At 47.8% G+C, this 117,200-nt stretch overlaps 4 protein-coding genes and 1 non-coding gene across 12 annotated transcripts in view; 1 reads left to right on the top strand and 4 right to left on the bottom strand.

Moving 5' to 3' along the window:
* Positions 1 to 1,267: 1,267 nt before the first annotated feature.
* On the bottom strand, positions 1,268 to 11,120 carry GPX4 (glutathione peroxidase 4). The gene is made up of 7 exons (XM_051972155.1): positions 10,974 to 11,120; positions 3,714 to 3,808; positions 3,384 to 3,528; positions 3,050 to 3,201; positions 2,857 to 2,881; positions 1,770 to 1,829; positions 1,268 to 1,509 (listed from the first exon to the last, which is right to left on the bottom strand). The coding sequence occupies exons 1-7, from the start codon at positions 11,055 to 11,057 to the stop codon at positions 1,477 to 1,479; spliced, it is 594 nt and encodes a 197-aa protein (XP_051828115.1). The 5' UTR covers positions 11,058 to 11,120; the 3' UTR covers positions 1,268 to 1,476.
* A 1,478-nt stretch (positions 11,121 to 12,598) lies between these two features.
* On the top strand, positions 12,599 to 28,320 carry POLR2E (RNA polymerase II, I and III subunit E). Its single transcript, XM_051972154.1, has 8 exons — positions 12,599 to 13,152; positions 19,251 to 19,425; positions 20,521 to 20,636; positions 21,955 to 22,035; positions 23,935 to 23,993; positions 24,183 to 24,261; positions 25,255 to 25,342; positions 27,376 to 28,320. Exons 1-7 carry the CDS (start codon positions 13,096 to 13,098, stop codon positions 25,318 to 25,320), a joined length of 633 nt encoding a protein of 210 aa, XP_051828114.1. The 5' UTR covers positions 12,599 to 13,095; the 3' UTR covers positions 25,321 to 25,342; positions 27,376 to 28,320.
* LOC127546063 (U6 spliceosomal RNA) lies at positions 13,826 to 13,928 on the bottom strand. The gene has a single exon (XR_007949926.1). It is a non-coding gene; the product is annotated as a U6 spliceosomal RNA (small nuclear RNA).
* An 872-nt stretch (positions 28,321 to 29,192) lies between the features above and the next one.
* ARHGAP45 (Rho GTPase activating protein 45) lies at positions 29,193 to 75,287 on the bottom strand. Of its 3 annotated transcripts, none has more exons than XM_051972151.1 (23): positions 75,010 to 75,287; positions 68,384 to 68,711; positions 55,006 to 55,149; positions 53,395 to 53,479; positions 52,884 to 52,956; positions 51,263 to 51,335; positions 50,775 to 50,912; positions 49,772 to 49,836; positions 49,479 to 49,589; positions 49,117 to 49,197; positions 48,668 to 48,871; positions 46,226 to 46,363; positions 45,178 to 45,368; positions 44,184 to 44,299; positions 44,016 to 44,102; positions 43,723 to 43,824; positions 43,126 to 43,292; positions 42,810 to 42,998; positions 41,079 to 41,216; positions 39,568 to 39,794; positions 36,361 to 36,583; positions 32,641 to 32,737; positions 29,193 to 31,156 (listed from the first exon to the last, which is right to left on the bottom strand). In XM_051972151.1, the coding sequence occupies exons 1-23, from the start codon at positions 75,097 to 75,099 to the stop codon at positions 30,750 to 30,752; spliced, it is 3,474 nt and encodes a 1,157-aa protein (XP_051828111.1). In that variant the 5' UTR covers positions 75,100 to 75,287; the 3' UTR covers positions 29,193 to 30,749. The 3 variants fall into 3 exon arrangements, with proteins under 3 accessions (XP_051828111.1, XP_051828113.1, XP_051828112.1); XM_051972153.1 differs by having other exon boundaries at positions 43,126 to 43,289; XM_051972152.1 differs by having other exon boundaries at positions 43,723 to 43,821.
* Positions 75,288 to 114,044: 38,757 nt separating this feature from the next.
* The window catches only part of ABCA7 (ATP binding cassette subfamily A member 7), a 52,318-nt gene continuing 49,162 nt past the window's right edge, over positions 114,045 to 117,200 (bottom strand). For 5 of the 6 annotated variants that reach the window (XM_051972141.1, XM_051972142.1, XM_051972143.1 and 2 more), the window contains 5 exons: positions 116,633 to 116,767; positions 115,880 to 115,983; positions 115,124 to 115,216; positions 114,596 to 114,833; positions 114,045 to 114,451 (listed from right to left, as the gene is read on the bottom strand). In XM_051972141.1, coding sequence (XP_051828101.1) covers positions 114,308 to 114,451; positions 114,596 to 114,833; positions 115,124 to 115,216; positions 115,880 to 115,983; positions 116,633 to 116,767 — 714 coding nt within the window. In that variant the 3' untranslated portion in view covers positions 114,045 to 114,307. Of the gene's footprint in view, positions 114,452 to 114,595; positions 114,834 to 115,123; positions 115,217 to 115,879; positions 115,984 to 116,632; positions 116,768 to 117,200 lie in introns of those variants that run through there. The other variant, XM_051972145.1, reaches the window with a different exon arrangement.

The following is a 117,200-nucleotide window of genomic DNA, read 5'->3' as shown; positions in this document are numbered from 1 at the left end:
GAGGCTCTGGGACCCCGGGCAGTGCCTTTGGGACTGGGTCCCTGAAAACTGACCTGGCAGAGCACGGGCCCCGACCACCCTGCTGATCCCAGGTTGGCAGCTTTACGAGGGAGGCTCCGGTGACTGCCCATCTGCCCACATCCTGGTCCATCCGACCTGCGGGTGCAAAGCCCTGCAATCCTCAAGCTCTCTTCTTGCCAGACTCCTACTCAGACCTGGCTCTTGTTTGGCAGGAAAGGAGGGGAAAGACGGTGTCTCCTGTGGCCCTCAGGCTCCTGAAGTACCGCCCTCCCCCAGCCTCCACACCAGTGCCCTGGCTGGGCAGGTGCCACAGAATAGCCCCAGCCTGAACAGAGCCGTTTTCCTACCTTGCCCAGGTAGGCAGATTCTGAGAATCCACCTCTTCCCTTTGCCAAGTGATACCTGGCCTTCATCCCACTCCCGGCCTCCTCCCACTGCTTTGTGTCCCGGGGACCCCAAGCCAGCAGGGGAGAGGCGGTGGTCACCAGCAGCATCCTGCCCCCCAAGTCCGGGGGCTGTCACCATTAGCCGGGGCAGTGCTGCTGTGGGGGATACACACAGCACCAGCCCTACTGATGGGGCCTCAAGACACAACCTCCCTCAAAGTCACCCCTTGGCGGACTTCCAGGCTCAGGAAACTTGGATCTTTTAATACTAGAATACCTTTTCCTCTGGAATTTTGTTTTCCCAGACTGAGCCCCTTGGGGCCAGAGCCCGACATTATCCTTGACATGTGATTCTCTGGAAGCTCAATTCTGCTCCCTACCCATCTGAAGCCCCAGCCCCAGGCCGGCCCCCTCTCCAGCTGAGGGGAAGGGTCTCCCTATGAGCCCAGACCTCTGCCACTTCTGAGAGGGGCCTTAGAGGTCTCCTTCCTCCCTCCCTTGGGGGCAGTAGGCTTCATAAAGACTGAAGCCTGGAGAGGACCTCAGGGGTCACCTGGTCCAGCTCCAGGACACTTCCCGCACCCCTGGGCCGGCTGGGGGTGGACTTACTGGGTCACTTAACCCGCAGCATTCTTGGTGAGAACATAAGGGGGAAGTATCCGCAGGAGCCCCAGGTCTGCTTCCTCCCCAGACCTTCAGCAAAGCCCCTCCCCCCAGCAGCTCCGTGCTGAGAGGATGACACAAGCAACATGGTGGCCGGTCCTTCTCCGCCCCCAGCACAGCCAGAAGTAGAAGTCGGCTTTCCTGCTCCTTCGGCGGGGGGCCAGACCAAGCCCCATATGAGGAGACCCGAGCCAGGGTTATTTTTAACTTTTTATTCCACTAAATGAGCCAGGGGCTCGAGGCTGCAGGCTGCCCCCATGGGTCCCCCAGGGTCTTCCTCCGGCTGAGATGCACGCCGGGTTTTCGGGTCTACCTCACCAGGGAACTGGTTTGAAGGCAGACCGTCATTGATGCCGGGTGGAAGACTGAGGGTCACGGGGAGACAGGTGCAGGAAGGGAAGGGGAATTAGAGGTAGCAGGGAAGGTCCTTCTCAATCACCTGGAGGAACAAAGGGGGAGAAAAAGGGTCCAAGGGAAGCCAGGCGCTCCTCCTGATTCCCTGCCAGCAAAGGCCTCCCCCAGCCCCCCAAGCCAGACTGGAGCTTTGTCAGGGGTAAGCAGGGGGCTTGGCTCCTGGGGGCAGCAGATGGACCTGGGGGGCCCTGCCCATCCACCCTGGCCCTGGGCTCTGCTACGGAATGGGCCTGGGGGGGAGGAGGGAGGGAAAGAATGAATGCAGTCTGCCCAGGAAGCACCTACCAGGGGCTCTTCCATAGGACCGTATCGCTTCACCACACAGCCATCTTTGTCAATAAGGAACTGCAAAGAGAAGGGCAGAGCTCTCAGGCAGGGGCCGCCCACCAGCGCTGCGGGGCACCAAGGGCTTTTGCCCCGTCCATCCCCACAGGCCATTTGCTCCAGAGTGGCCACAACCAGGAGCCAGGACTGGTCAGGACCGGCCCCCGCCCTCACGGGGGCTCAGCCTTCTGCCAGGGAGGAAGTGACTCTCCTAGCAGGGTTAATGGCAGATCCAGGTCTCGGCTCCGGCTTTTCCCACTCTTTCACTGAGCTCCCTGCCCTTCCCCCTGCACCCCTTGGCCCTGGCCGTCATCCCAGAATGGGGGGGGGGGGCTCAGCCATCACCTGCCCCCCCCATACTTCACAGCCCTTCCAGCTTTACACCTCCGATCCTAACGTGGCCCACAGTCTGTCCACCATGTGCCGAGACGGTCCCTTCTACTTCCCGGACTTCTGAGTCCAAAAGGAAGGCATCTGCCATTAGAGGAATCTCGGTCTCCTATAGCCCGGCGCCTCGGGCCCAGCTCTCCCACTTCCGGAGCCTAGCAGCTAACCATGGAGATGGTGGATTCTGAGTTTTTCACTGGGAGGCAAAGCAGAAGACCTAGATCCAAGACACCGCACCGGCAACACTGCTCAAGGGTCTTTGGAAGAGCCCTGTAATGCAAGCGCAGGTTCCTGGGCACAGAACGGGAGTCACTGCCCGGAGAGCTCACCCTGAGAGAGCACAAGCTCCTTGCATAGTCCTTCATTTTTACCAAATGCTTCTGCGCACAATAAGCCCTTAATAGAGGCTTTGATTGGCTGATGGCTCACACTCCCTCCTCCTATGGCTGTTAAGACTTAATGAGAAAGAAACAAGCTGCGACACACTGGGCACCGCTGCCATGCCTACTGCGGCTGCAGCTGCTAAGCTGACCCGTATGCACTGTACAGGCGCTCATGTGAACACACGGACGTGGAGAGGGAGAGGGGACCACGAGCCCAAAGAGGGAGGAGGGACATCGGGGGGCGGCCCTGAACCCCAGAGCCACCAGGCTGGACTCACCTTGGTGAAGTTCCATTTTATTGCGCTGGAAAGGAAGGTGAAGAGAAGGGTGAGAGTTGACCAAGCTTCCAGCCCACTGCCCATTCCCAGTCACCACCTGGACCCAAGTGCCCTCCCAGCCCCCAGCGGCTGCACTGAGGCTAGGGGAGCTGGGCCCCCCCCTCCTGCCCGCCCACCCCCAGCAGACACTCACTTGCCCAAGATGCCCTTCCCTCTGGGTTGGATTTTCATCCACTTCCACAGGGGGTGAGCATCATCGCCATTGACACATATTTTGCTGTATACATCAAACTTGACATTGTAGCCAGCAGTGAATTCTCGAATTTCCGCATTACTCCCTGGCTCCTGGGGAGTAAAGGGCGACAGGGACAATTGGTCCAGGTGGAGGAGCGGGCTCTGATGCCCAGGTACAAGCAAGGAGCTTCCAAGGACAAAGAAACGCCCTTAATTCGGACCTGCCCAAGCTCGTTACTGGGACCCGCCGTCCACACCTGCTCCCCTTTGTGCCCCCCCTCCCCCCCACCTACCTGCCTCCCAAACTGGTTGCAGGGGAAAGCTAAAATCCGTAAACCAAGCTCAGCATATCTGGCGTGCAGGTCGACAAGCTGAGTGTAGTTTACATCTGTCTTACCTCATTGTGAGGCTACATTGGTGACGATGCAGACACAGCCCCTGGAGGAGAGATGGGGGGGCTGTCAGTGGGGGGGCCAGGCCCACCTTCTCCTCCCGCCCCCTTTGCTCCTTTTTGTCTGCAGGCCCCGGGCTCCGGCCCGCCCCCTAGGGGAGACTAGGGTTTTCTAATGGGCGGAATTCCGACGCCTTTGGCCCCCCGCTCCTCAGCCTCCCCCCCTCCTCACCTGTACTTATCCAGGGACACCATGCGACCATCAATGTCCTTAGCACAGAAATCGTGCATTGACCTGGCACATCTCCAGTCGTCCCGGGAAGCGCACTGCGGGACAAAGAGAGGGGGGGCGCTGACCCCGGGCCTCTGGGGGGCGCTCTGGGCTCCAGGCAGCATGAGACAAGGGGAGGGTGGGAGGCCGGCCCGGGGCCGCCTCCTCTGCTCCCTGTCTCCGCCTCCTTGGCCAGGGCCCCTGCCCTGGGCAGGGGGGGTGGGGGGGGCGGAACCTTGCTAGAACGGCCAAGGCCGGCCCAGGAAATTGTTCCGCCCGACTACACACATTAGGTTTGTTTTTGAAACTGAGGTCTCCCCCTGGTAACCTTCCCCCTCCCTGAGAACTAATCCACATAAAAGTGTTTTTAAGACAAAACAGAAAGAGGAAAAACCTCAGCAAAATTGAACAACACATTAAAAAACTCTGAGAAGCCAGGAGGGGCACAATCCTTGCAGGGCTCTCCTGGTCCTTGAGCTTGGAGCGGGGAAGAGGTCTCCTATCTCACCTTGAAAGCCAGGCTATGCACGTTTGTTATAAAGGTTTTGTTTTTCTTGTTCTTTGGGGGGAAAGGAGAGAAAATGCTCAAAAATAATTGGGAAAAACAAAAACAAACCTCCCCAAGTGAAAGCCCAAACCCAAAGAGCCGGATTGGTAGAAGTGGAGCCTGGGAGGCAGGTATTAGAGGCCCCGAGGAGGGCTTGCCCCCCCCCCCAGCACCCGGGCGCCTCCCTTTCTCCCTTCAGAGGGATACAGGAAGCAGGTAAGGGCTGGGTGCATGTCACCCCCTACCCTGGCACAAGGCGGGCTCTCTAAGGCTGGTGGCATTTCTATGCCTCGCATTTAAGAGCCCTTAAAGGTAAGTATCTGCTGAACTGAAAGGAGGGGGCGGCCACTCGGGTCTCAGCAGTCTCTGGCAGCCCTGACCGCAGATGCCCTTCTCTGTGTCGCAGCCTCCCTGCTTCCCGGAAGGTCTCCAGGTTCCAAGAGAGCGGCCAGGGGTGGGGGGGTGGGGGGGGGAACCTTGCTAGAACGGCCAAGGCGGCCCAGGAAATTGTTCCGCCCGACTACACACATTAGGTTTGTTTTTGAAACTGAGGTCTCCCCCTGGTAACCTTCCCCCTCCCTGAGAACTAATCCACATAAAAGTGTTTTTAAGACAAAACAGAAAGAGGAAAAACCTCAGCAAAATTGAACAACACATTAAAAAACTCTGAGAAGCCAGGAGGGGCACAATCCTTGCAGGGCTCTCCTGGTCCTTGAGCTTGGAGCGGGGAAGAGGTCTCCTATCTCACCTTGAAAGCCAGGCTATGCACGTTTGTTATAAAGGTTTTGTTTTTCTTGTTCTTTGGGGGGAAAGGAGAGAAAATGCTCAAAAATAATTGGGAAAAACAAAAACAAACCTCCCCAAGTGAAAGCCCAAACCCAAAGAGCCGGATTGGTAGAAGTGGAGCCTGGGAGGCAGGTATTAGAGGCCCCGAGGAGGGGGCTTGCCCCCCCCCCCAGCACCCGGGCGCCTCCCTTTCTCCCTTCAGAGGGATACAGGAAGCAGGTAAGGGCTGGGTGCATGTCACCCCCTACCCTGGCACAAGGCGGGCTCTCTAAGGCTGGTGGCATTTCTATGCCTCGCATTTAAGAGCCCTTAAAGGTAAGTATCTGCTGAACTGAAAGGAGGGGGCGGCCACTCGGGTCTCAGCAGTCTCTGGCAGCCCTGACCGCAGATGCCCTTCTCTGTGTCGCAGCCTCCCTGCTTCCCGGAAGGTCTCCAGGTTCCAAGAGAGCGGCCAGGGGTGGGGGGGTGGGGGGGGGAACCTTGCTAGAACGGCCACGGCGGCCCAGGAAATTGTTCCGCCCGACTACACACATTAGGTTTGTTTTTGAAACTGAGGTCTCCCCCTGGTAACCTTCCCCCTCCCTGAGAACTAATCCGCATAAAAGTGTTTTTAAGACAAAACAGAAAGAGGAAAAACCTCAGCAAAATTGAACAACACATTAAAAAACTCTGAGAAGCCAGGAGGGGCACAATCCTTGCAGGGCTCTCCTGGTCCTGGAGCCTGGAGCGGGGAAGAGGTCTCCTATCTCACCTTGAAAGCCAGGCTATGCACGTTTGTTATAAAGGTTTTGTTTTTCTTGTTCTTTGGGGGGAAAGGAGAGAAAATGCTCAAAAATAATTGGGAAAAACAAAAACAAACCTCCCCAAGTGAAAGCCCAAACCCAAAGAGCCGGATTGGTAGAAGTGGAGCCTGGGAGGCAGGTATTAGAGGCCCCGAGGAGGGGGCTTGCCCCCCCCCCCCAGCACCCGAGCGCCTCCCTTTCTCCCTTCAGAGGGATACAGGAAGCAGGTAAGGGCTGGGTGCATGTCACCCCCCACCCTGGCACAAGGCGGGCTCTTTAAGGCTGGTGGCATTTCTATGCCTCGCATTTAAGAGCCCTTAAAGGTAAGTATCTGCTGAACTGAAAGGAGGGGGCGGCCACTCGGGTCTCAGCAGTCCCTGACAGCCCTGACCGCAGATGCCCTTCTCTGTGCCGCAGCCTCCCTGCTTCCCGGAAGGTCTCCAGGTTCCACAAAGACTGGGCACACCGCCACACCATGTGATGGCTTATAAAGCGCTCTTTCACAGGGCAGACCCCTCACCCACTGCTCTACTTAAATGCATATTTTTTTATTAAAGCTTTTTATTTTCAAAACATATGCACGGATAAGTTTTTTTCAACAATGACCCTTGTGTTCCAAATTTTTTCCTCCCTTCCCCCCACCCCCATCCCTAGCTAGCAAGTAATCCAATATATGTTAAACGTGTGCAATTCTTCTATATATCTTCCTACAACTATCGTGCTGTTATGTGTATATTTTTTGAGAAAGATCAAAAGGTCCATCATCAAAGCTGACTTGAAAGGGCCCTCGGCCCTCCAAGGTCACTGAGTAGATTTTCCTGACAGCCAAGAGATGGCAACCCACAGGCGAACAAAGAGCAGGAACTCAGGGCTCTTGGCTGGGGAAGGAGGGAGGGAGGCCCCCAACCCAGTTCTTGATTCCCCTCGGATCCAACAATGAGCAGCAGGGGTGAGAAGAGGCCCTCCTACAGCCAAGCTCATCAGGGGTCTGGAGTCCTAGAGACTCGAGAACCGAGCAGGACCCGGCAGCCCACTGGCAGCTCCTCCTAGGCGGGGGGCCTGCCTGCAGTGGGTGGACCTGGGCACTCGGTCCCCCTTCTGTCACTGAGAACTTGACAAAGTCGCTGTGGTTATAACAGCTTATTCTGCCCATCGTCAAGAGGCAGCATGACCTAAAAGAGAGAGTTGCCCTTGAAGGTGGGAGGTCAGCTTCTTCCTTCAGCCATTTACTATCTATGTGACCCTTGGGCATTACTGAATTTCTTAGCCTCGGTTTCCCCATCAGTAAATGGGAGCCACTCATGTGTCACTGACACTGATATTTCCTGACAATCCCGCAAAGGTCAGCTGCTCTGAAGCCTTAAAAGGATGGGGTCCATGGAAGGGTTTCGCTGGGCCAGAGACTCTAGGACGAGGAAACTCTGCCGTAGCTGTCGCTGCGCAGAGCCCTGGGAGCAAGGGCCGGGGCAGGCTGGCTCTAACCCAGCTCTCTCCCCCAGCTGCTACCACATCCCCCGAGGGCCCGGCAAACCTGGAAACCTTAAGGCATTACTATAAGTGACCCTGGCTGGCCCCCCGGGGCCCCCAACAACAGCTGGGGGCTCTTTCCAGGGGCACAGAGTTCTGGGGCTGGGACGGGCTCTGCAGAAAGCACTGCACTGGAGCCAAAGGCGCCGAGCTGGGCTCTGCTGCAGGCCTTTCTGCACCACAGCCCTTCCCGCTTCAGCGCTCTCTCCTCACCAGTAACAAAGGAGGACTTTCACTTGGCCCACAAAGCGGGACAGCAGAAGCACAGCCCCTCCTTTTACACACAGGAATCAGCCCCAGGGACCTGGGAAACTGAGGCTCAGAGAGGTTGCAGAACTGGCTGTCCCCGATGCAGACAGAGCCCTTAGAACCAGGGGTTCCAGAGGTGCCAGAGCAGCTTTATAATTCCTCCAGCTCCACAAAGGCTCCCTTCATCTGCACTGACCTCCCATTTTACAAAGACTCAAAGTCAGTCATTCAATCAATAAGCACTGATTAGACACCTACTGTGTACCAGGCACTGTGCACTAAGCACCCCCCGCTTTGGGGGTTACAAAGAAAGGCAAAAGGCAGGACCTGCCCTCAAAGAGCTCAGTCTAGACAGGGACACATCATACAACTGTGGGTGAACATGTGAAATGCAGGTTAACCCTTGTTTGGGGTCACATAAAGGACTTTGTATAGACTTTCCTGATAGCAGAAAGGCAGGGCAAGGCTTGGCACACAGCAGGAACTCGGCTCTTTGGCTGTCTTGCCTCCTCCCAAGACCGTGTGCCCCCAGAGAACAGGACCCTGCATTTCCGTCTCTGACTGTCCGGCACTTGGCACAGGGTCTGGCACCAGCCAGCCAGACGGCAGCAATGCCAGGCAGCACCTTCTCTGAAGCCCTGGGCTGCTTGGGAGGCTAGGGCTGGGGTCCAAAGAAGCGCTCAACCTGCCCTGGGAAGAGCCCCACCCTTGGCACTAGGTGCCCGGAGGGGCATAAACACTGAACTGATGTCAGCTGCCTTCGTCCCCAGGCTCCTCCGCCAGGCCTCCCGAGTCACTTGTCCAATAAATGCTGAAGTCGGGCAGTGCTCTGAGGTGAGGGGGAGTGTGTCCTGGGCGGGGGGCCAGCCCGAGCCAGGCTGGTCCTTTGGACTCTTCCCATGGCCTCCCAGCGGAGCTGAGCATTTCTAGATAAACAGTGGACACACTCATAACATTACCCAGGGAAGAATACACAAGTCTTGCTAAGTGTGCTAGGCCGGACAGTGAGGTCAGTGAAATCGCCGCCCCCGGCCTAACGTGGGCAGGGAGGGAACAGAGGCCTCTGTCCCACAGATTGCCCAACTCAAAGTCCAGAGCACAGAGGGCTGGTGATCCAAATGATTCAGCAGCCTCCCTCCTTAGCCCTTACCTCACAGCTTTCACAACAAGTCCCCTATGGCCTGTTATCCACCCACACACGGGGAAATAAGAGGAGCAATCCTTGCCACTCATCGAGGCTAAGGATGTGGAGATCAAAGGGCAGCCAATCTGATCTCAAGAGGCCGTCGAACTAGTGGGTAGAGAGAAGGAAGACCTATGTACCCAGAAGTTATACAAAATTGGAATTTGATTAGGGCATAGGAGGAATCAAGAAGACATTCGGAAAGGCAGGCTTGAGTTCGAGAGGGGGTCTGTCAGAAAAGGCTCCCTGGAAGAGGTAGTACCCAAGAGTGGCCCTGAGGGAAGAGAAGGATGAGAGCAGTCACAGGTTCATTGGACAGTGGGGATGGATGGCCTGCACTGAAAGGAAGGATGTGGGTAGGAAGGCCATTAAGGAGGCTTAGAACAATCCAGGCGATGAGGGCCTGTGCTAGATAGGCAGTGGAGTAAAGGAGTCAGGATGTTTAGGACTTGGTGACAGTCTGGACAAGGGGACTGTGAGATATTTAGATAAACATAATCAGAGGAGACTCAGTGGTTCATACTGCAGAAAAAAGAAATTCAACTTGAGAAGCTTAGTCCAGCAACAACATTCATTTTGGGGCTCCATAAAACACAAAATTCATGCCAGTGGCCAGACTTGGCTCCTGTGATACAGTCCTTGGTTTAAAAAAAAAGGGAAAAAGAGAGAAAGGAAGAAAAAAATTAAAACAGAGAGAGGGAGGAAGTTAGAAAGGGAAAAAAGGAAGGAAAGGAAAGAAAAAGAAAGAAAAAAGAGGAAGAAAGAAAGAGGGAGGATGGGAGGAAAAGAGGGAGGAAAGGAGGGAGGAAGGAAAAGAAGGAAAGAGGAAGGAAGGAAGAGATGGAGGGAGGAAGGAAAGGAAAGGAAGGAGGGAAGAAAGAAAGAAGAAGGAAAAAAGAAAGAAAAATTCCTTGGCTTCTGTAGACTTCAGAAAAACCTGCTCCATCGCACTGAGGTGCCTGCCACCCCCATTCCAACTCCCCCATCCTTCCCCCAGCAGAAGCCGAGGGGCTGTTTGTTGTTCACACTAGTTCAGGAGGAAAGATTCCCCATCCTGCTTTTTCAGATGGGGAAACTAAGCCTAGGAGAAAAAAGGACACCCCCTCCCCCTCCCCACAAGGTCATAGTTAGGACAGTCACAGATTAGGGACTGGTAAGAGTGGCAATATTGAGAGCCGAAAATACCCCTTCCCCCTCATTCTACAGCTAGGGAATTTTAGGCGCCCAAAGGGGAAGTTACAATAAACATAGGGTTTGGAGGGGAGAGGGAGGAAGGGAAAAGACATCTTTATTTTCAATAAGTTCTAACCGAAATTGGGCATTTCCTGCCATGATTTAAAAACCTTCAGAGGAAAAGGCCTATGAAGCCAGACAAAGGGATCTCCAAAGACGGAGAATCTGTTCTAAACGGCGACATCGGGGCCGCGGAGGCCGCCTGGCTCATCCTGTCCGGGATCCTCCCTAGTCTGGACCTCGATCCTCGACTTACAAGGGGCTAAGAGACTGGCCTAGGCGGCAGCTCAGGAGAGGCTCGGGAGTCGAACCCAGGACCCTGCCTTCCCAGTGCCTTCTGAGCTCAAAGGGCTCTCCTGGACACACTGACTGGACTCTGACATAGTGACGGCACTTTTGTCCTCATCGAGAACCAAGGCCAATGACTGAGGCCCGGGGAGATTGACAGGTGTTCGGGGTTACCCCCCTGGGTCTTGGGCCCTGGCTAGCTCGCCGCACCTGCCCGAGAGCACACGCGGAAGGAACAGGCGGAAGAGTAGGGATTTGAAGGGATTTGAACCCGTAGCCCTCCCGGCTCTGTCCCCAGTGTGGCCAGGCTGGGGGCCGCGCCCGACCCCCCTCCCCCTCCTTGCTTCAGCACCGGCGAACAATCGCTTGCTGACGTCGGGCGGCCAGCTCCCTCCCCCATAGCACCCCTTCCGCTCCCTGACCCCCAGCCGCCCCCGGGCCCCGGATTTGGGAAGTTTCTGGGCCCGAGCCAGGCCAGGCCGTGGTCGGCTAGAGGCGGCTGGCATCTGGGGTCAGACGGGGAGAGGCTCGCGCGCCCGCCCCTAACGGACCCGCGGGGCGGGGGTTGGGGCCCGGTTACCCCCAATCTGCCCTTCTGGCGGCCGCGAAGGGCTGCCCAGGCTCACCATACTGTTGGAAAGGCCCGGGGCCGCAAGGACTGCGCAGAGCAGAGCAGGCTTCACCAAGCGGTAGAGGCGACTTAAACTCATATCGGCGATGGTGGGGGAGCCTCCTTCCCCAGAGGCGGCTCCCTCCCGAGCGCCCCAATCAACGCGCGCCCTGGGGGCAGGCCGTGTCGGATCGCCCCACCTTCTAGCTTTCAATCATTGGTCTGAATTGTGGCGGGGCTGGACAAGCAGCTTAGCTAGCCAATCAACAACGCGGAAATACAGGGGCGGGGCCTTGTGCTGGGGGCGGGGATAGAGGCGTAGTCAGGGGCGGGGCGGGGCAGATTGTGCAGAGCAGCTGGGCGGGCGGAGCACCTGACTCCCCGCTTTCCCCTGGCCCCAGGGGATTGATGCTGGTATCCGATTTGTTAGCTAGTGCGCCAGTCTGTGTAGAGACTGCGGCTAATAACCGAGCGGCTCATTTATGGGATAATGCGGCCCCAACTCACACAACCCGTCAGCCAGCTCTGGATAACTGCCTTTATGTAGCCTGTATAGCTGTAGCCTAAACCGCCTAGTGGCCCCAAGCGTCCAGTATCAGCCAGCTTAATCTGCCTGTGATGATGTCACAGGGTAATTAACAATCAAGAAGAATCCAGGCGGAAAGTTACTAACTAAACCAAGGCCTAGAGAGAGTTTTTATCTGCACACCCTCCTGCAAGTCCCGAAGGCTGACTCGCAGGCCCTCCGAGCTAGTAATTCCAGGCCCTCAAGCACAAATTCTCAAACTGGCAGAATTTAGACCCAGAAGGACCTTGAGGATTACATAGTGAGGCCCAAGAAGCTTCATTCTCCTCCAATGTTGCATGGTGAGGAGGAATAAGTGAGACTCAGCATGTTTGGCTTGTTTTGGAAAAGGACCTCTAGTAACAAAGAGAAGGATTCCCAGTCTTGCTAGGATCAGGGTCTGGGGAACTGTTAAAGACTGGGTTACAAAATCTCTGAAGTGGAGAGTTTGATGTTAATTTGAGTGTCTAGTTATCTTTTTCTGTTGAAGCCGCTTAATCTGTGTTTCTTGGCCCCTTACAAATAAGCCCTTTTGGTCTGGAGTGTATAGAGCCAAGAGTGATGTAACAGGATTCATAAACTCTAAATTGAAATCCTAGTTCCAACATTCTACCCATGTGCCTTTGAACAACTCATTTTTTAATTCACTTAACTTCTCTGTGCTTCTATTCTTCCTCTGCAGAATGAGAGGTTTGGTTCATGCGCTATAAGATCTTTTCTAGTTCTGAACAGATGACTTAAAACTCAAGCTTCCAAAATGGTCCCTGTCTTTTGTTAGATGCAAATTAACCAGATGAGCTGCAAGGTTGTTGCAAATGGGATTCCTGTTCTGATATGGGTTGGACTAGACAACCTTTGATGAAAGCCCTGTCAGGTCTAAGATAACGTGATTCCCTGGATACCAAGATCAGTGGGCAGACAGATCGACCATTTGGAATAAACTGATATGGCACATTCTCAGCATTGGAAAAGTGCTGAATTATGGAATCCAGGCTAGCCTCCTAAATTACTGGGTAACTAAATAACTCTGTCCTCTTCCATGGACCTATTTACTCCTCAATAAAATGAGACAGATGATATGGATCTCCACAACTTCTTGTTTAGACAAAAGCTTGTCTAAATTCTGTGTCTCTCCTGACAATGAGCACATACAAGAAACCTAAGAGTGGTTGACACCTCTCCCTCCTAGTCCTGATAATCCAGGACCCCAGGACTTGAGAGGACTAACAATTTGCAAGACTACAACTCCCAGACATCCTTGCGCCTAAAGACACGCGAGACCTTCCCGGAAGCGGAATTTTACCTGGAGCCTTAAATAAAACTAACCGCAGACTTCCGAGCACACTGTCGGCTCGTCTGTCGCGCTGCCTGCTCTCTTACGCTCAGGCACTCTCAAAGACACCTCCACCCAGGCTTGAAGCGGCCTTGTTGTAGGGGCTCGCGCAGACGCACTCGCTTCGACGTTGGGCCTCGCGCAGGCGCATTTACCTCTTCAGGGTCCTAGCTGAGGGACTCGCGGTACCAGAAAGCTCGGGAGCGTTTAGTGGCGTCTGCGGCCTGACGAGAAGGCGACATGGACGACGAAGAGGAGACCTATCGGCTATGGAAGATCCGCAAGACCATCATGCAGGTACGAGAATAGTCTCCCTTGTTCCTGAGAGAGGTAGAGGAAGGGAGGGGACGCGTGAAGACAGAGGGTAGGTAAGGCAGAAAGCGGGGGTTGTAAGAGACGGCGGGGAGCACGTGAGGGATGGGGGAGAGAAGGGGAGAGTAGGGAGCGCGTGGGGGATTGTGGGAGGGGAGAAGGGAGAGCAAGGTGGCGCGTGGCGGGTCTTGGGAGGGGAGAAAAGGAGAGAAGAAGGGAGGTGCGTGGGGAGTTGTGGGAGGGGAGAGGGAAGATGGGCGCAGGATGGAGAGGTCTTACCTGGATGCTCGTGGGGGAAGGTCAGTGGGTTGACAACTTCTCCCTCCCAGTCCTGACAATCCAGGGCTGTCATTAAGTCGGTCGAGAACTCTGGTAGGTTTCTCTGAACTGGGGGGTATATCGTTTCTTAAAGTCCAATGTTATTCCTTTATGCTCATGCTCCAATTCAGCTCCTCTCCAGTCCGTGGGTATTTACACCATTTCCAGCCCTTGTTACTACAAAATGTGCTGCTAGGCTATTTTGATGTGACTCACTCTTATTTCCTTACTTTTTTTAAGAAAGAAAAACAAAACAACTTAATTTCTTGGTATAAAATTGACAAAAACCGGCTGGACTGCATATTCCTTTTCCTGAATGGCTATCTGGGCAGCGGCTTTCTAAAACTAGGAATGCTTCTTGAATTTGCTTGCCATCCTCAGGCAGGGGCTGTACTAATGTCTGTATGTTCCACTTTTAGTATATGTACTGCCAAAGCAAGCACTTTGATATTTTAAAGAGCATGTATTAAGTGTCTTCTGTGTGCAGAATCCTGTGCTTCTTGTTTGGGGTGCAGAGAGAAAAGTCTCCCTGCCCTTGTAGCAACTCAGGTATAAAGGGCAAGAGAACCCAGAGAAGGTTTCAGCTGCAAGTCAAGTGGAAAATCCCATGCTCCTTAAAGCACAGTGATAAAGTAGGAATTAGGGTATCATAGGGTATCATGTTTCTGCTGCTAAAATCATATCAGTTTCTCACACTGATATAGTGTGAGATAGTACTAAAGACAAAGGGCATTCTTTTCTGGTCTTCCGCAATTAGTAGGCCGCATCTCCACAGGAGTTTTTCTCAGGATAATGGCTGGGCTAGGACCCGTGACCTAGAGGAGTACTGCTACTCCCAGGGCTCTTGGGCTTACCTGCTAAATAATAGCAATTGGTTAGCAGTTGGTATTGATGATGACAAGGAAGGTGAACCCTTTCTCCAGAGTGCTTTCTCCTGGAATCAGGAATTCTAATAGGAAATATCTGAGGGTGTTTCAAAAGCTTTTGGATACAGGTTCATAAGCTGTCTCCAAAGCAAGGGAGGTCGTGGTAGTTTGAAATGGCTGGCATATGATTTTTTTTGTTTGTTTGTTTGTTTCTTTATGTTGAATGTCTTGCTGTTTGTCTACCATGTATGTGGTAGTTGGGGAGTTGTCTTCTGTAAGGCCCAACTTAAATCCCATATTCTATAAGAAGGCTTTCTCAACACTTCTTAGTTCTAGTGCCTTCCCTCTCAGTTATTTCCTTTTCATTCTATGTATAGCTTGTTTGTTTTCCCCATTAGATCCTGGACTATGTCCTTTGAGGTTTGAAGAAAGTTAGTGGTAAAAGTTTGACTCACCTTGCATGAGTGCTATCTCTTACTATTTCTCCATTATGGTAACTTTGCTGCATTAATTAGGCTTGTTTGCTTGCCTCACAGGCAATGTATTGTTAGTCACTTTTTTAGGCATAATTCCAAATTTCTTTTCAGAATGCTTGGATTAATGTGTAGCTCCATCGACAGCAAATTGTGTACTTATCTTTTTGCATCCCCTCTCAAAACATTGCTTATTCCCATCTATTTTGAATTTGGGGGATAATATTTTTAATAGAATTTTTTTATTTTATAAAATAGTATTTTATTGCAACTACATTGCAAAGATAATTTTCAGCATTAACCTTGTAAAACCTTGTATTTCAAATTATTTTCCTTCTCCAAGACAGCAATTAATTTGATGTTTGATATAGATTAAACACAGTTCTCCTAACATTTTTCCATATTGATTGTACTGTGCAAGAAAAAATCAGATCAAAAGGGAAAAAACCATGAGAAAGAAAAACTTTGTAAACAAACAAAAAGGTGAAAATACTATACTTTGATCCATGTTCATTTCCCATAGTCCTCTATCTGGATGTAGATGGCTCTTTCTATCCCAAATCTATTGGAATTGTCTTGAATCACCACATTGTTGAAAAGAAACAAGATCATCCCTGTTTATTATCACATAATTTTATTGATAATTGGGTACAATGTTCTCTTTGTTCTAAGCTCACTTCTCTTGATATCGGGTCATATAAGTCTTTCCAAGTAGAGCTTTCTTTCAAATGGTTAACATTTTTTTAAAAAGTTTTCAACATTGATTTTTATCTTTTATAAGATTTTGAGTTCTGATATAGGTTATACATGTACAATCACATAAACACATTAGTCATGTTGTAGAAGAATCAGGAAAAAAAAAAAGAGAAAAACCATGACAAAGAAAAAAACAACAAAAGTGAAAATAGTAACCTTGAATTTTCATTCAGATTCCATAGTTCTTTCTCTAGGTGTAGATAGCATTTTCTATTATGAATCTTTTGAAGTTGTCTTGGATCTTTACATTACTGAGGAGAGCTAACTCAAAGTTGATCATCATGCAGTTTTTCTTCGAAAACTGTACATGTCTTTTGGTCATTTATCCATTAGGAGATAAGTTCTTATATGTGTTAATTCCCTTATCATCTTGACTACCAAAGACAGAAAGACCCCCATAAACACCAATATAGCAGCTTTTTAAGGCAAAGAACTAGGAGCTAAAGATTCCCACAAGTGGAAATGGCTTAAGATTGTGATACATGAGTGTTGTGAATATTAGTGTGTTGTTTGATAAAATCCAACATCCATTCCTAATAAAAACTCTTGAGAGGATAGGAATAAATGGACTTTTTCTTTTTTTTTTTTTTTTTTTTTTTTTTTTTTTTTTTTTTTTTTGGACTTTTTCTTAAAATAGTCAGGAGCATATATTTAAAACTGTCAGTAAGCATCATATGCAATGGGGAAAAATTGGAACCTTTCCCAGTAAGATCAGGAGTGAAACAAGGTTGCCCACTATCACCATTATTATTCAATATTGTATTAGAAACACTAGCCTCGGCAATAACAGTCTAAAGAGATTAAAGGAATTAGAGTAGGTAAAGAGGAAACCAAACTATCACTCTTTGCAGATGATATGATGGTATACTTGGAGAACCCCAGAGATTCTCTAATAGCTAAAAAGCTATTAGAAATAATTCATAACTTTAGCAAAGTTGCAGGATACAAAATAAATCCACATAAATCCTCAGCATTTTCATACATCACCAACAAAATCCAACAGCAAGAGATACAAAGAGAAATTCCATTCAAAATAACTGTCGATAGCATAAAATATTTGGGAATCTTATCTATCAAAAGAAAGTCAGGAATTATATGAGCAAAATTACAAAAAAATTTTCCACACAATAAAGTCAGATTTAAATAATTGGAAACATATTAAGTGCTCTTGGATAAGTCAAGCAAATATAATAAAGAATATTAGTGTGCTGTAAAAAACAAGAACCATGAAAAATTCAGAGAAGTCTGGTGTAATGTTCTCTCTAAAATATTCTCTGTTGAGGTTTTCTTGGGATCTCTGGAGCAGCCTTCTTTTCAGTTTAGTAATCATTTTCTGGGGGCCTTCTGGAGTCTTGGTTTCAGTGGAGGAGCAAAGGAGGAGAGCCTGCCACCAAAGTGATGTGAGATGGGATGAATCTGAGTCCAAGGGTTTGTGCTCCAGCCTTCAGCCTCCAGCCTTCTCTCAGCTTGTCTCTGAATCTCCGAATCTCCTTGGCTGAGACTTCTAGCTTATATGCTATACAGAGTATAAACCAATCATTATATCACCAGGAAACCATTATTTGTTGTAAGATTAAATCAGTGCTAAAATAGATTTAACCTCAATTCCACTTAGTACCTTCTTTCAAGTTCTGGCCCATAACATCTCCTTGTAGGATTAAATCAATCCTACTGAACCAGTTAGATAACTATTGTCTCTGTCAATTCCACTGACTTAGTACCTTGTAAGAATCCTTTGTTTCAAGTTCAGAGTCCTGGCCCATAACACATAGGAACACTTAGGAAGTGAGGCAGAGGAAAATAGGCCAAGTTAGGAAAGATATCCAATGATCACAACAGTGTAAATGGAATAGTCCAAGGCAGAACTGAAGGCTGTGCGATTATATTGAGCAGACTTATCCTGGCAGAAAAAGTGAGAAAACACTTGTTGCCTTTCTTTGCAGAGAAGGAAGACTATGGATCCAGAACATTACCTATACTGTTTTTTTTTTTTTAATTGTATTTTATTTTAAGCTCCAAATTCTCTTTTCCCCTATCCATTGAGAAGACCAAAAAGCCAGACAAACCCACCTTCTTACATATAATGGTGCAAAACATTTCCAAGATAGCCATGTATAAGAAAGAAAAGGAAATATTTTACTTTGATTTGAGTCTGTCATTTAGGAGTAGATAGCATTGTGAGTCTTTTGAAATTATGATCAGAGTTCCTAATCTTTCAAAGTTAATTATCTTTACAATGTTATTATATAAATTGTTCTTACTTTTTTCCTGAAACCATGCTCTTCATCATTTCTTACAGCACAGTAATATTCTATCACATTTATTTACTATTAGCCATTTTCCACTTGATTGGTATCTTCTCAGTTTTCCATTTTTTGCTACCACAGAGAGAACTATTGCAAATATTTTTGTACATATCTGTCCTTTTCCTCATTCTTTAATATCTTTTTGGGATAAGGATCCAGTAGCTATTACCTATACTCATTTTAAATGTAAGTTGATTTGCTGAACTGCTTCTTTACCCTCCCTTCCTCCATTCTTTATGGAGGAATGACAAGAAATAACTCCTAAGTGGAGGAGAAATATAGTAGGACTTGACTGTGATCAAGTCCTACTATATTTCTCCTCCACTTAGGAGTTATTTGACTGTGATCAAAACCTGCCTCAGGTGCATGCTAGGTATGTTGCCAAATCACTTGACCTCTCTGAATCTGTTTATGTTCATTAGGGTTATTGTAAAGATCAAATGAGTATATGTAAAGTGCTTTGCAAAACTTAAAGCACTATATAAATTTGAACTATTATTATTTTTCTCATTTTGCCAAACAAGAAAATTAGAAATTTTAGAGGGAGAGAGATTGTTGAAGTAAGATGAGACTTCTAATAGATTTGTGATAGAGCCATCTGCATCCAGAAAGAAGACTATGGGAATTGAATGTGGGTCACAACATGGCATTTTCACCTTTTTTGTTTTCTTCCTCATTTTTTTTCCCTTTTTGATCTGATTTTTCTTGTATAGCATAATAAATGTGGAAATATGTATAGAAGAAACTGCCCGTGTTTAACATATATTGGTTTACTTGCTGTCTAGGGGAGGGGATGGGAGGAAGAGAGGTAAAAAAGATATGGAGCACAAGGTTTGCAAGGGTGACTGTTGAAAACTATCTTTGCATATATTTTGAAAATAAAAAGCTATTTTAAAAAGTCAGATAAGATGAAGATGGCTCTTTTTATCCCAAATCTATTGGAATTGTCTGGATGGAAGAACAAATTTAACTTGCCTTTAGAGCCTGGGGTATAGAGGTATAGTATGAAAAATATATATGTATAGTATGAAAAATCAGTATTGTAATTCTCTATATAGAAACAGAAGATTTGGAATAACAGAAAACAGTGACCTTGGAGGAAGTTGGGATAGGGCTGGCCTATTGCTCATCATATATGTCTCTGATAACAAAGTTGTTCAGGGTAAAGAGGTGGTAAGTACACAAGAGGGATTCAGGTTAGACATGAGAGAAATTCAAGATAGTTGGTGAGAGTTACTGAATGGGAGGCCATGAGTAAGATTTGTGCATTTATAGACAAAAAAGGTAGGTTTCTATCCCCCATGCTAGATGGACAGAATGTTCCCTTGAAATCTTTTCTGACTGATTATTTGGCTCTTTCACAGCTGTGTCATGATCGGGGCTACTTGGTGACCCAGGATGAATTAGATCAGACTTTGGAAGAGTTCAAAGCCCAGTTTGGGGATAAACCCAGTGAAGGACGGCCTCGACGCACTGATCTTACTGTATTGGTGGCCCACAATGATGACCCCACAGACCAGATGTTTGTCTTCTTCCCAGGTAAAGAAGAGACTGACTAACAAGAATTCATTGTCTTGTAAAATGAATTAAATATATATCTTGGCCCAAAATTATGGGAGGCAGGGCTTTGGGATTGATATAGTGTACTTTCTACCTCGTGGGGTTATGGGAAAGAAAACATTTTGTACAGTGTTGATGTATATTGTGGAAGCATGAATTGTGATTGATGGAATTGTGCCCTGTGACCACACTTAGCAGGTCTGTCAGAAAAGATCATTCTCTGACAAAGCTATATTTGATCCAGTATGGCAGCTTCCAGGTAAACTCCCAACTCTCCTCCCAGACGGAATGGTTTTTGGAGTTGGGATCTTAGTGTTTTATCAATATTCTTCCTTCTTATCAGAGCTTCTCCTGTGCCATGTGCATGTAAATTTCTATGTAAACTGGAAATCCCATCTGGGTATACTCATTATTCCCTTAGAAAGTCATTTCTGTGTCTTCCTCAAATCTGCCACGTCAGGCTCCCTCTTGTTTTTCCCAGTACTGTCATCATAGAATGGAAAGGACCTTAGAGATCAAGTGTAGCTCCATCATTTCAAAGAGGGAAACATCTCACCAAAACTCAGGCCTTGGAGCACAAAAAAAGCAGTGTAGATTTGCCAGCTTCCTGATTTCATGCCTCATGTTCTCTCTTGTACAGCAGATGGAAGGGCTAAAGTCTTAGAAACTGGGCATTAATGCTTTATTAGCTTTGCTACCATTGCAGGAAAGAGCTCTTAGGTGCTCAAAGGCTATACCACTGAAACTTGAGATTTAGCTGATCCTACTAAGTTGAAAAGTTTCCATATTTACAACTTTTTGCATCAGTTCAGAGTAGTATATCACAAAAATTTGGCCACTGGCTAATGAATTTTTGGTTATAGTAGTTAAGAAAACCATCCACTAGATGTTTGAATGGCAAGCTGTATCATCATGTGAGAGAACACATACACTGGGTTCTTGAAGTACTGAATTTTGTGTTTAGTGAGAAGTAAGGCAAGAGTTTGGAGGCCATGAAGATTTTAAAACGGTGAGAGTCTCCAAAGAGAAAGTGACAGTTGTAGCTGAAAATAGTCTTGTGTTTTATCCTTCCAGAGGAACCAAAGGTTGGAATAAAGACCATCAAGATGTACTGCCAGCGGATGCAGGAGGAAAACATCACCAGAGCCCTCATCGTGGTGCAGCAAGGCATGACACCTTCTGCCAAGCAGGTGCTTAGAATCTGCCCAATGGAGGAGGGAAGTCTGCTCTCCCCTCACCCTGCCTTTGGAGGTCAAGACTTCCTTGCACTGTGATCCCCAGTCTTTGTGACCCCTCTTTGGGACCTGTGCAGTGCAGAGCCAGCTCAAGAAGCCATCCTGTCATCCAGAGCTGGATCGGCCAGACAAGGAAGTGGTCGAAACATCCCGAACGTTTCAACCACTTCCTGTTTGCTTCATGCATGAGCAGGGTTACTTTTGTTTCCCCTCTTGCTGTTAGAACATTTTATAAAACCACAACAGTAATTTGGCTGTGATTGGGGAGTAAAGTGGGCCTGTACTGCTGTCTCCCTCAGCTCCTGCAGTCTTCATCTTTGTTGTAGGACTGCGCAAAATAGGGCCCTGCCACCCTGAGAACCTTTGGTGACTCTGTCATCACCTCACATAGTCCATTTAAGGAGCTTGGGAAGACTTGCTGTTCAGTCTTGCAGTTCATTTGGGTAAGGGTCATTGAGCCTTGTAAAAGTTGGAGTTAGCCTGGCAGGAATAGAGGTGCAGAATCTGGCTCACTTGGCAGGGATTATGAGTGTGTAAGATCATTGGTCCCTCACAGAACATCCCTCAGACAACACACTTGGCCAGGAGGTGAGATCATCCAGAGTGCAAAGGATTGCTATTGTGCCAAGCTCAGGGCACAGCCTGCTTGCTGAGCCTTAGTGCTGAGAAACAGGGTAGGGAGTTTCCAAATGATGACAGTGGGCAGTAGTGACAGGAACTGGACTTTAATCCAGGTTTTCTGGCTCTGAAACTAGTGCTCTTTCTGCTGTGCCACATTGTCTCTCCAAGTTTAACATGAATTCATATTCTCTTGGAAGTAGAGATAATCAGAATCATGGTCTGGCTCTTTGGTCCATTCACTACTTTTCAGTATAAATAACTTGTTTGAATAAGAACAGTTAGCACTATTATAAATTTTTTTCCCTTATCCTTGTCCTTTCTTTTTGTTTTGGTCTAATTACATTAGAGTTCGCTTGGCCTTTGAAGGGTAGTAGGACTAATGAACCTGAGAAGCTTTGAATACACAAAACAGCTTTGTTCTCCCATAGTTCTCCATTAAGATCTTTTCATTTTCCTAATGTGAATGACACGCCTTCCAACTTTCTCCTTGAAGGAAATATTCATAATGATGGATGTGAAGATTTCAGAGTAGTTGACCACCCTTTGGCCTTTTAAATTTCTTAATCATGAACTATGTACCAGGAATTGCACTATGTGCTATTCCAAATATTCTCTGATTTGATTCTTCAGTGTTAGTTTCTTTTCTTTTTAGTCTCTGGTTGACATGGCGCCCAAGTATATCTTAGAACAATTTCTACAGCAGGAGCTGCTCATCAATATCACTGAGCATGAGGTAAGTCGGCTCTTTAAGTGAGCTCATTAGAGAAAAAAGAATAATGAAGTGCAGGACCAGCCTCCTTATGTGTATCCAAAGCAGTGTGTTCCTAAGAGCTGTATACATAGCTGTCTTGAAAAGAATATGGAAGTAAATATCAAAGATCAGTTTGAAAAAACTTAAGTATGGACAAATGTTGATGGGTTTTTTTCCCCCATGGGAAATGTAGGCCACATGTTTAAGATTGACATCAACAATAGGGTAGCTCAAAAGAAAGACTGAGGCAAAGTTAAGGCAAAAATAGTAATTTTGTTTTATAAATGAGGTACAGAGGAAGAACAGACACCGAGGCATTAGGAAGAGAAGGAGAACTCGTTCTGAAAACTTAGTCACATTGGGAATGAATTCAATAGGCAATACTACATATGTACCGTGAAGAGTATAGCACCCTCCAAAATCTGTAGAGAAATAAGGGAGGAGAGATGGGCAGATGGGGAAGCAAAGGGTGAGGGATGACGTTGAGGGAGGGATTCATAGGTGGGGAGAGCTTAAGTAATACCAAAGTAAGTTGAGCAGAATTAAAGCAAAGAGCTAGCAGGGGTAGGAAAGGTGTGTGTGTGTAGGTATGTATTTATATATACATATAAATGCTTCGATATATCCTTTCTTAACTATAACTTGGGTGAGGAGAATAAGGTGCACAGCAGAGTACAAAATAACAATTTATAAAGAAGTAAAGAAAAGTACACTCATGAATGTAATTTCTTCTAATATATATTTTCTTGATATGGTAATTTTTACATATTTTGAATCCTTCCATATGTTCTGCTGGGCACATGACAGTGTTGTCTTTTGTTTAGTTTCATTTTGTTTGTACTCCTTTTCTGTTTTTTTCCCCCTTAATCTTTTTTTTTTAAGTAAGACTTTAAAAAAAGAAAGACTGTGGAAGTGGATATGCATGTGCTCCAAAAGAGACTGAATGGTTGTAGACTCTGCTGGAAGGGACCTTAGAGATGATCCAACTCTGACTTTGGGAGAGAGAAGGGGGCTTGTGCAAGGGTTCATGGCTAGAAAACCTCAGCCTAGGGCCGTGCTGCTCCCAGGCTACCCCCAGCTGCTGCTCCAGTGGGAGAAATGAGGCAAGCTGCCCAGTGATTAGGAGCTAGAAGTAAAGTTTAGGACTCGCTTCTTTGCTTCTGCAGTTCAGTATGAGGAGAGTTGTATGGCCAAAGTTGTAGGAAAAGCTTTCATTGTTGAGCTTGGATTTGATTTGAAGAATAGTGGAATATGGAAAAGTGAGGCGCAAGTGGGAGGGGCGATTAACTGCTGCCAGGGTAAGGAGGGGACTGGTGGAGGCCGCAGCCAGCACAAGGAGCAGGGAGAAAAGCTTGGGTCGGCCAGAGCCACTCACAGCCACGAGTTTTGTTAACAAGTGCTTGCTAGGGGCCAAGTGCCAGGAGTCTGTGTGAAGGTCATCCCTTGGGAGCCCACAGAGAGCCAGTGAGAAGTGTGTTGGCCGTGAGCGGGCATTCTGGTTTAACAGGCGACAGGCAGGTGTGCTTGGGCAGGCAGCAACAGTGGTGGAATTAGGGTTTCCGGCCTAGAAAGCAAGGAGCCTACAAGGGTATAAGTCTAGGGACTATAGGCTTGCATGGCTGCTCCAGGGTGGGCCCTGTGTTTGTATCCACAGGTGCCTGCACAGAGTAGACACTTAACAAAAGCTTGTTCGTTGAGTGGGAGATCAGATTCCCTAGACATCTAACTGTTGAGAAGGCATTTGGGACAGACAGTCCTGAGAGTGCCGGCTGAGCCCACTGCTATGGATCTCCCTGCAGTCAGAGTCCCCTTCTGGAACTGCTGGGGCTGTTCCACCAGATTTTCCTCCTCATCTCATAATTGGCTGGTTTTTCTTTACAGCTGGTTCCAGAGCATGTTGTCATGACAAAAGAGGAAGTCACGGAGCTGTTGGCGCGATAGTATCCTTCATGCTTCCCTGGCCCTCCTCTTCCTTCCTAGGAATCAAGTGCTTATTTGGGCGGGTGGGTGAAACCTGAAAAGGGTGTGGCAAGTGGCTTGTGTTGGGGGAGGGGGTGGCAAAGACTGCCAAAGGACCAAGCTCTTTACTAGGGCCCCAGATTCGTTTTTTCCTTCACTGTGTTCATCAGTAAGCTTCGAGAAAACCAGCTGCCCAGAATCCAGGCTGGAGATCCAGTAGCACGTTATTTTGGAATAAAGCGAGGACAGGTAAGGAAGGAGAGCTGGCCAAGGACAAGTGGATGGCATTAGTGTTCCAGCCTTTAGAATTTGTCAGTTTGGCAGTCTTCATTTTCCCCTTGCCTTTCCCCCTTATGTGTATGTCCAGCATCCTTTCACCATGCCCATGGCCAGCCCTTTAGTTCTATTTTGGACCCTCATCTCTTGGCTGGCTTATTGAAGAAGTCTCTACCTTGGCTTCTCTACCTCCCATGTCTCTCCCCTCTAGTCCATCCTCCACTCTCAGACACATAGATTTGTGACTTCATCAGAAGATTCTTCCAATGTTGCAAACCCACGTAGCTGCAAAATAGATATTCCTAAAAGGCGTCGCAGCCCCTGCTCGAAGGGTATCCGTGACTCTCTGCTCTCTACCATAACATATAAACCTCTTTGGCTCTGTCCAGCTTCTCTGCCAAGACTGACTTTTCTTGCCACCTCTCCAACTTGTGCCTGCTGTCTGATCTGTTTGTTTCTGTATGTGTAATCTCTGGCTATCAGGGGAAATGGTCTCCCACATTTGGAATGCACTCCCTCCTTAAGAAGGATTTTCTTGTTTCACTCTTTATTAGTGCTTTTTTCTCTTTTCTCTTTTAAGAGAAGGAGAGAGAACAGCATATATTAAGTGTGTTAGAAAATTTTTTCAAATTGTAGGTTTGAGCTGAAAGCTAGAGAATCCTTCTCACTTTATGGATAAATCACAGGCCTCAAGGGTTTGAGTGACTTGCTCAGGGTCACATGGGTCAAGCTAAATGGCAGAACCGGGATTTGAAGCCAGGTCCTCCTCCAAATGGAGTGCTCTTCCCACTGTACCCCAGCCTGAGATTATATGACGGAGGAATCATTTACTATGTGGAAAGGATGGAATCAAAGTTTGTGGAAAAGCTGACATTGTGTTTAAGACTAAATGTGTTTGTATTTTTTATTTATTTTTTTCTTTATATTCAACAAATGAAGATGGTCTTTTTCTTTTTGGATTTTTAGGTGGTGAAGATCATAAGACCCAGTGAAACTGCCGGCAGATATATCACTTACCGGCTGGTGCAGTAACAGGCTCCTGACTCCCTGAGAAGTAAGTTAGGGCTATTCTTCCAACCTTCTCTGATGATACTGAGTTTATTCAGCAACGACTTCTACAGTTTTTGGTGAAAAGATTTTTATGTTCCATTTAAACACCTTGAGGTTCCTGCCATTCCAATTACAGCACCCTCTAATCCCAGCTGCAGTATTCAGCCTGAAACCCCACAGCAAATGACTCTAGTCTAGGACCTGTTTCTCCTTTAACATAAATGAGTTCTTTTGCTCACTTTTAATCTAACAACCTGCTAGTGTGGGGAGGGGGAAATGAGTCCTTCCTGTGAGCAGGATGCTTACTTCCATCAAACCTGGTGGTCTATTCAGATTCCCCGAAAATTCTGAGATTGTCTTAGGTCTCTGGTATCTCTGAGGCCTCCCATCCTCAGAGGTTAGAGGGGAACGTAAACTAGAAAGTTTGGAGGCTTCCATTCACTTATCTCCATTTTGCTGTGATTTAAGGTGATTCCTTTCTGCCACGTCCATAATGTTTGCCCTGAGCATCCTAGAGAAAGGGAAAAACAGTAGCTTGTTAATGGCTATGTCCTCAAGCGATCTTGAAATTTTCAAGTAGCATCACAAAAAGAGCCATAGCTCCTACAGTCCTGTGAGACTGCAACCAGAAAGGGAACCCTGCCCCTCCTCAGCTCCTGCCTTGCATGGAGCTTTGCCCAGACCCACCCTCCCAAGGCTGTCTTCCCTTTACCTCTCCCATGGAACGAGGAGGTCCACAAGGTCAGGACTTGGTTCAGTCTACCCCCAAAGGACCGAAAGTCAGCACTAAATTGTGTCTCAGAAATTCAGGAAGTCCAGTGTTTCTTTGATGTATGTACATCGAAAAGCGCTCAGTTTAAACGTCTGCTGCTTTTCAGCTCTGCTACTTTTCGACATGACATTTGACAAGTCACCTCAGACCTGACCCTACTCTTGTTCTTGGTCTGTATACGTTTTTTCCTCCTTCCTCCTTTACCCTTCCTCTCCCCTCTCTAGTTCTTTTTGTAGGCTCTTCCTAAAAATGATCTCTCCCTGTCTTGCCCTCTGCACCCTCCACACTTTAGTAGATTGTTTCATAAGGTGCCGTAGCCAGTTTTAGACCACAACTGTTTGACCCATTACCGTGTCTAGACCTACAGCTTTTCCAGCATTAAGGAACCTGGCACAGTCTGAGAACCTAGGATCATGTCCAGTCAGTTTCAGGAAGATTTGTATCAGAGGTGAATTATAAATCTTACTAATTGAGTTTTTGCCTGATGGGTTGCTGGGAAACAAATCCCTCTTAAGTCCAATCTGAGCCACCAGTGGCCTGTTTTTAAGTATCCCAGCTATAGTGTTTTCTCTGGTGTATAACAGGCAAACAAAAGCACAGTCTTTCATCTTGGATCTCTATAAAAGAATTCTTTAACCTTTTAGAGTAGAGTGAGAATTGTACAGCTATTCAGGAGCTCCCTTCTCTGACTCTCCTAATTGGTCTCCTTAACCCAAGTCCCCATGCTCTCTAATATATCCTCCATAAAACTTAAAGCACAGTTCTGACCATCTCATTCCCATTAACTCTGCTAACCTCTAGGATCAAATAAACTGGTGGGGTTTTTTTTGGGGGGGAGAGGGTAGTTTGGTGGGGGTTTTTTGGGGTCTGTTTTTGTTTCTTGACATTTAAAGCGCTTTAATTCATAACCTAGTCCTTATGATCTCTTACTTCCCTTTCCCCACTTGGATGGTCCAGCCAAACTGGCCTAAGGACCTTCTTGCTTCTCACACAAAAAACTTATCTACCCTGGGCTGGAATACTCTCCTAGCTCACATCTGCCTCTTCAGATCCCCAGCTTTGTTCAAGACTTACCTAAAATATTGTCTTTTATGTGAATCCTATTGGTTTCTTCAGCTACTGTTGACATGTGTGTATATGCTGTCTATTTTATCTGGAATGTCAGCTGGAGGGTGGGATATTTGTGCCTTTCTCCATATCCACTACGTGACACACTGCCTGCCACTCAATATTTGTTGATTAATTCCCACTCTTATATTACCCAGCATCCCTGGAAATGCACTAGCCTCTGAATCCTGTCTGAGCACGCAAGGCAGATCTGCCTGGGAAGAGGGCTGACACTTCTACGCCATTCATCCACGGGTTGCTGTGTGTGCTGCCTGACCCAGTGAAGAAAGCCTAGGGTTTTCCTTCTCACTTACCCAACAGGACAAACTGGAGACAAAGAGATGGCAGAGGATCTTTTTTGAACAGAAATGGTGGGGGAGATTAGTGGTTCAAAAATAGATCTTACATCTTGGCCTCCAAACCATTCTTTGCAAAGATGCCGGATAATATGGCTTATATACAGATCTGATCAGGCAATTTTCCTGCCTAAAACTTGTACTGGTTCTAGTGTGTCGAGGAGAAATGATCTTCTTCTCTTTGTGAATGATGTCCCCCTGACCTGAATAAGCAATTGTATAATTTTATTCTGCACTGTTTTAAGGTTTTACCTTATCTGAAAACCCTCTTCCTTAATTTCTACCCATTGAAATTATTACCAATTCTTGACCCGAAGGGTTCATTTCTTTCTTGAAACCTTATCCTTGGTAAAAAGGGTAATGTGGCGTGGTGGAAATGGTGCTGGACTTGGAATGAGGAAAAACAGGATGAAATCTCAGTGAGCCTTTCATTTCATTATTTGTTAAATGGCAGTACCTACCATAGTGCTTTTGAGAATTACATGGGTATGTATGAAGTGCTTTGCAACCATAAAAGCACTGAATGAACATTTATTTCTCCTGTAAAAATTATCTTATGCTCATTTTTTCATGTTTAGATTTGATTTACTTTTGTTAAACTTTACCTTGTATTATACTTGTTTGTGATCTCTCATGTTAGACTGTAAATTCCTGTAATGTAGCAAGTCTCATTCATCTTTATTATCCCCAAGTGCCTAGTACAGTGCTTTGTCTATGACAAGTACTTAATAAACAGTTTAATTGAAATGAGTGGTTGGTATTGCTTTGGGAACATAAGATCTGATGATCTCCAAGTTTTACCTAAATTAGTGCCAATAAATGAGAATTAGGTAGGGTTCCAGGGTATTAAACTGGTTTTAGATTACAGTTGGCACAAATGAGGGTGTGACAGCTATTTTCAAGATAGTATCTTTCTGTTCGTCCTCTTTTCAGGAAGTTGGCATTTGGCCTCCTTGAGAACAGCCAGGGTGCTGGTGCCCAGGGGCATTGCTCTATGTCCAAGCTTGCTTTTGGGGCCTCTAGAATGAGTCTGCCCCTTTTATTCCTTTTGTTTCTGAATAAGGGAGGAAAAATCTGGTGTGCTCCTGACATTAGATAGTAGTAGGTGTAGCAGAACTGGCAGAGGGAGAAGCCAGATTATATCCTAGATTTCCTCCCAGTTTGTGTGATGATTGTGAGAGCAGCTTTGAGAAGCCTCAGACTATTGTGCTGGGACTGAGGGATTTCCCAGACAGGCAGATTTAGGTTTTATGTAAGAAAAAAGCAACCTGCCCCCTTGTGGCCTTCCTGTAGAGTAGGTGGGATGTCTGCTTTGAAGCTCCCTGTGTGGGGCTATTATTCAGAGGACCCTTTCATACAGGCTGACCTGCCCCCGTGGGGAGGCACCTTCCCTCCTGTGCTGCTGACATGAGTTGAACAACAAAGAACACGTGAACCTGGGACTCAAAAACCCTGACCTACGAGCACACATATCTGAGGTCTTGGGATGCTTTTGGACCTTGGATCTCTTGGGTAGCTCAGACTAAATGATTTACACTACTCCTTCCACCTTAAAAATCAGTGAAATTCTCATTTGAGAGGCTGGCGGCAAGAATGAGTTATTTTCCCAGAAAAGGAAATGAGCTCCAGATTTTATTTTTAAGCAATGCATTTCAGAATTCCCAGCAAGATGAATAAACATTTGTACAAACCACGAGTGTTGTGCTTCCACAGGACCACTAGAGAGATTTCTCCGACCATGGCAGCTAACATGCTTTGCCCACAGCCGAAACAGTGTCTCAGTTTGTAGAACAATCTTTATTTCGAGAGTTTCTACAAGCAGCCCCAAGCAAGCTTCATATCCTGCTAAGGGATGAAAATGAGACCCAGGAGCGCTCCATATGGCACAAAGGAAAGACTTGAGACTCAAACTTGGATCTCAGCTCTTACCATTAACAGTGGCTGGGTGACCAGGAACAAGTTTATAACCCTAGCCTTGGGCAACCATTTGGTAAGGAGGAACCTCGCATGTGATCTCCCTGGGCTATTGGGAGGAAAGCTTTTTGTGAGCCTTAAAGCAGTGTTGATGTGTATACTTAAATGGTTTTAATGAGAGTTAAGTTTTGGCAAGTTGGTAAGGATGGTATATGAACTGAGCGGTACGAGTCAACGTCAGGGAGAAAAGAATCTGGCCAGCATTCCCACGACATTTTATACTGCTGTCACCTGGAAATGCTCTAAAGGATCAGTGGGGGGAACATCCAGATTAGCTCCTGGCTCAGGATCCTCCTAAGTGCACTTCTGACTACATACTAGTAGTCCAGAGCTGGAAAGGCATTTTCCCAGTTTGTGAGAATAAGTCCAGCCATGACCACCCCACTGGGATCAAAGTGACCCTGACAGACACCTCAGAATCTTTGGGAGAGAGGTGGAAGGCTAGGTCTGAATTAGAAAAATGGGTTTTTGTTTGAACTTCTACCTGTGAAGGATCACACTTGCAGATTTTGCAAAGCTTAAAAGTCTTGTTCGCCCACCAGAGCTCCTAGTAGATCAGGAACCTAATGCTGTACAAAGGTTGTAGCCTGGAAGTCAGGTTCATTTTTTTAGTCACGCTAGGCCCACCAGGGGCCTGGTAAAGTTACTGGAGACCAGCTTTAAAAGAGAAGGAACCCGCCTACTCCCTACCTCTTATAATAATACATTAAAAGCATTTGGGTCTCTGGGGGCACTGAATCCAAGATGGCTCAGGGGATACATCATATTTACATTTCCCCCTTGAGAGATCCTTCGCCTCCCAACATCAAAAAAATAAAAATTAAAACCATTTAAAAAAAAGCAACCCATTGTTTTAAAATAAGAGTTCTGGCCCTCTGAAGCAGCAAGCCAGATAGCAGGAATTAGGATGCCCCGGATGGAGATATTTCCGCATCCATGGAGAAAAAAAAAGTGAAAAAACTCAGTGAAACTCCCATAGGGGGACCAGGGAAAAAGTGACCTGGGATGACTGGAGCTGTGGCAGCCTTGTCTAACTGATCTACATTCGACAAAGCTGCCTTTGTGCAGCTCTGCAGAACATCATCTGGAGCAGCTCCATCTCTGCCCAGAACCAGCTGCAGATCTACGGGTTTCTGTCTCAAATAGTATTACTTCCCCAAAACTTTGTAGCAGAGATCAAATCCTCTGCTGATTGCCTCCGTTCACACAAACTCTGGCCGCCTTTCCCCATGAGTGCCCATGGTGAGCTTCCCACCCCTCAGCCTGATTGCGGGAAGCTGCCAGCCGCCTGGCCGAGTCCCGGGGGCAGGGGCGAGCCCTGCCGGGAGGGTGTTGTTGGACTGGTTGGCGTTGTAGGAGGAGAGCTGCAGGACCAGCCCCTCTCTGCCCGGCTCCTGATCGTCGTCGCCGTCGCTCTGCTCCTCTCTGACAACGGGGTCCAGCCACTCCACACTCCCGCTGTGGCTCTGGGACCCTTCCTCCGTGCTCGTCTCGCTTTCCTGCTTCATCAGGAGGCTGAGTCGGCGTAGGGCGCTGGCGCCGTCGGACACTTGCAAATCCGAGCTGTCTTCTAGTTCAGAGTCCGAGTCATTGGAACGGTTAATGGATTCTAGGGAAACCGAGGAAATTACAGCTCACTTCTACATTCATTCGATACACATTCTCCTAAACCCCTGCTGTGTGCACACTACACGCTAGGGCTATGAGGACAATAAAGAACTGGTCCCGTCTCCTCCCCGAGAACTTGCTTTCTCTTTTTTTGGTTTTTGTTTTTTTTGACAGGCAGTTGGGGTTAAGTGACTTAATTAGAGTCACACAGCTAGTAACTATTAAGTGTCTGAATTTGAACTCAGGTCCTCCCTGACACCAGGTCAGTACTCTACCTAAGGCTCCATCTAGCTACTCCTCCAAACTCGTGTTTACTTTATCCTAGAAGCAATGGAGAAAGGCTGAAACTTTTTAATAAAGCTGGGGAGAAATATGGTCAGAACCATGCCTTAAGAAATGCTAATGATTTTGGCTGCTGAATTGGAGAGAGCACATCTGGAAGCAGCAAGCTCAGTTAAAAGGTGGCTGCAGCCAACCTGAAGAAAGAAGTAGGTATGTGTGTCAAGAGAGGCGATCATTTGAAAGCTATAGAGAAAGGACTGAAGAGAGAGGGATGTGGGAAAGGTGTGACCCCAGTAACCGGAGAGATGATGGGACCTTCAAAAGGAAGAGGGATATTTTGGAAGGACTGCTCAAGAGAGAAGGAGAAATGAGTCCCACTTTATTGGGACTGAGTTTGAAAAGGAGATGGGAGACACAGCTAGAGCTGTCCAACGAGCAACTGGTGCTGAGGACCAGATTATTGGAGGGTTAGCTGTAGAGACTTGGGAGGCCCAGGGGTGGAGAGGCTAACTGTGGCAGCTGATGGAAGCCCTAAGGGAAAGGGAATGGGGAGAGAAGGTGGGCCACGACAGACCACGGGGGAGGGGGCAAGAAATGGATGCTGCTGATCCAGCAGAGGAGACCAAGAAGGAGTAACAGCCAGGAATGGGCAGACCCAAAGAAAAGCACAAGTCGAGAGACGAGAGAACAGGGAGGAAGACGAGGAGGAGGAAGCAGACATCAAGAAAACCAGAAAAGACCATTGGATTCAAAAGCTGAGTTTGAGTGATGGCTAAGGAAGCCAAACTACAAAAGTCAGTCATTTCTTTGAAAGTAACAGCTTGTCCCCAAAAGCTCTCTCCTAAGCCCCTTCCTTTTTCCCCTTCTCTACTGTTTCACCTGATGATCTTATCAGCTTCCACCAGATCTGGAGATCCAGGCCAGATTCTCTCTCGACCTCCAGTCCCACATCACCAAGGAATTCTGAACATCTTAAACTAAACATGTCCAAATAGAACTCATCATCTCTCCCTGCAAACCCTCCCCTCGACTTCCCTATTAACATCAGTGTCGCCATCATTGGGGCCTGCAACCTTTGTGTCTACTCCTTCATCCTTCTCTTTCCACATATCCAATCCGAGACTATCTATTTTCACCTACACTCCTTTACCCCACCAAAGGCTGATACGATTGCCCCACATACTGCCCATACAGGGGACTCACCTCTATATGCCTCCGTTTGGAAATCCAGATCCTGTGTGTCTTCGCTCACCTCCAAGAAGGGTATCTCACCCCTAGGATGCTCAGAAGCCGGTCCATCCTAAAGAGAAGTTGGGAGGAGTGAGTCCATAAAGATAAAGCTAAGCTATATCCCAGAGAAATTTGGATAGGGTTTGGGGCCCAGATTTTGGTTCAAAAGACTCCATCAAGTAGCCTGGTAGCTTCTCTTTCACTTGGGAGTCTTAGAGAGTTGGCCAGCCAACTTAAGATTAAGTGATTTGCTTGGGGTCAAAATCAATATTTATTGATTGCCCACTGTGTGATTAGGCAACATGCTAAGTGCTAGGTTTCCCCTCCTACAAAACTAGTACCCGTCAGAGGCAAGACTTAAACCTAATCTTCCTTACTATTCACCATAGCACACTATCTTAAAGTCAGAGAAAACCCTCTCCTCAAGCCTTCCCCAAAAAACCTGAGATCTGCAATTGAAGGTTTTTTTGGATATTAGGTATAGATCAACATCTCACACCATATCAAGATAAGGTCAAACGGAGTACATGATATGGACATAAAGTGTGATGCCATTAAACAAAGACCTACCAGATTTTTGGAAAAGGGAAGAATTTAGACCCAAATAAGAGAAAGAATATTGCAAAATGTACAATGGCTAATTTTGATAATATTAAACAAAAAAGGTTTTGCAAAAAATATATAGAAAACAACCAAATTTAAAAGAATATGTCATTTCCCAAATGATGAGTGTTCAAAGAATAGGAACAGGCTGCCTCTATCAGAGCTCAAAAATCACTATTGATTAGAAAAATTGAAAATTACAACTCTGAGGTACTACTTCATATCTATCAGATTGGCTAATGGAAAAAGACAAATGTTGGAGGGGATGTAGGAAAATGGCACTAATGCACTCTTGGTGGAGCTGAAAATCAACTCAACCTTTCTGGAAAGCAATTTGGAACTGTGCCCAAGGGTTATAAAAATGTACATACCAGTAATATTAGTACTAGGTCTATATCCTAAAGATATTTTTAAAAGGGGAGGGGGGGAGATATAAAATATGTACAGTAGCACTTTTTGTGGTGGTAGAATTGGAAATTGAGGGATTGGCTAAATAAGCTTTGGCACCTAATTGTGATGGGATCCTATTGATTGTATAGTAAGAAAGGAGCCAGGATGATTTAAAAAAAAAAAAAACTGGAAAAATTTACATCAATAGATGCAAAGTAAAGTGAGAAAAACTGGGAAAACATCAAACACAGTAACAACAATATTGTTGGATGAAGACTTGGCTCTTTTCAGCAATACAATGATCTAAGACAATTCCAAAGATGAAATTCCAGTGTTGAAAAATGCTATAACCTCCAGCTTTAGGTTCCACCAGAAACCAATGGAGTTTGAATGCAGACAGAAGCACGTTATTTTTCTTTTTCTGGTTTGAGATTTGTTCCACAAAATGACTCACATGGAATGTTTTACAAGATTACACAAGTAGGCAGAGAGGAACTCAAAATGAATGTTAAGAATTACCTTTATATGTAATTGGGGGAAAAAAACCAAATGATTTTTTTAAAATTCAAGGACCATTAATCATCCTGGACCTTTTTCTGCCTTAGCAACAACGACGATAATACATTCAGCTAACTGGTTCTGCTGCTTTAGAATGAAGTTTAAGGCCTAAAAGTACTGTTCTCCCTGTATTTCCTTCCTTTTTTCCTTATCTCTTTGGATATTCTGGTTCTTATTTTCTAGATAAATCATTATTTTATCAAAATACAGAGAGATACAAGGCAGCAAGTCCAACAATTATAATGAAGATCCTCTTCTCCCTCCAGGAGATGGCTGGACACCCTATCTTTTCCTTAAGGACCTTTCTGGGGGGAAAGGCAAGATCATCTTCAGCTCCCAGAGATGGCAACAAGAGGGCAGGGGAACCACCTGAGTGACTGACAAACCCTTCTGTGTTATTTTACTGTTTACAAAGCATTTCTTTTCACAATGGCCCCCAGAAATATGGAATATGAGCACTATCAATCCCAATGAACACGAAATGATCAGATTCGGTCTTTTTAATTTACCTTATTTACACTTAATTGCTTTTGTCTTGATAACCGCCTAAGTCATGATTCCTTGTTTCTGAACTTTGTTGAGAAATTCAGCTGTCCAGTTCTCTTGTTAACCACTATTCTATTCCCGAGACAAAGAAACGTTAGCCTTGAAGAACATCTATCTTGTTATCCAAAGACATCTGGTCCCCTAGCTCTCTCCTTGCAGGTGGCCCCAAGCAGTGAACGTTTCTTAGTCGTAAGAGGGAAGGAGGGGCTCATTGCCAGTCCCATATTCCCAGTTCTTCACTAATCATCACTTGTTTCACATCCCTAAAAGGGCAGCCATTCCCTACCTTGGGGTCTTAGTTAAGATTCTATTTCTTGATAAATTCATGCTTTCCTTATAAACTGACCGCTCAGAACTCTGTGCCTCTTGTTGTTCAGCTGTTTTCAGTCATTTGAGACTCTCTGTGACCCCATTTGGGGTTTTCTTGGCAGAGAAACTGCAGTAGTTTGCCATTTTCTTCTCCAGCTCATTCCACAGATGAGGAAACAAAAGAGATCAGGGAAATGACTTTCCCAGGCTAGTAAGGTTCTCAGGAGCCTTTCAGACTCCAGGCCCAGCACTCTATCCACTGGGCCAACTAGTTGCTCCATCTGTGCCTTAATCCACCTCCCCACCCCCCCAGGCAACTGGGGTTAAGTGACTTGCCCAGGGTCACACAGCTGGGAAGTGTTAAGTGTCTAAGGCCAGATTTGAACTCAGGTCCTCCTGATTTCAGGACTGGTACTCTATCTACTGCGCCACCCAGCTGTCCCCTACCTTAAATTTTGTAGCAGTTACAAATGAATGAGAAAAACTGAGGCTAAGGAGAACAAAAGAAGAAAGCAAGCAAGTATCCATTAAGTGGCTGCTAAATGGCAGGACTTTGCAAATATCATTTCATTTGATCTTCACAGTGACCCTGTGAGGTAGGCGCTTTTATTATCACCCCCATTTTATAGGTGGGGAAACTGAGACAGGCAGGTTACATGACATGCCCAGGATCACCCAACTACTAAGTGTGGGTATTCCGCACTCTCCAAACGTCCAGCACACCCCGGGGACGAGGTGGGAACGCAGAAGCTGAGGAAAGGGGGAGCTATGGCTTCTATCTCTGGGCAGCCCACTGGGTCTGGGGCTCTGCTCTGTGGTTCTGGGGAGCTTTAGGGTCTAAGGAACTGATGAAATGGTGTGGGGAGTCCTGAACTGAGAGCCAGGAGTCCTGAATTCAAATCCACCTCATGGGAACTCACTCCTAACTCTCCTCTTCAGTCTCTTCACTTGCAAAATGAGAACCACGATGACATAGTTTACCTCTTGGGGTGATGGTGGGGAAAGCAAGTTATGAGTATTCTGCTACAGAAACGAGGATTTGGCTTTATTAATACTATTATGCATAATACGGATTCCTGCCGATAGGTAATGTGAATAAAGATAATCTCTGTTTCTGTAGCTACATACGGGGTTGTAGCCGGTATGTAAATTTGTTCTACAGACAAAGCATCCAGGGACCCGTGTGAGTCCTCCTGGGGAAATCTTCAGTCCAGCTGCACCCCTCCATGGAGCTGGCCATGGTGGGCAGGCTCATGTCGGTCAAGGGATTGCCTCTTGCACACCTACCTCACTGTCGGGGCTCTCCTCTTGCGCCTCCCCAGCAGGGATCTCAAAGATCACATTGTAGTGGGATATGAGGGTCTCCACAATGCGGGCCTGGTGGGGGTAGTCCACCAGGGAGGAGAGAGACACAGTAGCCTCGGTGGGCCGGGGGCGTAGGAGAGTGGGCCCAAAGACAATGCCCAGGTTGCCAGGAGTCATCTTGTTGTCCTGCTCCACCTCCACAATCCTGCCCGGGGGGAGAAGAGAACATGAATAGAAGTGGGGTATCAACTGTCCTTCAGCAGATGTACCAGTGGAATCTGAGAGAACTGACTCGAAAACGAGGGGAAACAATGAACAACTTTGAGTAAAGTCACAGAATATGAAATAAACCATCGTGAATCATTAGCACTTCTACAGATTACGGACAAAGTTCATCGCGAGAGCTAGAAAGAGAAATCCCACTTAAAATAACTGCAGACAACAGAAAATATTTGGGAATCTACATGCTGAGACAAACCAGGAATTATGAACAAAACTCAAAAACACTTTTCACACAAATAAACAACTGGAAAATATCAATTGCTCACAGGGAGGCTGAGCCAAAAAATGACAATTCTAACTAATTTATCTATTCAATGCCATCCCAATCAAACTACCAAAAAATTCTTTTATAGAACTAGGAAATTCATCTGGAAGAGCAAAAGTTCAAGAATATTAAGGGAATTGACGAAAAAAAAAGTGGAATAAAATGGCTTAAAGATCTTCAACTATATTACAAAAGTGGTAATCACCAAAATAAACTGGCTAAGAAATAAAGTGGTGAGGGGCAGCTAGATGGTGCAGTGGATAGAGCACCAACCCTGAAATCAGTTTGCAAGTTCAAATCTGGTCTCAGACACTTAACACTTCCTAGCTGTGGGACTGTGTGTGTGTGTGTGTGTGTGTGTGTGTGTTTTTGTTGAGGCAGTTGGGCAAATCATATATATATATACACACATATATATACACACACATATATATATATATATATAGTGATGGATCAGTGGAATAAATACACAATATACAGTAATATATAGTAATCTAGTGTTCTGACAAACACAAAGATCCAAGCTTTTGGAACAAGAAATTACTATGTGACAAAACAGGAAAACGGTTTTGGCAGAATCTAGTTACGGATCCACACCATATACCATGATATGGTCAAAATGGGTACATGATTGAGATATAAAGGGCGATGCCATAAGCAAATTAGGGAAGCACAGAATATATTACTTGTCAGATCTATGGATAAGGGAAGAAATTAGGACCAAAAATGAGGTGACAGAACATTTTGAGATATAAAATGGTAATTTAAATTACATTAAAAAGGTTTTGCATAAACAAAACCAATGCAACAAAAATTAAAAGAAAGCAGAGAGCTGGGGAGAAAAGGAAAGTATCTCTGATACTATTTCTCAAATATATAGAGAAACTGAGTCAAATTTATAAAAGTCATTGGACAGGTAGGTGATACAGTAGATAGAGCACCAGCCTTGAACTCAGGAGGACCTCAGTTCAAATTAGGTCTCAGACACAACTCTTACTAGCTGTGTGATCCTGGGCAAGTCACTTAACCCAATTGCCTCACTCCTTCCCCAAAAAAAGACTGCAAGTCATTCCCCCATTCATAAATAGTGAAAGGATATGAACAGGCAGTTTTCAGAAGAAGAAATCAAAGCTATCTGTAATCATGTAAAAAAAAAAAAAGTGCTCTAAATCACCATTGGTTAGAGAAATGCAAATTAAAACTCTGAAATACCATCTCACCCTTATCAGATTGACTAATAGAACAGAAAAGGAAAATGATCAATGTTGGAGGGGATATGCAGGGTTGGTGGAATTGTGAACTAATCCAAACATTCTGGAGAGTAATTTGGAACTATAACCATGCTTACCCAGCAATACTACTACTAGGGCTGTACCCCAAAGAGATCAAAGAAAGAGGAAAAAAGGCCTTATGTAAAAAACATTGATAGCAGCTCTACTTGAGGTGGCAAAGAACTAGAAATCAATGGGATGCCCATCAACTGGGGAATGGCTAAACCAAATGTGGTAAATGTTTGTGCTGGAATACTACTGTGTTATAAGAAATGACAAGAGCAGGATAGTTTCAGAAAAACCTGGAGAGACTTATGTGAACTGATATAAAGTGAACAGAACCAGGAGACCATTACAATAGTAATATTGTATGATAATCAGTTGTGAATGACTTAACTATTCTTAGCAATACAAAGATTCAAGATAATTTCAAAAGACTCGGGATGAAAAAATGCTATTCGTCTTCAAAGACAGAACTGATGGAGTTTGATTGGAGGTCAAAGAATATTTTATTTTACTCTTTTATTTTTGTGTTTGTATTTTGGAGGAGGGAGGTTCTATGTTTTCTTTCACAGCCTAAAATTGGAAATATGTTTTTCATGACTGTAGATGTAAAATCTATATCAAATTTCTTGCCTTCTCAATGAGGGGGGAAGAAAGGAAAAGTGGAAAAGAATTAGGAACTCAAAATTTTTAAAAAGAGACTATATCAAATTTTTTTAAACATGTAAGTGAAAAAAAAAAACACCAGATTTTTAAAAATGATAGTATTGTACAGGTTCCATAACAATTTAAAGGTTGTGTTGTATTTTCTGCACGATCACCTGGGGAAGGGACTATTAGGGTTTGTCAAGAGCTTTACCTTGCATTAGTTAATATGATACTTTTACAGCAATCCTACTCCTAGAGGCCTGGTACTAGAGCTACAGTGATTATCAGATCTCCATTTTACAGATGTGGAAAGACCGACCCAGGGAATTCAATAATTTACCCAAGATAAATAAATCAATAAAGATTCACAATTGAATAATTGATACACTAACAACATTACAAAGACAAATAGCTTGACTAAAAGACTTAACTCTGACCCATCCAATGACCAAAGGATTTGTGATCCTTTGCACCAAAGAACTGAATAACGGGTTCAGCCAAAGGGGGAATTTGTCTTGCTTGACTATGAATATTTATCATAGTGGGTTTTTTCCCCATTTTTTTCAATGGGACAGAGGGGAAGTGAGTGGAAAAAAAAAGACTTTTAGTAATTTAAAAAAAACATTCTCAACACAGAGTCACAGCCCAAATGTCCTGCCCGTGAGTTTGCCCTCCCTTCCTCCCTCTGGACAGCTGCACGGCCCCTCCCTGACCCCTCACCTCCGAAGGTGCCGAATGAGGTACTTGAGCGTGGCTTTGTTCTCTGGGGGCAGCTCCTTTAACAGGTCCCGGAGCCTGCTTATCATGGCTTCTGTATCCTGCTCCTTGTCTCTGTCAGATTCAGTTCGGCCCCGACTCGCCTTGGCTTCTGCCTCGGCTTGAAGGCTCTCTTTGGCCAACCCCATGAGTTCATGATAGAGGCGGAATGAAAGGATGGGCTCGGGCAGCTGTGGGGGACCAGAGAGGTGTGAGGGTCTGGGGGCCGGCTCCCACCAACCCCCTTCCTCATCGCCTTTTCTAGCGCCTCAAGGGTCAGAAGGCATTTTCCCCACAGAATTATTAGTGCTGTGAAAACTGAGGCTCACAAAGGACTCGGCACCTGCCTCTGGTCTGAGAACCTCTAGGTTCCAGGGCCGGGATCTGCGGCTCCCATGCCTGCTGACCCCATGTCCAGCTGGTTCTACCTCACCACCACAATATTTCTCAGTAATTATGGTTCCCTTACTCTATAGCAGATTAAATGTCACAAACAGCGTCCTTACAAGTCGGTGACCATGAAAGGCTCGTTATCTGTAAGACCCTGAGGGAACTGGAGTCCAGAGGCTGATGTGTCTAGCCCCCAAAGGATTGGAGCTAGGATCTGAATCCACTCCTGATTCAAAACCAGTGCTTTCCCCCGTGCACCAGAGGGCCCGGCAATTCAGCAAGAAGGGAGCGCCTCGTGGGCCCCCACACCGGGCTAGGCCTCCGGGTCCCGGGCCCTGCCCCACGCATCCGACCTGAGACATCTGGCCTGGGCCGCCCGCTCAGAAAGGCTCCCTCTCCAACCTAAATTCCTAAAGAACTCCAGGGACCCTTGTGGACAGCTGGTCAGAAATTCCTTTTAGGGTGACTGCTCATCCAGCCTCTTCCTGCAGATCCCCCCTTCTTCCCACCCAGGGCTGCCCCAAACTTTAGGACGGCTCTCACACAGCCTCCAACCGGCTCTGAATCGACTGAACTGTTCTATTACCTTGTCCACAAATGGTCTTTTGAGCCATCAGTGACTGATGTAAAAACAAAAAGGAGAAATAACTTTTTTAAAAGTTCTGTTGAGACAGCTAGGTGGTTCTGAAGTGGGGGGGGGGGGTCAGGAGTTCCAAGTCAGCCTCAGACTGAATTTGGGCAGACTGGCTGGGCAAGTCTCTCAACCTCAAATGCCCTTCCTAGTCACCCCCAAAATGGGAAAAAAGGAAACAAGTATTCAAGGACAGAGATATCCTAAGACATCTTTTCTCCACCCCCTACCCTCACCCCAAGACCGCTCTCAGACAACTGAGTTCCTCCCAATCTGCTCCTGGGGGCTCTCTGGGACACAGGAAGTTAGCTTTGGGGGAGGTGCCCACGCGAGACCCGGAGCTGCATGAGTCTGTGGAGGTCACCAGTTTGGGGATGAGGTGACTGGGCGGCTCTGAAGCGGCAGAGGAAGCCCCGGGGAGTCCTGGGGGACAGACCTGGCCAAGGAGGCTCACCTGCCGCAGGTAGAGTTTCAGGACGTTGCTGATGTCGTGCGGGGAGGCCTGGGACAGCTCCACCAGCTCCTTGCCATTCTCAAACGCCTGGCAGAGTTTCTCCACACGGGTCTTGACGCCATTGACCCGGTAGATTCCCTGTGTGGGCCAGAACACAGGTCAGAACCCGAGACCTCTCCCCCAGAGCGCCTTGGACCAGGGGAAGGCAGGCGGCAGGAGCCCAGGCCTCGAGGACCAGCCTGGTCAAGCAGCTCAGGGTTCCCAACAGCTGCGTGAGAGAGTCCACCCAAGTCAGATTATCCCCATTTTACAGATGGAGAATCTGAGGCCGAAAGGGGGAATAGCAGGCCCATCATCAGTGAGAAGGGGCAAGTGGTAGGCCTGAGGATTCACACCCATGGGTGCTGACTTAGTCCCACACTCGGGCACACCGTGGCCTCCGCTAACGCCTTCCTCGCCATCACAGACGCTAAGGGGGACTAAGCCCTTCCTCGGGCAGGGGTGTGAAGTCAGAGGACAGACACCACCCCTTCCTGAAGGGAAAGGCCCAGAGCCCAGGCCCCCAGCGCCCAGTCCCCCAGCGCCCAGTCCCCCAGAGCCCAGTCCCCCAGCGCCCAGGCCCCCAGAGCCCAGTCCCCCAGCGCCCAGTCCCCCAGCGCCCAGTCCCCCAGAGCCCAGTCCCCCAGCGCCCAGTCCCCCAGGCCCCCAGAGCCCAGTCCCCCAGAGCCAGTCCCCCAGCGCCAGGCCCCCAGAGCCCAGTCCCCCAGAGCCCAGGCCCCCGGCGCCCAGGCCCCCAGAGCCCAGTCCCCCAGCACTCCAAGCCCCCAGAGCCCAGTCCCCCAGCGCCCAGTCCCCCAGCGCCCAGTCCCCCAGAGCCCAGTCCCCCAGCGCCCAGTCCCCCAGGCCCCCAGAGCCAGTCCCCCAGAGCCAGTCCCCCAGCGCCCAGGCCCCCAGAGCCCAGTCCCCCAGCGCCCAGTCCCCCAGCGCCCAGGCCCCCAGAGCCCAGTCCCCCAGCGCCCAGGCCCCCAGAGCCCAGTCCCCCGGCGCCCAGGCCCCCAGAGCCCAGTCCCCCAGCGCCCAGCCCCCAGCGCCCAGTCCCCCAGAGCCCAGTCCCCCAGCCCCCAGAGCCAGTCCCCCAGCGCCAGGCCCCCAGAGCCCAGTCCCCCAGAGCCCAGTCCCCCAGCGCCAGGCCCCCAGAGCCAGTCCCCCAGCGCCCAGTCCCCCAGCGCCAGGCCCCCAGAGCCCAGGCCCCCAGCGCCAGGCCCCCAGAGCCCAGTCCCCCAGCGCCCAGTCCCCCAGCGCCCAGTCCCCCAGCGCCCAGGCCCCCAGCGCCCAGGCCCCCAGAGCCCAGGCCCCCGGCGCCCAGTCCCCCAGAGCCCAGTCCCCCAGCGCCCAGGCCCCCAGCGCCCAGTCCCCCAGAGCCCAGTCCCCCAGCGCCCAGGCCCCCAGAGCCCAGTCCCCCAGCGCCCAGTCCCCCAGAGCCCAGTCCCCCAGCGCCCAGTCCCCCAGAGCCCGTCCCCCAGCGCCCAGTCCCCCAGAGCCCAGTCCCCCAGCGCCCAGGCCCCCAGCGCCCAGTCCCCCAGCGCCCAGTCCCCCAGCCCAGTCCCCCAGCCCAGTCCCCCAGGCCCCCAGAGCCCAGTCCCCCAGCGCCCAGGCCCCCAGCGCCAGGCCCCCAGAGCCCAGTCCCCCAGCACTCCAAGCCCCCCGAGCCTCCAGCCCCAGGAGCGTCACCTTGGTTCTGAGCGCCCGCCGCTCGATTTCAGACAGACACTTCTTGATGATGAAGGGGATGCCGTCACTGGTGCCCTGGGCTGCCTTCTGAAAATCCTGTCCGAACAGCTGGAGCTTTCCCTGGAGCTTCTTGTGGCCGCACTGGATGGCCAGCGTCTCCAGACATTTCTTGTGGCACGCCAGGCAGCACTGCGGAGGAAGCAGGGGGCCTGAGCAGCAAGGCAGAGCCTTGGAAGGGGAGGGGGTCTCCCCGCCAGCCCCGGGCCCACCCCCGGGGGAAGCCGCCCCCGCTCCCAGCGGGCCCCCGGCCCCTCACCTCCTCGCACTCAGCTCCCTGGAAGTAGACGTAGCTGTTGCACTCACGACACTTGGAAGGAGTGCGCAGCTTTCGAAGCCGGTGGGTCTGCGCTGCCTTGGAGAGCCCCACGTTTCGGAAGGGGCCGGTGGGTACCGGGATGTCGGGGGCGATGCCGTTGAGGTCTGCTGAGGGGGGCCAAGGCAAGTCAGCACCTCACACCCCGGCTCCAGCTCCGTGCCACACAACGCGACTTGCCTCGGGGGCAGAGACAGTGCCCCGAAGAGTGCCCGGCACACAGCAGGTGCTCAACAACTGCGTGTCTAACTGAGCTAAAAGCTGCTGCTAGGGCCCCATGGCCTGCTCTACCCCTCCGGTCGGCAGATGAGGAGCCCATTTGGCCGGGGTCACCTACAGCCGCCAATTCTCAAACCCGGGCCTCCTGACCCTGAGGGGGGTCTGTCCCTGAAGGGCACTGGCACAGAACCGCCGACCCCTTCCCGGAGGGCCGCCCGCTCCGAGGAGAGCTGGGCCCGGCCAGGCTGAGGGCCCTTGGGAGGAAATCCCGGCCCCCCCCGCGCCCACGCTGGCCCCTGGGGCGTGGGCAGGCCCACGTACTCTGTTCGAAGGCGGAGGCGTGGCCCTCCTTGTCGGCTAGCTCCTCGCTGGATGACATGGTGCCGCTGGAGGGGGTCCGCTCCATCTTCTGGAAGTCCCCTGCTGGGAAAACCCCGCCCGGGGGCCACATTACCCACGGGCACCGTGGGGGGCTCCAGGAGACAGGCCGGGACACGGGGGGCGGTGCAGTCGGGTGCGAGGGGCTTCCAGGCCATCAGAGACCCCATCCTGCCTCCCAGAGCCCTTCAAAGAGGGAAGAGGTTCTGAGAAAAGTCCTCAGAGCCCCGTGTTACCTGCACCATTGGCGCTGGGGTCCAAGCTGCTATCAGAGTCTGTCATGGAGATGGGCCATGACTTATGGACCTGGTGGCCCCGTCCACCTGGAGAGGAGCCACGTCCATCAGGGACTGTGGGCCCGCCCCGGGCCCTGCCCCCCCGCGCGACCGCAGGCCCAGACTCACCCCGCCGCTCCTTGGGCACCGCCCCGCCCTCGGAGCCCGCCACCGTGCTCCCCTCCGTGCCGCCGCTCGACTCATTGGCCGTGAAGCTGGATTTCCGCGCCCGGACTAAGGGCGACCTAAACAGGGAACGTAAAAGGGGTAACATTGGGGGGCGCAGACTCAGTGACCTCGGAGCCCAGAACCGAGTGTGGCGGGGCTGAACAAGACCTCGGAATCTAGAATGTTGGGGCCGGCAGCGAGCTTAGAACCGGGCCAAGCTGGGAGGGAGCTCTGAGCTCACAAAGCGCCGTCCCTTCTCCCTTACCGGGGGGGCACTGAGGCCCAGAGAAGGGAAGCCCGCCGCGTCGGGCAGCGAGGCTGGTGCACCCCCCGGAGACAGAACGTGCCGGGCGGCACCCCCAGGTAAGCCTCTTGTGCTCCCTACATCACTGAGCTGAGGTTCTTCGCCTCCGCCACGGGCCGAGGGAGCCGGACAGCGGCGGCCCTCGGGGGGCCCGGGCCCGAGAGCCCCCTGCGCTCCTGGACGCTCCTCAGGCCTCGGGGGCCAGGCTGGCAGGGACGGCGTCGCAGGTGTCAGGGCAGCCCGAATGCCAGGGCGGAGTCAGGGGAGCCGAGTGGGAATCCTGCCTGCGCTAACGAGTCACTTAAAAATCTCCCCGCTGGGGCAGCCAGGGGGCGCAGGGGGCAGAGCACCAGCCCCGAGTTCCAATCCGGCCTCCGACACAGTCCTGGCTGTGAGACCCCGGGCAAGTCCCTGAGCCCCGACTGCCTCGGCAACAACAACAAAACACCCAGCCAAGTAAATAAATAAAAGAGCTCCCTCAGCCGTAAAGGGGAGAAAGCCATCGCATCCCCTCTGGAAGCGGCCGTGAGGGTGGAGGAACGCCGGCTCCGCCCCGCTGGGTCCCCCGCGCCCCCGCTGCCCTCCCTCCCTCCCCGGCCGGGGCGCGAGGCTGGGACCAGCGGGGGCCGTGGGGGGAGGAGCGGGACCTACCAGGTGTTGTGAGAGACGTAGGGCTCGAAGTCGTACTGCGTGTCGGGCTCCACGTCGCGCTGCAGCTGCCGCACGTGGCAGGCGTACTGCTGCCCCGGGTCGTAGAGCTTGCTGCTCTCGCACATGGTCTGGAAGTAGACGGGCAGCGGGGCCGTCTGCATGTGCATGGTCTGGTAGTAGGAGATGGTGGCCTGCGGGGTCAGAGCGGCCGGTAAGGAGGGCCGGGCAGCCCCTCGACGAGGCCCCGATTACGTTAAGCCCCGAGCGCCGCAGCGGCCTCAGGGGGGCCCGAGGAGCAAAGGCTGCCCACGGAAGTGAGGGAACGACATTTACCGGGCGCCGAGCGGCTGCCAGGCCGAGGCCCCCCAGGGAGTCTTAAGGGGAGGGAGGCTCGGCCGGAGCCACGGCCTCCCCTCCCCGCAGCTTCCCACGTCCTGCCCACCGTGGGACCCTTGTTCTGCTACTTTCCCAAAGAGAGGAGCCCCCCTCCCGGATTCAGCCCTCATCTCTCCCCTGCCTCCCAGCTGCCTGCCCAACACCCTGCGGGCGCGCTGTCACAGCCCCCTGAACTAGCCGGCTCTGCCCCTAAATCTGCCGCCTTCCAGCTGCCTGTGCCTGCGAGTCCTTATTCCCGCTCACTGGGCCCTCGCTGGGGGTCGTTAGCCCTCCCCGGCCCCCGATCCATTCTCTCCCCTCCACTCTTGCCCCCCTCAGATCTTCACCCGGACCACTACAAGGTGTCCCATGGGGTCTCCCTTCCCCCATTCTTCCTGCTCAGTCACCTGCTGCCCCCGGAGCCCCCTCTTCCTGCTGGGACAAACGCCTGACACCGAGGGCCCTTCTCACCTGCCTCCCCATGGACGCGTCGGCGTCGCTCCCTCCGCACTCTGCTCTGGCCAAACCGAGCTCTCCACTACTCCCTGGGCCCCGGCTCCCCCTCCCCCTGAGGCGCCCCCAGCCCGGCCCTCCCCTCTCCCCCGCCCCGCGCCAGCCCCACCTCCCAGGGCCCTCGGCTGCCGCAGCCCCAGCCCACGCCCCGCGGACTCACCGACTTAATGATCTGGTCGCTCTGCTTGATGACCTCCTGGATCTGGCGCAGGGAGTTCACCTTCACGTCCTCCAGCTCCTGCTTCTGCGTCTTCGCGTCGGCAATGCAGGTGCGGTAGGTGGCCATGGCTTCTTCTGCCTGGGGAGACGCACGAGCCGCTGCCACCTCCCACAGGGGACCAGACCCGGCCCGTCCCCCTCACACAGCTGGGCCCCCCCCCGGGGCCACAAAGCTGGGCCCCCCCTCCGGGCCCGCCTCCCCCCGGGGCCGCACAGCGGCTCTGCGGGCCAGGGGAGCCACGAGGGGAACGGGCCCACGCGGGCGACGACGCTGGCAGCGGCTCCTTTTGTGGCGGCGAAGAATTGGAAAAGGAGGGGACGCCGTCAGTGGGGGGCTGGCTGAATAAGCCAGGCCATGCAAGAATAACGGAGCTGGACGGCCAATAAAAAACGGTGAACAAACTGATTCTGGAAAGGCCTGGAAAGATTTACACGAACTCGCGCTGACTGAAATAAGCAGAACCAGGAGAAGGGCAAAAGCCGGACTGAACGAGGGCCAACTCTGACAGACGTGGCTCTTCCCGGGGGCTGAGGGAGCCGGGCAATCCCAGCAAGCTTGGGGGAAATGCCCTCCCCGCCCAGGGAGAGCCACGGGGACTGGCGTCTATCAGGCTACGTCCACCCTTCTGCTTCCCCCTCACGGTTCTCCCCAAACACGATGGAAACGTGTCAAAATGAATGTGTGTGTATTAAAAAATGTTGTTTTACATGTAACTAGGGAGAAAGAGAAAGAGCGAGAGGAGGAAGGAAAGAAGGAAGGGAGGGAGGGAGGGAGGGAAGCAAGGAAGAAACGCTCTTTCAAGTCTCTCCACTAGGCGCTCGCTCATACACTGTGTGACCAGCTGCTAACCGTCCTCCTGACTCCCGGCCTGCTGCTCCTGGTGCCTCTCAAAGACCCCAGTGAGCTGGGGGGGCCCAGGCCGGGAAGCCCATGGGCCGGCTCTTCTCTGCTTAGAACCCGTTTTACAGCCCCTGCTCTCAACCAAGCAGGATCCCGACCTCGGGTCTCACTGACAAGCGCGAGCAGTCGCTGATTCAGCGCTTGCCGACAGACCGGAGCCTGAGGCTTCCAGCCCATGTTGCCAGCTCTGACCCGGACGGGCAGGCTGGGCTCCCTCCCTGGCCCCCGGCCCCAGCCTTCTCTCCTCCTGGCCTGGTCCTGTGTGCCCCTGTGTGCCCCCTCTCCTGGCCCGGGCCTGCGTGCCCCTGTGTGCCCCCCCTCCTGGCCCAGGCCTGTGTGCCCCTGTGTGCCCCCCCTCCTGGCCCAGGCCTGTGTGCCCCTGTGTGCCCCCTCTCCTGGCCCGGTCCTGTGTGCCCCTGTGTGCCCCTGTGTGCCCCCCTCCTGGCCCGGTCCTGTGTGCCCCTGTGTGCCCCCCCTCCTGGCCCAGGCCTGTGTGCCCCTGTGTGCCCCCTCTCCTGGCCCGGTCCTGTGTGCCCCTGTGTGCCCCTGTGTGCCCCCTCTCCTGGCCCGGTCCTGTGTGCCCCTGTGTGCCCCCCCTCCTGGCCCGGTCCTGTGTGCCCCTGTGTGCCCCCTCTCCTGGCCCGGGCCTGTGTGCCCCCTCTCCTGGCCCGGCCTGTGTGCCCCCCCTCCTGGCCCGGGCCTGTGTGCCCCCCCTCCTGGCCCGGGCCTGTGTGCCCCTGTGTGCCCCCCCTCCTGGCCCGGGCCTGTGTACCCCTGTGTGCCCCCCCTCCTGGCCCGGGCCTGCGCGCCCCTGTGTACCCCTGTGTGCCCCCCCTCCTGGCCCGGCCTGCGCGCCCCTGCGTGCCCCCCCTCCTGGCCCAGGCCTGTGTGCCCCTGTGTGCCCCCCCTCCTGGCCCGGGCCTGTGTGCCCCTGTGTGCCCCCCCTCCTGGCCCGGGCCTGTGTGCCCCTGTGTGCCCCCTCTCCTGGCCCGGGCCTGTGTGCCCCTGTGTGCCCCCCCTCCTGGCCCGGGCCTGTGTGCCCCCGCGCCCCCTCCTGGCCCAGGCCTGTGTGCCCCTGTGTGCCCCCCCTCCTGGCCCGGGCCTGTGTGCCCCTGTGTGCCCCCCCTCCTGGCCCGGGCCTGTGTGCCCCTGTGTGCCCCCCCTCCTGGCCCGGGCCTGTGTGCCCCTGTGTGCCCCCCCTCCTGGCCCGGGCCTGTGTGCCCCCGCGCCCCCTCCTGGCCCAGGCCTGTGTGCCCCTGTGTGCCCCCCCTCCTGGCCCGGGCCTGTGTGCCCCTGTGTGCCCCCCCTCCTGGCCCGGGCCTGTGTGCCCCTGTGTGCCCCCCCTCCTGGCCCGGCCTGCGCGCCCCTGTGTGCCCCCCCTCCTGGCCCGGGCCTGCGCGCCCCCCCTCCTGGCCCAGGCCTGTGTGCCCCTGTGTGCCCCCCCTCCTGGCCCGGGCCTGCGCGCCCCCGCCCCCTCCTCACCTTGTTCTTGGCTTCCTCCTCCAGGCGTCTCTTTTTGTCCAGGGCCTTGGTGGCGGCGCTGCTGGGCCCCCCGCCCGCGCCCGCCGCCCCGCCGCTGCCCTGCTCCTCCTCGGCCTTCACGGTCAGGTACTTGGCCTTCTCGTAGTCCTCGCAGCGCTGCATGTAGCTCTGCTTTGCCTTCCGCAGGTTGGTCTCCGCTTCTTGCTGAGGAGAGGGGGGGACGGAGGGGGAGGTGGGTCCCGCGGACTCTGCTCTTCCCGAGGGGCCGGAGACCCCAGGCCCGAGCACCGGGGGGCGCCAGGGAGGTTCAGGACTCTCAGAAATCTCTGGGGAGAAGCCCCTGAGCCCCCCGACCCAGAGCTGGCTGGGGGTGAGGGAGGCCCCTCGCTGTTCTCAGTGTGAGCGGGTCTGGGCCCCCGGGTCCCTCCCCACCTGGACAAGCTCCCTACCAGCTTCCTCTGGGCCCGATGCCACTGGTCCTTGATCTCCTTCCTTTTCTTCTCGTGCTCCAGCCGCCGCAGGGTCAGGGGCTGAGGAGGGGACGCGTGCGGGGGTGAGGGAGGAAGGCGGCTCCGGCCCTGACCCGGGGGGGAGGGGCTGCCCTGGCCAGTCACCCGCGCCCCCACCATCTATCCCCAGAGATACCCGAGGCCCCCCGAGGGAGAGGAAGCCTGCCCAATCAGGAGCCCCGGGAGAGCTACCACCCCGCCCCGTGCTGCGCAGGATTCCCGGGGCACAAGCCAGAGTCCACGGCACGGACCCTCCGAGCCAGGCGTTGGGAGGGGGCACGGGGAGTTGGGGAGGCCCCCACCTGCATTAAGGTCTGGTTCTGCAGGGTGGTCACCACCTGCAGCATCCCATGGCTAAACTCCATGTCCTGCTCTAGGGCCAGGGAATAGATGGACAGGAAAGGCATGTGAGGCTGCAGAAAGAAGGGACCCGGTCAAGCCCAGGAGGTTCTTTTCTCATCTCCCCCTCCCATCCGGCCCAAGAAGCCCCACTCCCGGTGTATCCTCAGAGCCAGACACCCCCCAAGGACCTCCGCTCCCCAGCAAAGGCTCCGCCCCATCCTCTGCTCTGAGGGTCTCGGGAGCGTCTGCCCACCTCCTGGGTGATGGTCTGTTTGCAGCTGTTGACAATCTTCTGCAGACCCTTGGCAAACTCCATTTCTGGGTGAGGGGAGAGAAGGGGGGGGGTCACTGCTCAGCCCTTGAGCCTGGCCCGCAGGAGCAGAGGGCCGCAGGGCCCATCCCCTGGGCATCCTCGCAAAGCTTCTGGACTCCATCCGCAGGACTTGGGAATCTGAGCGGGAAGGGATCCTGAAGATCACTTGGTCAAACGCCCTCCTTTTTCAGGGCACGGAGGCAGGACAGATTGGGTGGGCAGCCCCGAGGCCCCCAGAGCAGCCCAAAGTCCGAAGCTGCGGCTCTGCCCACGGGGGGCACCACGAGAAAGGGCAGCCTCCGTCTCCGAGGAAGAGCATCCCAGCCCCTACCCGGGAATGGCCTCTGCCTCCCTCCGCCTTCCAAGGGCAGGTCCCCCCTCCAAAGCAGCCTCGCTGAGCAGCTCGTCCTTCCTCAGGCTCTCAGAGCCTGGCCTGGGGATGCCTGGACTGAGGGGCTGGTCAGCGGCCTCTGCAGCCCCAGCCCCGGCACAACCGGGGTGGCTCTATTCTGTTAGCTCCATGGCAACACAAGGGAAACGGACTAGCAATCTCTGAACGCCATCCTAGTCCTGACTAGCCCTGTTCTAAGGGCCCTCCCGGCCTCGACCTCCCGGGTTCTAGGGGCCCTCCCAGCTCTGACATCCTGGGTTCTAGGGGCCCTCCCGGCCCTGACATCCTGGGTTCTAGGGGCCCTCCCGGCCCCGACATCCCGGGTTCTAGGGGCCCTCCCGGCCCCGACCTCCCGGGTTCTAGGGGCCCTCCCGGCCCTGACATCCTGGTTCTAGGGGCCCTCCCGGCCCCGACCTCCCGGGTTCTAGGGGCCCTCCCAGCTCTGACCTAGGTTCTGCCAGCCTGCTGTTCTTCCTGGCTCTTGAGCCTCACCCCTGCCTTTCCCCTCTCCTACCTCCCCCAGGCAGGAAGGCAGCTCTTGCTGGGTCTCACCGAGCATCGTCCGCTTCTCCAGGTAATAGATGAGGTCTTTCATGTACTTGGCGATGTTCTTGGCGTACTGCAAGGCCACGTCCACGCCCCCCTCGCAGCGCTGCAGCACCACGTCCACGTCGTCCGCCAGCAGGCAGCCTGCACCCAGGAGACGGGTCCGGTTCCCCATGAGTTCTCCCCCGCCTCCCAAGCTGTTCTCAAAGATGCTCAGGGAGCAGGGCCAGAGCGTGGGCTGTACCCTCCCTCAGGCCCCCGCGCCCCTCCCCAGGGCTCCGGGGTCTGTTCCTCAGGCCGCACGTTGCCTGAGGCTGAGCTGGGCGTTCTCTTCCAGCTGGAGCCCCGACAAGTCCCAAATCCGGGGCTCACGAGCCACCAGGGAGAGACGCTGGGCCCGGGGCCACTCCAGCTGGAGGCCGTGCCGGCCTAATGGACGCCATCCCCCAGCTGCCCGGGGCAGGGAGCTTCCCCCGTGGGCCAGGCCAGCTTACCATAAGGTTCGGTACCAGGGGATATGCTGTCTGTGCACGGCCCCGAGAGGTCTCCATAGAGGTTTTCCACGGACTAGGGAGAGCAGGAGAGGACAGTTAGACGGCCCCACGAGGCAATGCGAAGCGAGCCTGAGCCGCCCACCATGGAAGGCCCCCCAGGCCCAGGAACCCCGGCCCAGGACTTTCAAGCGTGTGAGCGTGTGTGATCCTGACTGGTCAGGGTGGGAGATAGAGACGTAAAGGAAGAGCCCGGGCCTGGAGGGCCCCAACACACGTGACACTGGGGCGTCACTTCCATCTTCTCAGCTCTGCTGTTCTAAGGGTTCGGCTCCAGCATTCTCGGTCCCAGGCTCCCTTCCCTGGCATTCTCGGTCCCAGGTTCCCTTCCCGGCCCCGACGTTCTCTGTCCCAGGTTCCCTTCCCGGTCCCGACACTCTCTGTCCCAGGTTCCCTTCCCGGTCCCGACACTCTCTGTCCCAGGTTCCCTTCCCGGTCCTGACACTCTCTGTCCCAGGTTCCCTTCCCGGCCCCAGCGTTCTCTGTCCCAGGTTCCCTTCCCGGTCCCGACACTCTCTGTCCCAGGTTCCCTTCCCGGCCCCAGCGTTCTCTGTCCCAGGTTCCCTTCCCAGCCCCGACACTCTCTGTCCCAGGTTCCCTTCCCGGCCCCGACACTCTCTGTCCCAGGTTCCCTTCCCGGCCCCGACGTTCTCTGTCCCAGGTTCCCTTCCCGGCCCCGACGTTCTCTGTCCCAGGTTCCCATCCCGGCCCCGACGTTCTCTGTCCCAGGTTCCCTTCCCGGCCCCGGCGTTCTCTGTCCCAGGTTCCCTTCCCGGCCCCGGCGTTCTCTGTCCCAGGTTCCCTTCCCGGCCCCGGCGTTCTCTGTCCCAGGTTCCCTTCCCGGCCCCGGCGTTCTCTGTCCCAGGTTCCCTTCCCGGCCCCGACACTCTCTGTCCCAGGTTCCCTTCCCGGTCCCGACACTCTCTGTCCCAGGTTCCCTTCCCGGCCCCGGCGTTCTCTGTCCCAGGTTCCCTTCCTGGCCCCGGCGTTCTCTGTCCCAGGTTCCCTTCCTGGCCCCGGCGTTCTCGGTCCCAGGTTCCCTTCCCGGCCCCGATGTTCTCTGTCCCAGGTTCCCTTCCCGGCCCCGACGTTCCACGTTCTTTGTGGTTCTCACTTGGCGACTCCCGCCTCTGACTCACTGTGGCCCTGACAGGCAGAGGGCCTGCCCAACTCAGGCCCTTCCTACTTTTAACCTTTGCATCGCTTCCTGGAGGCAGGTGTTACAAGTCCTGCTGCCCCTGTTTTCCAGATGAGGAGTGAGACTCGGGGTGGAACGATAAAGGATCTTCAGCAGGCTCCAAGTATCAGGAGGGAAACCGAGACCTTCCTGCTACGTTTATGAAGCAGTCCCTGGCGGGCGCGTATTAACCCCAACAGACAGAAAAGGAAGCTGGGTCCAGAGAGTGGGGGCAGGAAGGTTTGCCTCAGGCCCCATGGGGGCCGCTCCAAGGGCGGAGGCAGGACAGCCTTGAGGTTTCTGGACCCCCGGCCAGGATTCTGGGATCAGGCTCCCTTCAAGCTCTAGAGCCCTGGGACAAAGAGAGTAAGGGGCGGGTCCACTTACCTGGTTCTGGTCACTAAGAGGCACTGACAGGAGGGTGCTGATGTCCACCTCACCCATGAGGAACTCGGACACACTGAACAGAGAAAGGGGCAGAGAGTCTGGTAAGGAGGCCAGGGGTACTGAGCCAGGCGAGGCACAAGTTCCGTGGGGCCACTGATAATCTCATAAAAGTGTACGGCGCTTTGAGATCCACAACCCTGTTCGTTCCTGATAACAGGGAGGTAAGATGGGCCCATCTTACAGCTAAGGAGACAGCCCAGGAGGTGACTGGGGAGCAAGGGACCCTTGGTCCATCCCAGCCCTTCATTTTACAAAAAAGGAAACTGAGGTCCGAGGAGGAAAGGGCCTTGCTCTTGTCCCAGTGAGCACAGAACCAGGATTCAAACTGGGGCTTCCTGCCTGGCACGTGCCACCCTTTCCGCCTGAAGATGAAGGGAGGGGGAGGGGGCTCCCACAGACCCCCTTCTTCCTCTCCTGGGCGGGGAGGGCCCAGAGGGCCACAGTCACTCACGTGCTGCTGAAGGATACGGCAATGGTCTCCAGAGCCTTCTCCAACTCCCGCTTATCAGCCTCATTGTTTGATTCATAATGGAACCCTAGGGGGTGAGGGGGCAGGAGTCAGAGCTTTCTCCAGGAAGCCCTTTAAAGTTACAGTTTAAAGGGGTTGTAATAAAGCATCCAGGAGTTAACCCGATCCGACATAAGAAAGCAGCCCAGGAGAGCCCCCAGCCCCCACAATCGGTCAAAGTACGTTCCTGGAGAGCCGGAAATCTCTAAAGGGGGGCCCAGGGCAGACCCGCAGCAGCCTGGATCCCAGGACCAATCCCCCATGGGGCCCAAGAGGGCACCGGAGGCCCCCAGGGCAGGGACCCACCAGCCCCTGCTTCTCGGGGGCCCTCCCCCCTCCTCCATGACCAAACCCCAGAAACATTTCATGCTGTTGCTCAGTCATCGCAGACTAGTCCGACTCTCCACGGCCCCATTTCTTCAGCTCATTTTACAGAGGAGGAAATTCAGACACAGGTGACGCGACTTGCTAGTGTTTGAAGTTTCCCCGACTCCAGCGCACTCTGACCAGCAGCTAGCACCCCTCCCCATGAGGGGCTCTCCCTGCGACGGAGTCTCCCCCCGGCACAGTGACAGACACCCACCCAGGAAGCTGGCCCTGCGGCGGCGGCACAGCCAGGTGGGAACCCGGCCCCCGGGCAGGGCTGAGGGGAGGGCTCCCTCCTGGCAGGGCTGAGGGCTGAGGGGAAGGGCTCCTTCCTGGACTCACTCCTGAAAGCTAACTCTCCCCAAGCCCGATCATCCCCAGCCAGGCAGTGACCCCGAGGGTTCAGCCTGTGCCCTCCCCACTCACAGAGTCCAGCCTTGGGGAGGCTCCGACTCAGGGATGAGCCGGCTCTGTGGGCCCCCCATCAGCACCCCCAACTCAGCCCGAGCCAAGCCCACGCGCTCTCCCAAACACGTCTTCTTGCTGCAGCCCCTGCCCCACCCTTCCCTTACTCTACCTCCATGTTCATGGAGAGCTCATCCCCCTCCCCAGTGTCCCTACGAAATCCCAATCAAAAGTGAGTCCCCCCCAAGGAGCCAAGCACAGCTCTCTAATGCGCTTTTTCCTTTTTTTCCCTCTGAGGCAGTTGGGGTTCAGTGACTTGCCCAGGGTCACACAGCCGGGACGTGTTAAGTGTCTGAGGCCAGATTTGAACTCGGGTCCTCCTGACTCCAGGGCTGGGGCTCTACCCACTGCGCCACTGGCTGCCCTCTCTAATGAGCTCTTAACCCAACAGTCCGTAGGACAGTTGTCTATGTTGGCATCTTAGTGCCCTATTCGACCTGAACTTCCTGAGGAGGGCAGGGTCGGGGCCCACTGTTCATCTCCCCAATGCTGGATGCACTCCGCAGACAGTGGGTATCTAATAAACGTCAGCTGCTGTCACCCAGGGTCTCCAGTACTGCCAGAGAACAGGCTCTGGGGCTTAGATCCCCAATCCCAAATTATCCTCTGCCCACTTGATGCCCACCCTCAAACTGGCGAAGCCTGGCTCAGGCGGGCAGGTGCTGGTGCCAGCCCCTCACAGGTCACCCAGAAAAGTCCTCTCCTCTTCACCTTCCAGCTCACCTTTGACCTTGGAGATGAGGGTCCCGGCAGCCGTGAGAGTCTCTAGAGTGTTGAGCAGGGGGTATTTGCCAATGACCTGTCGGAGGACCCGCAGGACTTCGCCCAAGCATTCGTGGGCCAATGGTCGCCGAGCATCCAGTTGCTCTGAAATTACCAAGAAACATGGTGATGCAGGGGGCACCCAGAGAGCGTGGGGGAGGAGGCAGATGTGCCCACGTTAAGGGCAATGCTGATACTTCTGGTTCAGCTGCCTATGGTTAGAGCCCAGGCTGGGTAAGTCAACAAACACACACATGATGTTTTTCGTCATGTCTGACTCTTCACGACCCCATTGGGGGTTTTCTTGTCAGAGACGCTGGAGTGGTCAGCCGTCTCCTTCTCCAGCTCATTTTGCAGATGAAGAAACTAAGGCACGCAGGTAACCTGTCGCGCAGGTAGTGTGGGAGGCCACATCAGAGCTCAGATCCATACTCTGTCCCCCACGGCTCCACTTAGCTGCCCGATAGAGAGACAGATCCAAAGTTGGCTGCCCGATAGACAGAGAGACCGATCCAAAGTTGGCTGCCCGATAGACAGAGAGGGAGAGAGACAGATCCAAAGTTGGCTGCCCGATAGACAGAGAGACCGATCCAAAGTTGGCTGCCCGATAGACAGAGAGGGAGAGAGACAGATCCAAAGTTGGCTGCCCGATAGACAGAGAGACAGATCCAAAGTTGGCTGCCCGATAGACAGAGAGACAGATCCAAAGTTGGCTGCCCGATAGACAGACAGAGAGACAGATCCAAAGTTGGCTGCCCGATAGACAGACAGATCCAAAGTTGGCTGCCCAACAGACAGACAGATCTAAAGTTGGCTGCCCGATAGACAAAGAGACAGATCCAAAGTTGGCTGCCCGATAGACAGACAGACAGACAGATCCAAAGTTGGCTGCCTGATAGAGAGACAGACAGACAGATCCAAAGTTGGCTGCCCGATAGACAGACAGACAGACAGATCCAAAGTTGGCTGCCCGATAGAGAGACAGATCCAAAGTTGGCTGCCTGATAGACAGGGAGAGAGACAGATCCAAAGTTGGCTGCCTGATAGACAGACAGGGAGAGAGACAGATCCAAAGTTGGCTGCCTGATAGACAGACAGGGAGAGAGACAGATCCAAAGTTGGCTGCCTGATAGACAGACAGATCCAAAGTCTGAGCTCCTAGTTTACAAATGAGGAACCGAGGTTTAGGAGCTTGCCCGGACTTCCAGTCCAATCCTTTTCCCACTCCATTACAAAAGGCAAGGGGAGGGACTGGGAGAGACATCTCTGTGTCTGGAATAAGGGTGGGGATTCTTCCCTCCCCCGTCTGGTGGAGTGGAAAAGCAAAAAATTAAGATGCTACAAGATGGAAAGAAGCTGGAGGCTCCTCCGTCTGTTCTGTAAAGCAAACCAGCCAAGAATGACAGAAAGGGTCCTGCTGGCCAGAGTCAGAAGGAAAAGGCATTTCCATAGGATGTAGGCAAAGACCCTCATATTATTTACTCCCCACTTGAAAGACACTGAAACAAAGGCTCCAGGGAGGGAAAGGATTTAAGCCCAACTAAGGCAGGATTTGAACCCAGGCCTTCAGACTGAGTACGTAGCCCTCTTGCATTGGGCAACGCTGCCTCTCATGTTAAAAGTTCTAATCCCCAATTCCCAGCTCCCTGGGTGACCCTAGCTAAGTCCATCACCCTCTGTAGATGTCCACTCTCTTCCCAGAAAAAAATGAGGTCAGAATCAAAGATCTCAGTGATGTTTTCAATACAAAAATCTCAGTATGGTCCGAGACACACCTGAGACACGCCCCATCCCTGCTCAACAAAGCCCAGCTTGGAAACTGTTCTAACATCAAAGAATCACAGAATCTTGGAGCCTGAAGAAATCGTCGGGGTCACCCGAGGCCAGGAATGTAGGAAAAACGGGGTGATGGTTCTACTTTTACATATTTTATGCATTTAACATGATTCTGAAAAGGGATCCATAAGCTTTACCAGACTCACTGTCCAAAGGATTTAGGTCACAAAAAAGCTTAAGGATCCCTGAAAAAATATAATCCTTACCTAACCACTAATGATATCCCCAACACGTAGTCATTCAACTTCCCCTGGAAGAGTTCCGGGGATTAGGACCTCATTACCTTCAAAGAAAACCCATTCAACTTTTAGACAGCTCTAATTCTTAAAACAGATGTTCCTTTGAGCAAAAAAAGTTCCTCTAAGCAACAATTCCTCTTCCCAAAATTTTCCCCTCACTTTAGCCCCACCCTAAGACTTCTGCCTTCTAAGGTCAAATAGAGTGAATCTAATTCTTCTCCCATTGGACAACCTTTCAAATAAAGGGGTCCCAAAAGTCTTAATAAGCTTAAAACTGCACTAAGACTTTCAGGACACATTGTATTTGAAGATTCCTCTTCCAAAAGCGTCTTCAGAGTTTTTCCAACAGATCATCTGGAATATAGATTAGGTATCCACCAACCTAGTCACCACTGGAAATCATTCCAAAAACTGTGCTGCCCAGAACAGAACACAAACTGTGACGGGATGAAGGGTAGGGGATATCAGGATTACCTATCATCTTGTCTCTATATCAGATTTTCTTTAGCCTAAAACTGAATTAGCCTTTCTGGACACTAAATGTAGTCACAATGTTGACTTCTATTAACTCTTCTACATCTTTTACTTGTGCCATTGATTTCTCAAACCCATATCCAAAAAGGATCTTACAGTTTTCCATATTGAACTTCTTTTGAGATTCAGCCCACCAATCCTTTTTGGATCTCGATTGTATTATCCCTCCAAACATTGTGTTGTCTATAAATTAAATAAACATGTTATCTACAGCTGCATTCAAACCATCAATAAAAATGTTCTGCAGAAGAGGGCTCAAGACCTTGAAACTCCACTAGAATTTTCCTTACAAAGTGACTCCAACCCCTTAAAGACTAGTCTTCAACCAGTTCCAAACCCACCTAATTATATTATCATTCATCACACATCTTTCTATCTTATTCACAAAGATAATGTGAGACTTTCAGTATGTATGTCTCTACAACAGTCCCCAGATCACAGAATCATAATTAGTCGAACGTTTTAGAATCTAACCTACACCTACCAGACCAGAAATCCCTTCTACAATTTCCCCAACAAGTGCTCAGACTGGAAGACATGGGGGGAGAGGGGTAGGACTCCTAAGGTCAGCCAAATCTGATCTGTATTAGCTCTAACTTGTTTTCGACAAGTTTTTCCTTGACATGCTACCAATTCCTAAGTTCCAGTTGCTGTTCTCATTTAAATGTGCCCTTCGGGGCCAAGGAGACCAAGTACGACCCCTTCCAACAGAACATATTATATTCTCTAAAATCATTCAAGAACGGATGCTAGGCGAAGTGAGCAGAGCCAGGAGAACATTGTACTCGGTAACAGCAAGATTGTGTAATGATCAACTAGTATAGACAGCTCTTCTCAGCAAAGCGGTGATTTAAAACAATTCCAATGGACTTGGAATGGCATCCAGAGAGAACTATAAGAGACTGAATACAGATTGAAGAATATATTTTCACTTTTTTTCCTCCCTTGTGGTTTTTCCCTTCCGTTATGAGTTTTCTTTCACAATATGACTGATATAGAAAAATTTTTTAAAATCCCTTTCAGCTCTATTATTCAATGTTCTAAGGTCCCTGTGAGCTCTGAAATCCTATATCCATCCTACAGCTCCCTCAAAAGTTTTGACATTTTATGGTACCATTTTCTTCCCAGCTCAGTCATATGTTTTAAGGTTCCTCCCACCTCCGACATTAAGTGTTCAAGTTCTGAGGTCTTTGCAGCTGTTATCTTAAGTCCTCCAAGCTGACATCTTAAGTTTTAAAGTCTCTCCAGCGCTGAAATTCTCCATCTAAAGTCAGCCTGGGGTACTCCAGCTTTAAAACTTTCAGTTTAAAAAATCCTGCCTCAAGGCACTTACTAAAGAGTGACTAAGAGCAAGCCAATTAATCTCCAGCTGTCTGTTTTTTCATCTGTAAAAAGAGAGGGTTGAATCTGATTTGTTCTAAATTTTAAAGTTTTCTTCCAATTCTAAATCTGATGCTTTCATCTCAAAATCCTACAGCCTTTTTTTTTTTTTTTTGTTTTTGTTTTTGTTTTTTAAGCAATGATTCCAAATTCTAAGGTTTAAGGCTCTTTTCTAAGTGCTACATCGGAATGGCTGAAAGAAATCGGGGTCTGATAATAGAACATTATTGTGCTGGAAAAAATGCCGAGACAATCTTGGAGATGCCCGAGTGTGATCAACCAGACAAGTGAGCAGTAACGAGAGAACAATTTACACAAGAACAACATTATAAATAAACTTTGAAAGCCTCAAGAACTGAGTTCTCAGGGAGGATTAAAAGGAAGTATATTCCTCACCTAACAGAGGTGTTGGACTAAAAAGATGCAGAAAGTTGTACGTTTGGGGGGACATCCATTGTGTGGTCTTGACTCGACTAGCTATTAAGTTGAAATAGTTTGTCCCCACTTTGTTTTTGTTTTTACTTTTTAAATGGCGGGGGGAAAGGAGAGAAAGGGAGTAGAAATAGGGATGCCAAAAAGAATTGAAACTTCTCTTAAGTGTTAAAGAACTTAGATGGAAGCCCAGACAAGCAAAACAGTTTTGAAAGTAATGAATGGAATTTATTTTTAAAAGCGAGACCCAAGATTTCACACACAATCCTCTTTTTTGGTGGGCCGTGTAAATGGAAATGGTCCCTTTTTGGGGGGAGTGGGAGGTGTGGTGAGTTCGGTATTTTAAAAAATGTTCTAGGTCCCTACCAGCCTAGATCCCCGCAGGGGTTCTATAGTCTAAGTCTCACTTCCCGGTTTTCAGGCGCCTCCAGCTCGGACATCCCGAGTGCTCGGTTCTAAGATTCCTGCAGGCGGGGAGGAGACAATCGGGGTTCCGAGCTCCGGGGCAGTGAGGGCACCCCAGCACACCTGGGCCGGATCCCAATCCGTCCCCCCGGGCCAGAGTGTGGGGGGGCGGAGAGGACCGGGTAGTGCTCTAGCGCTCTGGGAGGGCAGTGGTCCCTCGCCCTTCCCCCCCCCCCCCGCCTCCCGCCCCCCAGTCCTAGGCCCCCTCACCTGGCGGAACCAAGAGGCAACCGGGCCGGCTCCCCTCCAGTTGGGGATGCAGGCGGCCGCACACGCACATGGCTGCGGCCGGCTAGGGGTCTTTTGCCCTGCGGTCCCGCAGGGGAGAAAGCGGGGAGGGGGCGCGAACAGCCCTAGAACTAACGCGGGTTCCAGGCGCCCAACCAGCTCACAGGGGCGGGGGCGGGACAACGAGGAACCACACCTCCGCCCCTCCCCACAGGTGAACCAGGTCGGGGGCGGAAGGGCGCGGGGGGAGCACGGGAGCGGGGCTCGGGAGGCTCGGGCGGCGGGGGTGAGCCAAGGGTCTCCAAAAGCATCATCAGGATGCTCCCCTCTTCCCTGGTTCCCGGGGAGAGGGCTCACACCCCCAACAAATCAGACCAAGGGGACTCACGCCCCCCTCCTTCACCTAATTGGACTCGTCCTCCCCTCCCCCCTCGCCCACATTCCAACGGCAGCAAACCCAGGGCTGGGGGTGGGGGAAGAGCCCCTGGCCGTTGGGGGAGGGGGAGCCGATGCAACTGGTTTGTGCTTCTGAGCTGGGAGAGAAATCTGGGTGGGCTACTCCAACCCCTCTCAGAACAGAGGAGGAATCCAAGGCACTTGGAGAGGAAGTGTCCTGCCCAGATTTCCCCCAAGCTTAGAAGATTTCCCCCCCCCCCCCTTGGGGGCATCCAGCTAGCTCCGCGGTTGGAGTCAGTTTGCACAACCCATTTAACTTCTCTGGACATCAGTTTCCTCAACTGCATCTAGCATCGTGGCTCCAGAGCTGGCGCTATGGAATCTTCCCCATTCATTTATCATAGAATCTCTACAGAGCACTTTACATCATGTCATTTTGTGCTCACAACAGTCCGAAGGCGGAGATGCAATAATCATCCCTATTTTACAGATGAGGAAACTGAGGCTGACTTTTCCAGGGTCACAGAAGCTAATCTAACCCAACTACCTTATTACACTTGAAGAAGTTAAGCGACTGGCCCCAAAACACACAGGTTGCAAAGGTTGGGGAGGCGGGACCAGATGGCCCCTAGGGTCCCTCATCCCCCATCCACCTCCACCCAGCACAGCTTCCCTTCTTTAAAATCAGCCCCTCTTTCCCTTCCCTTTGCCTCTGGTACAACTTTCCTTCCTAGGAAAGAGTGTGAGTTAATTTAGAGCAGGAACAAGCCTAACCTTCTCCTAGGGAAACTGAGGCACAAAATAAGGAAGTCAGGAGTCTAGGGTCTCACAAGAAGAAACTCCTTAGAGCTTCTTCCCTCCTCTTTATATCACAGATCTGTGGGCTTGTCTTTCTTCCCCTTACCTTGGACAGAGTAAAATCTGAATCTTTATCTCCAACCCCTAAGCTCAGGGCTTCCTCACACACAGTAATTTGATTATTATTAACAATAGCTAACATTTATATTGCATTTACTATGTGCTAGGCATTTCACGGTTATATTCATAACAGTCCTGTAGGGAGGTACTGTGATTAAGGCAATTTTTCTATTTTTCTAACAGAGGGGTAAACTGAGGCAGAGTTAATACCATTTACGCAGTTATGAGTGTCTCAGAACTAGATCTGAACTCAGAACTTGCAGCCTCCAGGTCCAGCTCTCTATCCTCTGGTTCACTTAGCCAGAGTTTGTTGGATGGAATTGATCTCGTTTTAATCATTAATGCCTCATCACATTGACAAATTCTTGGAAGACTTGTGAGCTCATTAAGCCAGAAGAAAGCTGGAATCCGTCGAGAGGAGGTGTTTAAGTTCTGTAGTTGGTGGTGAAGGTTTGAGGTAGTGTAGTGGGGGTTGTTGTTTACAAAGATTGAGAGCAGGTGGCTTATCTTGGGATCATAAAAATTTTCCTTTTACTTCCGATGTCTACTCCCTTTTTCAAGTGGGACAGAGATCCCCGAGGCTATCAGAGGAGCCCAGGCTCCCGCCAGTATTCTTAAGCCAGAAGGGCTTTGTTTCCGGCCCAGGGGACAGACTTGCATATCTGTCTTTCCTTGACCAAAGGAATTGAGCCACGGCTTTATCTCCAAGAGGGATTGTCACCAAGAATTTTTTTTTTTCTGGGGAAATGAAGCTGGGGAGGGATTCCTCTGTTTATCTCTAATCAATCCCACAAATATTTACCATGTTCAAGGACCTGTTCTAGGCCCTCCAGACTCTGATCTCCCCAAACCCAGCTGCTGTCCCTGCTAAGGAGGGGCAGGGGATAGTGCAAAGTTTCTGGACTAGACTACAGGCAAGTCAGGGGAAAGGAGACTTCTGTTTCTCTGCCTCCTAGGGGATGTCCATGAACAAATGCTTTCATTTCTCCCACTCTCATCTTCCTAATCTGTAAAATGGGGATAATTCCTGCTCTGCCTAGCAGAAGTGTTAGAGAGAGATCAAGATAGGTTCAATTCAAAATTCCCCTTATTACAATGTTAGAATGAAAAGGAATTAGGAAGCATTGGAGAGCAGAGCTTGAGAGACCCTAAAGAGAAGAATTTTAGAGCTAGAAAGGACCTTAGAACACAGAACTTGGAAAGACTGAGCAGGGAAGGACTTTAGAACATAAAACCTAGATGTAGTAGCTGCAAGGGAACAGAACCTTGGAACATAGAATGCCAAAGTTAGAAGGGAACCTCGTGGTAGAGAACCATGTCAATTAGGTGAAAAAGTAATAGGATAATGGCCCTATGGACCTGAGTTCCAATCCAGCCTCATACAATTTATAGCTGTGGCAAGTCATTTAACTCCTGCCAGCCTCAGTTTACTCATTTATAAAACAGGGGTAATAACAGCATCTATATCCCAGGTAGTTATGAGGATAAAATGTATTTATAAAGCATTTTACAAATCTTAAAATAAATGTGTGCTATTATTATTACTGCCATTTTCATTATTATCACTGGGTTATGGTGAGAATCAACTCAATGAACATCTGTAAAATACTGTGAGAATTTTAAAAATTATTATTAAAATGGCACAGATAGGGAGGGCAGCTACATGACACAGTGAGTAGAATACCAGCTCTGTATTCAAGAGGATCTGGGTTCAAAGTCAGCCTTGGACACTCACCAACTATGTGACCCTGGAGAAGTCATTTAATCCTGATTGCCTTAAAAAAATAAATGGCACAAGACTAGAAGGAAACATAAATGTAGATCCTGGGAGAGAGCAAAAAGATCATTAGGCCCATTTTTGCAGATGGAGGGACTGATTCAAGGGCCCTTCCTACCAGATCACACTTGCCTTAGGGAGCCAGGGAAGGTGCCAGTTGGATGGGATTCTCCTCCTTTCTTGCCTCTCCCCCACAAAGTTGTTAGTTCGCAGAGGCTGAAGGTTATCCAAGCCTGGGCTAAGGAGGGGTGGGGGTTGCTGTGGGTGATTCTACAATGACTCAGGGGGAATTCAGGGCCATGGAAACCTAAAGAAGGAAGAGGAATTTTTTTTTAGGGAAGGGAGGAGGGCAGAGGCCTCACGCACGTGAGGAAGGACAGGAAGAAAGTCTATTAGCCAGAGGCAGGAAATAACAGTAGATTCCATTAAGAGGCTACACATCCTCCCCTGGGAACACCCAGGGGAGACACTGGTACAATGGCTAAGACCAAGCGGGCTGGTAAGCCAGGGCTTCAGTTCCCAGCTCTGCCACTGACTCAATGGAAGATCTTGGCAAGTCCCCTCTGGGCCCCATTTTCCCCATCTTGAAAATGGTTTCATCCTCCTCCCCGACTCCACTGGCCAATAACCAACTTTCACGGTGGGGGGGTAGGGAGGGCTCTAGAAGAAAGGGCCATTGGGACAAAAGGAAAAGGACATTGAAAAGCTTCCTTAGGAAATTATTTCTTCTCTGATGAAGCCTCCACCAGGGCTGAGATATAAGCTCCTGAATCCATCTCCTCCAAAGAGAGGTCCAGATGGGGAAGGGCTCTGAGTTATGGGTATCCAAGGACTTCCTCCCTAGCTCTTTCCCATCCTTCCCTCAAGGTCCACAAAGTGTTAAAAAGCAATCGTGTGGGGCTCAGACACCCTCCACTGGGGTAGGTGGGTCCCAAATTCAATTTGAGTTCCTTTCTCCCTCCCAGTCAGAATGTTGTCCACTGTGATCATAATTAGTTGGAACACTCATCTCTCTAAAGCAGACTTCATCTTTTCCATCATAAACATCAGACCAAGAGGTCCTTTAAAACATGGAATGTTAGCACTGGGACAGACCTTAAAGCATAGAATTCAGATCTGGTAGGGCCTTTAGAATAGAGAATGTCAGATCTGGGAGGGCCCTCAGAACAAGGAATGTCAGAACTGGAAGAGCTCTTAGGAAAGAGTCAGAGTTGGGAAGGCCCTCTGTTCTATTTCTCCCAAAATTCCCCTTCTCTCCTCTGACACTGGCAGGCCCTCATCACCTCACACCTGGTGGCTCTGCCAGCCTCAATTCTCTCCCCACTCCAGTTCATCCTTCATTCAGCTGCCAAAATGTAGGACAGGTCTGGTTATGTCCCCTCCCAGAGGTTCCCTAATACCTCCAAGAGCAGATAGGAAATCCTCTGATAAGCATTTAAGCCCCTGATTCTTCTTAGCTCTCTAGTGCTCTTAAACTTCATTCCTATCCACTTACTCTATAATCCAGCAGAACTGGTCTTTTTGTTTTTCTTTTCATGTGAAACTCCATCTCCCATCTCTAAGCCTTTGCTTTGACTGACCCCATCCCTGGATTGCTCTTCCTCCTCATCTCCACATCCAGATTTCCCTGGCTTCCTTCTTGGATTTATCCAATATCCTCTACCTTTGCTGAAATTATTTCAATTAATTGTCCAAATTAGAGTTGACTCCCTAGGGTTCTCTAGGTATGTCATCATATCTTCAAAAAGCAAACTATCATTTTGAGGAAACTCTTTGCCTATGCTATTCCCTCAATTTCTTTTTTTCTTATGTTATTGCCATAGCTAACATATCTCCTTCAAAATTCAGTTCAAATCCTATCAGCTGCCAGAAGCCTTTGGTGGTATCCTTAGGACACAGAATATCAGAGCTAGGAGGGACCTTAGAACAAGGTATGTCAAAGCTGGGAGCCCTTAGAACACAGAATATCAAAATGACCCTTCTTGGTTCTGTTTCTTTACTGGATTCCCTCAGAATTCAGTCCACTTAATAATGGCATCTATTACTGTCAATAAATCTTTGCCCCTTGACTGGAACAGGATGGGGGGGGGGGGAAGAACATAGGATATCAGAGCTAGAGAAGAGGCACTTAGGACAAAGATCAGAGATAGGGAAGGCCCTTAGAACATAGAGTCTCAGAACTGGAAGGGACTTTAGAATACAGAAGATTGGGATTCTTAGAATACAGGATGTCCTCAATTGGGGAATGGCTGAGTAAACTTGTGATATATGAAGGTAATGGAATAATATTTTTTCTATAAAATGATGAACAACCTGATTTTTAAAAGCCTGGAAAGATTTACATGAACTCATGCTGAGCGAAAGAAGCAGAACCAGGAATACATTGTATACACTAAGAGCAACAATGTGTGATGAGCAACTGTGAAAAGCTTGGTTCCTCTCAGTGGTTCAATGATCCAAGGCAATCTCAACAGACTTTGGACAGAAAATGCCTTCTGCATCCAGAAAAAAACTAGGAAGACAGAATGGAAATCAACACATGCTATGTTTACTTCTTTTTTTTTTTTTCTGTGTTTATTTTTAATCTCCCCCATGATTTTTTTTCCTTTTGCTCTGATTTTTCTCTCCCAGCATGATTCATAAAAATAAATAAATAAATAAGTGTACTAGGGGGAAAAAGAATATCAGAGCTAGGAGAGAGGCACTTAGGACAGAGAAGGTCAGATTGTAAGAATTTGGGAGGGCCCTTAGAACACAGCCTATCAGAGCTAAGGGAGAGCCAGAGAAGGACAAAGAAGGTCAGAGCTGGGAGCAACCTTAGAACATAGAATGTCAGAGCTGGGAGGGCTCTTAGAACCCAGGAGGTCAGAGCTGGGAGGGCCCTTGGAACATAGAATGTCAGAGCTGGGAGGGCCTTTAGAAACCAGGATGTAAGAGCTGGGAAGGCCTTTAGAACCGGGAGGTCAGAGCTGGGAGGGCCCTTAGAACATGGGATGTCAGAGCTGGGAGGGCCCTTAGAACCCGGGAGGTCAGAGCTGGGAGGGCCCTTAGAACATGGGATGTCAGAGCTGGGAGGGCCCTTAGAACCCAGGAGGTCAGAGCTGGGAGGGCCCTTAGAACCCAGGATGTCAGAACTGGGAGGGTTCTTAGAACCCGGGAGGTCAGAGCTGGGAGGGTCCTTGGAACCCAGGATATCAGAGCTAGAAGAGAGCCACTTAGGACAGAGAAGGTCAGAACTGGGAGGAACCCTAAAACATGGAATGTCAGAGAGGGCTCTTAGAACCCAGCCTGAAAGAACTGATTGGGCCCATAGAGAGTCTCTCTCTTCTGACCTTTCTAGCTCGTACATCCAGGTTAATGGCAAAGCTGAGATAGAGCTCTTAGCTCCCAGTCCCTTAGTCTGGGCTGTGGATGCCTCACCAGGGGGGAGGAGGGGCTTAGTTCCAATTCACAGACAAGTCATATCCACCTTTGATAAGAATGTCTCCCTGCTTCCTTTATCTCTGCTGGGACAGGCATCCCCTTAAAGGGCCAGAGTGGAGCTGTGGTCCCCAGCCCATGGACTCCCTTCTTCCCCTCTGCCTTGGTATATAGAGACCCAGCTCTCTCCCTGGTCATCACGACACTCAGGGCAGGAACCTGGCAGCCTTGGGAGCATTTATCTTGGTGCCCCTGGCCCAGCCCTACCCGCCGACAGCTTGGAGGCCCTGATGGGTAAACAGGAAGACAGGCAGATGAAAATAACTCTGGGGCAGGAAGCTTACTTATCCTGGCCCCAGGGACGGGGAGTCAGAGCTCAAATGTAAACCTCACCCGACACTTCCCCATGTGGCTCTTCCACTGTGACAGAATGGGGAGCTCACTCTGCCTCCTCACACCCCAGGGTGAAGCACCTGCCTAGGAAACGCGGAGGCTGGTTCTGATGTAAAAGAACAAATCCTCAACAGTTTGCCCAGATCAATGGGTGGCAAAGTTGGGAATGGGACAGAGAATGTACCAGGGATTGTTAAAGTCCAAAGAGCTGGGATGGACCTTAGAACCTGCAGTGTCAGAGCTTGGATGATTTTAGAACTTGCAATGTCAGAGCTGGGAGGACCCTTGAAACCTGCAATGTCAGAGCTGGGATGATCTTAGAACATGCAATGTCAGAGCTGGGATGATCTTAGAACATGCAATGTCAGAGCTGGGATGATCTTAGAACATGCAATGTCAGAGCAGGGCAGTGAGAGGGAAGGGATTTCTAATACAGAATATCAGATCTTAAAAGGTTTTTAAGACCCAGGATGTCCTAGCTGGGAAGACCCTTAGAACATATGCCGTCAGACCTGGAAGGATCTTTAGAAAATGGAATGCTAAGGCTGGAAGGAACCTTCAAGGCTCTGTTAACTCGGCCATCTCATTTATAGAGACCGAATGAAGCCCAGAGTATGGCGGAGTCTGTGAAGTTTTCTCAGCACCTTGGCGGCAGGTACCTGTGACCTCCAGAGAGCTCCTTGACTCCTCGGCCCCCCGTACCCAACCTCGATGTCTGATGGCTCAGGACAGGATTGTGCCCAATTTATAGGAAGCATGATCTTGACCTTACTTTGGGAATAAAGGACAAACCCAGGCTGGGTCAGACCCATCTTTCAAGCCTTGAACCTAGCAGGACCTGGTCATAGCCAGGCTGGGGAGAAGGTCAGCCTACATGCATCAGCATCAAGGCTAGGCCGTGGACCAAGACAGCGGAGCAATGCCACAGGATGGCCTATTGATCCCAAATCATTACATCATAATCATCATAAATCATCCATCCATCCATCCATACATCATAAATCAACATTTAGAGCTAAAAGGTGCCCAATCACCTCGTTTGACAGCTAAGTCCCTCCCAGTTGGAGGATATTCTGGGTTCTCTCTCCTGCTGCTGATATTTGACATTCTACATTTTGTATCCATGGGGGTTGCTGAGAATCAGTGACAAGGTATCATAAATAGCAAGTGGTAGAGCTAGAATATAAATCTGGGGCTCCTGATCCCCCATGGTGTGGCCCTCAGGAGCCCTTGATGCCAGGTGGGGAAGCAGGGGAGGGTAGGTGTCCTAAGACTCCACCAAGACAAACGACTCTATCTCTGCAGGGGAAAAGGCACTCACCATCTCTCAGAACCGTGTCTTTGAGTTTCTCCAAGGCCTCGGCAAATCGGGCCACGTGGGCCAGCAGCTGGGAGATGTCCTCCACTTCCACAAAAGGCCCATCGCTGCCATCCACTGGGTTGTTGGTCATGGGGCTTCTATGACCCCGGCCCAGTGTCCAGGTACCTGGGGCTGAGAGGGGGAAGCCGGCAGCGCTAGCATGGCGGCTCAGGCTGGTGGGGCGCTTGAGAGTGCCCACAGTCCCCGAGCCCAACTTAGTCCCTCCAGGAGATGAGTCCAGTCCAGCGGCATGAGATGAGAGCTCCGAGGCATCCTTCCTGGGAAGCTCCTGGCGGAGGAAAGGAGACATCATGATGTAGGGGAAGGTGAAGAGAACAGAAGGATATGGGGGAAAAGAGCTGTGACCCGGAGCTTTAAAGCCTGGCTTCTGGGGCCTGTGTTCCTTATTTCCCGTGTGCCATATTCTCCTTTCTACCCATCTCTCCCCATCTATAAATTGAGAGGGGTGGACTAGAAATGAGCCAGAAATCTAGGGGAAGTAGGCAGTGATCACAGAGAACCTGCAGGCTTTCACCAAAAACGGGGCCTACTTGATTCACCTTATTTCTTCTCGTCACAGATAGATGAAGGTACGCTGTGATTACAACCTTACATAGTTTTTAGCCAAGAGTTTGATGAGAGGATCCCACTCTTCTTGTGGAGAAGATGCAGAGATGGGAACTAGGCAGTAACACAATTGGATATAGAACTGGTCAGATGGCTAGACTCAGAAAGTCATTAATGATTCAATGTTAATGTGGCAGGAGGTTTCCAGTGGAGAGCTCCAAGGATCTATCTGTATTTGGTTCTGACCTCTGGAGAGTTCCAGGGATCTATCTGTATTTGGTTCTGACCTCTGGAGAGCTCCAGGGATCTATCTGTATTTGGTTCTGACCTCTGGAGAGCTCCACGGATCTATCTGTATTTGGTTCTGACCTCTGATGACTTTGTCAAAGGCTTGGATAAACACAAAGTTTTACTTATCAACACTGGGAGGGATAGGTGACACTGGACAATAGTCAGGATCCAAAAAAATTGTGACCAGCTGGAGCAGAGATAAAGTTCAGTAGGGATAAATAAATGTCAAGTCTTACCCTGGGGCTCAAAAAATCAATTCCAGAAGTATAAGATAGAAAGATAGGGTTAAGTAAGCAATAATTTGTTTACAAAAATCCCTAGATGTTTTAGTGGACTACAAGTTCAACATGATTGTCTTGTGGATGTCAAAAAAAAAAGCTAATACCTTCTGAGAGTATTTCAGTATCTCTGAAATCTGCCTTCATTGTATCCAGCTCTGGTTGCCATAATTTAGAAAGAACATTGAGAGGCAGGTTAGCATAGCAGATAGAGTTCTAGAATTGGAGTGGGGAAGGTCTGATTTTGAATTCTGAATTAGACATTTACCAGCAGGGTGAGCTGTGCCAAGATTTTTTTTTTTTTTTTTAACATCCCTTAACTTGTTTCCTTATCTGTAAAATGGGTGGGTAGGTGATACAGTGGAATGAAGAAGACTCTTCTTTATGAGTTCAAATCTGCCCTCAGATACTTCCTGGCTTCATTTACCCATTTGCCTCAGTTTCCTCATCTATAAATGAGCTAGAAAAGGAAATAACCACACCAGTATCTCTGCCAAAAATGCCCCAAAATGGTCACCAGAGTGGGACATAGCTGAAATAACTGAGCACCAACAAAAATGGGGACAATAATATCTCTTTCAAAGGGTTGTTGTAAGATTCAAATAAGTTAATGTGTGTATGTTCCCGTGCAAATCTTAAAGCACTATGGAGAGTCTTCCTCTACTCATCTACTGCTCTCTCCCACCTCCCTTGGAATGCCCTCCTTCCTTATCTATACTTTTCAGAATCTTCATCTTCCTCCAAGACTTAGCTCAGGGACCAGCTCCTTTATTTTAATTTTTATCTCCTTCAGTTGTTTCTGACTCTTTGTGATCCCATTGGATTTTTTTTTTTTTTTGGTAAAGATAGACTTGCCATTTATTTCTCCAGCTTATTTTACAAATAAAGAAACTGAGGCAAACAGAGTGAAGTGACTGGCCCAGAGTCTCATAGCTAGCAATTATTAGAGGCTGGGTTTGAACTCAGGAAGATGAGCCTTCCTGACTTCAAGCCCAGTTTTCTATCCTCCACCAGTTCCTTTATGATGCCTTCCCTGTTCCCTCCAGCTGAAAGTAACTATTCCCTCTTCCAATATTCTAAAATATTGGAATATTTTTCACATCTAATCCACCACTAAATCCAATCCATCCTTTCTCCCCAACACCCCTCAGATTTGCCCCCTTCATTCTACATTGTTGGCCACCCCCTTTGTCAATCAACTCAGAACTGCCTTCCTGCTTTCAGTTTCTCCTCTCTCCAAAACAGCCTTCACACTCCAGCACCGTTATTATTACTGCTATTGTTAGTGTTATTATGACAAGTTGGAGAGCGTCCAAAGGAAGGAGATCCAACTGGTGGTTGAGTCATATGAGGATTTACTAAAGGAACTGGGAAAGTTTAGCCTGCAGAAATGAAGCCTTGAGGAGGGTGGCAACCATCAGGGCTGTTTTGTGGAAGCCGGATTCTACTTGGCCCAAGGAGCAGAACTGACCCTGGGGGAAGGGGGTTGTAGGAGGTCTAGAGTTCCTAAGGCAGGGTGAGCTTCTCCTAGAGGTCATGGGATCCCTCTCAATGGAGGTCTTCAAGAAGAGATTGGATGAAGCTTTGTATGTGTGTGTGTTAAGTGACTTGCCCAGGATCATACAGCTAGTAAGTCTCTGAAGTCAGATTTAAACTCAACTACTCCTGTTGGTATCACTTAGCTACCCCTTCCCTCCTCCTCATACCTCTAGTGTGCTTTTCTCTATGTGGTTGGTCTAAGGTCCCCCAGAATATACATAATCTGAACTCTGAGAGCCTTCCTCACTCTGATGATCTCTGGGCCAACTGGGAAGTTATGGGGTGTCCCTGGTTCAGGTCAAAGGTAAGGGGGTGAGATTTGTTATGGGGTTCTCCCCCACCCCTTTCTAGGCCTCCTTCTGTTACTCAATTTCCTCCAGCTTGGGGGCCTTTCACAAGCGACTCTACAGAACCTCCAAACCACAGGGCAGGGCAGCTCTCTTCCTGCTCTGACTACAGCTCGTGGGGGTGGGGTGGGGTTGGGCTGTTTGTCTCAGCTCTGAGCCCACAGTCAGGGAGACAGAGTGCCACAAGCACAAAAGCTCATTGCTGGGAGGGCCCCCAGTGGGTATCTGGGTCTACCCGTCCATGGACGGGACGCCATTCTGCAACATCCAAATCAACTTCTGCTTACGATGGGGAATTCACTCCCCAACCTCCCCCAGACAAGCTTGAACCCTTGGGTTCTTCCTCATCCCTCCCCAGAAGTGATAGAGAATGGAGAGCAAGACCTTCATGTCAAGGTCCTGAATGAATTAGAAAGGGAGAAGAGGCAATCCTGGATAACCGTTTTGTGCTCAAGGACCACAGGATTCATGGTGGGGCGGGGTACTGCACAGCTCTTACTTGCCAGGGATTCCTGGCCCACATTTCTAACTGTCTATGGGACCTCCCCACCTGTGTGACCTCAAACGAGTCCCTAAAACGAACAGCTCCTCCAAAGCTTTCTTTGAACACCCCTCGTTCTCTTGAGCATATTGCCATCAACCCAGACATCCAAACTCATATCTTGCATTCTTCCCTCTTTGTCGCCCCCCACATCCAATCTATCCCCACATCCACTCCATTCTTCCTCTCCAACACCTCTCAGATCTTTCCCTTTTCTGTTGTTTGTCCTTCTTTCCCAGAGAGGACCAGGGTATCCGTATAGATGCCCCTCTTAGTCAATCAACTCAGAATTAGCCCTTTTTCACTTTTTCCTCTCTTCACTATGGCCTTCCCACTGGAGAAAAAAAAAACACCCAAAAATCTTCCTGAAGCACTGACTATTCCACCATCCTGCTCAAAAAAGCTCAGTGACTCTATTTTTTTAAAGATGAAATGAAAATCCTTAGCTTGGCATTCCATGCCCTCCACAATCAACCCCTCACCAACCTTTCTATTTTAAATTTTTTAAATTATATTTTTACTTTTCTATTCTTTAAAAAATTTTTTTAGCTTTCCTATTCTTATTTCAAATTACTTCAACAATGTACATTTTAGCTAAACTGGACAAGAAAACTACTCCTTAATCTTGTGCTTCAATCTGTCACCTCAGTGTATTTGTGTTTCACAGAACACCATATTCATCTCTGATCTTCAGAATTCTCATTTTCCTCCAAGGATCAACCCAGGAGCTAGCTTGTTTATGAGGCCTTCCCTCATCCCCACAGCTGATTGTGTTCACTCACCACTCAAATATTCCCAAAGCATTTTGTCTGCATTTCCCCTTAGCTTCCATCACATTCTCTCTTGTATTATAGCAAAATATAAACATCCCCCTAGAAGGGATTATGTTTATAAAAAAAAAAAAAACAACAAACACAACTTTTTGTTCCCTTCCCTTGAGATCAAAACCTTACATATTGTAGACACTTAATAAACATTTGTTAATATTGTTCTTTCCCTCTGCCAAGAGGCCGCAAGGTGCTAGCCCATAGAATATCTTTTTTTGCCCTTAGAAATCTGGGCACTGAAAGGCAAAGAGAGAGAAAGGAGAGCTCCAGAGCTAGGAGGCTCTTATTTAAAGGTAAAAGGAATTTTAAAGATCATCTGATCATTTTACAGAGTAGGAAACTTTGCCCCAGAGAGAAAATATAACTGGTAATATGTAGCATTTAGGATTGAAAATCAGATCTCAGACTCCAAATTCAGCCTCCTTTCTACTTTATCAATACTGCCTCCCAAATGGTGCCCAAAGATGGATGAAAGGGAGCAGGAGGGCAGATGCCGCCATCCGGGGCATCCATTGGGTCTGAATCCCTGTGCCACCTTGCACTGGTCTCTATTGAGCAAAAATGAGGAACTAATTAAATGATTTCTAGTCTGTTCCAAGTGTTCCAAGTATGAGCCTAAGAGCTCCATAAACACTCCCCACAAGTCAAACAGATAGTTATTAGGCACCTATTATGTACCAGGGATGCTAAGTGCATCCTCTCCTAGGTTTCCCTCATTTCCATCAAAGAGTGGGAGGTTCATGACAGCGGCAATGATATATTGGACAAGAAACTGAAAACTTAGCGTAATGATGGGATTTTTCCATCACTGGTGTCCATTGAAGGCAAGGAAAGACAGATTTGGGAACTGAACTCCCCCCATCCCCATCCCGCCCCAGCTAAGGGGATGTTGTCTGAGAGCATGTGATCCTGGGCAAACCTTCTCAACCTCCAGGGGCCTCAGTTTCCTCATTTGTAAAATGAGAGGGTGAGATTAAATAACTATTACAACCCACAGCTGCCCATGATGAGTGAAGGTGCCAGGGGAACTCAGGGGAGTCAAGAAGTCTTTCAGAAAAAGGCAGCTCTGGAGTTGGGCTTTAAGGGATGATCAGGAATTCACCAGGTGAAGAGGAGGAGAAAGGACTTTTTCTAAAGCATGAGCAGCCCCCAGGATCCCCCCAGTAACCGTCTACAGAATCCTCAATATCCCAGAGTCTTTCCAAGATGGCTCCCAATGACCCTTGGTAAGAATCAGCAGCTTCCTGTAATGGTCCTGAGTTCCAGAGAAAGCCACCCAGTCCTTAGAGGGTCAGGCAAGTGTCCAGCTCAAATAGGGGGAGCAGAGGGGGAACTGCCTGTAGGTCCTCCCCCCCACCCCTCTGCTCAGCCAGGCTTGGAAGCCCAACTTCCCTCTTTCCCTCCCGCCACTCTTGGTGCCCTGGCCAGGCCTACCTTCAATTGCACGCAGGGGTCTCTGCTGAGAGACTCAGGCCCCCTTAGACCAACTGAGTAGGGGCTGTAGCTCTGCTTTGTCCCCAGTCTTCGACTTAACATCCCCCTGACCTCCAGGACCCCCAGAGTGGGACACAGGGTAGGAGGGGGAGCCCCACCTAGAGAGCTTCTTGGACGCTGCTTCATGGGGGAATGGGAGGACCCAGGGCAGGGAAGGGGGGCCGAGTATGGGCGTGACCACTGCTGAGGAAGTGCAATGCATCCCCAGGGAGCGAGCCCCCTACCCAGACAACTCTCCTTAAGGCTATCCAAAGCCTGCCTCAATTTGGGGGCCCAACCCTGAATCTTAAGGGGAAAGTAGAGACAATCAAAGAACTCGTGGAAAAATCTTGAAATTGAGATACCCAATCAAAGAACTCTACCCCTTGGGACCCCCAATTCACTCCAGCTTAGAGACCCGTCCTTATCTTGCTTTGAGGGTTCATTTCCTGGCCCAGCCACCCTAAGTAGCTCTATCCTTTCCTCTCTGGCCCTTCCCCCTTTTCCGCCCGCCCAGAGAATAAGCTGAGGTTTGGGGTTCAGCTCCTTGTCCTCTTAGGGCTGTTCAGCAAAGCGATCCCTGATCCGGACCTCGGTGCCATGGGGCTGGGGTAGCTAATGTCCAAGGGCCTTTCCAGCTCTGAATATCAGGGAGCCTCAGGTTTGTGCTGAGCCCAGGCCTTCCCAGCCTCCTCCCCCTACCAACCAGGCCAGGACCACTCACCGAGGGGGCCTGGGGGCTGGGGCTTCCTGCCCGGCTCTTTTTGGAAATGGATGGGGTTTTCATCAGCTCCCGCTTCTTCCTGGAGAACATGATGTGTCTGCCTCCTGAGCTGGGGGTGGGGGAAGAAAAGGGCTGAGCTGAGTGCCGGCCACCCTCCAGAGGGCCAGGGGACCGAGATGGTTGCCCAGCTCAGGGCCCTGCAGGGGGGCTCCAAGATCCCCAGCCCTCCTCTCGGTTCCTCAGTCCTGACGTCTGGCGGCTGATGGGACCACATTGGCTCCCCCCTCCACCTCCAAGCTGTCAGAGCCAGGGCCATGTGACAGGGGCCCTGCCACTCATTGGTGTGGGCCCCCCCCAACAGGAAAAGGAGCGGAAGGCAAGATACACACCCACAAAAAACACACTACTGAGCTTATTTTCCTCCCTCGAGCACTCGCCTCTCCACAGGCCTGGCCTGGGAACCCTCCCCGGGGCTCCTGAAACCTGTGGAGACTGGGGATCCCCGGGTAACAGCTTCTGAGATTGGGGGGGGGTCCAAGTATGTCCTGGGACCTCCAATACCCCCCACTCCCACACAGACCTCGTGGAAAAATCTTGAAATTGAGATACTCAAACTTGGATCCAGGAGCTGTATTTAACTTCCCAGCCTCAGTTTCCTTATTGTCCATTGTAATGAGATTCTAATGACATCACATATAAAGCCCGTAATAAACCGAAAAATGCTCTATGTCAAAATGCAGCCAAACCCACCCCCAGCACACACCCACTCCCATAGTCTTTAAGAGTGGAGAGACTTCAAGGGGTCTGGGGAGGGGGTGAGGGTGCAGGGAGGGGCCCGCCTGAGCTGGGCCATCAATCTGGTTCCGGTGATCCAAGCTGTTCCAAGTTACCGAGCAGCTTACTTGCCTGGAGGATGAAAAGTTTGTAAAAGAGCCTTCTCACAGTTGTTCATAGGGAGAATTCCATTTCCCACCTCCGTGCCTTTGCACTGGCTGTTCCTGCTACCTAGAATGCACTCCCTCCCCTCCACCACTTAGAATAGCTAGTTTCTCTCTCTTTTTTTTCAAGGCAATCAGGGTTAAGTGACTTGGCCATCGGATAAGTGTAAAATTTGAACTCAGATCCTCCTGACTAGTAGCTCTATCCCCAGTCACCCAGCTGCCCTGCCCCCCTTTAAGACTTTGCTACAATCATCTTCTCTATGAGCTCTTTCCTGATCCAGCTGCTAGGGCCCTTCTCCCAATTTCCTGAAATCTAATTTGTATCTTTTGTGTAATCCAAAACATGGACATTTTGTTCCTTCCCCCTTCCCCTCCCAGACTGAGAGTAGAAACTGTTTCATTTCTGGTTTTGTATCTCTAGCACTTAGTAGCCATAATTAAATATAAATACTTGCTGATTAATCACTTGATTGAAGAGGAAACTGAAATGGGGAGTGGTAATAAGAGCTAAGGGGGTGGGGGGAAACAGAGAGGTGGGAAAGTGCTCAGAACCAGTGGATGGACCAGGATTCTCCATCCACTTTGGGGTGATGGGAAAAGGGCTAGCAAAAGAGAGGAAGCTTGGTTCAGAGATAGATGTCAGTACCTTGGGACAAAGCCCCATTGACTCCATACTAGTTCTGTTCTGCTTTCAGACAACATATACATGGGGGAGTATAATCTACAGACAAGGGTTTTTCAAACCGCTCCAATATCTCCCCAAATGGGGTCACCAACAGTCCCTCCAAACAATAGAATATAATCCAAGGCAATTTGCAGTGGTGGAGAGGGCTTACACCCGGAAAAATCGCCTTCTAGCTTCCTCATCTGGGAAATGGGAAGTCCTTTCAGATTTGGGGACCCTCTGAGTCCCCCATGTCTGGGGACAACCTTTACTGGGAGCCAGGGCACCTGGGTTTTTGCCCAGCAACTCACTTGAGTGAATTCAATGGAAGTGTGTTTGATCAGCTAGGTGGTAGGTTGGATGGCGTGGTGGCCCTTACTAGCTGTATGACCTTAAGTTCTTTTTACCTCAGTTTCTTCAACTGTAAAATGGGAATAATAGCAGGGTTGTTGTGAGGATGAAATGAGATATTTAAAAAGCGCCTGGAACATACTTGGATATTTTCTTTCTTTTTTGTAGAGGGTTTAAATGACATCACTTTTCTGAAGTCAAGGTATAGTGTGTCTGACTGTGATCAGACAAATGTGAGCTTGGAAGGCTCTACCACAGCTTGGGCACAAAAACTCCATATTGACAGTTGAAGCGTAGATGTCTCTAAATCTGTGCATACAGTAGTCACTTACTAAGTGCTTATTTCCTCTTTTCCTTGTGTTCTGTAAAATGGGAGACATAGTTCTTTATATGGACAGAAGGAGGCACAGTGGGCAAAGTATCAGGCCAGGAGTCAGGAAGACCTGAGTTGAAATCCTACAAGTTGTGTGGTCCTGGGCAAGTCACTTAAACCTTTTTGCCTCAGTTTCCTCATCGGTAAAATGAGCTGGAGAAGGAAAGGAACCGCTCCAGTGTCCCAGCCAAGATAAACCCAAACCAGGTTAAGAAGGCTGGAGGACAGAAACAATTCAACAAAAAAAGCTTTGTATAGGTTGGGACTCCCAGAGAATGGAAATGACTTTTAGCAAGGGGCAGTTCCTTTGTCCCCTATTCCAGGGCTAAAGAGGCCTCTGGGATGAAATCATTTCCCCCCTTGGAGGGGAGAGGCTTGTAGGGGAATTCCTCTCCAACTCCTTGGATCAGCACCCTCCTCATCTGTGGGAAACTCCTACCCTGGTGACCCCCAACCACCCGCACCCACCTGTTTTTCCAGCCAAGCCTCCCTCCCAGCCTCTGCTTTGGAGCCTCCTGAGACTTCCAGCCTCTAGGGCAAGCTAGGGCTTAAAATCCTAGATATGTCTTCATGCCCTCAGATACAGAAAACTTAGAAAAAGTGACTTCACCCCCATATATCTGCACACACCCCCAAGTCCTACATCACCACAATTGGGCATTTAGAACTGGGGACCCGCCATTTTCTTCTTCAGTCGGCTCGCCTTGACCCCATTTGGAGTTTTCTTGGCAGAGGCACTGGAGGGCCATTTCCTCCTCCAGCTCACTTTACAGTGGCTCCCTATTACCTACAGAGTAAATTGTAAAACCTTGTTTGGCTTTTTAAGCCCTTTACCTCCCCCCCCAAAAAAAAAGCCTCCTCCTACCTCTCCAAGGATCCCAAAACGCAGGAACTCATCATGATCCAGCAACTAGGACTCTCCCCACCTCTCCCCCAGAGAACCTCCCACCTCCCACTTGGGTGTCTTTGCTCCGGCTGTGCCCCGGGCTAGGAGCGCCCTCCCTCCTCCCCTCCGAGCTACACTGGGCTCTTTCAGGACTCAGGTACTCACTTTTGGCCAGAGGCCTGGCTACCCCACCCATCATTTACTAGGAGAACTCTCTCCTAGGTGCACAGGTAGTAGAGACAGGCTGGCTGTTTGTGGGGCTGCCCCCTCAGAGAAAGCTGTGGGCCCAGACCCCGGGGAGCCCTCCACATTCATAGGGGGACTTTTAGTGGACTCTATTCCCAGCATGCTGACCTCTCACTCCCCCTCCACCCCCAGCAGCCAGCACACAATTCACATTTACATGCTTGCACACATGCATTTGCCCCTGGCACACTCTCTTGTACTCCCTCTTTGCCCTCTCCACTATGGGCGTGCACACCTGCCCACATCCCCACCTCCATCTGGGGGTATTGAAGGGGTCAAACACCAGCAAGGCCCAAGATGAGGCTGTGGAATGAGTGTGCAGGGGGGATGCCCTGGCTGAACCCCGACAGATCATTGGCTGCCTGGGAGGGCATAGCCTCTGGGCTCCTGCCCCCTGGCACCTGTTTTGCTGGGGAAGCTGGGTAGCTCCAGGGATCTTCCCCTCCTCTTCCTTCCTCCTCTCCCTCCCCTTCTCCCCCTCTTCTTTCTCAAATTACCCCATTCCTTGGGGTCTTCTGGTCAAGGCTGCCCCTTTGCTGGCAATGTTTGTTGAGGACTGTGTTGGAAGTCTCCATTGAGGCTGAAATTCGATGGGGATCTCCACTTTGGAATAGTTCCTATGGTTGGCTAGTCTTTTTGTACATGGAGAACATCTTCAGAAATCACTGACTTAGCACGGTGGCCCACTTAACCGAAATCTCAGCCGCATTTCAGACCATGCAAGCGAGAACTCCCGAAACCCCTATTCCCCTGCCAGAGCCTCCCAACCTTCCAGACAGAGTCTGGCCATCTTCTCCCTGAGTGACAGAATCACAGAATCTTAGACTTGGGAGGAATCTTGGAGGTCACGTAACCCAGACCAAACACGTAGCCCAGGCCAAGACAACAAGACCCAGTGGCTGGCCAGGCTCCATTTGAAGGGAGACCCCTCCCCATGAAGGGGAGCTCCCTGCAGCCTGAGCAGGTATCCATTCCACTCTGGGACAGCTCTCCTTGTTAACAGGATTCCCCTGACAGCAAGCTGACATCTGCTTCCTTCTTTTAACCTTCCTTCTGTCATTTGAAGCCAAACAGAAAAAGTCTACTCTCTTTAATTCACAAACTTCCCAATATTGACATGTCCCTCTCCTCTCCACCAAATCCTCTCCTGATCCTCATAAGGTATGGTCTTAGAGCCTCTCATCTTCCCCCCAAAGCTCTCTAGGTCATCAATGTCCTTCCTAAAAATGTGTTTCCTAGAATTGGACAAAATACCACAGGGGGGATCTGACCAAAAGAGAGCATAAATATATGAATGCTATGGAATATTATTGCTCTGTAAGGAATGACCAGCAGGATGAATACAGAGAGGCTTGGAGAGACTTACATGAACTGATGCTAAGTGAAATGAGCAGAACCAGGAGATCATTATACACTTCGACAACAACAACGATAGTGTTTGAGGATGTATTCTGATGGAAGTGGATTTCTTTGACAAAGAGACCTAACTCAGTTTCAATTGATAGATGATGGACAGAAGCAGCTACACCCAAAGAAAGAACACTGGGAAACGAATGTAAACTATTTGCATTTTTGTTTTTCTTCCCGGGTTATTTTTACCTTCTGAATCCAATTCTCCCTGTGCAACAAGAGAACTGTTCGGTTCTGCAAACATATTGTATCTAGGATATACTGCAACATATCTAACATATATAGGACTGCTTGCCATCTAGGGGAGGGGGTGGAGGGAGGGAGGGGAAAAATTGGAACAGAAATGAGTGCAAAGGATAATGTTGTAAAAAAATTACCCTGGCATGGATTCTGTCAATAAAAAGTTATTATAAAATAAAAAATTTTTAAAAAGAGAGAGCATAAAGATGGTAGGACCATCAAGCTCTGCAGAAGCAGCATAATGGGGGGCATCAGACAAATGTACAACCAGCATAGAAGCCGGCCCATTTGTGTACCAAGGGTGAGACATAGCCAGCCCAAGCTGAGACATGGTGAAGGAACTCCACGGCATGTTGGGTAAGCATTGGGAGGAATGCCTGTGAGACATTTACAGGAGCACACGGACAGGGGTCTCGCGTGGGCACGGACAGGGGTCACCCAGTGGGTTGCAATCTGTTCCAATGGAGGGCACAATCACACGGAGAAGACCACAAAGGCTCAGAAGTCTAGGCCTTGGGATCTGACCCATCCTTTCAATGAATTCTTCAATTTGCTGGACCCTCCAAGGCAGACCACAAAGCCTTCCCAGGCTCTATCATGAATTCCAAGACCGAGTGATCAATTTCTCCCAAGGCTCCTGTCATTCCTCCTTCAACTAATTCCTCCTTTTTTGTATCTTTCTTAAAAAAAAAATAGAACTGTAGTAGAACTCCCCCTCTTTGCTTTTTCTATCTTGTGTAGGGGAGGATGTGTTTATCTTAGGAACTCTATTTCCCATGTGCTTGTATAGCAGGCGCTGACTCTTCCCCAGTAAGAGTTTGGGTTGAATTCAATCATTTTTAGTATATTTAGTGGGAAGCTGAGTGTTAATTCTCTAAAAGGAGATGGATTGAGGAAGATTTGAATAGGACTCTGGAAAAGAAAACCCAGAAGCTAGAAATGGGCTTGGGAAGGGACTGCAATTCTTGCTGATCCTGACAGGGGCCAGGAAGTGCTTCTTCAACAGACCCTCTCTGTACAGCTGTGCTTCTAGTATTTGGGGCTGCAGTCCTAATTCCAGGGAACTACTTTTTCAAGACTTCAGTGCTTCCCAGGAAGCAACACTCTGTAAATCCTGAGGCTCCCGGTCCGACTACTGGGCAAGTAGCTAAATCTTATTCTCATCCCCTACAGTGCTGCTGCTGGCTGATACCACACTGTTGGGAACACTCACAAACCTTTGGGTTTGTTTGTTTGTTTCTTCTATTAGTTCACAGAGTCTACTGATAAGGGAGAGTAGGAAATAGCTCCAAGAAGCCTCCGGGCCTACATTCTCTGGAAGTTTAGGAGGCTTAGAGTTGGAGAAGTGGAAGGTGAGAATATTCATTGTTGAGTTATTCTTGCTATGTCATTCATTGCTCTTTTAACTAAACGTACATTTGCATTACTATGACATAAAATAATAATACCATCAACTATTTATAAGCCCTTAAAGGTTTGCAAAGTACTTTACACGTTAGTCAAGAAACATTGATTAAGCACTTACTATGTGTCTGGGACACATAAACTCTGGATAAACAAAGACAGGCAAAAGATAGTTTCTGCCCTAAAGGAGCTTCCAATGCTTTGGGGGAGACCACGTGCAAACAGGTAAAGGATAAATTGGAAATAATCAGTGAAGAGAAGGCTACTAGCATTAAACCATTGTGAACAGTGGGCTTTTGGCTCAGACCTGGCAGGAAAACCAGGATGCAGAGATAAGGAGGAAGAGCATTCCAGCATTGGGGGACAGCCCTATGAAGTATTATTATCCCCATTTTACAGAATGAAGAAACTGAAGCAAGCTGAATAGTAAACTTTTGAGGTAGAATGGGAACTAGGCTCTTTCTGTTTCCAAGTCTTTCTCAGACTCAAAGAATCACAGTAATTCTGTCAACTTTTATTTGAAAGAGACCCAGAAATCATCAGATATAACCCATAGATGAACTCATACTCATGACAAGTGATCAAATCTCTTCATGAAGTTACAAGGTTAGCGAACTCACTACCTATTGTTAGCTAATTCCATTTTTAAGAGCTTTTTAAAGCAAATTCTTCCTCATAACATTAAAATGAGACCTGAATACTTGGCATATACAGTATATCTACCCTCCTTATCCAAGATCATTCACCCAGTGATAGAACTTATCAGGAATTCGGTTAAGAACAAGAAAAATATCCAAGGCAATCCCAATAGACTTTGGTTAGATGCCCTCTGCATTCAGAGAAAGAACTATGAAGATTGAATGTAAATCAACACATGCTATGTTCACTTCTTTTTGTTTGTTTGTTTGTTTGTTTTTTTCCTCTCTCCCTTGTTTTTCCCCTTTTGTTCTTATTTTTCTCTCCTAACATGATTCGTAAAGCAATATACATTAAAATTTAATTAATTATTTTTTAAAAAGATCAATATAGCCAACATTAGAGCAAAAGAAAAAAAAAAGAACAAGAAAATAAATAAGAAAAAAATAACAATAAAAAATAACAAAAACAACAAACAAGAAAGGCAATTAGATAGCTCAGTGGATAGAGCACCCTGGAACATAGTAGGCCATTTACTCTTATTTTATACACAATCATAGCTGGCTTATTTTTCTGGTTTCTAGGCTCATAAGAGAATAAAAACAGTTGTTAGAAGAGTAAAGGCTGTGATAATAGACACAAGGAGTGACTTTTGATAGGAAGGGAAGAGGTGGAAAAGTTATTAAAAACACACTTGAGCTCAAGAAGCAAGATAATCTGGTCCATATCTCAATAGCCCTCAAAGGTCATTGATATTCATAGCATTTCTGAGTCAAAAAAGAAATGGTTTAATTATTTAAACAGTAGGCCTGGGAGGGAGGAACATTTGGGGTCATTTAGTCTAACATACTAAAATTAGAGAGGAAGAGGAAAGGAAGGAGGAAGAGGAGGAGGAGATTGTCGCCCAAGAGGTTATTGGACTTAATCAGTTATCAGGGTAGCAGAGCTGGAATCCACCATCTTCTAATCCCATAGGATTACATCTTGAAGGTGGGAAGAAGCCTTTAGAAACTTAGTCCAACCCTCAATTCTTACAGATAAAGAAACTGACTTCCAGTCACACATAAGAAGTGGGAGCTAACTTCAAACCTTGGTCTTACAAAGCAGCTAAGGGATCATGGTGGTTGGGATGCAAGGGCCAGTGGAAAGAAAATTAAAGTTCAGATCCTGCCTCTGAAGCTTACTGAGTGATCCGGGGCAAGTCATATAATCTGTCTGCCTCTGTTTTCTAAACTGTAAATTGGGGATAATGCTATTACCTACTTTTGAGAGTTGATGCAAGGATTAAATGAGATAAGAGTTGTAAAGTGCTTACTTAGTACTGTTCCTGGCAAAAGGTAAGTGCTTAATAAATGCTTATTTCCTTTCCTCCTCCCAGCCTCCCTCCTTCTCCCCTTCCTCTCCTCCTTAACCCTTCCCTTCCTTCTTTTCTCCTTCCCTTTCTTCTTTCCTTCCTCCCTTCCTCCTTCCCTTTCTTCTTTCCTTCCTTTCTTCTTCTTTTCTTTGCTCCCATCACTTTAAGTTCAGGGTCCTTTATGCTACATTGTGCTAAATCAAGTGAAGAAGATAGGGAGGGGTATAGCTAGGTGGTACACTCGATAGAGCAACAGCTCTGGAATCAGGAGAACCTGTGTTAGCTTCAGATGCTTACTAGCTGTGTGACCTTAGACAAATCACTTAACCAAAAAAAAAAAAAAAAAAAAAAAGGAAGAAGTAGATAGGAAAGGAACCTAATGATAAATCTCAGAAAGATTTCCACCAAAAATGGTTAAGATAAATGTGATATAGCTTATGGTTCCCCATCCTTTGGATTTATGTGGACTGGGTCTGAGTCTGGAGGTTGATCTCCAAAAGGACATCATCTCTTGGCTTTTTCTGCTCCTCCCCTTCAGAGTTTACTCTGGGAAAGTTCCAAAGATTATTCCCGTCTAAGTTTCACAAATACAGGAAATAGGGTCCTCGATTCTTCTATCTTCTCATCCTTCCTTGTTTAGGCCCTGGTAGCCAAGCAGAACAAGTCTAATGCTTCTTTCTAATATCTGAAGACCCCTGTCACAGCCCTCTGGACACTCACCAGTCAGTCAGCCAGTCAGTGGATAAGCATTTGTTCAGTACCTGAGCGCCAGCACTGTGCTAAGGGTTGGTAATATAAAGCCAAAAAACTGTCCCTGACCTCAAAGAGCACACAATCTAATAATAGGTGACACAATGTATTGAGTTTGTACAACAGCGAGATAAATACGTTATTAAGGGAAGTCAGGAAAGATTTCCAGCTTACCATTGTCCTTCTTAAAACGCAGTGCCCAAGGAGGGCACAGAAGAGTGAGATTATTGTTAACCTGTTCCCGAAAACTCTGCTCTTTCAAGATTCAAGATCAATTTTCTTGGCTGCCACATCACACTTCTGACACTGACCTTGGAGTTCACTAAAACTTCCAGATCTTTTTCAGACAAATTACTGCCTAATTATCCTCCCTCGTCTGAGCTTAGAGGCAGCGAGGTGGCTCAGTGGATAATATACTGAACTGAGGATGACCTGAGTTTAAATTCAACCTCAGACACTTATCAGTTGTATGATACTGAGAAGTTGTTTAACTTCTCTCAGCCTCAATTTCCTCATCTGTAAAATGGAGGTAATAATAGCATCAACTTCCCAGGGTGGTTGTAAGGATACAACAAGGTTTATAAACCTTACCATATTATATTCTTGTGAAGCAGACTTTTTGAATGCAAGTGTAAGACTCTCTATTTTTCCCTACCACATTTCATCTTATCAGATCAAACCTAATGCTCAAAGATCTTTTGTGGATCTTAATCATCAAATATATGGTGTGGAAAAAAAATTCCCAAATGTCTAAAGAAGAATGGGGTGAAGGACAGCCACTCCTAACTTTTTGGAATCTTTTCCATGGCTCCTGAAAAATTGGAGAAGGAAAGAGAGCTAGAAAGAGCAAGATTCTGAGACCTTCCATTATGAATATTCTTGGGAAGGTTCCTACCAGAAGTGGAACGATCCCAAGGTTGCAATAAACTTTCCTAGGACAGAGGTGTCTTCCAACAGGATAAGAGATGCTATCTGAGTTATGCATTCCCTTTTCCTGTCTTCCTCTCATTCAGTCGGGTCATGAGTTAAGCAGCACTCAGGGTCAAGAGATGAAGCACCAGGGCTGATCTGGGTGGTTGATAGCAGATGCTACACTCAGCATCACCCACAGAACCACGTGGGGACCGACAGTTTCCAGGAACTCCGATTAATGTCATCTTACCACTTTCCTTTTATCTGTCTTCAAGCGGTGAATGACGCTCACCTCATTTGTTTTTAGGAGAGATGTGCATGCTCAAAATTTTTCTCCCATCAATACTAATGACCTGGGACAGAATGGATATGGCAGCATAAGGTGTTGCTATAAATTTATAGTATATTATACATTATATTTAATGTGGCATTTTCCGTCATTGTTTTTAGTTTTATGATCATGCATGGAATGTCCAAATTTATGAGTGCTGAAGGAAAAGACTTAGAGACTAAAATATCTCATGAGCAAATGCAAATTAAGACAACTCTGAAATACCACTACACACCTGTCAGACTGACTAAGATGACAGGAAAAGATAATGTGGAATGTTGGAGGGGAGGTGGGAAAATTGGGACACTGACACATTGTTGGTGGAGTTGTGAACAGATTCAACCATTCTGGAGAGCAATTTGGAATTATGCTCAAAAAGTTATCAAACTCTGCCTACCCTTTGACCCAGCAGTGTTACTATGGGCTTATATCTCAAAGAGATCTTTTGTTGTTGTTGTTGAGTCAATTGGGGTTAAATGACTTGCCCAGGATCACACAGCTGGGAAGTATTAAGTGAGGCAAGATTTGAACTCAGGTTCTCCTGACTTCAGAGCTGATGCTCTATCCACTGCACTAACTAGTTGCTCCCCGCCTCCCCAAGAGATCTTAAAGGAGGGAAAAGGACCCGTATGTGCAAAATTGTTTGTGGCAGGTCTCTTTGTAGTGGTAAGAAACTGGAAACTGAGTGGATGCCCATCACCTGGAGAATGGCTGAATAAATTGTGGTATATGAATGTTATGGAATATTATTGTTCTATAAGAAACGACCAGCAGGATGATTTCAGAGAGGCCTGGAGAGACCTACATGAACTGATGCGAAATGAAATTAGCAGAACCAGAAGAACCATGTACAACCATGTTGTACATGGCAACAAGAAGACTATACAATGATCATTTCTGATAGACATAGTTCTCTTCAACAGTGAGATGATTCAGACCAATTCCAATGCTCTTGTGATGAAGAGAGCCATCTACACCAAGAGAGAGGACTGTGGGAACTGAGTGTGATTCACAACATAAGATTTTCCCTCTTTTTGTTGTTTTTTGTTTGGATTTTACTTTCTCATTTTTCTTGTTGGATTTTATTTTTGTTGTGCAGCAAGATAATTGTATAAACATATATACATATATTGGATTTAACATTTATTTCTACCATGTTTAACATATATTGGACGACTTGTCATCTGGTGGAGGGAGTTGGGAAAGGGAGGGGGAATTGGAATGCAAAGTTTTGCAAAGGTTGATTTTGAAAAATTACCCATCATATGTTTTGAAAACAAAAAGCTCTTAAAAATATCTCATAAGGTGGGAGCAGTCAGAAAAAAATATTAATTAAGCACCTTTTGTATGCAGGTGTTGTGCTAAGCACTGGGGATATAAAAATTGGCAAAAGTTAGTCCTTTCCCTCAGGGAGCTCACAATCTGATGAGAAAAAATCATACGTAGTAAATTTTATAGTTACTGTTATCAATATTTTATCTCCTCCAGTTGATTTGGACTTAAAACAACTAGAACTCAAAAGGGAAAAAACCTTCCAAACTGCCTCGGTGGAGAAAACAATCCTACCTTGGGGAGGAAAGCAATCCAGGCTTGACCTCCCTCTAGTGGCCGGTGGTAATACTGAGGTATGACCGCGTCAAATATAAACGAATGACAAAAAACTATAGTAGAGCAACACGTAACTTTGTACTTTGTACTTTGAGCTAATTCTTGCTCCTTGGATGTCCTGGAAAGGGTCCAGTGTGTGACCCATGCTTCTGGATTCAGTCTTGAGAACATCTTTCAAAGCTCTCTTTGGTTCATGTTGCACTTAGAAACATCAGAATATGGCTTGTGTCTAGGTCTATATTGAAAAGATAAGTATATATACCTTCAAATCCCTCAGAAGTGAATAAAGGACAGTCTTTGTTTTGCCCCATTTCTTAGAGAATCAAAACAACTCTCCTTTCTTCTCCTATAGGGCTCAATCTATCCCAGTTACTACCCTTGGAGTGGATTCCATCCAAAAGGGAAAAGCTCTTGAGGGAACTAAATATTCACTTTCTCCTGCCCTTGGGAGCCATGTAGTCCTACAGAGTCATAGCACTGTCCTAAAGTTGAGGTAAACCTAAGCGGGAAAGGCCTGCCTGTCAAAAAGGAGCCAGCCCCCTCTTCACCCTCTGTATCACTCCCAGAATTAGTGGGAGACAAGATTTAGGTTTTGTGCTACCATATTTTTGTCTCTTTCTCTTCCTACTCAGCAGTGAGTGGGTGGGGGGAGCACTAGCTTTGGATTCACAGGACCATTGTCACTTAGTCACTCAGTTCATTTTCTTAATTTGCAAAATGGGGGGCCCCTAAGATTCCTTGCATTTCTATATCTATAGTCCCATAAGTCTCCTTGGCTTCAGCTAACACTCCCCAGAGCTTGAAACATCCAGCATCTCCTCCTCTTCCCTCCAGGAACCTTTGTCCAGGAATTCTTCATCTTATCTAGAAACCCCATTGTCATCTCTACTATCACGTATTTCTTTCTCTTCCAAGGCATGTGATTCCCTGGAGGGGCCTCACAAACACACAAGCTTCTCCTTCAGGAAATACAATCTGAGTCTCATAATTCACAATCTTCTCATTTCTGAATCCCCATCTTTGTAGTTCCCCTTTTTAAAGGCCAAGGTCAAGACCAAGTGTGTGACTTTACGTAAATATGACCAGCCGTGACTCAGGCTCCAAATGTGGTACCAAGAGGGGGTTTCCTGCTTAGGTAGGGTGAATTTTCAAGGCCAGAAAGAAAGGTTTCAACCATCTCAGCCAACAGAACTTTTATGTTTTATGGGATAATAATAATGATAATGACTAAGATTTATATGATACCTTAAGGTTTGCAAAGTATGTTTTCTCACTTGAATCACATAACAGTCTGGTGAGGTAAATGCTATTATTAACACCATTTTGCAGATGGGGAAACTAAGGCTGAAAGAGGGGTTAAATGACTCTCCTAGAGTAACACAACTAGCTTTGGAGGCAAAATTTGAATTAAGATCTTCCTGACTCCTAATAATTGTGTAATATGTGTATATATAAGTATATATAAGTATATATAAAATAATACTAATACTAAGTGTAATACTCTATCCACATTACCACTTGGTTGCCAGATCCTCTCTACCAGATTTTATTTAATTTATTTTGGTAATAGCTTTTTATTTTTCAAAATATATGCAAAGAAAAATTTGTTCTTGCAAAATTTTCTCCCTCCCTTTCCCCTTTCCTCCTCCCCTGGACAACGAGTAATCTAATATAGGTTAAATGTGTGCAATTCCTCTAAACATATTTCCATGTTTATCATGTGGCACAAGAAAAATCAGATCAAAAAGGAAAAAAATGAGAAAGAAAAAAGTAAGAAAACAACAACAAAAATGTGAAAATACTATGTATATTCACATTATATACTGAATATATTCATATTCAGTCCTTGTAGTCTTCTTTCTACCAGGTATTATTTAGACCCTTAAGAATCACTGCGGGGACAATTAGGTGCTCAGTGGATAGAACAACAGCCCTGAAGTCAGGAGATTTGAGTTCAGATCTGCCCTCAGACACTTAACACTTCCTGGCTGTGTGACCCTGGGCAAATCACTTAACCCCAATTGCCTCAGCAACAACAACAACAAAGAGACTCACTGGGGTTGGGGGGAGATCCGGCAGCTAGATGGTACAGTGCACAGTGCACTGGCTCTGAATTCGGGAGGACCTGAGTTCAAATGCAGCCTCAGACACTTAAACACTTATTGGTTGTGTGACCATCAGGGTCTCAGATCTGACAAGCCTTGCGAGCCCTTTCATTAGCCAGAACTAATGCCATCCTGCACTGGACGCTGGTCCTGAGTCACAGGGGCTATGGAGATGTTGATCATTTCCAAGGATTCCAAGGGAAGTTGAAATCATGAATTGTATGAATATTTCTCTTATTGTTGGTACAGAATTCTTAGAGTGAGACCCTCGGAGGAGAAAGAGAGACAGAATGTAGTGTGGAAACGGGGGAGGAGATGTGTGAACTTTGGAGACATGTGGCTGTGTAGGTGGCTACGTGGTGGGGTGGATAGGGTGCCGGACCCCTGGGGAAGACCCAAGTTCAAATAAAACCCAGTGTGACCCTGGACCAATCTCTTAGCCTTGTTTGCCTCAGTTCCCTTATCCGTAAAATAAGCTGGAAAAGGAAATGGTAAACCATCCAATATTTTTGTCAAGAAAACCCCCCAAAGGGCCACAATGATTCTGATGTGTCTGAAAACAATGAAAAAACAAGGACCTAGAAGGGGGGCTGCCCACTCTGGAGCCATGGAAGGAGGAATTTCCTTGAAGACATTGGGGTCGCCTCACCCAACCCAGTCCCCCAGTCTCAGTGCCAGTGTTTGTTATGATTGTTATGACAGCCACACAAGGACCACCTACCTCCTAGGTTGAAACTTCCTCTTTTTTCTCTCCCAGAACTCTCCAAAAATAAAATCAGAAGCCTTCACATAGTTCATGACCTTGGTGGCTAATTGAATGTAGGGAATGCACTGGACCCATGGGTCAGATCCAGAGGGAGGGTAACCCAGGGTGCTGACCCACCACCACTAACCTCCCTGCCCCCATCGTCTTCCTCTGGGCAGTCTTGAATGATCCCTGGGCACCTGTGGAGCGACTTCCTCTGTAACTGGTCCAGCTCCAGCTCTCCTGGGGAAACCTCCTACTCATCACTGAGAGGCAGCCTCCTGCTGTAGGTGAGAATTCCCCTCTATCACTTCACATTTGCTGTTGTTTATTTCTTCCCTTTGTTGAAGGAGCATTTCCTTCTCCCTGATAATTTGAAATTACCTGTGTCCTCCAGCCCTGGGACCAAGATGGGACCCACTTCGATCTGGTCTAATTGTGCAGCCACAGCTCCCTTCCAGATTGCTGGGCAATTCTCCAATCTACAAAAAGCTTGATCCTAATTCCTCTGTCTTTTAGAAACTGAATCTGGGTTACTGACGTTTTATCTGCTGGGGAGGACGATGAATAGAGCCTCAGACACTTAGTACTTGTGTGATCCTGGGCAAGTCGTTGCACCCTGCTTGTCTCAGTTTCCTCATTTGTAAAACGAGCTGGAGAAGGAAAGGACCGACCGCTCCATCTTTGACAAGAACTGGGTCACAAAACATTGTCTCATGTGTTGAAAATTATCTATGCATATGTTTTGAAAATAAAAAACTTAAAATTTTTAAAAAGCTCAACATTGTCTCAGATAATACATTTAGTAATGCAGATTCAATTTTTATGCAAATCATATGTCTTTCTTTTATCTTCAACCCCTCCCTGAGCTGGTTGACTAGCACACCCCTGGATAGGAGATATTTACTCATCTACCTCTGGATCAGGGCTTCTTATGTTTTTTCCACTTGTGACTTCTTTTATACCCAAAGAATTTTTACTAGACCCCGAACATAAAGGTATATAAAATAGGTATAAAAATAAAATAATTTAAATAAATAATAATAAATAAAATATTTAAAATAAAATATTTATTTAAATAAATCATAAAAAATTATTTTATGTTTTCATGATTATACATGTATAACTTATGTCTGATTGTTTACCATCTCAGGCAGAGGGGAGGAGAGGAAAGGAAGAATAGAATGTGGAACTTTAAATAAAAATGTTTTAAAATGAAAAAAGTAGAAATTTATTTTAAAACAATTTTTGATATGCATATGATTTTATCATTTATTAAAGACAAAATCAAATTTTCATACTAATGAGATGGGTGTGCTTGTTTATTTTTACATAAAGAATTGAATCTTGGAGGAATATTTGATTCCTTTTACTGTTGTCCAATTTTTTATGACCTCCACATTCAATTACATGATTCTATGTGGGATCACGAGTGACAGTTTAAGAAGCTTTGTTCTGGATGACAGTTAGCTAGTGAATTCCTGCCATGCTCTAATGCAAATACAAATAGAGAGAAGTCAAGAGTTGCAGAAAATCAACTAATCAGATTTTTGTCCTTGCCACAAGTCTGCTAATAATTGTTACTGCCTGGCTGCTTGGCTTTCTGTCCCCACTAGGTGGCAAGAAATTTCTGCAGATAAGTATAATACGGTGGGAAGAGAGGGGGAAAATATTTAACAGACATTTATTAAGAGTCTATAATGTGTCAGGTTCTGGAGATATGAAAGAAAAAAGAAAAAGAAAAAGAAAAGAAAAGTCCCTGCTCTGAAGAAGGGGGTCCTAGAGCTGAGCTTTGAAAGAAGTACGGCATTCTAAGTAGCAGAGATGAACAAGGAGGGCACTCCTGGCAGGAGGGAAAGCTATAGAGATTAGAGATGGAGTGCCCAGTGTAAGGAGCAACCAAAAAGTCAGTTTGGATCATAGCAAGCATAAAGAAGGGCAATATATGCGAAGGTTATAGAAGCAGGTAGGAGTCAGGTTACAAATGCTGGGCAAAGAATTTGTGTTTGACCTAGAAGTAATAGGGAGTCATTAGAGCTGACTGGGGCAGCTAGATGGTGCCATGAGGCATAGGCTCATCTTCATGAGTTCAAATCTAGCCTCAGACATTTACTGGCTGTGGGAACCTGGGCAAGTCACTTAACCCTATTTACCTCAATTTCCTCATCTGTAAAACTGGAAAACTGGAAAAGGAAGTGGCAAACACTCCAGTATCTTTGCCAAGAAAACCCCAAATGGAGTTGCAAGGAGTCAGGACTGAAATGACTGAATTACAACAAAGAGCTTATTGAGTAAGGGGATAACATGGTTAGAGCTAGTAAAAATAGATGATATAAAGTGCTTTAGGGACATTGGCTCTTACTGAGCCTCCCTTTATCTCACTGAATGCTTACATCCCACACTTCACCATCCCCATCACTGAGTCCATCATCCCTCCATGACTCTCTTGTTTTAATGAGCCACAAGTTCCTCCTTCCCTCAATGACCCCCATTCTTTCTTTCATTAAGGTCCTACCTCTCCCATTCTCACTCTGAGTTCCTATGATCTTCACTGAGTAATTATCTCTCACTGAGCCCTGATCATGCTCATTGATCCTTCCATCTCCTTACTAAGTCAACTTTCATCTCTCTCTGCCTCCACTCTCCTCTTGAGATCTCATCCTCTTAATGCGCCCTCATTGTCTTCCAGAACTATTTACTCTTCCCACCCCCTCCACCATCTTCAAAAGGACCTCCATCCCTTGCATTGAGATGTTATTGCCCTTGCTGAGGGAGCCTCATCCATTTATTGGAACCCTATTTATCTCAATGTTCCCTATTCCATTTCTGAACTCTCACTTTCCTCTCTGAGCTACCATCTTTATTCCTGTCATGACCAACTTCATGGAACCCAATCAACTAGAAAAATACATCTTCCTAAAGGGTGGCTCTGACCATAACATATCACTATTTAATAAATTGTAGTGATGCTCGATCATCTCCAAGATCAAATATAAAATCTGCTCTTTGGCTTTCAAAGCCCTTCCTAACTCAGGCCCCTTCCTACCTTCTTACACCTTACTCCCCTCAACATACACTTTGATCCTGTGATATTGATCTCCTTGCTGTTCCTCACTCACAAAGACAATCCATTTTCCAAGTCTATCCATTATACCTAGAGTTCTTTTTCTCATATCTATCTCCTAGCTTCCCTCTCTTTTCTTCAAGCCTCAGATAAAGTCCCATCTTCTGTAATAAGCGTTTCTGGTCCCCCTTCATACTAGAGTCTTTCCTCTGTTGGCTATTTCCAACCTATCCTTCTCATATCTTGTTTGTATGTACTTGTTTGCATGTCTTCTCTCCAATTAGACTGAGAGCTCCTTGAGGGCAGGGACTAGTTTTGCCTTTCTTTTGTGTTTAACACAAAGGAGGTGTTTAATGAATGGTTGTTGTCTTGCCTTGACTCCCAGAACCTGAATCCCTTGATAAGTCCCCATGATATTTACTGAATCTTCACCTTTCTACTGAGGTTCTACTCTGCTCACAGAATCCCATGCCCCTCACTGAACATCCCGACCCATCACTGAACCTCAGAGAATCTCCCTTTCTATCTACTCTGAAATCTACCCTTCTACAAGTAAATCTTCCCTACTTCCCATCAATTAGTACTCACCTGGTTGCATGACCTAGAGTCAGTCCCCTCAACATCTTTGTTTCCCTCTTCTGGACGTGCTATGATTTGTCAATGTCTTTCCAAGAATTGAAGGTAGTACTCTAAATGCAGTCTGATCAAGGAGAACAGGAACATCTTTCTCCTGGACATTATCTCACTTTCAATTTAGCTTAAAATCCTATTAATGTTTTTAGCTGACATATATGGTTGACTCTTTTTGAACGGATGGTCTACTAAGATGTCCCTATCTTTTCAAAAAGTTTTATTTATGCCTTTTGGGTTTTGTTTTGTTTTCAAAATCAAGCAAATCAAATTCTGATATTGGCTATGTCCAAAAATACACGCCTTATTCTGCACCCTGAGTTCACCTCCTCTTTGACAAGAGTTGGGTAGCATGGTTCATCACTGATCCTCTGGTATAATAGAAGATATCTTTGTTGATCAGAGTTTATAATGATTAGTTTTTACAGTATTGATGTTATTGGATAAATGTTTCTCCTTCTTCTGCTCACTTTCCTCTTCATCAGTTCATACAAATCTTCCTGGGTTTCTTGGAAATCATGTTTTTCATTATTTCAATATAATAGTGTTCTATCACAAACACATCCCACAATTTGTTCAGCCATTCCCCAATTGATGGCTACCCCCTCAATTTATAATTTTGTCACTAAAAAAAGAGATACTTTAAGTATTTTTCCATACATGAGCTTTTTCTTCTTTCTCTGATCTCTTGTTGTCATTGTATGAACGAGTCTCCTGCTTCTGCTCATTTCTCTCTGCATTGGTTCATATAAGTCTTCCTGGGTTTCTTGGAAACCAATTTTTCCCATTATTTCTTTCAACACAATAGCATTCTATCACAAACATATCCTACAACTTGTTCAGCCACTCCCCAATTGATGGCTACCCCCTCAATTTCTAATTATTTGCCACTAAAAAAAAAGAGATGCTATAAGTATTTTTCTACATATGGGCCTTTTCCTCTTTCTCTGATTTCTTTGGAGCCAAAGGCCTAGCCATGGTAGCATTAGTTATATGATTTTTGTTTATTAGACCTAAATTATTTTCCTAGCTCCTGCTTTTCCTTCAACTTTCTCCTGTAACAAAGAAAAATAAAGCAAAACTGACCCTCAGAGCATCTGATTCTGATAGCACATGTGTCATTCTGTACCCTAACCCCTTTCTTCCAAGAAAAAAGAAATTTCATCTTGTGTTTTCTGGAATCAAGCTTAGTCATTCTAATGACATCAGGGTCCAGCTCAGCAACTCCTGCTTTCTAGCCTCCTTCCCCAACTCAGAGATAAGTTTTCCCTGGGAATGAGAGTGAGGATTCACCATCATCTAGCAAGGATCCAGACCCCAAAATGCCATTTTCTGGGCATGTTCAAGACAAACAGAAGCTTGCCTACTTTCCCTACCCTGTCCCTTTCTGCCTTCTAATTCTGGCTCTGAAAACAGTGATTAAGTTTCTCCCTTGCCTCTCCCCTCTCTCCATTCTTTCTTTATGGTGCTATTTTCCCTATTAAAAGATAAGCTAGTTTTGTTTGTAGCTCCAGTACTTAGCACAATGTTTGAGACAAAGTAAGTGCTTAATAAATGTTTTTTCATGCATTATTGTAATCAGGGCTATATTTTCTCTTGATTCTGCTTTCCTCTGTCTGCATGAGACGTATTCCCAATTTATGTTCCTATGAATTGCTTATGTTAGTTTTTTCTTACTATACAATTCCATTCACATACAATCATTTGTTCCAGCTATTTCCTAATCAATGGAACCCACTTTTTTTCATTTTAGGCAATCAGTTAACAAGAAGACCAGAATACTGGATTGTGGAGTACCCCTGGATGAGGAAGGTATAAGAATACTGGAAAGTAGGAAGGACACAGGTCATGAAAAGCTTTAAAAGTCAAACACAAGACTTTATATTTGGTCTTGAAGGTGATAGGAACCCAGTTTTTGATTATCATAGAAAGTGATGCTATGATTATTTCATCTTTTTCTTCTTTGGGGTATACATGGTAGGTCTGAGTTATGGGCTCATTGGGTTAAACAGAGGGTAAAAACACATTAATCACTTTGCATGCATAATTTCATGTTGTTTGTCAAGACTGTCCCCTACTCCTGTGAAGTTCTCCTTCCTCCCTTCTTCTCCGGACTTCCCTCACACCTCAAATCAAAACCCAGTGTATGGGTCTCCCCTATTCCTAGTGCCTTCTCTTTGAGATTACTTTACACCAGCTCTGTATGGATCTTGTATGGACATGATTATTTGCAAGTTGTTTTTCCCATTAGAAAATGGGCTCTTTGAGATCAGGGACTGTTTTTGTCTTTCTTTGTTTCTCACTTTGCATAGTATTAGAATCCTAATGTTAACTCAATGGAATTGATGCAATGCTTATTGGTTCACACATTAGAGCAAATCCTTACAACGTGTTAAGTCACTAGTATTGATAGAAACAATGCTTGTGTTTGCACCTTTGAGAGCTCACACATTAGTTCACAAGTTCCGGAGATTCACAAGTCAGAAACCCACAATCCCACAATCCTCTCAGAGGAGGAGTCAACTTTTGGGTTTACATTTTTAAGAGATCATATATAAGAAGCTCTTAGAGATTCAGTTATTACTGAGTTAGTTTGGAAGATTGCCAGGAGTAGGGAAAGCTCACCGGGCCCAAGGAAAGAGACAAGACTTAGAAGGAGAAAATAAACATTTGGATTTTATCAGCTGGCTGCATTTGAAGTGATTATTACTTCGAACTGAAACTAAGGCTGCCTCCAGAAAACCTCCCCAAGAAACCTGCTCCAGAGAGAACCATCATATATTATACAAAAGAAGAGAACACCACAGCATAGTATCTGGTATAAAGTAGGTACTTAATAAATGCTTGCTGACTGACCAACCAAATCATAGGCCCAACAACTGGTAGGTCCATTTTCCTGTTGGAGTGTGGGAAAATGTAAAGTGTCGAGTTTTACAGTGATCCCGGGTAGCTAGGTGACAAAGGTATAGAAAGTACTGGTCTTAGAGAGAGGAAGACATCTGCCACTTCTTTTTATACTCAATACTCTTGACCTCTAGCTTGATCATTTCACTGTAATTGCTCTCTCCAGAATCACCAAAGATTTTTTCATTGCCAAATCTAATGCCTTTTATCAATCCCCATCTTTCTTGATCTCTCTATGGTCACTTAATTATCTTCTTCTTCTTGATATTCTCTCCTCTATATGTTTTTATGATACTCTTCTCTCCTACTTGTCTCATTGTTCCTTCTCAGTCTTCTTTGCTAGATCTTTGTTTTAATTGTTTTGTATTTTTCAATCAGAAAAATCTGCCTCTCTTCACACATACACATGAGAACTAAAGGGGAAAAAAACCTTTACAAACATGTATGGTATATAAAATTAAAACAAGTTTCTATATTGATTATTTTTTTTTATTGCATCATTCTGAGTCCTTCACTTCTCTGTCAGGAAGTGAGTAACATGTTTCATCATTAGTCCTTTGAAATCTCAGTTGGTCATAATATTGATAAGACTTCCTAATTCTTTCAGTTGTTTGCCTTTTATGATGTTATTGTCATGGTATAAATTGTTCTTGTGGTTCTATTCACTTCACTTTACATCAGTTCATACAAGTCTTTCCAGAGTTCTCTGAAGCCATCCTTTTCATCATTTCTTACAAAATAATAGTCCATAACATCTATATACCATGACTTGCTCATCTACTTCCCAATTTATGGGCAATCTCTCAGATTCCTATTCTTTGCTCGAAAGAGCTATAAATATGTTTGCACATCCTTTGAGTTTGTTTTGCTTAGGACAAATCCATCCCTCAATCTATCCTGCTTTAATTCTCCTTCTCTCCTTTTCCTCCTATTTTTTCATTGAGCAAAATATATTTCTGACCCTAACTCTGTGTGTGTATATGTGTGTGCATTCTAATTTCTTTAGACCATTTTAGATGAGAGTGAAGTTCAAGTATCAATAGTTCCTTTCACTCTCACCTCCTCATTTGTATAGATTTCTACTTTTGTACTCTATACTTTCTCTAACCTGCTGGTGGGTCTCCCTGCAAGTTTCTTTCTTTCTTTTTTTAATTAAAGCTTTTTGTTTCCAAAACATATGCATAGATAATTTTCAACATTTACCCTTGCAAAACCTTGTGTTCCATTTTTTTCTCCCTTCTTTCTTTCCAAACCCCCTCTGCTAGATGACAAGAAATCCAATATAAGTTAAACATGCATTTCTTCCATACATATTCCCACAATTATCATGCTGCACAAGAAAAATCAGATAAAAAAATGACAAAGAAAACAAAATGCAAGCAAACTACAACAAAAAGTAAAGATATTATGTTGTGATTCCCACTCAGTCCTCACCTCTCTCTGGGTACAGATGGCTCTCCATCACAAGACCATTAGACCTGGCCTGAATTATGTCTCTCAGAATTGATCACTGTATAATGTATAATGTATATGATCATTATATAATCTTGTTGTTGCCATATACGATGTTTTCATGGTTCTATTTATTTTACTCAGCATCAATTCCTGTAAGTCTCTCTGGACTTCTCTAAAATCATCCTGCTGGGGCTGGTTCAATATTAGGAAAACTATTAACATAATTGACTATATCAACAACCAACCAAACAAAAACCATATGATCATTTCAATAGATGCAGAAAAAGCATTTGATAAAATCCAACAGCCATTCCTAATAAAAACACTTGAGAGCATAGGAATAAAAGGACTTTTCCTTAAAATAGTTAGGAACATATATTTTAAACCTTCAGTAAGCATCATATGCAATGGGGAAAAACTGGAACCTTTCCCGGTAAGATCTGGAGTGAAGCAAGGTTGCCCACTATCACATTATTATTCAATATTGTATTAGAAACACTGGCCTCTGCAATAAGAGTCGAGAAAGAGATTAAAGGAATTAGAGTAGGCAATGAGGAAACCAAACTATCACTCTTTGCAGATGATATGATGGTATACCTAGAAAACCCCAGAGATTCTACTAAAAAGCTATTAGAAATAATTCATAATTTTAGCAAAGTAGCAGGATACAAAATAAATCCCCATAAATCCTCAGCATTCTTATACACCACCAACAAAATCCAAGAGCAAGAGATACAAAGAGAAATTCCATTCAAAATAACTGTTGATAGCATAAAATATTTGGGAATCTACTTACCAAAGGAAAGTCAGGAATTATATGAGCAAAATTACAAAAAAGTTTTCACACAAATAAAGTCAGACTTAAATAATTGGAAAAATATTAAGTGCTCTTGGATAGGCCGAGCGAATATAATAAAGATGACAGTACTCCCTAAACTAATCTATTTATTTAGTGCTATACCAATCAGACTTCCAAGAAAATATTTTAATGATTTAGAAAAAATAACAACAAAATTCATATGGAACAATAAAAAGTCGAGAATCTCAAGGGAATTAATGAAAAAAAAATCAAATGAAGGTGGTCTAGCTGTACCTGATCTAAAATTATATTATAAAGCAGCAGTCACCAAAACCATCTGGTATTGGCTTAGAAATAGATTAGTTGATCAGTGGAAAAGGTTAGGTTCACAAGACAGAATAGTCAACTATAGCAATCTAGTGTTTGACAAACCAAAGATTCTAAATTTTGGGATAAGATTTCATTTTTTGATAAAAACTGCTGGGATAACTGGAAATTAGTATGGCAGAAATTAGGCAAGGACCCATACTTAACACCACATACCAAGATAAGATCAAAATGGGTCCATGACCTAGGCATAAAGAACGAGATTATAAATAAATTAGAGGAACATAGGATAGTTTATCTCTCAGACTTGTGGAGGAGAAAGAAATTTGTGACCAAAGATGAACTAGAGACCATTACCAATCACAAAATAGAAAATTTTGATTATATCAAATTAAAAAGCCTTTGTACAAACAGAACGAATGCAAACAAGATTAGTAGGGAAGTAACAAACTGGGAAAACATCTTTACAATTAAAGGTTCTGATAAAGGCCTCATTTCCAAAATATATAGAGAACTGACTCAAATTTATAAAAAATCAAGCCATTCTCAATTGATAAATGGTCAAAGGATATGAACAGACAATTTTCAGATGAAGAAATTGAAACTATTACCACTCACATGAAAGAGTGTTCCAAATCACTATTGATCAGAGAAATGCAAATTAAGACAACTCTGAGATATCACTACACACCTGTCAGATTGGCTAAGATGACAGGAAAAAACAATGATGAATGTTGGAGGGGATGCGGGAAAACGGGGACATTGATGCATTGTTGGTGGAGTTGTGAACGAATCCAGCCATTCTGGAGAGCGATCTGGAATTATGCCCAAAAAGTTATCAAACTGTGCATACCCTTTGATCCAGCAGTGTTTCTATTGGGCTTATACCCCAAAGAGATACTAAAAAAGGGAAGGGGACCTGTATGTGCCAAAATGTTTGTAGCAGCCCTGTTTGTAGTGGCCAGAAACTGGAAAATGAATGGATGCCCATCAATTGGAGAATGGCTGGCTTCCTTCTGTTTAATGACGCATCTTTGCATGGGGTCATTCCACAAATCCCCAAACTGTCTCACTGTGCTCTCTTTTACCTCTAGCTTCTTCTTTTATAATCAGCAATCTTAGCCTGAAAGACTTTGTCCATCTTCTACACAATTTCTACAGCTTTGCCATATCTACCAGTCCAACTCCTGGCTTTATCACATTTCATTGAAAAGGAAGTCCAGGTAAGGAAACTACATCCAGCAAAACAGATCAGCTCTTGTGTGCTTTAAGCCTTTCTTTTTTTCTCCATTAAAAAAAAATTATTTAAATTAAATTAATTTAAAATTATTTTAAAATAATATTTTCTTTTCAAAATACATGCAAAGAGTTTTCAACATTCACCTTTGCAAAACCTTGTGTTCCATATTTTTTTCCCTCCCTCCCCATCTCCCCCCTCTCCTAGAAAACAAATAATACAGGCAAAACATGTGCAATTCTAGACATATTTCCACATTTATCATGCTGCACAAGAAATATCAGATCAAAAAGAGGAAAACGTGAGAGAAAAAAAGCATTTTCTTTAAGTCTTAAAGAGCTGCTGGGCCCGATGAGGTTAAGTGACTTGCTGTGTTACTCAGTTCATATGTGTCAGAAACAGGAGCTCTCCACACATTGCTATCTGACTGTCTCTCTCTCCCTGCCTAGTGTACCTGCCAAAAAAAGTCTGCCGCGTTAGTCTGGCATAACCTGCTCTTTCTGAAGCCATACTGGGTTTTTAACCAACCAATCAATTAAAAAGCATTTATTGAGCACCTACTGTGTCCCAGGCACCGTGCTAGGGTGCTGGGAATGCAAAGATACAAATGAAATATTCTATTGGGATAGACTACATGTATACATAATGGCAGCATGCAAAATAGAGACAAGGTGATTTGGGGACAGGGAACTTAAAGGTTAGGGACTCAGGTAGAAGCTGGTACTTGAACTTAGTCTCAGTGGAGACCGAGAAGTGGAAGAAGTGAAGGTGAGAAGGGACTGGCTTGGGGTACAGCCCATGTAAAGGCAGGGAGATGAGAAATTAAGTTCTGTGGATGGGGATAGCAGTATAAGCTGTTTCTGTTTGACTGAGTTGGAGAGATCCTGAAAGGGAGGAATAAGCTAGAAAGGTAGCTTGCAGCCAGAATGTAAAGGATTTCAAATGTCAAACAGAAGAGTTTATTTTTGATCTTAAGAGGTAATAGGAAACTAGGCAGTGAGATGGTGCACTGGTTAGAGCACCGGGCTTGGAATGATCTTCCTGAGCTCTAATTTGTCCTCAGTCACCGAGTAGCTGTGTAAGCCTGCACAAGTCACTTGTTCCTGTCTGCCTCAGTTTCCTCATCTGTAAAATGAGCTGAAGAAAGAAATGATGAACCGTTCCAGTCTCTCTGCCAAGAAAACCCCAAATTGGGTCAGAGAGAATTGGAACCGACTGAAAAGATTGAACAAGATAAGGAACCCGGAGGTGACTGATCGCTGCTTCTTTCTTCTATAATGCACCATTCCCTTAAGGCCATACTCTAGAATTTTGCCAAGAATTGAGGTCAAGCTCACTGGCCTATAATGAATCTACCCGCCTCTTTTTTGAGCGCTGAGTCATTTACCCTATTCCAGAACTAAGGCCCCGAGTCTCCCATCACTTCAGTGAATCCTTAATCCATTCTCTGAATCCATATCCACAGTGGACCTCCTTTTCCCTCACTTTATCCCCATCTTCTAAGTGCTCATTCCCTCCATGTGTTCTCACCCCTTCATATCTTTCCCCAAATTCCATCCTTAAACCCTCTCCCCCTCCTTGAACCTTCGTCTCCGCCCAGAGCCTCTTCTCTTCACCATCTCCTTGAGGTCACCTTTTCCCCTTCATGAACCACTACCCCCTCTGACTCTTTATCTACTTACTGAGCCCCGATCCCAATCACTGGGGGCTTCCATCCACCTCACAGAGACTTTTCCCTCAGAGTCCCACTCCATCCCCTGAGCCTTCTGTCTCCTCAATGAACTCCCAATTCCTCACTAAAACCCGTGTTCTAGAAATGATTTTCCCTTGCATCATTATGTCCCCCTCCCCCTCTCTGAAAACTCATCTCCTTCATGGGCTACCCTCTCCCTAACACAGGCCCTCTCCTTAATCTGAATCCTCCCGCTGAGCCGTGGTGGGCTTCAGGCTCTCTGCTCTCCTGAGTGAGCCCCCTTGCCTTTGCAGAAGCCCTGGAGCTCATCTCTCAAAGCTCCCGATCCGGCTGTTCCAGTCCCCCGAGGTGATCCTGCCCAGAGGTCCTGGACCCGGGCTCCAGGCCCATTTGATCGCCCTCCTCCCCTTCTCACTCACCGGAGTTCTCTGAGCTTGCTGGGGCTGAGCAGGACACGTCCATCCCCTCATCCAGGGACAGGCCCTTTGTACCCAGCCCCAGAGTCCTTTCATGGCTGGGAGAGAAGGGGGAGGGAGGAGCCTAGGGGGTCAGCTCAGCCTCTTCTTAGGCCATGGCTTGCACCTGGGGCCAGCACCTTGTGGGATCGAGCTCGCAATTTCAGATGAAGAAATTGAAACTATTACCACTCACATGAAAGAGTGTTCCAAATCACTATTGATCAGAGAAATGCAAATTAAGACAACTCTGAGATATCACTACACACCTGTCAGATTGGCTAAGATGACAGGAAAAAACAATGATGAATGTTGGAGGGGATGCGGGGAAAACGGGGACATTGATGCATTGTTGGTGGAGTTGTGAACGAATCCAGCCATTCTGGAGAGCGATCTGGAATTATGCCCAAAAAGTTATCAAACTGTGCATACCTTTGATCCAGCAGTGTTTCTATTGGGCTTATACCCCAAAGAGATACTAAAAAAGGGAAGGGGACCTGTATGTGCCAAAATGTTTGTAGCAGCCCTGTTTGTAGTGGCCAGAAACTGGAAAATGAATGGATGCCCATCAATTGGAGAATGGCTGGGTAAATTGTGGTATATGAATGTTATGGAATATTATTGCTCTGTAAGGAATGACCAGCAGGATGAATACAGAGAGGCTTGGAGAGACCTACGGACTGATGCTAAGTGAGATGAGCAGAACCAGGAGATCCTTATACACTTCGACAACGATATTGTATGAGGATGTATTCTGATGGAAGTGGATTTCTCTGACAAAGAGACTTAACTGAGTTTCATTGGAGAAATGATGGACAGAAACAGCTACACCCAAAGAAGGAATACTGGGAAATGAATGTGAACTATTTGCATTTTTGATTTTCTTCCCGAGTTATTTTTACCTTCTGAATCCAATTCTCCCTGTGCAACAAGAGAACTGTTCGGTTCTGCAAATATATATTGTATCTAGGATATACTGCAACATGTTTAGCATATATAGGACTGCTTGCCATCCTGGGGGGGGGAGGGAGGAGGGAGGGAGGGGAAAAAATGAAACATAAGTGATTGCAAGGGATAATGTCGTGTAGAAATTATCCTGGCATGGATTCTGTCAATGCGAAGTTATTATTAAATAAAATAAAATTTATAAAAAAAAAATAAAATCATCCTGCTGATTATTTTTAATAGACTAATAATATTCCATAACATTCATATACCACAACTTATTCAGCCATTCCCCAACTGATGGACATTCCCTCAGTTTCCAGTTCCTTGCTACTACAAAAAGGGCTGCCATAGACGTTTTTGCACATGTGGACTTGAAAATTTCTTCTCACTGTCAAGCCCATTCTCCACTCAATTAGCAGATTAATCTTCCTAAAATGATCTGACTATGTTATCTACTGTGCTAATAAACTCCAGTGACTCCCTACTACCTCCAGGGTCAAATATAAAATCCTCTCTTTGGTTTTTAAAATTCCTTCTTAACTTGGCCCCCTCCTCCCTTTCTAATCATCTCACGCCTTATTTCCCTGCACATACTCTGGAATCCAGTGACACTTCCCCCTCTGTTATTCCTCACACAAGACCCTCATTTTCCCTGTCCATCATCACCGGCTGTCCTTCATTCTTGGAATATTCTCCCTTCTTATCTCAGTTTCCTGGTTTCCATCAAGTCTCAGATGAAGTCCTAACATCTGCAAGAAATCTTCCCCAGTCCTCCTTGTTCTTGGTGCCTTCCTTCTATTATTATACTATCTATATTATCCTGTCTATTTCTTATTTGTTCCCAGTTGTACACAATTGATAGCACATGTCTCTTCCATTATATCGTAAATTCTTTGAGAGCAGGGACTAGTTTGATTTTGTTTTGTTTTGTTTGTTGTTCATCTCTTTTTGTATCTTCAATGCTTAGCACAGTGCCTGGAATATAGTAGGAGCTTAATAAATATTTGACTTAACTTAATCCCTGCCTCCCACACTACTGGCATGATCCTGCCAGTCACTTAATCTCTGTTTCTTCATCTCTAAAACAGATTTGATGTTGAGCCTCTAAGGTCCCTTCTAACTCTCAATTTATGAATCTTATTGAATTCAAACTTAGTTAATCTGGCCCATAATTCTAGCCTGTCTAACATGTTAGCCCTTGCTCCAAATTCCACATTAACTGGGGGTTTGACAAGTGTGCCATCTGTGTTTTTCTTCATGACAGTGACTAAAATGTTTAATAGCACAGGGCCAGGTGCAGATCCCTGGGGCACTTCCCTGGTGCCCTTCTTCCAAGCTGGCTTCCTTCTGTTTAATGACGCATCTTTGCATGGGGTCATTCCACAAATCCCCAAACTGTCTCACTGTGCTCTCTTTTACCTCTAGCTTCTTCTTTTATAATCAGCAATCTTAGCCTGAAAGACTTTGTCGATCTTCTACACAATTTCTACAGCTTTGCCATATCCACCAGTACAACTCCTGGCTTTATCACATTTCATTGAAAAGGAAGTCCAGGTAAGGAAACTACATCCAGCAAAACAGATCAGCTCTTGTGTGCTTTAAGCCTTTCTTTTTTTCTCCATTAAAAAAAATTATTTAAATTAAATTAATATAAAATTATTTTAAAATAATATTTTTTTTCAAAATACATGCAAAGAGTTTTCAACATTCACCTTTGCAAAACCTTGTGTTCCATATTTTTTTCCCTCCCTCCCCATCTCCCCCCTCTCCTAGAAAACAAATAATATAGACAAAACATGTGCAATTCTAGACATATTTCCACATCTATCATGCTGCACAAGAAATATCAGATCAAAAAGAGGAAAACGTGAGAGAAAAAAAGCATTTTCTTTAAGTCTTAAAGAGTTGCTGGGCCCGATGAGGTTAAGTGACTTGCTGTGTTACTCAGTTCATATGTGTCAGAAACAGGAGCTCTCCACACATTGCTATCTGACTGTCTCTCTCTCCCTGCCTAGTGTATCTGCCAAAAAAAGTCTGCCGCGTTAGTCTGGCATAACCTGCTCTTTCTGAAGCCATGCTGGGTTTTTAACCAACCAGTCAATTAAAAAGCATTTATTGAGCACCTACTGTGTCCCAGGCACCGTGCTAGGGTGCTGGGAATGCAAAGATACAAATGAAATATTCTATTGGGATAGACTACATATATACATAATGGCAGCATGCAAAATAGAGACAAGGTGATTTGGGGACAGGGAACTTAAAGGTTAGGGACTCAGGTAGAAGCTGGTACTTGAACTAAGTCTCAGTGGAGATCGAGACGTGGAAGAAGTGAAGGTGAGAAGGGACTGGCTTGGGGTACAGCCCATGTAAAGGCAGGGAGATGAGAAATTAAGTTCTGTGGATGGGGAATAGCAGTATAAGCTGTTTCTGTTTGACTGAGTTGGAGAGATCCTGAAAGGGAGGAATAAGCTAGAAAGGTAGCTTGCAGCCAGAATGTAAAGGATTTCAAATGTCAAACAGAAGAGTTTATTTTTGATCTTAAGAGGTAATAGGAAACTAGGCAGTGAGATGGTGCACTGGTTAGAGCACCGGGCTTGGAATGATCTTCCTGAGCTCTAATTTGTCCTCAGTCACCGAGTAGCTGTGTAAGCCTGGACAAGTCACTTGTTCCTGTCTGCCTCAGTTTCCTCATCTGTAAAATGAGCTGAAGAAAGAAATTCTGAACCGTTCCAGTCTCTCTGCCAAGAAAACCCCAAATCGGGTCAGAGAGAATTGGAACCGACTGAAAAGATTGAACAAGATAAGGAACCTGGAGGTGACTGATCGCTGCTTCTTTCTTCTATAATGCACCATTCCCTTAAGGCCATGCTCTAGAATTTTGCCAAGAATTGAGGTCAAGCTCACTGGCCTATAATGAATCTACCCACCTCTTTTTTGAGCGCTGAGTCATTTGCCCTATTCCAGAACTAAGGCCCCAAGTCTCCCATCACTTCAGTGAATCCTTAATCCATTCTCTGAATCCATATCCACAGTGGACTTCCTTTTCCCTCTAAGTGCTCATTCCCTCCATGTGTTCTCACCCCTTCATATCTTTCTCCAAATTCCATCCTTAAACCCTCTCCCCCTCCTTGAACCTTCGTCTCCGCCCAGAGCCTCTTCTCTTCACCATCTCCTTGAGGTCACCTTTTCCCCTTCATGAACCATTATCCCTTCTGACCCTTTATCTACTTACTGAGCCCCGATCCCAATCACTGGGGGCTTCCATCCACCTCACAGAGACTTTTCCCTCAGAGTCCCACTCCATCCCCTGAGCCTTCTGTCTCCTCAATGAACTCCCAATTCCTCACTAAAACCCGTGTTCTAGCAATGATTTTCCCTTCCATCATTATGTCCCCCTCCCCCTCTCTGAAAACTCATCTCCTTCATGGGCTACCCTCTCCCTAACACAGGCCCTCTCCTTAATCTGAGTCCTCCCGCTGAGCTGTAGTGGGCTTCAGGCTCTCTGCTCTCCTGAGTGAGCCCCCTTGCCTTTGCAGAAGCCCTGGAGCTCATCTCTCAAAGCTCCCGATCCGGCTGTTCCAGTCCCCCTAGGTGATCCTGCCCAGAGGTCCTGGGCCAGGGCTCCAGGCCCATTTGATCGCCCTCCTCCCCTTCTCACTCACCGGAGTTCTCTGAGCTTGCTGGGGCTGAGCAGGACACGTCCATCCCCTCATCCAGGGACAGGCCCTCTGTACCCAGCCCCAGAGTCCTTTCATGGCTGGGAGAGAAGGGGGAGGGAGGAGCCTAGGGGGTCAGCTCAGCCTCTTCTTAGGCCATGGCTTACACCTGGGGCCAGCACCTTGTGGGATCGAGCTCGCATTGTCGGGGTCCCTAGGCTGTCCCAGGCCAGCTGCCCTTTTTGGTGCCCCGGAAGGCCTTGGCAAGACCTGCTCTGTACCAGCCCTGTGCCCTCCTCTCCCTCTGCTCAGCCTGGGTCAGACAGGCAGCTGGCAGCTGGGCAGGCGGATAAGGATTACTCTCCAGGCTGAGAGCAGCTCCTTGGGATGCCCAGGTGGTGAGCTCATCCCTGAAGGAGTGCTCCCTCCTTCCCCCACTCCATGGAGACACGTCTGTCGCCATGAACACACATCCACAGGCCTTAACACATGTACAACTCAGGAACACAAGCGCGTGCAACCAACCTGCAAACGGAGACCTACGTGGCCATGAGCCATTGGCTTCCCTTTTTAAAAAATGTCACATGGGCATTCTTTTCTTTCTTTAAAAAAAATCCCCATCACTTCCCAATGATTGCTCACCCCCAGGCAACGGCACTCTCACCCACCTTGGCAACTCCAATTAAACCAAAGCAGCACATTTTGCCATGTGCTCTGCCCATAATTCACCATCTCTTTGCCCAGGGGAGGAAGGCAAACTTCACCTCCACTCCTTGATGAGTCACCAGGCTGAACAGAGTTCTGAAACCTTCCCACATTTTTTTTTTACTTTACCTTATGCACAAGTATATTTGCATATATGCAAATGTAAATAACTAGCAGAATTTGGAGCTGGAGGAGACCTTAGCTATGACATAGTGGAAAGTACTGCTCTTGAGTCAAGGGTTCTAGATTCAAATCTTGCCTCTGAGACTTCCTACTTTGTGCAGATCACCTGGTCTCTCCTCATCTGTAAAATGAGGAGGGTTGCACTAAATGGCTTCTGAAGTCCTTACACCTCTCAAGTCTGGTCTCTTTAGTTTATACAAAAACTGTCTTGCTGCCTTCATGCATAAACGAGAGCTATTAATGTGCTGTTGTCATATGGCTATGGGCATAGTCCACTACAATCTCTAGAATTAAAACCCCCACGGGGTCTCGGAGAGGGGGCCTGGTAACGCATTAGGGAGGTCTACATGGAAGCACAGCATGCCGTCAAAGGAATGAGTGCAAGAAAATGAGGGGGCCACTGGGGGGAAGTGAGGGACAAGGGGTGGGTGATTCCATGGGGACCCATGTAATATCAAGAGAACCCAGAAAATCTCACCTCATTGGGTGGGTCCCTTGTGACCAACATATGAGAAAAAGAAAGTCATTGAGCACTTACTAAGACCTGCTACAGGCAAAGCACTGTGCTAAGTGTTGGGGATCCAAAGAAAGGCAAATTCAAGCTCTCAAGGAGCTGGGACTTGAAGGATTACAGGGACGCCAGAAGGCAAAAGTCAGGGGGAAGAGCATTCCAGCCATGGAAAACAAACAGAAAATGCACAGACAACATGGACAACAGTCGTCCAAGCCCGGGGCACAATTGTTAAAGCAAAGAGCAGAGGAACAAAGATGAGAGATAAAATAAAGAACAAATGTGCCATTAAAATGTTGCTTTCTCTGTGCCCTCCTTCCTTATCTCTCTTGTATTTGAACCCCTAGCTTTCAGGACTCAATTTAAATTCTATCTCCTAGAAGAGGTTTTTCCTAACTCCTCTCATCCCCAGAGTATTTTGTATTTAGTTTATATTTATTTAATGTTCAGTCAATATGTATAGATATGTTGGAGAGAGTAGTGTCAATTGAAGAGTATATTTTCATGGATTGAGACATGAACAGAAGGTGAAAAACTGGATGGAGACAAAGAATCTAGTCCGTTTTTCTGACTATAAAAGGGGAGAGTTATGGAATGATGAGATATAGCTTCTAGGGGAAATATAGCAGTAATCCTGAGGTGTTCTGACCTTAGAGTGCTATTGTTCTAACAATGTGTAGGTCAATGATTCTAAAGTCTCCTGGGCTTGGGGATACTATACTACAAACTGTCCTACAAACGTTGCTGATTGTCAGATAAACAATCTGTTGGTCAGGGATAATAAAGTTCCAGAGACAATAGTAAAAAGACCACCTCTCAAACCTACCTGTAAGCCATAGTATTAGCAAATAAGTAACATGAAGCTCTGGTCTCTATAACTTTTCCTATAAATTTATCTTCTTGCTCCTGGTTCTTTGCTAAATCCATTTGGAACTTAGTCCACTTTGATTGGTGTTACAATTGTGGTGGGTGTCTTTCCCCTTCCATTCCCCGTTGCCACATGGTTTTTCCCCTCTGCTCCCCAGCCCCACTTCAACTCCATACAGCTAAATATTTTGGGGTGCTAAGTCCCTTTCAGGATTTAGTCTGCCAGCTAAAGGCATGCCCCCAATCTCACAGGGTGCTCCCTTTCTATTGGGTAATTGTGACTTTCACTGAGGAACTTGTCTTTCACGTGTTCTTCCAGCTCTGTTTCACATTTACCCTTCCTAGTGTCTGTTGTACTCCTTCATTTTGTCTGTAACCTATTCCCCTAAATAAATCTTTTTGTCAGGGAGAATGGCCATTGTGAATTCTTCACGTGACGGAACCCCAACTTTTGGTGTCTGCCATCATTGGTGACAAACCCCACATCATAGTTTGTCAGTAGCATTAATCAAAGATTTTTTAAGAATTCATTTGCAATTGTTTTTGTTTGAGCTAGAAATCCTGAAAGTCTCCTTCTCCAGTTTGATTTGTTTTTTTTTTTTTTGAGTTGGCCATCAAGGCCATCTCTTGCCTTAATTTTTACCTACCTTTAAATCACTGAATGGATGTTGCCTCAGACAAATTGAGACCTAGGAAAGACCTCAGTTTAATAAGACCAAGATTGCCCACTACATCTGGGGCCAACTCCAGTTGTCCTGATCTGTCTTGCCACTGAACTCTGATGACTCAGGGAAAAATGAGACTGATGACCTTAAATCCAATTAACATACAAATTGAGACATCACCTTCCCGATGTCATTGGTCCTCTTCAAGAACAAAGCACAAACAACAATTGTAACAATGATTAACTTAGCTACTTAGCTAAGACTTAGCTACTTTGATCAATACAATGATCCATGACAATTGCAAAGTACTTATTATGGTGGAAAATGCTATCCGCATGTAGAGAAAACTGATGAATTCTGAGAGCCGATTGAAGCATATTTTTTTCCTTTTTTAAAATTTTTGCCTTTTTTTTGGTAACATGGCTAATATGGAAATGTTTTGCATTTTCTATGTATAATTAATATTTTGTTTGTCTTCTCAATGGGCAGGGGAAGGTATGGAAGAAAGGAAAGAATTTGGAACTCAAATTTTTAAAAAGTGAATTTAAAATGAATGGATAGACAGACATACTAGGCAGGTATGATGTGGATTGAGATCTTTTGAGGAGATGGGCCCTAGGGCTGTCCCCTTCTCAGGGAGGTTCCTGGGTCTCAGACTCTCCTCTGAAAGAGGCCCCTCCTCAGGGAGTCCAGTTATGTGGTCTCATTCAGTTGGAGAGCGTGGCCAGGGCCATGATCTCAATCTCTATTGAGTTGAAGATTAATCTGGAACCACTCCCAGTAGTTCTGAGAAAAATTCTTTTCAATTGGAGATTCATAATGAGTGAATCTCATTCAGTTTTGAATTGAAGCCCCAAGCCTCAGCTGGCTAATAAAAGACAACTCTGAACCCTGAATCTTTGTGGAGGTCCTAAACAGGACCTTGCCCACTGTTGAAGGCATCTTCTTCTCAGTGGAACCCACCTTTATTGTATTCCTTGCCCACTAAAAAGTCTGTCTTTCTAGCAAACTGGCTTCTCTGTGCCAATAAATCCCTTTTTGCCACGCAGATTTCGGGTTTGCAAACTCTTTTGCATTGGACCTGCGCCTCTGACCAGAGGGGATCTCCCACCCCAATTCTTGCACCTCATCATTTGGTCCCCTGACCTCATCAGGTATGGATGAGCACAATGCTTCCTACATGGATGAATCACAGATTTTGGGGGGAATTATAGTCTTATCATTTTTTTAATTTTCTCAACTTTTTGTTCAAGGAAGCTCTAATAGAAATGGCTTTGGGGGCATCTCCATGCTGCTATCATTCTTTTATTCTTAGTGGTCAGAAAACTGTTGTGTGAGGCAGACACATTCTGGATCTCAAATTGAGAGCAGGAGGGTTCCTTGAGGACCCTCTAGTCCAACCTGTCATTATACACCTGAAGAAACTAAAATTCAGGAGAAGAAATGATTTTGTATAACCTATATCACATTGCTTATTTTCTCAATGAGGGATAGGAGAGAGGGGGAAAATTTAGAACTAATTTTGAAAAACGTTAAATATTGTTTTACATATATTTGGGGAAAATATTGAATCATTAAAAAAAGGAAAATAAATGATTTGAGTAGTAATTGTCAAAGGTAGAATTTGAACCCAGATCCTGATTTTAAGAACCAGTGTCCTTTCCTCCATTTCATACTGTTGAGATGTGAGAAATGAGGGTTGAGAGATCCCCTGACAGCAGTGGGGTCTCCTGGCCGGTTGCAGGCTTTGCGAAAGAATTCAAAAGCCTGAATGAATGAAGGGAGATTTGTGGCAAAAATTGCATTTATTATACTAAGAAAACAACTTTTTTAGGGGAAAAATCCTGTTAGAATTATTTGCAAAAGTTTGGACACACAGCATTTGATTATATTGGATTTTTTTTGACCCAGAGCTGGAGACCTTCCAATAAAAGGTAGTGATTATGCCCCAGGCCAAGATCTCCAATTGAATTTTAAGTGGAGATACTATCTGAAAGGTTCCCTATAAACAGGAGGGTGGGGCCCCTCCCAAAAGCCAGAAGGGGCTGAGATTCCTAACCCAGGTTCACTTCCCCCTCCAAAGATCACAGTTTACAGCAATACTGCTACCTAAAATGATTCTATTTTTAAAAAATTGAATGAAAAGATGAGGATATGGGCTTATCTTCTGCAGACTCACTAAAAGAATCAATGGGACAAAGCTAGTGACAGGATGACATGAATCTCATCCTATTTCCACATTTTATAATTTTCTTTTTCAATTTCTTTTTTTTTTTTGTAACATGGCTAATATGGAAATGTTTTACATTTCACATGTATAACTAATATATTGTTTGTCTTCTCAGTGGGTAGGGGAAGATACTTTTTTTTAACTTCTAAATTTTAAGAGCTCCCTTTTTCTCTTCTCCTCTCACCCTATCTTCTCCCTTCAAGCTCAAGCTTTTTCATTCCAGTTGTGGCTGCAATAATTAATTAGGGATGGAAATATCAGATCTCTGAATCTGGGGATCTTGGAGTCAGAAAGCTCACGCCAATCAGATAGAGGGTTTCCAAATTCCCAGGTTTCAGAGTCTAGAAAAAACAAAACAAAACACAGTCTTAATTTTCCCTTCTCTAAAATGAGAATAATAGCACCTACCTCCCAGTGTTGTTTCAAGGACTAAGTGAGATACCTGTAAACTTGCTTCATAAACCTTAAAACACTGTATAAATACTAATTATTATTATTATAAAAATAGATGGTAGTGAAGGCTTTGGAACTGAAGGCCCTGGTCCCCTGGGACTGGACCTGAAATATCAAGGCCTTAGGACTAAGAGTCAGGTGTTTCACTTAGGCTATGTGCACACGCTCTCTGAATATGTATCCAGAATTGTACGTATAGGTAGCAAGGTGAAGAGAACACAAATCCTAGCCCAGGAATTTATCAGTTTTGTGATCTTAATAAGTTATTTAAATTTTTAGGGCCAGTTTTCTTGTTTGTAAAATGGGAATAATAATCCTGGTGCTGCCTAAATTGGGCGGGGGAGGGGGAGAGGGGAATGTGGTGAGGAAATTACTTTGTAAACCTTAAAGAACCATGGAAATATGGGTGGTGGTTATTATTATTGCAGAAACACAGACATGTCCATAAATTTCCTCTGCTGTATACAGGCTCTAAAGGCAGATGATAACAGGATTTAGAGATGAGGACTTCTGAGACCACTTCATCCAAATGCTTCATTTTACATATAGGGAAACTGAGGCAGGGAGAGGCCTGCATCTTCTGAGGGTTTTAGTGGACCCCAAACTTAAGATATGTGACACGCCAACCAGGAAGGCTCATTTGAGCTCAGGCTGACAAGAGTCCAGTATTGGGGAAGGGAACATCTGCTCTGGTTGGACCACGTTTGGGAGATATCTCATATTCAGTTTTGGGGTCCACAGGCTGGGAAGGGTGTTGATAAACTGATAGAACAGAAAAAGGGGATCCAGATGCTAAATAGCCTGGGAAACAGCAGCCAAACAGATTGGAAATGGAAGGAGGGAAGCCATGACAGCTTTGATCCAGCATCCCCCTGGAAGGAGGGTTAACTGTGTCCTGCCTGGCCCCCGAGGGCAGAGCCAGAAGGATTTAAGGAGTAGCAAAAAGGCCAAGTTCAGTTGCAAGTTAGGAAAATGTGTCGGCTAGTCGGGACTTCCTCCAAGGGAAAGGGACTGCTTCTGGAAGCAATGGTTCTCCCTCATAAGTATGGAGATGTGTCCGAGGACTGCAGGACAGGAAGCTCTCATCCTTCTCCGAGATCTAGTGCTTCTGGGACTTGTCCAAGGTCACACAGGTGGTGTTTCTAAGCAGGGTTAGGATTTGGGTCCTCAGCTGGCAAATTCTGGGCCCTCTCTCCCTTTCAGCACCCCAGCCCTCAAACACCCAGAAACATATGAACACATACATGAAGTCATACTCAGGCCCTGCTGTGGGCACACAGGTGAGACATCCCAGGTATCTCTTGGTTTTACTTTTATTTGGGAGCAAGGGCAGTGCAGAAGGGAGACCCTAGAGCCACAGCAGCAGCCCCCTTTTTGGGAGTGACCTCAGGGCTCTTCCCTTTGGCTCCCTGCGGGACAAGGGGCCCCATGGGGGCTGGTAGGGAGACAGTGAACAAGTGGAAGTTGCTGCCCAGGCTCTGGACATCACACGGCTCCCTCCCCCACCCCAGGAGGCAGGCTCCTGGCTGGAGGATCTTCCCATGGGTCCATGGCGCTGGGTCAGACCAAGCTCTCAGCCACACTGATATCCTCCAGAAAACAGCTGACCCTGTGCGGGGATCGGCAATTGGACTCAGCGTGGGGAGAGGCCGGCTTCGTGGGGCTGTCCTCCTCACCTTGGTCCTTTGCAAAATACACAAACACCTGAGGGAACAGGACGCAGAGGGCGGTTAGACAGACAAGCGGACAGCCAGGGAATGGGAGATGGGTGAGGGGAGTTAAGGAAGGCTTCCCCCCTGAATGCCTCGGCCCTCGGTCTAAGGCCGAGTCCCTCTCGCCCAGTCTGACCTGGTCAAGCGTGGTCTGGGTAACAGAGAAGTCCTCAATGCCCAGGCGCGGGCTGTGGGCGGCCAGCTCCCCGAAGAGGCGGGCCAGTGGGCAGTGCCCGGCGGGCAGCTGATAGCGCAGCAGGCAGCCGTGGTGCTCCTTGAGCACGGCTCCGGGGAAGGAGGCCTCCATGAAGTCCTGAGCGGGCCCCGGCTGGCAGACGGGCACCCGCAGCGACACCGTGTAGCCCTCTCCGAACCTGCAGAAAGGCCGGGCTCTGGCTGAGCCCCCGCCCGCCTCCCCGCAGGCAACCCAAGGGGAGAGGCGCGGGCAGGAGGGCAGCCCGGGAGGAGGAAGGCTGGGGGGCATGCAGACAGCGGCCGAAGGAGCGACGGGCTGCGGGGGTAGGGACCAGGGGGGTCCCCGCCCAGGAGAGCTCTAACTGGCGGCCGGGGGGCGGCCCCGGGGCGGCCCCGGGGCGTCCTCTCAGCTCCGTGACTCAGCCACATGGAGGGCGGCCCGGAGCCGCCGGCCCCGCCCACCTGTTACCTGTTCTTGAGGTGCTGCGCGCTGCCCAGGCACTGGAAACGCCCGTTCACCATGATGGCCAGGCGGGTACACAGGGCCTCGCATTCCTCCATGCTGGCGGCACGAGCGGGCGGGGCGGGGCAGCGGTCAATTACTCGCCGCCTCCGCCCATCCCCACATGTGAACTTTCTCCACCTGGGCTTCCTAACTCCCCCCGCATGTTCTCTCCCCCTGGCTCTACCTCTCCAGTGTCCTCTCCCCCAATCACGGTCCCCTTTCCCAAGAATCGATTACTTCAAGTCTAGCCACGCTCGCCCCCAGCTGCTCCTTCCTGCACCCCAGATGCTTATCCTCAATCTGGGGGCTTCTTCCCTCCCACCTTCCTCCCTAACACACACACACAATCTCTCTCTCCCTCTCTTTGTGCTCTTCTTCCCCCCCCCCCATCATTTTCTCTCTCCCCTCTTTCCCTTCCTCCTCCTCTCTCTTCCCTCTGTCTCTCTCCTTCTCTGTGTGTCTCTTCCTCTCTTTGCTCTCTCTCTTACCCTCATTTCCTTCCTCCTCCCCCTCTTTCCTCTCTTTCATCCCTCCCTTCCTCCTCCCCGTTCCTCCCTCTCACTCCCTTCTCTTTTCTTCCCTTCCTCCTTTCTTGCTTCCTCCCTCTCCCCTCCCCTTCCCCCCTCTCTTCCTTTCCCTTCCTTCGTCCCTTTTCCTCTCTCCTCCTCCTTCCCCTCTCCCCTTTCTTTCTCTCCCTCCCTACCTCTCTGTGTCTCCTACCTGTGGGAGGTGAGCACTACAGAGCGTCCCTCCTTGACAACACCCAGGACACTGTTCCAGAGGAAGCGCCGGGCCCGGGGGTCCATCCCTGTGGTGGGCTCATCCTTGGGGGCAGAAGCAATCACAGCAGACTGGAGATGTGCCCAGTGCTCCACTCTATACCCTGCAGACTCAGAGTTCTGCCTCAGCCTCCTCCATAGGGGCATAGCTCTCTCCTCCCAGTGGGTTGGGGAGAAGTCCATTCAAACACCCTTCATCTCTTTCTTCCCTTACTCCTGTTCCCTCACAGAATCTGTGAATTTTGAGTTGAAATGACCTGAAATCTAGCCCAACCCCTTCACTGTACATCTGGGGAAACTGAGGCCTACAAAAAGGAAGTGCCTTGACCAAAGTCATACTGCTGGGACCAGAACTCAAATCCAGGTCCTCTGAACTCCAAAACCAGGCCTCCTTCCACTATCGTGTGCTCAAACCTCATTGGAGGCTTCCACTTTATAGATGGGGAAACTGAGGCCCAGAGAGAGGAAATAAAGTTGTTGAAGATCATCTAGCACTAGTGATGACTATGGGGAGCAGAAAACAATTTCAGAAGGAGGCAATGGGTCCATGTGGCCCAGAGGCTGAGAATTCCCGGGTTTGGTCCTGCTCCGTGCCTCAGTGTCCCTGCTTCCCCAAAGAAGGGATTTGTGAGCTTGGAGGGGTGTGATCTGGGGGTTCTGTCCCCCTCCCCATCCCTGATCCCGAGTGACTCACCAGGAAGATAACTGGCGGTCCTCCCACCAGGGCAATGGCAGTGGACAGCTTCCTTTTGTTCCCGCCGCTGTAGCCACCTGAGGGCTGATCTGCGTACTGTAGCAGCCCCAGCTTGGTCAGGCCCCACTGCGCCACCTGCAAAGGGAGAGACCAGGAAGAACCCCTCTAAGGCCAAGGGTCTCCACATGAGCTCCTCAGCGGGGCTGAAGGGGGAACAAGGGGAAATCAGGGAGAACACACCAAGTTCAAGGGGCTATAAAAGCAATTCCTCTCATGACAAAACCAACATCATGTCTTCCTGTGCAATGTGCGATGGAAAGAGCTCTGGTTTTTGGAGTCAGGAGCTCTGGATTCAAATCCCGGCTCTGCCTTTTACTGGCTATATGATTACATGTGATTATATATAAGGAATATGTATAGGAATATAATAATATATATTCCTTTAAGGCTCAGCTCAAATGTCACCTTTGCTAAGAGGTCTTTCTTGATCCTCCATCCCTCCCTTTCCCCACTTACTCACTCCTGCCTTCTCCAACTTACTTGCTGTATAGGGGAGGGGGAAAGGAGG

The sequence above is a fragment of the Antechinus flavipes genome, chromosome 1 (assembly GCF_016432865.1).
Source record: "Antechinus flavipes isolate AdamAnt ecotype Samford, QLD, Australia chromosome 1, AdamAnt_v2, whole genome shotgun sequence".
NCBI lineage: Eukaryota > Metazoa > Chordata > Mammalia > Dasyuromorphia > Dasyuridae > Antechinus > Antechinus flavipes.
The sequence above is the reverse complement of the archived record's forward strand: the minus strand, read 5'-3'. Positions and strand labels throughout refer to the sequence as shown.

Excerpts from the sequence above, each read along its gene's own strand:
- POLR2E (XM_051972154.1), top strand. The coding sequence starts at position 13,096 with ATGGACGACGAAGAGGAGACCTATCGGCTATGGAAGATCCGCAAGACC. Across the intron at positions 19,426-20,520 it reads GATGTTTGTCTTCTTCCCAG|AGGAACCAAAGGTTGGAATA; the intron begins GTAAAGAAGAGA and ends TTATCCTTCCAG. Across the intron at positions 20,637-21,954 it reads TGACACCTTCTGCCAAGCAG|TCTCTGGTTGACATGGCGCC; the intron begins GTGCTTAGAATC and ends TTTTCTTTTTAG.
- ARHGAP45 (XM_051972151.1), bottom strand. The coding sequence starts at position 75,099 with ATGTTCTCCAGGAAGAAGCGGGAGCTGATGAAAACCCCATCCATTTCC. Across the intron at positions 53,480-55,005 it reads CCTCATCTCCAAGGTCAAAG|GGTTCCATTATGAATCAAAC; the intron begins GTGAGCTGGAAG and ends CTCACCCCCTAG. Across the intron at positions 52,957-53,394 it reads GCCGTATCCTTCAGCAGCAC|TGTGTCCGAGTTCCTCATGG; the intron begins GTGAGTGACTGT and ends TTCTCTGTTCAG.